This window comes from Gavia stellata, chromosome 17, assembly GCF_030936135.1.
Source record: "Gavia stellata isolate bGavSte3 chromosome 17, bGavSte3.hap2, whole genome shotgun sequence".
Classification (NCBI taxonomy): domain Eukaryota; kingdom Metazoa; phylum Chordata; class Aves; order Gaviiformes; family Gaviidae; genus Gavia; species Gavia stellata.
This window is the reverse complement of record NC_082610.1, coordinates 4,612,545-4,725,595: the sequence shown is the minus strand read 5'-3', so window position 1 is coordinate 4,725,595 and position 113,051 is coordinate 4,612,545. Positions and strand designations below refer to the sequence as shown.

Genomic DNA, 113,051 nt, shown 5'->3' with positions numbered 1-113,051 from the left:
CTTTCCAAAGGCAGCAACATGGAAAAACTCGTTCGGTGCGTGCTTCACGTGTCACCCAGGACCCCCCAAGGGTCGGGGACAAGGACCGACTCCGCTTCTGCTGGCGCAGCCTTCGGGGGGCTCTGCCTCGGGCGGCAGCGAACAGGTTCAGCTGAAAGGGATCCGAGCCCCACGCCTTGCCGACAGTGTGCACCAGCGTTGCCATCTGTCCCACCCACGCCGCCTTCTACAACAGGAGCCGAGAGGACACTTGGAACCAGCGCAGAGCTCAAAGGCTGAGACGCTGATATTAAAAGACGAGAAGGAGTTTCCAGTCCTTGTAAAGCTCGTAAACGTTTTGACACCTGAAAATGTTGTAAGCAAACGTTACAGTATGAAAGGCTACCAGACAATTAACGTAATGCTGAGCACATTTCAAAAAAAAAAAAAAAGCAATGCCTTATTTATGACTGCCCGTGCGCTGGTTAAAGCAGGGTGGGAGCGGAGGAGGGAGCAGGCTGTATCATAAAGCACGTACAGCGGGGGCAGAATAAGAGTTATTACGGCAATCATAAAACATCCTCTAATGCTGAAGGGTTTGATGTTGCAACCTTAGTATCATTCATTGGGCATGTCTTTGTATGTAGCTTCCTGCAACTATTTTTCAGGGGCGGAAAAGTATTTTCTTTTTTGTATAGTCACAGCAAAACTCTCAGTTATCATTAGAGTGGTATCTACTATTTCAGCCAAAAAAAACCCCTCAGTACACAGCAATTGTTACCAGCTATCTTGAGAGAACTGAAAATGCTTGTTTAACAGCGTGGGCTGCTGTCAGCTGGAAGCTGCCCTTCTTGTTCCCTCCTTCGTCCTCTCCCTCCTTGATCCAAGGAAAATCTCCTGCTCTATGCAGCGTCAACCTATGGAGATCTGGGGGTGGGGGGAGGAGGGCTGCGCACAGACATTTCTCATCTGACGAGAGGAAGCCTGGCCTGGCACACCACAGGTATTTTCAGCTCAGTGTTGCTGCCTTGGAGAAGGGATAGCTCTTCATCACATTCTTTAAGAAGTTCACATCCTGTTAGTAAGTTTGCCAGCTACCAAAGTTTCTCCCCGGCATGCAAGTCTCAATGAAAAGATGGAAAATTTCAACAAAACCAAAAATCAAATGCTTTTTTTTTTTGGTTTGCTTGGTCACAAGAAATAAAAAGAAACTCTTCAGCATCCTACAGCCCCAAGGCTTGTCAGATCTCACTGAGACCAGTAACAGCAGCAGGGATTCACAAAAGTCACCAGAATACCGTCAAGTGAAGAGTGCTGGTACCTCACAGATAGAGTGGCTATCCAAATGCTTTACAGTCATGAAAGCGGCTTTGGTTTTTTATGACTGCTGATGTTCTGCCTTGTACTTTATATAAACTTCATCTGAGATTTTAAATTTGTTAGTAAGCTGCTTATGAGATAGGTAAACATTGCTCCGAGCACTCCTTTTATAGACTTGGTTTTTATTTGCTTTTCCTCATCTTCTTACTGTCTGATCTTCTTGTCTCTCAGGCTTTGTCCTCCTACCCTCCTTTTTTCTTCAGTTCCAATCCCCCCCTCATCTTCACTTATTGTCTGGAAGGAAACAGACAGCTACACCAGGATCCACACTAACTGCTGAAAAATAAGTCTCAGAAAACCACTTTCCAGGAATCCCGATGTTCACAAACACACGAAATCAATACGGTAAGCCATTCCCCATCAAGGTCTTTTCATCAAGTATTGCAAGGTTATTTCTCCGGCCTATGCTGTGCTCACTCTTGTGGGTCATGCACCCACGCTTGCACTGCCCTAAGTCTCCTTCCACACCCCTGCAAAGGTGCAAGCTGAGCACCTCCTATTCACACTGCGCATTTAGTGCTGGAATATCCCAAATGGCATCGTTTAGGCCCCCAACTTGACCGAAGGAACAAAAATAAGCGTTTTTTCCACTATCAGAGAAAAGTTGGCTACATGATTTTTAAGTCTTTTTATTTCTAAATTCTTGTTAATTTTAGGGTGTTAAAAAAAAAAAAGATTTCAAAAATTATCTGCTGTGGAACATGTTCAAATCACCAAAGAAATAACAACTGTTAGTTGTTATTGTTTAAATCAGCTGAAACAGTATGTTAAGAATTTTTCAGTTAAAGCTAGTACCTTAAGGAAGTAGTTGCAAATACTGGGGGAATCTGCTGTCCCCCATGGTTACCGAAAAGTGGTTGAGTAATAGAAACCTGATGCAAGCAAATATAGAAGATTCCCTTCACAAGAATATTTGGAATGACTCCAGAAAAAACAATTCTGAACGTGGCGGCTGGAGGCTGCTCACAGTACATTAGGAAAAATTGCTTTATTCTAAATAAACTACCCCTTGCTTTCCCAGCATTCTTGTGGAAGACCGAAGGCGGTTACTGATCGTCTAAGTTCGGCCAGCAATCAACGTGCCACAGAATGAATGCAAAATCAAATTCCAGTTGACAGGTTAATACAGATTTTCTTTCCATATGCAGAACTGCTACATAAATAGATACTAAAGCAGCTCTGGCTGGTAAAATAGAGAGCTTTAATTTGGTTCAATAATCACAAAATGTTTTCTATGATTTGAATACAGAAATCATGTTGGGGAAGCTTAGGAAGAAATACCGTTGTTTTAATTCTAAGATACCACAAAAGATGTGTAAGCATTTTGCTGCTTGGGTATGTAATGGATCCCAAAAAATGCAGAAATGGAAAAATAAAACTGAAGAAGAGTTAGCGTTTTCCAGTTTGCGACTTCAGCATGCGGGAAGTTAGGATTCGTTAAAATATAAGGTAGCTGGATAGAGATTTTCTGCATTACCTGAGACTATTCACAAACCTTAAATCACTTATTATATGGTATTGCATGACAGTTAGTAGCATTAATTACAGTAGTATGTGGGCAATTTTCAACTTGGTCTCTTTTAATCTATTACCTGTGGATCTCACCTCTAGCATCTTTTTTTTATATTAAAAAAAACCCCAACAACCGTTGCAGAAGTAGGAAAAAGTAAGGCTTTCCTTCTACTACATCTACAGCTGGCTTTACAAAAAGAAGCCATATTTGATATTGCTGAAATCCAGAACACAGCTCCTAGGGGAAGGCAAGATTTGGTCCTCAAAGAGCAGATGGACAAATTGCCATTTTAAACTACACACTATCTTTATTGTATGTGTGGTTTTGGGGACATACAGGGGTTACTGATTTAATTTTTTTTTTTTTTTAAATAATCAGGCACTATTATCTCACAGTATATAGTGACAAACTAAGCTTAGACAAAGGCTTTGCTGAACTATTTGTGGATAATAAATTGAGGCAGAACTGAACAGTTTTATCAGTTTTTTTCTGTACTTTGCTGTGCTATTAGTGCTGCACTGTTAACACATCTCATTGATTTGTACTTGGTGAGTAAATTTGCTTGAAGTACTTAAGTGTTTGCATGAGTAAGAACAACTTCTATGCATTCACAATCCTTAAGAGACTAAGACTTCGATTAAGTGCATTGTCTTCAAAAGTCCTAAAACAATCATTGTCCCTTCCAAACAGCTTTTTTCAACTGACTATGCCTGTGATTAGTGCCATTTTGATTAGATAACAGTAGAGATACTTAGGTGTTTAGGAGCGTTCAAACAGCATTTTGCATTCACTCCACTGGATAAATGACAGAAAAGCAAGTATAAAAAAATGCCATTAAATCAGATCAAATTATATGAAAATTGCAATTTAAATAGTGTAATACTTATTTATTATAGGAAAACATCATATTATGCATTTTACATTTCCCCTTATTCCTTTTGATGTTGTTTTATGAAGCAGTATGAGTAATAAGAGTTTGCACATAAGTGTATCTTTTCTGAAGAAAAAATTAGAGGGCACAGATAGCATTCAGTTTACTTCTAGAACCTATTTCCTTATTGTATCTCTCAAAAAGAAAAGATCTTTCTCCAAACCTGCTGTACAGGGAGTCTTTATGGAGCCACAGGAGTAACACCTCAGTTTTGCCAACAGAAGGAACATTGTAATTCTACCTCCATTTACACCCCTAAAATAAAGCCATCAACTGTGTCTGTGAAATTTAAATAAATGGATTGTATGTATCCTCAGCATGATTCAAATTCCTTTTCTATATTATTTGTATATAGCCACTCACAACCAGAAGTGGTACAGAGGGACTGAGGTACGGGACAACAACTGATGTACTGCAGTTTGCAAATTCTTAGAGGAAAAAGAAGTTCATGAACATTGGCCCAGGGTTCTGCATCACCACTCATGGAACAGAGCTACCACCTACGTAGCAATGTACAGATTGACTGCCTGTGTGTATGATTCAGAGCCCGATTTCTTTTCAAAAATAGTCAGGGAAGATTCTAAACTGCGACAAAAATGCCATACCCCCAAGAAAAGTACACTTCAGAGATGCTTATACATGAAGTTCAAATACTGTTATTTTATTCTCAAAATGCTTAGTATGTAACTATCCCTTCCATCTAATGGAAACAAAAGCACCAAACAAAAATACTGATTTTGAGTAAGCTGTTGTCTATAAGGCAATTAAAAAACAGGACACAGTCAGTGGCTCTCAAGAAGCGAGGAAAAGACACACAAATAGCAAAAGCACTCAAGAATGAGTACTGGCTTGTGTGTACAGCTTTCCCAGTGTTTCATGAACAAATCTAAGCACATACCACAGTGCTGTCTGAGTTTTAACTAATAAAACCATCTTTTAGGAGAACTGACATTTTTATGGTTAGAAAGTCCTGATCTGATGAGTGCTTTCAGCTAGAAAGCAAGAGACCTCAGTGGGACAAAGCAATTTCTTTCCTGTGCTCTCTGCAGATAACAAATAAAGACAACATTGCCTAAAGAGATCATCCCAGAACCATCAGGCTGATGTCCACATGATGCCAAACAGCACAACTGGAACAGATGCTGGAATACACTTCTTTCTTCGTCTTCATTTTTAGATTCTCAAGACTGTAAGTTGCATTAGAAACATGGGCCTTTAGGGACTTGATTATTTTTAATTTTTTTATTTTCAAACACAAAACTGCTGGCCTGAGGACAGAACAGTCATCTGAGAATGCAAAAGTTCTACTTCAGAGCAACCTCACTTCCTTGTAGCTGACCATACTGGATCTTAAAAAAAAATAGGATCAACTTTTAGAGTGTGTGCAGAGTCTGCATTTCCTATAGCTGTGGCTTATGTTTGAATCGTAGGACTTTCACATCACCACAGTGAACCACTTCATTTACCTCACTAGCCACAAAAAGCATAAAACCAGTGAAGGAGCAATCGGTCAATTCAACCTTGTGAAATTCCACTGAAGTTACACAACAGGTGATATTAAACAATAGAAGACACATGGTTCATCATTGTTGGTCAGAGAAACTTTGCTAATCCAAAATAAGGAACTGCATAGTGTAACTGAGGACAGAATTTATTCTGTCACATCAGTTTAACTTTAGGGGATAGAAATACATACATGTTTTGAAATGCTAGACTCTTAGGCTACCCAGCTCTGCCGGAAGCACTGACACAGCTAAACAACTAAAAGAAGAGAGCTATGCTAAACAGAAGCAACTCTGTCTGGGAGAAGGGAAAAAAAAAAAAAAGTATTTACTGGTCTTGTCTTAAAACAGAAGCGAAATCAGTGCAATAGAAGAGCAAGCCAAGTACCATCTTCATGGCATGTATGATACAACCTGGAAGGCAGAGTTTTAACCAGCAATTGCAGAACATTGATGAACTGCACCTGGTAATTTGTATTAAACTGTGCATTTCAGCTGCAATATTTTGAATGTTAATATCATCAAAATTAATTTATCCCACATTCATGCTTGATTTTGCTGAATTACCATGAGCTGTCTTCTGTTTATGTGCATTCCACACACTGATTTTGTTGCTTTCTTCTCTTGCAGAGGAGGTAGCAGCAAGCATGTGTTACACATTCAAAAGCTGCCACTTGTTTTGACCGGAGGAAAAAGGGCAAAGAAGGAACATCCCTCTTCACTGACAGGAGCTGAGATTTTTCACTAATTAGTCTGTGGTAGTTCAAACCTTTCAGCTACAACTGTACAAGAGTTACTCCAGTTTGTGTTCTCTGTTTTGCTGTCTTCCTAGCCCTGACGTGTCTTTTTTGTCAGCTGGGATTTTACACACTAAAAGCTACAAAAACCTTCAGCCTAATACATACAGAGAAATGCTTAGAAAATTCTTTCATAAGCAAATGTAAGTATACTTCAGGAAATCACAAGAGGAGGCATCACTCCAAAAACATAATTTTATAAAGAAAACATTAGGAAGTTAAAAACATCAGAAGGAAGTAACATTTTAACATCCGATAATTGTCCTCAATGCTAGAGCATCCATTTCCTTTCTCTTTCTCTCCATTTCCACCTAATTACCCCACAGTTGCAAACTGCTTCTCCTTAGTCACCACAGCTGCCTCCCACACCTGGGCTCAGGCCTGCCAGGTACCCTCAATGACCACATCAAAGCCTTGCTTATATTTGACTTGCAGGGGGAAAGGCTCTTTGGTATGCTATCTGCAGCCTTACAGAGAAAACCCATCACTAGGTGATCCTCAATAGTAACTACAACATGCCAGCTGCAAAGTCAAACATTACAAGAAAACATACTTTCCAGACACTGAGAAGGTTACTTATGGGCACCTTAAAAAAGAATGGGCATATTTCAAGATATTTTGGGAGTTTGTGATAGCCATTTGCTTGATATATTCATTTCTCAGCACAACTGAAATTCTGGCCATGATATCCCATTCTTCCTCACAAGTGATCAGTTTTGTAGCACCACCCACTGTAGACAGTGAACAATTAAATGTGTTCCCCTCCACCAGTACCTTTTTTCTGTTGGCAGAGAGGTTTATCTCTCAAGAGAGTGGTTAGTTTCACACACATAATAAACTCTGACTTGAATTAACAAACTGCTTAATAGGTACTTGGGTCATCTCTTTAAGGGCCTGATTTTAAGTACACTGAAATTGATAATAAGCTTTCTTTTTCAATGAAGAGAGATGGACGTGGATACATGTTTATAGGCACTACTGAATTGGGGCAAGTACTACTACAGCGTGAAGCATATCGTAAGAAAATCATAACCACGTCATATGAATTAGTTATTTGCTATTCCAGTACTTACGTAGCGTGCAAAAATGTTTTGTTGTCCTCTTGGATTGTTTCTGTCCTGCTTCCTGGCATATTAAGTCTGCCTGTAGGTCAAAGAAGGACAAACTCAAGCTTAATAAATGTACTTATTATACAAGTTCATTCACATAACCAAGCTGTAAATATTTTGGACTTACAGTCCTTGAAAAAAAAAAAAAAAAAAAAAAAATCACCTTCCAAAGGGAGATTATTAACAGGAAAATTAGCTAATCTAAGTAAAAAGCTTTAAAATGAGTCATGGAAGAATGAAGTATTTTGATTCGATTCTGTCAGTATGTCAATAGTCAAAGAATTGAAGCCCTTTTCATACTAGAGAAATTTGTATTAATAGTGTTACCATATGGCATAAGATTAAATTCAGCAGTCATAAATTTTAGTTCGTATCAATGTCAAAACTATATCCTAGAGTTTTACATTCATTGTAATCACAGTAGCATGAATTCATTTCGTGCAGTCAGTCTCTTTGCATTTATAGTTGATGGCTGATAATGCAAAAGGCCAGTTTAAGAGTGCTAGTATAAGGAAAAATCTCAGTTGATTGTCCTGAAAGCACTTAGCTCGCTCTGCTGTAACAGAAGCGGAAAAAACAGAACCACTCTTTTCTCCCTAGCCACCGCGCCTGCCTCAAACGTTTCCTCAAGCACTTCCAACTCCCAGTAAAAAAGGGCAGTAAACGTTTTTATAGTCACAATTGAAAAGTTTTGTTCAGCTGCTAACTTAAGCATTTCATATTTCAAGAGACATATCGGTAAGGCATTAAAAAGAAAGGCAGGCCAGATACTAAAATGACTGTTCACTTTTCCATTAATACATATAAGATCTACAACTGTAGCTTGACTTCAAAGTTTTGCACAACATTGTTTTTTTGGTTTTCTTTTCATCTAGGAATTACCAAACTGGATCAAATCAGAGGTCTAACTACTTCAATATCCTGCTTGACAAAAAAAGGCTTTAGAAGTTGACTCCTGCAGTAGCCAACTAGGAATTAATCAACTCTTCTGTAACTCTTTTGAACTGCCAAAAAAATTCATTTAAACTCTTTGTCGAAACCTTTAACTTGACTAAGCTTAGTAACTCTTGCCATTTTTTTGTTGTTAGTTCATAACCTGGATTATAAACCATATTTATCCAGACAATCTAGATAAATACTTAAAATTAAAAAAAAATAAGTTCTTAATTTCCAGTAGCTACAAGCTCCACGCTCTAAGATATTTCATTTGTTAGTTTCCATTTTTGCACAGGCATGGTGGATTTTTTCTCTTTTATATTTTTCCCTTCTGAACTAATGTCTTTCCAGTTTTCACATCCTCTACTCAGAAGAGCTTTCCTATGGTTTATTCTTGTAATCATTCTCTGATCCTTCTACAATACTTCAGAGACGTGGCTGTTGCAACATATACTTATTAGATTTTATTATTATGTAATTTAATTTATTATTATATAATTTATATTATACTTTATATTATGTTAAAATGATAAAATATATATTTAAAATTACTTCGAATTGCAAATTTGTTACATAATTAAGGGAAAAGAGAAAAAAAATGTTTGAATAGCATAATGAAACTACTATTTTTTTAACTACCTGTCCCGTTGCCATAAAGTAGATCCATATCTGTAATCTAAAAATAAAAAAGAGCTTTTTTTCCCCTTTTGATTTAACACACACCTTTAGGCTTTTTTTTTTCCCTGTATAAATTGAAGCAGAAAAATATGCTATTACAGTTTTATTTTCAACTGCACATCACTTTTAACTTTCAATGAAGATAATGCATTATTTAAAATACCCAAATAACACAGTGCTGCTCTAGGTTAAGGTTAGAGCAGAAAATACTTTGTGGCTGCCACCATGCGGTAACAGCATGCACTTCTATTGTCATTCATATTGTCTGACTAAAACTGGAACTGAGCAATCACATTTCATTATATCCTAAGCACAGCTCTTTGGACTAGTCACCGAGTTGCTCAGAGATACAGATTTTTAAAAGGGAGTTTACATATTTATGAACATATTTAAAGCCTAAATGCATTATGTATGCTATAGTCCACCATTGAATTGAGTCAGCATTCTTACAAGCTGGACAGGAATAAACTGAACTGTAGCTCTGCACCAAGAGTTATAAATGATTATCCGACCTTACACTGGAAAGTGGAGCCCCCCATCTCAGAAATGCTATTGTATTGCAATGCCCTCTGGTGACAAGGGTTTTAACTGTGGGAAGGCATCCTCCCTCCCTACACGTATTGGAAGTTCCCCTCTTGCCTCCATCTGTAGATTGAACACTGACAATCTAAAGTGGTTATATGCTAGAAGACTGACTTATTTTCTTGTCCTTAGGTAGATCTATGACAATATGGAACTTGCCCTGCTCAGGTAGGCATTTGTTACTTTTCTTCCTACAATAATCCAACCAAACTACTTCATTACCACTCCAAGAAATTAGCAGAAGCTTTTGCTTTATTTTCCCATTAGTTATAACCCAAGTGAAATAAGTACCATTTTACAAACACTGGCATTTCTATATTTGAAATTCCCAACATACCACAGAGACATACACTCCCAAAACTTGACAGGTGATATTGACAGCATAGTATCAACAAATACGATATATCAGGGCAAAAGTTAGTCTAGTACACACACCCACAAAACCTTCAAAGCAAAATATATATTGATGTGGGGTTTTTTGCATTCTGGAAGAAATAAACAGCACCACCATGCATACAACACAAAACGTGACCCAGGCATCACTCTATCTGAAGATGAGCAAGTCGATAGGCTTTTAAATGATTCAGTTTTAAAGGACTGCATTAGTTGGACACTGCTTAGAGTACAGCTTGCACCTTGCTTATGTTAGGATGAAACTTACAGAATAGATAAATATTTTTCATGCTTCTCCAAAAATCATTTATTTGTAAGAAATACAAACCTGAATGGGATTAGCACTTTCTTTTTCAGCCAGATGCAGATCCCTGTGTACACCCAGCATATACTTAGTCTGTATGCCACACAGATGGAACAAAAATTACAGAATCACAGAATCAGTACGGTTGGAAAAGACCTGTAAGATCATCGAGTCCAACTGGGGGTGGGGGGGGGGGGGGGGGGGGAGAAAAAAAAAAAAAAAAAGAAAAAAAAGAAAAAAAAAAACCAAACAAACAAAAAAAAACCACAACCACAAAACCCACGCCACACAACAACAATAACAAGCCACAACCCACCCAACACCACACAGCACCATGTCCATCAAGCTACATCCCACAATGCCACATCCACACGCTCCTTGAATACCTCCAGGGAGGGTGACTCTACCACCTCCCTGGGCAGCCTATTCCAGTGTTTCACCACTCTCTCAGTGAAGAACTTTTTCCTAATGTCTAGCCTGAACCTCCCCTGTCGCAACTTGAGGCCATTTCCTCTAGTCCTGTCACTAGTCACTTGGGAGAAGAGACCAACACCCACCTCTCTGCAACCCCCTTTCAGGTAGTTGTAGAGAGCGATAAGGTCTCCCCTCAGCCTCCTCTTCTCCAGGCTAAACAACCCCAGCTCGCTCAGCCGCTCCTCATAAGACTTGTGTTCCAGACCCCTCACCAGCTTCGTCGCCCTTCTCTGGACACGCTCCAGCACCTCAATGTCCTTCTTGTAGTGAGGGGCCCAAAACTGAACACAGTATTCGAGGTGCGGCCTCACCAGAGCCGAGTACAGAGGCATGATCACCTCCCTGCTCCTGCTGGCCACACCATTTCTGATACAGGCCAGGATGCCGTTGGCCTTCTTGGCCACCTGGGCACACTGCTGGCTCATCTTCAGCCGGCTGTCGACCAACACCCCCAGGTCCTTTTCTGCAGGGGAACTTTCCAGCCACTCATCCCCAAGCCTGTAGCGTTGCCTGGGGTTGTTGTGGCCGAAGTGTAGAACCCGGCACTTGGCCTTATTGAACTTCATCCGGTTGGCCTCAGCCCATCGATCCAGCCTGTCCAGATCCCTCTGCAGAGCCTTCCTACCCTCAAGCAGATCAACACTCCCTCCCAACTTGGTGTCATCTGCAAACTTGCTGAGGGAGCACTCTATCCCCTCATCCAGATCATCAATGAAGATATTAAACAAGACCGGTCCCAAAACCGAGCCCTGGGGGACTCCGCTTGTGACCGGCCGCCAGCTGGATTTCACCCCATTCACCACAACCCTCTGGGCTCGGCCATCCAGCCAGATCTGTATGGACAGGAGGCAAGCCTGGAGAAGCAGAATCTGTCATTCTTACAACAGGATGCAAGTTTAGCCCAGTGATGGCCTCTTGCTTGAAAAACCTTGCAACTAATTGCTTCCTAACATGAGTTTAACAATCTGGCCAACAAAGAGTTCTCACTCGCGGCAGCTAGCTGTCTGCAGGGTAGAGTATTCTCAGCAGGAGTAGCAGTCTGCATCAAAGAAACAGATAAAAGTGCTTCCATGCTCCCATGTCAGACAGTGCAGAAAATCCTTTGAGCAATATTAGATGTAATAGAAATTGCCTAAAGAAGCATTTGAATGCATAATGTTCTCGTTACTCACAATACTGCCCTTTTGCTTCAAATTTCCCCAATGTTCTTTTTAAAGTGCTGATATTCTTATTGGTCTTAATTGGCCCACTTCCTCCACTAATCATCCAGGCTTTATCAGTCAAAAGAAGGGAGCATACTGTGCCGTGCAAGGCTACCATGATTCAGAGTCCAGATTATCTTGCGATACTTAAATAGCCTTGGCATTAACAGCAAGCTGTCAGTGCAATTTCCAAGGCTGCAAGAGAGAAGGATGCAAGTATGGAGTCTTAGGGAAGCTGAGAAGAAAACTATCCAATTACTCCAGCAAAGTCAGGGGCAGCCTAACGGAATGCAGTGCCAGCAACTAATGGGGTCCAACAGTTTTAAAAGCCCACACCTCAGTTTTCCCCTTCCTCTGAACCAAGTTGTCTCAAATCAACCATTTTATAGGCATTGTCCCTTCGTGAACTGTTAAGGTATTGGGCTATATATTTTCAGTAAAGGCAATCGGCATTGATTTCCCCCCTCCCCTTTCAGTATTTGTATTAGAAGTCCTCTTCATTCACAGGAGCATGAAGTTCAAATGTTCTACCACAGCAATGCATCTACTGCCAGCGAGCGTCCTTTTATTACGGCCATCATTCCTCCTCCCAAGGTACCATTTTGAATTGGCTACTGTTTCTAAACAAGTTTACAGATACAAACATGTTAAAAAGCATCATTGAGACAGACCACTGCCTACAAACAGCTGTTTCCAGACACATAACTGTAGCATTTTGTACTGGGTGCTACACAGAAGGGATGCTGCTTTTTGCTTCCAACAGGCAAGAAAATGGTGTTGCCCCCTCCAAACTGGAAGTTCAAATGAAATCAGGAGCTGTAGAAAGGTGAGCTATAGTGACCTTTTGATGTCCAGGATTTGTACAAACTCTTATTCCACTGTATTAATTAACCAAAACGCTAACAATCCTTAAAGCAACACACAAGCCTTCGGACACTACCTACATGATAAAGATCAGTGCATAACTGTGTCACACAGACGGAAAGATTGAACTGTGACTTTCAGTATAACTGAAACTATGAATACTTTTATGAAGTTTAGTACTGCCAATTGCATCATCAATTTAGTGTGCTTAAATACATGGATTTTAAGCAGTATCTGGCAATACGAAGACATAAAATTTGTAACTAGCCATTTGGTTACCAGAAATGCTAACAGAGAGCTTTATATTTCATGGAAATGCTTTGGGATTTGAGACTGGAAATTGTCAGATATGGCTGCTCCCAGCCCCATGAAAACACTGTTATTAACAACACTAATGTACAATGTACTGAAATTGTTATCTGCAAAACGGTGATAAAATAGCTGTAAGGTCTACAGATAGTGCTGGTGCTACAATTAGGTTTAGAAGAACTTTCTCTAAGGCGGCATCTCTGTAAGTGCTTGCACATCCAGCTCTGAAACAAAGCCAAACTACAAGATACATTTGTTTTCTAGGTTTGAAGAGAACTTTCTTCTCCTGCCAAAACCATCCTTTCAGGGAGTATGGCAACAAAACCAAAACACATACTCACCAACACAGCTCATTCAAATCTGCCATGAAGATCAGCGCATTCAGCAGCTCCTACAAGAAACCAATTTACACAGTTATCTACTTACTGCAAGAACTAACTGTATCTTTATGTGTAAAAATAAAATATATTGAGTCTTTTAGCTTGAACATAAACTACCAAGCTCGTTACAAGATGCGTCGTTAATACTATGATCCCTCTTTCTTTTTATTTGTTTCTCCTTTATGCATTCTTGAACCAGCTCTTGGAATTACACTCTTTGAACAGCTCCTTTTGAATCCAGCAACTTTGAAAGACAACTACGTAACAAGAAAAGAAATAGCTGAACGGAAAATTAGCAGTATTTTTTACTTGTCTTGGAACCAAGCATTTATTTCTCAAATTTTTTACAAATAAGGTTTTGTACAATTGATAGAGAACAAAGTTTTCTATCCACACTAAAGAAATCAACGTACGCTCAGTATCTTCACAAAGCAAGTTGGTTTCAGTATCAAAATAATACCCAGCTGGTCATGCACCGTGTTCTCAGGTGCTGTAAACTAATGTAACTTTTGAGCTGTACTAATTTGTACCAGCTTTCACAAATGTTTGTATTAGATTATAAAAATCTTCCCACACACCAGTTGAGGATCAGGTTCCCCAGTTCAGTATTTCCCCAGTTAACCTCTTGAAAAGCAACAAACAATAAAACTTCCTTTGGGGAGTTACTGAGTGTAGGTTATGACTGTCACAAGCAACCACATCATATAATTTCTTTCATAAAGAGACCACGCAATTATTTTCCTCCTTTCCTAAGTCACTGGAAACCGGTTCCAGAACCCTGCTACTCTGAAGGGTAAGGCTTCCTCTCATCTTCGGGAGATTTCAGAAGTCTCAATACATGCAACTTTTCTTCAATTCTAAGTTACTTTTGAGAGGGGGAAAAAACCCAAAAAAACAACAAAGTTCCAGGTGAGAAAGTCTTCTAAAAACCCAGGCCATTTCAGCACCTCATTTCATTTACTTTAAATACAGTCTGACTACATGTTCCTTCAGTGCAGCAAGGATTATTGTTCAGCCACCTTCTCTCCTTCACAACAGTATGACTGTACTTCACAAAGTGTTTTTGTTAGTTTAACTAACTAAACTCTCTTCATCTCCAAAAAAAGCTTCTTCTTTCCCCTGGATTCTCTGTTGGCCTTAAAATATCCCTGGTATGAGCCGGTAAGGCACTGCAGCAGTGTAGCGCTTCCAGTCCTTCCCGTACTTGCTGAAGCAACGGTGTTCATCCCTAATGCAACGGTGCGTTAGCAAAATAGTCATATAAACAATGTAGAAGTAAGGCAAGATGTGTTCAAACCCACAAGTCAGGCAATAGGCCAGGGAGCCCATCAAATCTCCTGTGTAGTTAAAATGGCGTGCCCACCCCCAGAATCCCGAGGTCATCAGTTTGCTGTAGTACTTGGTCCCATCCACAGACATGTAGGAGCACTCAATATACTCTGGTTTCTTCCCCCATATCTTGCAGTTGCCATTTGTACGACGGAAGAGGTCCTTCTGGTGGTTGGTCATTCTGAAAATGTAATAGCCGATCAAGCCCAGCATCAAGATCCCTATGGCATTAGCTGTGCACAGCTGGACAGGGTGGTAAACCAAATACAAACCCTGGGGAGCAGAAAGAGGGACAATAAGTGATTTACTTTCAATATATGCTCAGGATGCCAGACTAATTCCTTGACCTACAGTGACCCAGAACAGATGAGTAGAAAGAATACCAGCTCTACCAGTAGAACTGTGGAAAATTTTCAGAAAACTCTGCATCCTGCATTTTCTCTCTCTCTCCAAAATTGTATTTCTTAGGTGGAATAAAAAGAGGAGAAAAGTTGCAAGGATGCAGACCAACCAGGACAGGAGTGTAAAAAAAAAAAAAAACCAAACAAAAAAACCCCCCACCAAACAAACCACCCACCAAAAAAAAATCCTCAACATGCAGGAGTACAAGAAAGGACTGAAAGGATTTAGAAAAATATACAGACACAATAGACAGTGACAGAAAAGGGCACAAAAGAAAGGGAGAAGAGGAAAAGATGTCAATTCCGTGGATGGACAGTAAGCTTTCCTACAGGTGAATTGTTACAAAGGATTTTGTAATGGTTACTCGGTATTCAAACTGTCTAGAAACAATTTAAGATACAAATCAAACTGCTAGGGAGAACAATTCTGGGAAGTTTCTTTCCTTTTAGCCCAAACATGTATTGTACCACATTTTTACCTGCAAAGTATAGAGGTAAGGCAACCAAACGCAGTCTCCCCAGCCCAAGTACCATCCAAAGTGATCATGGCAGATATCAATGGTTTTCAAATACCAGGCTTCATTCCAGAAGAAGTCCAAAACATAAATACCCTGAAACAGAATAGTTTCACATTAATAACAGAGCATCATCACTGAATGAGATTGTTCAGGCCAGGAAAAATTGTGTAAGTTCAGTTTCAATGCTAAGAGTTTTTTCTACTTTAATACTAGTTTCTTTCTAAATTTGTTTCTTATTTTACGCCTCCAAATTTACCTGAAGGACATTGACAAGGATCATGGAGTTGGTTACTTGACCGTACAGCTCCTGTTGTTTAGCAGCATAGGAAAGGTTAATTAGAGTCCAGGCTACAATACCAGGGCGCCCATTGAAGAACAGCTTGAAATCAAACCACTTTCCTATTCGAGGGTTAAATTCAATCCCCATCATGTAGTTATAAAAGAAGTTGCCAGTGAATTTGCTAGAAAGCATAAAAAAAATTAGAAATGTATGCAGTTATACACAAATACAGGTAATTACTATTCTGACTACACATTTCATATTCACTTGATGTAATCATAATGAAAATCATAAAACCATATAACGTTGTGCAAGATAATGCAAATTGATCCAACCAAAGCGTTACATTAGTAGAGAAATTTTAGCTTCAGAGGTACCCTAGTTTATTCTTGGTAACACTTTTGAAGAGTCTAACTATAACCTTACATCCATCCTATTTGTGACAAGTAATTATCTGTGACACTGAGGCTGCCAGTCACATGACATGTAGCATGAAACAGAGGATGGTGCTAACGAAGCAAAGAACCGCAGTCATACATTGGCCTACCTGTGCCCGTAAAATACATTTGTCATTATTATTCTGTGCAGCATTCAATTTATATGTCCAATTACCTAGTATTCTCTCATTGTTAAAAACCACATACCAGTCTTTGGCATTGGTAGGGAAAAAGTAGCTTTTAATCATTGCAAATGTGGAAACTGCATATCCCAGGACATTGGCACACCACAAGAGAGGAATCCAGTTGTCAAAAATGATGGTAGGTGAGAACCAGTGGAAGTAATAGGCATTTGCAAACCAAAGCACATGGGTAATGATCCAAGCCTGTAGTCCATTGATTTCATACTTATTCACTACACCTAAAATATGAAGAAAAAAAAATGAATGTTACTGACACTGCATTAGTACATCTTTTTATTAATATGGATATCCATACAATATATAGAAGCTCAATCAAGTGCTCATGAAATGACCTCACTCTCCTCACCCTCCCAATTAAATATCTTGTGTCACTTTTCTGAAAGTTTCATTACACTCTGCTGTAACCATCAGGCTTTGTTAGGCTGAGTTTTTCTCTTCACTCTCACTTCACAAACCAGTGAATTTGGAAACTCCCCTAAAATTGGCTAAGGTAACAAGTTACCTTATTCTCACACTTAGTTCACATCCCGCATTTTGTTCAAGTCTCGTGGGTTAACTTATTATCAGCAGGTGCAACCGCATTGTCAGATACTAGCAATAGTCCACTGTTGATTTTAACCGCCAAAATTATCAATCTGTATTTTTCAATTGCTGGTGTGGTGCCTGCCATATCTATAGTTTTACTAACAGTAAGAAATAGAAATTCAATCATTTATTCTAAAAGATGACATAGATCACTTTTTATTTTTGTTTGAAGTAAACATACGAGGAAGGTGAAAGCATTTATGTCCACATTTCCTCCAGATACACATGGGTTGTTAGAGATTGTCAGTACAGAAATACTATCATTTTAAGAGATTGTACGGTGTGCATATATTCTAAGAAAGAACTTACCAGCAGGGGTGACAGCACCTTCCTGTACACCTCCTACATATCCAGGAAGAAATTTATGGCAGAAGTCAGGAATGAACAGATACAAAACCACCTAGAAGAGAGAGAACGTATTAACAGCAAAAACAGACAAGACTAAACCCCATAACCCACTATCCCTTTCATACACATACCAAATGTAACACGTGGCAGTTTCAATGAAGTATTGGATAGGAACATATGCCAAGATTTAGCTGTTGTGATTTTAGACTAATAATACGTCCAAACTATTAAACAGTTCTAAAGATGTACTTCATATATGGTTGTCATCCTTTTTCAGTGGGAAGGCTGGACAGTTGGTAACTAGATTCAGGTCCTTAGCCTTTTATTTTGACATTAACCTGTGTTATTTGTAAGTTGTTTTCCAATTTGGAAAAAAACCATTAGAGTAGTTTGATAAGTTTGAAGATACTTTACAAATCTAAGTTACATTTCATACGTCAATGTTCTTTTACAGTCTGTCTATGGAAAATATCACCCCTTCTGCAGTGTTAGTTTATGATATATTTATTGTGTATTAATTTAAAACAAATGGGTATTGTTGTTCTATAGTTGCTTTTTCTTAAAAAAAACCACACATCAAGGAATATCACACAAGGAATATTTGTGTATATTCCCTACATATTTATTTTTCAAGCGCATAAGCTTCATTTGGATTCCAAAAAGCCATGGAAGGTGAGAAACACCAAAGAGTAAAAGCCAGTGTGACACTCCATTATGTTTCATGTAAAAGGATTACTCAAACAGCTGTTTTAAAAACCAGCCACCACATCCCGATCATAACTCAGTAACGTACCTGGAAAGCAACCCAAAGGGTATAGATGCCAGCAGCCCTATAGGTTAATGTAGGAGTCTTGTTCCAGATGTCAGACAGATGTTTATTCCCCATGAGCAAGTCAATGAGTGGATCAATCAGAGAGCACTGGTACTGGTCACAGGACATTATGAAGTAATATACGATAAGTGGTGCAAACGTGAGCAGGAAAAGGATGCTTGCCAAGGAAAACCAGTCCACCTCCCTGTAATCCAAAACAGAGCATTTTTCCCCCCCCAGCTTTCAGTTAGAACAGTGGTTTGACTAAGTGAGACAATTTTTTCAGTGGACCTTCTAGACTAACTGGATGAAAACTGAAAATGTTTTCAGGCCACATAAATTTCTTTGGGTCAAATAGCTATTAAAAAACTTAGCATGTTACCTACTTTACCACAAACTGTAGTAGATCTATGCTAGTTGATCAGAGCAACAGAATAGATAACATCTCCCCTCCAAAAAGCAGATTATTATTACAGCATTCATGTTTTTGATGGCAATCATGGGTACAACTGGTAGAGTGTTCAGTTGTAAGTGGCAAGAGAATCACAAGAATATTATGCAAAACTTGGAAACACAGAAAAGACAGACCCTGGACAGCCAGAAGTTTAACTTGCTCTACCACTTACTGTCTGTAGTGGCAAGCCATATTAACACCCATGGCTGTTTCCAGCTGCAATACAATACTCTACTAATATTTGCACAACTCTCTGAGAACAGGGAGATAAGTCATAAATCTTACTACAGCAGGAGATGTCAGCCGGCAATACGACAGATGGATGCCTGTTTTCCAAATCTCAGGAAATATTTTCTTCAGCCCTTGAAGGAACTACAGATTTTACTCATCTTTATGATTTGTTTTCCTTTTTGCAAGGAGGACTCTGTTTTAACCCAAGCCATCTGGCAAACTCTCTGTCTTAAAAACCTTGAAGAACTCTTCTTTGGCATCTGTTACTACAGCTTATCATCCATGAGCTTTCAACAGAAGAGCAATGTAACAATCTGTTATTAATAGAGTGTAGTTTAAGAGGAACATAGCATCTTTAAGAGTAAGTATGAACCAATTTGAAATATGATGACTAATTAGGGTCATCAGCTTCTCTCACCATGCTCTTCCCCACTGGACTTGAGACGTTCCAGTACCATTTTGGGTGCTTTTGCGCTTGCTTTCTTCAGAAGGTTTTTTCTCCTGATGGGCTGCCATAATGTCCTGTATGAAAGAAAATATTCATGGTATTATTCCAGCTGGTTCTCAGTAATTCTTACGGCTCTACAGAAGAGAAACACAAATAGAAGTTATTAAAAACTATTATATACCCTTCTGATTAGAAGAACTTTGGAGGAAGAGGGTAAGAAGGGGAAAAAAAATAAATCTTTCCATTTCCTTATGATCTTATATTCAGCAAAACATAACCAAAACACTGATATCAAAGTAATCCATTAAACTCCTTGCTAACTGGAAATTTTTTTTCAGGTATATTATATAATATATGGCTTACTACTTACTTGTGAGACACAAAGGGAAAAAACTGTTTTACCATGTTCTTATAAACATCTGAAAATAAAGTTATGTAACTAATTGCCTTTCTTAATTACAAAAATTGCTACTGTTGTAACATTACATGTAGTGGACCTTGGCAAATTATGTACTTTTCCCCAGACTCCTTGTTCCATACAGGTTAGCTACAGCAAAGAAAACAAGAAAACAGTTTATAATCCCATCTAAATCAGAAACCAGTGGGAATGGAGAATGACTTACTAGGCAACACTTAATTCTCTCTGTGGCACACACCTTACAGCTTTCTTTTGCTTCGCCCAAATACTCCTTTTGTTAAAGATCATCATCCCATAATCTCAACATGTGGTAATCCCCCATCCAAAAGAAAAAGCTATTTTTCTAGAACTTTGTCTCATGGGAAGATATAGACTCTAAAACATATGGAGTCTTATAGTTTGCCATTCGGGGTGAATTTGCTAACAGTTGTTAGTTTTGTACCTTTTCAGGCTTTAATGTTTTAACCCACACCAGAAACCAGCAGTTATTTCCACTGAAACAGGAATGACAATGCAACACACTCTCAGGGCCCTGAGGACACCACCAGGCCTTAATGTCCCTGTCCGGCCTGGCCCAAGGCCTCCCCAACCTTGCCCACGGGCCAGGAAACCCATTTCAGCCCATCCCAGGTCCATCACTCCCTGTCCCAGTGATGCCATAGGAGTGCTGCTCTCCAGCTACACGGGCACCCTGTCCTGCCTGGCCATGGGTCCTGCTGACCCAGGCCTGACCCACAGGCTGACATCCTGGCCCAGCCTCATCCCCATGGCCCTGCCTGGCCATTCTGGGTCTGTGTCTGACTCTGCTTCCCCTCACCAGGCCTGAACCCTACACCTGGGCTGATGGCCCCCTGCCTGGCCTTGGCCCAGCCCTATCACCACAGGTTTGCCTGGCAATCAGGGGACCCGACCCTGACCTATGGACTGACTTCCTGGCTTGACCTGCCTCATTGCCATGAACCTGCCTGATTATCTGGACTCTTGGTTGAACCTGGCCTTAATCCCTTAATCTCTGCATCTGCCCTCCTCACATCACAGAGGTACTACAGCACTGAGAGGCAAGCCCCTGCCCGCAGCCGTGCTATCCCCCTGAGCTCTCAGCTCCTGGCCCCTTAGGGAGCAGCAGGCTCTCACTGCTCCCCAGCACATTAAGAGAAAGGAAGATGCCTAGGTGCCAAAGCAAGGACATCTCAAACAAGATAAACCCAGCCGCAGGGATAACATGCCACTCTCAAGTTCAAAATACGTAGTATGTTACTCTGTAGAAGTCTCCTCCATGCAACACATTGCAATAAAAGTGTTTATTTTCAGAAGTAATTCAAAAGGAATTCTAACCACTCCCCTTTGCCAAGCTGGTTAGGCAGAAATCCTAAGCAAAGAATGCAAGATGATACACAGGTGGCAGGAAGCTTATGTTATTTACTATTTCAATTATCGTAAGTGCTAACTACCACCCTATCTTTCAGCAGAGACATTTTAAAATAGGGTCAGACTTCTGGCTTAGATCTGAGCTCAAATTTGGCTCCAATTTGAGCCAGAAGTCTACATCTTTCCAGGTATCAATACTTTCATGACAAGGTTTCTAAAGCAAGTAACGCACCAGCCTCAAGAGGAGGTTATTGATCACGTACAAGAAGAAAGGGGCAGGACAGAAGATGCACTGTATCAAGGTTAGAGCATGGGAGCTTACTCCAGTTATTTGTGTTGGTTTTGCTTTACAACAGTAGTACAAATTCTTACAAGGAACAGTTATAATACTAGTAAGAATTTTGCCAATATAAAAAGGCTCTTATTCACGAATCATCAGAATTGACTTAGATGAAACCTTTGACGTCATTTAGTCCAACCCCACTTGCCCCTGCTGAGAGCAAGGACAACTTAGATCAGGTTGCGCAGAGCTTCGCCCAGTTATATTATGAATATTTCCAAGGATTCCACATGATCTGTCAGTCCTACTGAGAAAGCAAGCCTTTTTTCTAGGAGACCCAGAAAAGAAATGCTAGGTTGAGAATTTTCACGGCGTTTAGTTTTGTTTTAGGTTTTTAAGTAGCCAAATAGCCCAGCTACTTTGCAGAGCTCAGTGTACTAGATTTGAAAACTCTGCTCAGTCTGCTGAGCACTCGTAAAAAGCCTCCCTGCAGCTGGCAGCACCTGGGATTTTGTGCAAGACCGGCACACACACCCAGTTTATCATTAATCCTACTAGGCAGCGCAGAAACAGAATAAACATCCAATTACTAAACCTGGGAACTGGTTAGATGAGAAAGGCTGGCATTCAATAGGTTGCATATGGGATCCATGCTTCCCCCTATTTGAAGGCCAACAACTGCCACCAAGTTTTGCCTCTCTACAGACCAATTTAAACAAGTGTCTGCTTAGGACGAGTCCCCTAAACAGATATATCCCAGTGTGACAGACAGCTATGATGGCAGTAACAACCTTTCATGTTCAGAACCATTCCCACATCACTTAACACGTGCTAACGTTTCTGGATCAAGACTCCCATTGAAGTCGTACTCACTCCTATTAGTAACTATTTCAATTTCTATAAGGGCGTGCTTCCTGTTACCCCCCTAAACACACCCCAAATATTGCTTTCCTAAACCCTTAGTCAGCTTCTTAACAGGAGCCTGAAGCAAAATTCACAATTCAAATATCACCTGCACAGAGAACTCCAAAGATGCACTCTTCCTCCGAGTCCAAACTTCATGGCTTAACAACGCAGCACTGCATTACTGCTCACACTGTGTTAAAGCAATAATCATGCCAACCACACAATTCACTGTGAAGCTCTCCCCATTTGGTGCCTAAGCCACTTATCTAATGTACAGTTCACAGAGTAAAATTCACATAAAGTCCTTCCAAGCAATAATAACACACGTGTTTGATGCTTCTCATCAGCATGCTCTGGACTTACTGAAGAGAATCTCCACCAAGTAGAAGTGCGGCAAAAAAACACTTTTAGATTTTGTGCCACAAAAATAAGGCGGACTCTTGTTCATGAATATATATTTGAAAGCAAAATCCCTAGCTAACATGCAACATTCCACAGAGCCCCGTGCTTTGCACAGGAGGGGAAGAGAGCAGCGCGCTGCCCAGGAGGGGCTCAGCGGACCCATGCAGGCAGGGCGGGCGGCACCTTCCCGCACGCCAGGCCCCTCACGCGAGACACGGGTACCCTGGGGAGTAGCATCGGGGGCGCAAATTAAAAACAACCTCCGGAGTCGGGGCACTTACCGAGCCGACGGCGCTGCAAACGCCCCCTTACAGCCCCTCCTCGTCCCTCCATTCCGGGGCCACCCCGCTCCTCGCCAAGGCCCAACATGGCTCTCAGCGAGGAACGCACCCACGAGCCCGCGCCCCCCGCGCACGGGCGGCATCGCCGGTCCGGCAGACGCTGCCAGCTACCCGGGGACGGCGCAGGGGCAACTTACCAGGGACAGCTCGCCAGTACTGCCCGTCCGGTGCCGCTCCTCCCACAGCGGCGCTCCTCTCGCCGAGGAACGACCCTACAACCCACCTCAGCCGGTACCGGCGGCACTGCCGCTCTCCTCAGGGCGACGCCTCTCCGCCCCGCCCCCGCCGCCCTGACCAATCCCCGCCGCGCACCCCTCCGCTCCGCGCCACCGCATTGGTGGAGCGCGCTCAACCCATGGGCTGAGGAGACGGAGTGGGCGTGGCGGCGGCAGGGGGCGGGCGCGGGGTCCCTGCACCCTTCCCGCTGCGAGCGGGGCGGGAGAGACGTCCTTATCTCGTCGCGCCTCCGCGGGACAGCGGCGAGCAGCGCTCGTCACGACGGGTCGGCTTGAGCAAGGGCAGTCAGCGTCACCGATGTTTTGCACAGAGTGGTTTTAACTGCAATGGGAAGACGACGTTCGCGGCTGTTCCCCTGAGAGCATCCCACAAAGCCGGCGCGCTCGGGGCGGCTTGGTTCAGCCCCCGCGCGGGAAGGATGGCTAAAAAGAACAAAGGTGTTGAAAGAAAGGGAACGGGCGTCCGAGGAGACAGTTTAGTGCAGAATAAACTTAGAATCTCATATCCGAATATGTGAGGGCCATGAGACCGGACTCTGCAGAGCCCTGCTACTTCGGGGTTTGCGGCCTGAAAGCTGCCCTGGTGATGCTGAAACGCCAATAACGCGCAAAAGGGGATCCTGCTCCCGTTACCTCGGTACTCACGCTCAGAAATTGTTTCGAGGCACGCCTCTTAGAAGCTGAAGGGTTAAAAAAAAGGGGGCTCAGGCTGCATTCCCATTATTCTGGGCTCCGGGGATGCGAAATTGCAGAAACCGGGAAAGGGGACGCAGCAGAAAACCCCACCGGAGGAGCCACACCGGGGGCTCGGCAGCAGCTCTCGGCGGAGCCGGCATCTGCTACGCTCTCGGGGCCGGAGCCACCGACAGCCCCCCCGAGCGGAGGCCGGCCCCCACGCCCCGGCACCTGCGCGGCCGGCGGGCGGCGGGAGGAGCGGCCCAGCGCCGCCCCGGAAGCGGCGGGGGAGGCGGCAGGGCCGCCATGGGCAGGGCGGTGGCAGTGGCTACATGCGCCCTCAACCAGTGGGCTCTGGATTTTGAGGGCAACCTGGAGAGGATTTTCCGAAGTGAGTGGGGCGGCGGCGGTACCGGCTGCTCTGCGGGCGCCCGGCCCCAGCCCTGCGCAGCCCGCTGGGTGCCCCGGCCATGGGGAAGCGTCCCTTCCTCCCTCCCTCCGCGCGTTTCTCGTCGGGGCAGCAGCGGAGGCCGTGTCTGTTGTAGGCACTCCGGTTCCCGGAGCCGCGGGGCCCCGCGGCCGGGGGCGGCGGGGCGGGGCGGGCCGGGCCTGAGCGTCCGGCTGGTGTTGAATCCAACCCTCTTCCAGGTATTGACATCGCAAAGAGCAAAGGGGCCCGGTACCGGCTTGGTCCAGAGCTCGAGATCTGGTAAGAGCGCTTTGTTGGTTCTGGGTTTGGTACGTTCCCAGTTAATTACTGAAGAAGGGTCAGTAAGAAAATCAGCCATGCAGTACTCTAGTGCCCGAAGCATCACTTACAGCATGCGGCTGTCAGGGCCAAGAAAAGCAGCGTAGTTGCAGGCACGAGATGGGTTCTCTTGTCTTGGAAACGTGACTGGTACCGGTGATTTCTGACCTATTTCAGCGACTCTTCCTTCACAGAAGCTGCAGCGCTTTGAACTCTGCCTGGGCCCAGGCTGCTGCTCTTGAAAGGAATAATGTCCCAGCAATGCCACAGAGTTTTAAGTGCTGTCAGTAGGGATGATGTTGCCAGCACTGCTTCTGCGTGTTCTGTATAAATTGCCTGTGTGGGTGAGGTGTTCCTTGTCTGAAGTAGTTGTGGTCCTGTGGCTCTGGTGCTGATTTGGCTGAATTTTTTATTTCTTATGTTTTTATGTGCAGTGGTTATGGCTGCTCGGATCACTATTACGAGTCTGATACACTCTTACATTCGTTTCAAGTTCTGGCAAAGCTTTTGGAGTCTCCAACTACTGAAGATATTATCTGTGATGTGGGAATGTAAGTTTTTTTGTGTAGCTCTTTAGGAATGCTGCCTCCACTGTGTTTCTGGGTGGCGAGGGCTCTGCACCAAACCTTTTAACACATCTTAGGAACAGCACTACTTTCCCTTTTAATTACCGTGACTAGGACTGCAACACGCAAAACACTTTCTGAAAGATAATCCGTTCAAAGGTTTCTGGTGGTTGAGCTCTTCAGGAGAGAAATAGGGTAATTGCAGTTATTTATTGGGAACCTTAATGGCTGGGCCCTATTGCCATGGGTAAGACTTTGTGTGATATGTTATGTAAAGGGCTTTATAAATTGACTCTCTTTCAGGAATGTCAGGGCTAATGTGACTTGCTTTGCCTGGCAGACATCCTTATAAGCAACATACGTGTATGTCAAAATCACTGAAACAGTTGTAAGTCACGTGCTGACAGTGATAAATTTTAACTGTAAAATTAACATATGTACACCTGCTGGTTTTAGTATTGATATAAATGGGTAAAGCTAGCTGTATTTTGAACTAGCCTGGTAGTATCACAGGGAGTCAGGTTTGATGAAATCAGTTAGCCCAGCCAGGGGGATTTTCCTGGTCTGCTTGTGTCACTCAGGCATGCCAGTGATCTGGCAGTAGTTGATATAGCTGAGACTGGCAGAATGGTGAGTAACTCTGATTTTTGCAAACAACTATTTGAATTAAAAAATTAGAAGCTAAAACTTGATATATTGTTTTGTTTAAGTCCCTTTAGTGATACAGTGTGGAAGTGTTGTCTTAAAAATAGTTTTCGTGCAGTGAAGTAGATTCTGTAGCTTTTTAAATTTCATTTAATGAGCTTAGCCACTGGTAACTCTCCTTGTTTTCACAGGCCTGTTCTGCACAGAAATGTTCGCTACAATTGTCGAGTGATCTTTTTAAATAAGTAAGTAGTTCTTTATGCGTTTTGTGAGACAATACCTTAGTGTGTCCTTTCAGAGACCTGTTTGGCCTTCAAGGAAGATTCTTCAGCGCTATGTAAAGCGATGGAGTTGTCTTCCTATCTACTAAACTTTAGAGAGACAACTAATGTTTTCCATGATCTCTTTTTCCTTTCTCAATTTGTAGAAACTAAATTTCCACTGCTTTCTCAAAGACTCCAGAAAAAAACCCCTTAAATCAGCAAACAGAAACTTTAAAAATTATTGTATGTAGTAGTTGTTTAATATACATCATAATAGAAAAAAAGAGTTGGTATTAATCAGTGTCCTTATTTAGTCTTGTTTGGCTGTAGATCAGGTCTTAGCTTGCCCTTTCTGTTTTGATTTATGTTTTAAGGAAAATTCTTCTGATCAGACCGAAAATATCATTGGCAAATGCAGGAAACTACAGGGAACTTAGATGGTTTACCCCGTGGAACAAAGCAAGGTAGGCTGGCTACTATTAAAATTGTGTTTAAAAACACAGCTTGCTGTTTGCAGCCACAGCAGAAGGATTGAAATCTCTATAGAAATCCATCAGTGCTGCCACAGGGTGAGCGGCAAGACCGAGTTAGCTAAGCTATGTAATTGAAGCTCAGTTAGAAAGCTTATTAAGTGCAATCAAACCCTGAATTGCTGAGCTGGAAGGAAAAGTGTGGCTGAATGAGCCTGCAGTCAGTGTAGCAGTGTCATTTTCCATGTGTCTACGTTCTAGCTATATGCAGTTCAGGATTGGAAGAGCCTGTGTTTACCTGCTTGATTGCTGCATCCTGTTCAATATTAAACTGGAAAACAATGTGAAATGAATGAGCTCTGTCAGAATTTTAACAACCGCAGAGGATGAAAGCTGCATACCTTAATGATGCTGCCAAATACGCTCGATGCTCATCTCTGATGCCGTGCACTTATCCTGTAGTCAGAGAATGTTCTGACTTGATGGTCTCAGTAGTGTACTTCTGAGAGAGCCCCTGAGCATCTGTCCTCTTAACCCCAGTCAATTCCACATGAGTTCTGAGTTACTCATGTATTAACACTGCGAAAAAAGAAACTTTTATTTGGTATTTGACTTGCATGGTGTGTTCTTTGCTAGTTCTAGTTTATAGCTAGGATGGAATGTTGTTTACCATGCGTTTCTGAAGCAAAGCAGGATGTTGCTAGCTTATAATCTTAACAATCCCGATTAATTTCACCTTTTTTAAACATACACAGCCCTGTACAACTGGAGTGCAATTTCTTTAATCAATGTTAGAAGGTGACAGAATGTGGAGATTAGAGTCAGTTTCTATGCTGTGATTTATGTAACGATGTATTCACAACCTATAAACCTGCTTTAGGCATGTGGAGGAATATTTTCTACCCAGGATAATTCAGGAAGTGACTGGGCAGGTAAGTTTGTAAAGGATTTTTTTTCTTTTCTTTTTAACTTTAGCATCTTCCAGATTCAGCAATTTAAATGTGGCATAAAACTGTAGTACACCAAATTCTGCTGTCAGTCATGTTGCAAATTCATAGGTTTCAGTGGTAGGTCTCAGTTACATTAAATGAGAGCGTAATTTAACCTTGTTTATGTTAGAATTTGGCAGCAAAACAAGTAAATTTTAAATTTGCCTCAGTTATTTATATATACAGGTCCTTGAAGATTGTCTTATTTTGCACAGTTCTGGTACTGAGTTTATCTGTGCTTGCAACTAGAAATGAGTATGTGTTTTGAGGTAAAAAAAAAAATTAAAAAAATAATTAAACCTTCTTGATTCAGAAGGGCCTAAAACTTAGGTTATTTCCCGTTTAAGCATGAGCATGATTCCTAGCAAAAGACAGTCTCTGTTTTGTAGATTGTTTAATTCAAAAGCAGCTGGCCTGTCCTTGGATCTGAATACTGCTGAAATTTCAACACAAAATCCTGAGATTTGCAGTTTAGAGCTTTTTTTTTTTAACTTAAACTTGGTATAAAATGAAGGAAGGTGTAATGTGATTGATACTGTGTCACTCATTTCACAGAAGTGAGTCTTCAATTTTATATATTTTTTTCAGATTTGTAGTTAACTCTTTGAATGGAATAGGTTCTTCTATTACATGTGTGTAAGGATGTTCTTGGTTTTTCCCAGGAAACTGTTCCTTTTGGGGATGCGGTGCTAGCAACAAAAGATACCTGCCTCGGGGCAGAAATATGTGAAGAGCTCTGGGCACCAAACAGGTAAAGGAGAAGAAGAAATGAAAAGTAAACTAAAATGTACCCTGGACCTGCCTGAAATAAATGTTTGAAAAAATCTGCTTATTATTCTTGCAGGTAGTATATCTTCCAGAAAGTGCCAGTAAGCTGAAATATAATTAGGAGCAATAAATACATCATGGGAAAGATTTCACTGGGCTAGATGCAGGGTGGCAAAAGAAGTTTTAGGTGGTTCAGCTGAATTCATTTGAAACAGAAGGTAGGAAAGAAATACAGAAAAGAAGTGGAATGAAACAGGTGACCTGAGGAAACAAATGACAGATAACTATAGTCCTCCCATTCCAGATATTCTTCTGTTTTTAGCTCAACCTGAGGTTGAAATGTCCTCTCTGGATCCGTCTCTGTAACTTCATCTAGGTCAAAGTGATGGTTATTTTGTATCAATTTGTTATATCGATTTTGTCTAGCATTTATAGTCCTGTATTTTTCCCACTTACTGTGCCTAGTCTCAAAAATTTGAGAGTACTAGTGGGGCTTTTTGTTTTATTTACTTTATTCTTTTTATCTTTGGCTTTGACCAGCTCCTCCAAAGCGTTCCACTTAACAGACAAACTGAGCTCTTATATTTGACAAGCGAGAGCAGAGGCTTCTAGGCAACATCACTTTGAGATGTATCACTTATTTTTTTCTATTTAGCTGTTAGCTTAGTCCTTCTGCTTTATTTTTAACCAGCATATACCAGACAATGCCTAAAGAGAATGCGTAAGGAAACAACAAAAGGTCACTAAAGGATAACAAAGCCTAATGCCCTTAAGTAATATTTCCTGTTATTATTTTAGTTCCTGTTACAATTTAAAGGTCTTCCCAACCACAACGAAGATCCCATTCACAAAGGTCTGATGCGAGGTGGGGGTAGAGATATGGTTACATGAAAGCTGTTGCGGTTAACGCAAAGTAAACAGATCTTCTTGATGTTTTTCCAATCTCCCAGTTACAGACATTCATTCCCTTGTAACTGCAGAAGGTGTGGTATGTTACAGGTAAAGACGAGATTTTTTTTTTTTAATTTATTTTTTAGTATTTCTTTCTTCTGACATTGGAAAAAGAAAAAAGCAGTAGAATTCTCCTCGTGTTTCTGTTTGCATATGCTTTTGAATTCGCTAAGAGAAAAGGAAAACAGGACAAGAGTTTGCAAGAGTATCTCAGTGTTGCCCTTTCAGACCAAGATTGTCTTACTCTCTCTTTCTCTGAGACCCAGGCTTCTATAGAGTAAAGTAGAAGACATTTCGTTTAGAACAGAATGAGCAAAGGCCCTTCTGCCCTCTGCAACCACTACTGGTCTTGGACAGAAGAGTCAGGCAATGAAGAAAATGGATGTTTTTGAGAGTCCTGTCCTCATTTGAGCTAAGACATGCAGAAAACTGACAATGACATAGATGGTTTTATTTGTCAGTGGTTTTAAATGATACCTGCAGTATTCACAGCATAATATTGCCAGCTGAATTTTTTTTCTGCCTTTTGCTTTGACAGCCCTCATATTGAAATGGGACTTGATGGTGTGGAAATTTTCACTAACTCTTCAGGGAGTCACCATGTGCTGCGGAAGGCTCACACCCGGGTGGATTTGGTGAATTCTGCCACAGCAAAGGTACATGCTTTAAAAAAAAAAAATATTTTTTTGGTTATGCACCTCTTTTTCTTTTTTTTTTCTCTTTTTTCTTTTTTTTTTCTCTTTTTTTTCTCTTTTTTTTTCTCTTTTTTCTTTTTTTTCTCTTTTTTCTTTTTTTCTCTTTTTTCTTTTTTTCTCTTTTTTCTTTTTTTCTCTTTTTTCTTTTTTTCTCTTTTTCTTTTTTTTTCTCTTTTTCTTTTTTTTTCTCTTTTTCTTTTTTTTTCTCTTTTTCTTTTTTTTTTTCTCTTTTTCTTTTTTTTTTTCTCTTTTTCTTTTTTTTTTTCTCTTTTTCTTTTTTTTTCCTCTTTTTCTTTTTTTCTTTTTTTTTTTCTTTTTTCCAGAATAGTCTGCTCTCCTGTGACAGGACATAGCATGAGCGTGGGGGCCTTGACTGTCCTTGTTGTTAGTTTCTTATTTTCTTACCTGTAATTACCTTCCCTGGTTGAATCAGCTATAGGGAAAGAGCTCTCTGGCTGGGGGACTGTACTTCTTTGGGGCGCCCTGCTGTATATCATGCTCTAATGTGAAGCACTGTAACTTGTTTCCAGCTCTGTGACCCTAAATGCCAGAGGCTGTTTGATTGCAGGTCAGCTCTGTCTGGTCTGTGGAGCAGCAGACTAGAAAAGAGGCCATTTGGTATTTGCATGGGAATAGAGGAGATACAAATCTACCTGTGTGTGTGTTGGAGGGGGTGTGTGGAAACTCCCAGAAGAAACCTTGCAGGGGAGCAAGTAGTTCTGCTCTGGCATGCTGACCATACATCTTTCACGCACATCTACAAAGAAGAGTCAGAATACCCTAAAAGAGTTTGATAACTCCCAGCTCTGGAGTCTTGTGCTGCAAAAATGTATTTGATGTCCTCAATCTTAATTCCATTAAACACTGAAGAAAAAAACATACTGCACTTGTATAATGGATAGAAAATAGTTAATCACAGTAAGTGCCTTTCAGTAATTGGAAGTATGAAATATTGAATCCACTGCATACAGAGAACAACCAGCTTGAAAGGGTGTTGTTGAATGCACATTCTATGTAAAGGGCAAACAACTAGTGGCTGTGGTTGCTCCCTGTAGTTATCTGTGCCTAAGCAGTTTCCCCGCATATGCATTATGTACTGAATTGGCAGCTCGTTGCCAGCCTGTAATTTGGTCAACAGAGGGGGTTATTTTCCTGGCACCTATAAAACCATCCAAAAGTGTCTTTTGTTTCCTTAAAGCAACAGTTTCTTTCCCGATTTTCATTCACATAGCAACATTGTATTGGAGAAATATTGGTAACGATATCAGGAAGGGGAAATAGAAATCAGTGTTTAAACTTAGACTTCATATTTCTTTTTTTCCCCCCATCTTCTTACTTAAAATATTTTGTATTTTTCTACTTTGAAAGTTCTGTTTATTTAAAGAAGAGAAGACATTTAGTTACTGGACTGTAATTCTGTCTAACAGGAATGGGGACAAAACCGAAGTAATGAATGTACGTTACACTGTGAAAAATGTTTAATTTGTACAACTGCTTTGTCACTGTAATTTAACATGCTTTGGTTATATTTAACAGTGCCTGCTCTGTCCTCAGATGTCCAAACACAGCTTCTGTCATCATCTTCCTGCTTTTCTTAATCTCTGTTTGAACTTAGAATTTCAGTTGAAAAGTGCAGCCCTCTCTATTTGGGCTAAGGGAATGACTCTTGCTAATAACAGAAGGCTCATGTCTTCCAACAGTGTGAAAGGGATAGAGCTCATTTACTACATTTACTTATGTAATTGTTTCTGCTGTGTATGTCACATGCAAAGTACTTGTTCAAATGACAAGAGAGAGTCCCAGCCATAAATTATTCACAATGTAAAGACAGAGGAAGATTATAAGAAGGACAGGAACAGAGAAATAACACTTTGTCTTTTAACATTCTGTCGGGTGTTATATTCTGAGAAGCATTTTTTGTCTGCATGTTTGTTTTCCTCCCAGAATGGTGGAATATATATTTTAGCTAACCAGAAAGGCTGTGATGGTGATCGTCTGTATTATGATGGCTGTGCCATGATTTCGATGAATGGAGAAACAGTTGCACAAGGATCCCAGTTTTCACTCGATGACGTGGTAATATATTCAACCTATAGCTGCTAGTTACAGCTGAAATTAGTATGGCTACATTTATGTTCAACGGTTTCCAGACATTCCAGATACTAGGTCCATGTCCCTAGACTAAAAAAGATGTATTTTTACTATGCTATTCAACCAGATCCAAGGTTTTTCGTAGTCACATTGCCCAGACCTGATCTACAGTAGCTGTCCTGCTTTTGTGTGCGAGGAAGAGCTGTCACAGTAGAGGAAATTAATGAAAATGTTTCCGTATGCAATCACCATGTTTAGGAAAGACCCTGTTAACTTACATTCCCTTATCTAAGAAAAAAAAAAAAAGGGCAAAGATTGCAGTGTTCTAATTATGAGCCGCTTTGGTAGACAAAAGGTTCGATAGGTTGAGCTCTACTTCAAAAAACCCTTTCTCAGTAGATTTGCCATTAAAGCTGTAGGTTTCCTCGCATTATGTGCCAAATTAATCTCTTTCCCCAGTATGCTGCTTGCCTTTTTCTCTTGTCCTTTGCCACAACTGATGGTGAACCTATTGTTCAGCCATCTGACAAGCGCTATAAATTTGTTGTGGTTTATGAGCATCCTAGTGTAGTCAGTGAAGCGAGTCAGTTGGTCTCGCTTTGTAATGTAAGTCATTCTACTGAGTCAGAAATTACTTGTGAAATGCGCATAAAAATCTGTATTGAAAAAATTTGCATGCATTCTTTTTCCCCAAGAATTTTTGTAGTCCAGGCCTGTCAAACATTGTTTATCTGTTTGTGTAGAATCAATCTAATGTTGAAAGCCTTTCCATAGGAGGTGCTGGTTGCCACTCTGGACTTGGAGGATGTTCGAAGTTACAGAGCAGAGATTTCATCTCGTAACTTAGCGGTAAGAATTCTTTATGGAGGTTATGTTTGTAAACTCTGCCTAGTTTGACTAGCCGTTGAATTTAAAAAGTATTTGCATGTTCTGATTGTCGTAATTTTCATTCTTGATTTCTATAGATCTGATGTTTTGTAGGTATATGCTACATTAAAATTGATGTCTTCCCAATTCTTCTGAACTATTGCTTAGGCAAGTAAAGTGAATCCTTACCCCAGGGTAAAAGTGAATTTTGCTCTGTCATGTTCTGATGATGTAGCTGTACCTACTTGTATGCCAATCCAGTGGAGACATCATAGTCCTGAGGAGGAGATCAGGTAAGCGCATACTGAATCTGTTGCCTGAAAATTATTTTGATTTAAAAAAAAAAAAAAAAGAGATAAACATAAGATCTTATTTATATTTAAGTAAAGAAAGTATCTCATTGGAAGAGCACAGTAAATATGTTGACTTGCTTAAGTCTTATTCCATTACCCTCTTGGAATAAGCATATTCTGTAATTTCAGCCTTGGTCCTGCATGTTGGCTTTGGGACTATTTAAGGCGCAGCAAACAGGTAAGAACAACTGTTTTTGTTCTTTGCCTTGGCATACACATCTTCTTCTTTGCCATAGGGATAGTACAGATTGCCATCCTCTGCTGCTATTAATGGAAAGCGATGTTAGTCCAAGGTGCAAGGTTTGAGTTTTTCACTGGTAGCTCATTCAGACTTAAAACCTGTATGCGAAGTGTGACTTCAGTATGCTCTTCAGACCTTTTCCTTAGTAATCATGCTTTGTTTGAAAGCAACAGTCAGGCTTACCTAATAAAGGGGATTTCTTTTTCTTTGAAACACTGTTCTTTCACTAAGAAAAATATTTTAATGGCATAATGGAGATGTTTAAAATAAGCAAAGTGGCATGACCTAGTAATTCAGTTTAATAGTGAAATATACATGAAAAATTTAGTCCTTTTTATTAGCTCCTCTGCCTTACTAGGGGGTAAAGACATACTGGAAGTTTTTCTAGCCAAAGGGTTTACACTGGCTACTTGTTTGATTATCCAGTGGATAACAGTTTAAGAGGGTTTGCTGGGTCTTGTTTGTTTGTTTTTCCCCAGTAGAATGCAAACAGACTTGAACAATGCATGTGCAATTCTTTTACAAGAGTATGTTTCTGAATGGTACAATATATATTTTTCTATTTTTGCTATTTGGAATGTCTTCCTTGCTCTGTTTTTCAAGGCAGGATTTCTCCTACCTCTTAGTGGTGGAATTGACAGCTCTGCTACAGCTTGCATAGTATACTCTATGTGTCACCAGGTTTGCCTGGCAGTCAAGAATGGAAGTAAGTAGATATGCACGTCTGGGTAGCCATGCTTACTAATGGTTATGGACAGGTTAATATAATAGCTGGGTGCAATAGATGCAAGAGGTCATTAATGGTAGACTCTTGCCCAGTTGTTCTAATGGAATCCTTTGTATCTCTTCAGAAATTCCAGCAAAAATGTGCATCCAGATTTCAGGTCCTTTGAATTGGCTTAATAGTTTTCAGTTTGGGTTTAAGCATTGCATGTGGAACTCAGACTGGTTTCTATCTAGAGTATCGTTCAAAATGTTGGTTGATGTAATTTTGGATTTCAGTGTACCGCGAGAATTTTCTCCTATTAAATTCAGCACTACAAAACATGGTTAGGGATGGTCAAGCTCTTAAACTGGCTTTAAGTAGACGGTAGGCATTTCGCTAAGCCTTTGTACTTATTGGATCATATTTTCTATGTAGTTTCTTTAAGGCATAAACCAAAAGGATTTAGTATTTCCATCATCAAAATTAGGAGCAAAACCGGTAATTCTTTTATTTGCTATATGAAAATATGTTTGGGGAGTTAGATGATGGGAGTCGTCTTATTTGTGAGGGGTAGCGTAAAGCTTAATTGGAATACAAGAAACAGACAATATTTTCATATCCTGGATAGCAGGAGGGCAACAATTTCCACTCTTGTTCTATTTCTTTTGCCCTGTGTTCAGATGCAGATGTGCTGGCTGATGCGCGCAAGATTGTGAATGATGAGACCTATGTCCCTGAGGATCCTCGAGAGTTTTGCAAGCGTATCTTTACCACTTGCTATATGGCTAGTGAGAATTCCTCCCAGGATACTTGCAACAGGGCTAAACTTCTGGCTGAGCAAATAGGCAGGTACAAATTGAGAAGTGCTGGACCAAAAAATCCTGTTCTGGCAAAGACTTTCATCTAAAGCTTTCAAACTCTAAAACAGGAAAAAAATGGGAGAGGAATAGTAGGTGTGTTAAGTAGGAGTATTACAGACATTATTATTAAAGTGTGTAAATGTGAGGCAGACTTGGCAGCATTTGGTGAAGGACACGGAAATTTGGAAACAGACTCTGGGAAGTGTTACTCTTCATACCAGATCTGAGATGGTAGCAGCCTTAAAACATCATTGTATGGGTGGGTTTTTGGCTTTTTTTAATGCTATTTTATATAGTCAGATTGTGCGAGTTGAGTCACTTCTGCTTGAATTCTTCTCAGCTATCACATCAATCTGAACATAGATGCAGCTGTGAAAGCTATTGTGGGAATTTTCAGCATGGTGACAGGTCGAACTCCCTGTTTTTCTGTCTACGGAGGGAGCAGCAGAGAAAACCTGGCACTCCAGAATGTGCAGGTGTGTTTCATGTAGGCTGAATCGGGTAAGACCCTTTCTTTTTTTTTTTTTTTTTTTTTTTTTTTTGGAAGAGTACAGAATGACGAAGTAGCAAGGGGCCCTTCATTTGCATTGCTGTGAAAACCTGAACTTGTTGTGATCTACAATCCCACATAACTCGGGAGAAGACCAAGATAATTACTGCTTGTGACTTTTAAAACCTGGTCAGGAGGAAATAGTACATGCGTGTATCTCATCAATAACATCGGTGTTTAGAAAAGCATCCTAACAGAAAGTTGCCAGGTCAGGAAAATGAGCCACAAAGTATTCTAATAGGCAGGTCTGAGTCCAGTAGCATTGTGGCAGGTCAAGACTCAAAAATATTGCCAGTGTGTGCCACTAGACTTTCATCTGGTGAATGTTAGCAGCCTTCAAAAGGCTCTGTGTGAGATGTCAAGTTTATCCATTCCAATTCCTAGATGTCCTCAGTTTTAGAAGGTAGAAGAGAATTTTTTTTTTTACATCAGAATGTATTTAATCTTCAATAGGCTTCTAAAATGCAGCTCAAATACACATTTCCAGTTATGCATTTTCATTGTGTCAGAACAGATTGGTGCTGTGCCTGGGTAGTGCTGTTATACATATCGTATAGAATCACAGGAAACATAGCTGCCGAGTGAATTCTAGTCCCTGACTCCAGTTGCACCTTTCGTTGTCTTGATAGCTTTCTTTTTTGCCTATTCGTAAAAACTTCCAACCTAACCAGGAACTCTGTTTTAATTCTGGCTAAATGTTGATTATCGTGTTTGATAGTTTTTGTTAGCTGAGGACTTGATCTTTCTTCCCCTGCTATTACTGGAGAACTCCAGCTGTCTCCTCTGGAAGCAAATATTGAATCCTTTATCAGCTTTTTGGCAATGGGATAGGCTTTAGTCACATAGGAGTGTTGTGATTTGCTTAACCTAACACACAATTGTGGCTAGAGCTGGAGGTTGAATTTCTGGTCTGTTGGGTATTATTACTATCCTTAGAAAAAGTAGAGTTTCAGAATGGGGACAGAAGCAAAGATAACTTTTTACAAATTTTATGTAAGTAAATGCCTTTAGTCTAATACTCCATAAAAGGATGTGTTAGGCAGATGGTTTATCTGCATACTTTATCCCTCATGGATCCTTATTAGTGCTTGTAGGAGGTAGAAAATGGCAATTACTCTTCTACAATTCAGAGTAGAATAAACTTGGCCAGTCACGTAAGTCTGTGGCAGTAGCGGATACTGAGCCTGGCTTTCCTACGTGTGTTCGGCATCCTCTCCACAAGACCGTCCTTCTTGCCTTAACATTTACCCCTCTCACATTTTGTTCTGTATGGGTTTGTTTGGGGAATTGATTAACAAAAATAATTGGGGAGAAATTATTCTGCTTTGTAAATTTGCTTTATTTTTCATTTTGCTTTGCAGGCTAGAATAAGAATGGTGCTTGCCTACCTGTTTGCTCAGCTAACGCTTTGGACTCGTGGGATGCCAGGGGGACTTCTGGTGCTAGGATCAGCCAATGTGGATGAAAGGTTGGTGAAAGTTAGAAATCTAAAACCAGGTGAACTGGGAAGAGGTCACTGCATTTCCTTGCAACTCTACCAAATCCCAGTGTAGATTATTACACAGAAGAGGTTAACGAGCTAAGAATACACTGCTAGCAGCAAAAGTAATGAAAATAGTTGAATCGGCCTAAATGGAAAATTGTGTATTTTTCAGAAGTTTAGCCAAAGTATTGTCATAGTTTTCCAATAAACTGTTGTTCCTTCTTTAGCCATTTTCAGTAGAGCTTGCCTGTGCAGTTACCAGGTTAACTTTCCAATCTGTTATTTGTTGTATTTTCAATAACTGTAATAGGAATTATGTTGTGAACTTTGAGTTGAAAAGTAGATTTAAAAAATCGGGAGATTAGAATTGGGAGATCAGGATAGAGCTGACTATTTGAAGATTAAAGCAATCCCCGTAAGATTGTGGGTTTTATAACCTCAAAAGCTGGGAGAGTAGTGTATGCTGATTCTGTGGGTGTTTTGGGATTTATTTTTCAGTTGGTCAGGACAATATTTTAATTGTTTTGCATCAAATATATTACCTTAGCATGGGTAGTTCTGCAGTGCTTCATAATTGTTTAAAATATCGTCTTCCTCCTGGCAAATTCATGGGTTTAGGATAACCCTGTTGCAGCTGAACACCTGTTTGCCCCTTATATATAAATACGTTAACAATATGCAGTCTGTTTCTCCCTGTCTTTATACTACATATATCTTCTCTATAGTATAAACTATTATATATTATACTAATGGTACGTTATTATTTACTATTACTATATAAAATTTCCTCTCTTGCTCAGTCTCCGAGGTTACTTGACCAAGTACGATTGCTCAAGTGCTGATATCAATCCCATTGGTGGAATCAGCAAGACTGATTTGAAAAACTTCATACAATATTGCATTGAAAATTTTCAGCTCACGGCCCTCAGAAGGTGAGTAGTAAAGCAGTGATACTTGGTGACTGTATTTGTATGCTGCGTACTGTGGACTTCACGGTTTGGTCTTCTCTACTAACAGAGCTAAGCTGCAGTAATATTGCAAATGCTAATAAAAAAAAGTATCCTGCGCATCCCTCTGTTTTTAAATGATTGCGTACACTTACACAATGTAAATTGCTGGGTGTTGAAAATGCCACCAGTCTTAGGAGTTACTGTATACAAGCATTTGTGGTGTTAACTCCACTGAAGGAACTGTTTGAACCAGATGCTTTATGCTTTTTGGTATAAAGCATTGCTTTTTAAACCTGCAACAGCTTGCAAGTACCACTTCTTCAGAGTTACCTAGTCACTTAGCAGCTTATGCCCTGCAAAAGTTTTCAATAAAGCATTTGATTTTTAACAAACCAGACTGTTTTTAACTCATGAGACTGGGTAGAATTCATGTTTTCTCTTTAACCTTTCTCTTACAGTATCATGTCAGCTCCACCCACTGCAGAGTTAGAGCCCCTGGTGGATGGACAAGTGGCTCAAACTGATGAGGTAATGGGCAGTGACTTTTAAAATGCTCTCGTAAGCCTTATCCCAAAATGTGGTTTTTGTCCAATAACTATTGTTTGCTCCTGTGTGTATCCATGCTTATTGACAAGCATGTTGTAAACAGTCTTAGAGCTGCTGACAAGGTACTAGTATCCCACACCAGCCTTATCTATGTTGACAACAGTTTCCAAAACAACAAATTAACTTTTGGTGAATGATTTTATATTTTGGGCACTTAGAAGGATGGGTGTTCTGAAATTCAGTTCGTTTTAAAGTTTTTTAATGTCAAAAGAAGTCAGTCAGGCCCTTAATGCTATTAAAATGGCTGGAGGCAAAGCCTTTCCTCTTCTCCCCCTGCCCTTCCCTTTGCTATCCACATGGATAAGAGAGGACTGGTAAGCCTAACCCGCTACCTTTAAGGGCTGTTGGAAATTTAACTGTAGGATATTGTAAGACTTTTTATGATAAAGGAAAGGGTTGCTGAATTAGAATTAGTGGTTTTCTTCATTTGGCCTTACCTTACTGATATATAGTACATTTAAGCTACCTAGAAGGGAGAAGTAATCTTTCACAGGAAAGAAATGTTTTCACTGGCCAAATCAAATATATTCATGGAAGGATTTCAAATCTCCCATTTCAGAGAGATTCCATTTGTGGTATTCTTTTTTTTTTCTTCTTCTGCTTGTAATAGTACTATCTCTTTGTCTTTTTGATTATAGGCAATTTCATTTTGGTGTTTCCTTGATTAAACTGGGTTGTTGTAATTGCTCCATAAAACTATTAATTACAATTTGCATAGTTAAAATTTTCAGTGACTTTCTGTGTGTGTGATTTCAGGCAGATATGGGGATGACATATGCAGAGCTTTCGATCTATGGCAAATTAAGAAAAATTGCAAAGGCTGGACCATACAGTATGTTCTGTAAGCTGATTAGTATGTGGAAGGAAATTTGTACTCCAAGAGAGGTAATGTACAAAAAAAAAAATCAAATCATATAATGTCTTTGCTGAAATAGAGCATGCTTGGAGAAAGGTCGAGCAGAGTTTCTTTTAACTGAAAGGGATAGTTTAATTATTCTGTGTTTAGAAATTATTCTACAGCTGTAGTAGAATATGGTGGAAAACCTGGTATGCATCTCTTAAATTAATGGAGCTTGTCTGTGTTGCAAATTGTTAGAACAGTAATTGGGTAATTTGAAACAATTACTTCAGAACTATACCTTCAGGGGAAAATTACTCTCTGAAATATACATGGCTAACTACTCTTGAAGCCTTTGGTTATGTATTCTGAGACAGAAAATGGCTCTTGCTTTGAAAGACTGTCTACACTGAAGAGGTATCTGCTTTGCTGTTATGCAGTTCTTCCCTTCTTGTGTGTAAAGGAAAAACTTCAAATTGTCACCTGAATTGCAGAGGCTAGTGCTTTTGCTGTTAGATTTCTTACAAGGCACTTCCTTACTGGTCAATGATAGGTGCAGAGACAGAGGTGGTGTCTGAAAATGGTCTTAAATGCCTCTTATAGGTAGGGTCATCCACAGTGATTTCATACTAGTAGTGGTAGATAATTTATGTAAATGGCTGTGTAAAGCTAGAACACATTCTTAGCTAAATTTTTAAATACTAAGAATCTTCATCTGTTTAAAAGCTATATTCTTTGTACACCAGGTGGCATCAAAGGTTAAGCATTTCTTCAGGATGTATTCCATTAACAGACATAAAATGACCACCCTCACTCCTTCCTACCATGCTGAAAACTACAGTCCGGATGACAACCGATTTGACCTGAGGCCTTTCCTTTATAACACCACATGGTCCTGGCAATTTCGGTGTATAGATAAACAGGTAAATGCCCTCTATTTCTTGTATGATTTTTATACTTAAAGCCCTCGCAATGGGACAAGCCCAGTTCCAGTGAATATCCAGCAAAAAACAGCTAGCATTTAGGATAATAGTTTAGTACAGAAATAACTGTGATTGTTCTCTTCACGTAACTGTGAGGCTAAGAATTCTCTGGTTTCAGCATAGGCTTTTTTTTATTGTTAAGTACAGCTTGTCATATTGCTAGGAAAGCAAGAAGGAAAAAAAAAAAGAAAGAGAATATATGTACTGAGGCCAGAAACTAATAGGTGTGCCCGTTCTCATGAAGTCTTGCGCTAATGCGGAGAACAAGCTTATGTGTTTCGGTTTCAGTTTAGGACCTGTCTGAAGGGATCTGTTTAATTGCGGGATTAAGACTTGACCTACATCTGTGTGGGAAAAGCCAGTAAGAGGCAGCAGTTCGTTGTGAATGCTTCTCCCACCTGCTGCTACAACAATTCCTTTTTTGAACCTCAAGTCAGTTGACTCACAAATACGTGTTTACACAAATACAGCAACAGTAATGGTACAGTGCTTAGTTTGAGCACTGTGAGGTGTGGAGGGACTCAAGCAACTGTCGGAACCGTGCTTAACTTTTTGCAGTTTTTACTCAAACCTTCAACTTTATTTTAATGCATTTTTTTATGGCAAAAGTGCTGGGCTGAAAAATTTTGGCACCTTGAAGTTTTTTCGGTCAGAGATTTTACACCTCAGTTGCTTTTAAGAATATGCTTATATAGGTAATAAAAAATTTAATTCCTCCGTCTGTGAAATGCCAGACATGCTGTAATCGTGTTTTATTACCTTGAAACCTAGGATAAAAACTACCGCATGCAGTGCTTTTTTGTAGGTCTGTATGGTGGGTTTTTTTTCCATTGTTTCAGACTTTTTCCCCACTGAAGTCCAGGACAAAAGTTCTTTTGGCCTCAGTGGGAGTTGGGTAAAATATTTTTGTAGGGTCTGGACCAAAATCTAATTATTTTATGCTTACAGTAAATGTGATTAAGATCTTTTAATGATCCAGGATATTGTTACAGTCTTTTAACTAGTTTTGTATGTAATAGCGGTTGTGCTGTGCAAGAGTACTAGTCATGGCAACTTATTCCCGAAAACTGGGAGTCAAGTTTGGGGAAGAATCTTTTATGTAGGCAACGGTAACCTGAACTGATAAAGTTCAGCAGTAACCTGAACTGATAACTCATTGTTGTGGATAGCTTTTTGCAAGACTGGAAAATAATGACTTGCAATAATGTGAGTCAAATCTGCCCTATTCAAGAAATGGAATACCGTAAGAGTTTCCACTTACTGTGCGTATTCAGCACAATTGTAATTCTGAAGACAATCACTCTCTAGGACTCACTGATAATTATGCTCCTGGGACTTAATCTGCATGTAAGATTTTTCTGGCATAGTAACAGGACTGTGAAAATAAGGCATAAACTCTAAATGACATAAAAAAACACCTTAAGTTAGGTAATGCCAGGTTTTCGTGTGGAAGAGTCACATTACAGCTTGAGCTCGTTTGTGAAGGGAAATGGTTTGGAGTGCTAATAATAGAGAAATCTGTTGGATTTGTGGAAAGTACTTTTCTACTTTGGATGTTTGTAGTGTAGTCAAGGCAATTTAGTTACCCACTCTTTTAAGTGCAAAATTCCCTCTGTATTTGCTGCAGAAGGAACAAGGGTAAGAGGAGGTTAGGATCATAGCACTTGCTGGGAATTGCCAGATTTGCCCTTGCAGTCTTAATGTCATTCAGCCCTACTTAGCTGAAAGGTTCCACCTGCATGATGAAATTTCTAGTGATTTAGAGCAACCGTAGGAACTCCAGTAGCACTGTCTGTAGCTCCTGCCTTTGAGTTACATCTGAGGTAAGGGATGTGTGGTCAGAGCGTGCACTTTATCAATTTCTAGGTGCCAAAATATTCATTGGGATTTTAATAGCTGGCATAATTTGAAGGAACCCTGACATAGCTCAGAAGAAAGCTGGCAAACCTACCCCCAAAGATGAGGTATCTGTAGTCTGTCTTCTGCTTTTTCCAGTGCTTACTGGTCATACCACAAGATTAGCTGTGTTTCATCAAACCAAAAGATTTATCAACCTGAGTGTCTTTGTGCGTCTCTTTCATGACCAATAGCAGATGTTGAAGGAGGAACGTAAAACCAGGGTATTTATAATACGACCTTCCCTATATTTCCCCTTAGATTTGGGGAACATAAAACTGAATTTTCCAGCGTTAGAGATAATGTGCAGAACATCGTGTTTAGTTCGTGCTTTTGGTCTATCCTCCATGAGTTTGTAGAATCCTTTCTGAAACTATTTATATTGTTAGTCTTAACAACAACTTAGCTTAATACAAGGTGATTCCTTCTCTTAAGTTTTAGGAACAGTGAAGGTCAGTTTTATAAAACTGTGTGTGTGTGTGCGTGAAAAGCATTTGCTGTGTTCATTTTAATTATTCTAGGCTCTCTGTTACGGGCAGGGTTCCAGGTTATGGCCTGATTTGATCCGACAGCTGTCACTGAAAGGGGCAATGTTCTCCCTTCCTTGTCTCTCCTGGCTTCTGAGATGGCTTGGGTGCTTGTCTCAGTCCTTGGTCAGCCAAATAAAGTCACCAAACTGACAGAAAACGAGGAACTGATGGGAGCATGCAGCCGGGGGGAGGTTTAGGGGGTGGGTGGGAAGAAAGTTTGACCTTCTCTTTTGACTGCAACTGACTGCCTGTTCAGCTCAGTTGTTCCCTAGAGCCTATCCTGCTGTTAGTTCCTGATAAATCTGGGCTCTACACTGTTTCGTAATGGAACTCTGAAAAGACAGGGGACATAAAATGCAAAGTTATTTTTACTATTGAATCAGTTTCCTTTTAATTTGCAGGTATCCAAGCTAGAAAAAAAGGAAGGAATTTCTCTAGTTGAAGATGTGGACTGATTTCCTTTCTTGTTTAACTGTGATAATTAATTTGCTAATCAGAATGTTCAAAACTGGAGTATACGGTGATGATGAACAGAGATGACCCAAACAAATGTTGAGATGACTGTTGTAAATGGTATTTGTAATCAAGTCCTTTTTTTTTTCTTTTGAATGACTCCCTGTTTTGTTCCCCATAAACCGTAGTTTGGCTAAGGAATCATTTATTAAGGATTTTCTTCAACTACTTGAGTTAATTGCCTTTAATTGAAAATACTTGGATAAGCACATAAATCGTAAATAAATGCAGGGTAGTCTTTTGTGAAAGTGAATAGACATACAAATATTAACTTTGGTTCTAATAATTTGGATATGAATTTTGAGTAACTTTCAGCTGCAAGTACAAAATTTTAACAGTTCTGGCATGCGCTGTTGAGGGGAAAACATTTTACTTAGCAATAAACTTGCAATTTTATAACGCTAATTGACTCAGTTCTTTTACATGTTTTCATTTATCTAGCATTGTCTGTGTAGGCTGGTCCAGTGTTTTGAGTAGGCACATAAGGTCTAATTCAGCAAGGTATTGGAAGCATGTCTAACTTGAAGCAGGTGGGTAATCTCCTTGTTATCAGGATCCAAATTAGAGTTCAGCTTCTTGTTTTGCATCTTCTTGCTGTTAACTTGTGACAATTAACTTAATTTGCTCAGAGAGGAGTAATACCTACTTCATCAGGATGTTCAGGGATTGTTTAATTGTTATTGCCCTCAAGATCCTCAGCTGCATTTTAAGGATGTTGAATAAAGTTGGCATGGTGCCTTTTCCCGCCTGGCATTTTTGATGCGTAAGGGTAACTTGGTGTACCTGAAATAAGAAATGCCTTTTGGTGCACAGTAGCTTCAATAGAGAGGACGCAAGTTTGGTATCCATGCCACTGTTGTTATTGCTATATGCTCTGGTGCTGCCTGTCCAGGAGCTGTTACCTGTTATCACTGACCATGCCATTAGTGAGTGGTTGCACTTGCCCACATAATCCCTTTACTGTTGGGATCAAGCTCGCTGGGTCTAAAACATCTGAAAATGGAGTGAATATTGCAGAACAAAGTATAAAGCCAGCTTCCTTTGGGCTCAGTTAGTGTGTTACCCACCTTCCACCTACTCTGCAAAAAGTTAGTTTAACTTCACTACTTCACTGATCTTTTAAATGCATCCAGTGCTGTGGAACAAGAAAAAAGGTACAGGGATAGCCTTGTTCCTTCACCTGAGTCCCTTTTCTGCTTGTTTATTTAATGTTTGGCCATTTCAGTTGGGTTTTTTTGTTTTTGTTTTTTTTTTTTTTTTTTTTTTTTTTAATTTTATTTGAAAGATATGCTTTTACTAGGGGAAACCAGAAATGCATTTTTGAGGTTCTGGGCAAACAATGCTATAACTGTGGCAGCAGGGGAGCTTAGACCAAGCGAGACTTCTGTTAAAATGGTTGTACATTGTGCTAATGGAAAATGTCTGCTCAAGGGCATGTTCTCCACATTTGTTTTCCACAATCCAGAAAGATGGAGTTGATTCACTTGGAGTTAAAGATGCTGCATTGTTCTTGGTGGGTTTATTGAATAGTATTCATTTAAATACATAGCTAACTTACCTTAGTGGATGTTGCTGGTACTAAGGATGTTTATGTTCGTCTGACGGAAAACCCCAGCTGAGATTCGCCTTCCTTCACCGTCAGTTGGGCGCTTCCACTTCCCATTACAGCCAGAGGGAGTGGATGAATTTTGAACAGAAGTTCAGGAATCTGTTGTATATTTGAGGGCTTCTTATTTCTTTTTTTCTTCCTGAAGTTATTGATTCGCTTTCCTGACAATCACAGAACAGGAACGAAGGAAATAATTGCTTTTGTTCAAATAAAAAATAATAGCAAAAATAATACAATGATTCCATGCACTCCCTGTTACTGTGGTTACCGTGAATATTTCAGACACTTTGCTAAGAAAGACGAGTGTCCTTCCGCTATGGCACTTAGAGCGTGTGTGCAAATTGCATTTTTATTTCTTACCTGCTAGTGCTGAATACAGATTGTACCAGCCTACCCCTACTTCCCTTTCACTGTCCTGAAATTTTCACTGTACATGTTCCATCTGATGCCTGTAGTTCAACTGCTATCAACAATAGCTTCAATTTTACCAGTGCTTTGCTGTCTGCTGAGAATGGGAAATAACTGTAACGTGTAACTGCAGACGTTCACTTTTTACTAGTGATTACTATTAGGGCAAAGGTAATGTCATGGAGTTTTCCTTTTTATCTTAAGCTCCCCAGAAAGGCTGGATCTTACCCTGGCTTATTTAGAAGTCGGCGTAAAACTGTGATTTTTTTTTTTTTTTGACCAATCAGTTGTGCAGCTGAAGGCAAAAACTAGCCCATCGCTAATCAGAGTATAGGATGGACTTTGCTTACTGCTCAGGTTGGAACACCAAAACGAGGGATTGATGCACTTCCCTGTTTATCGTTATGCTGCCACAGCTGCCGGTACGTGACAGAAAAGAGTGTGCAGTTGTCGAATTATTCCGACATCTACTCTTTCGAAACTGCAGCCTTATGAAATTGAACAGTTAAAGTATGTATGAAGGGGATCATGAGGAAAGAGAGAGAGTAGCAGAAGTGAAGCATCTTTTAATAGTCAAAGTAGCATAAGCTAAGTTTGTAGTTGCTTCTGGGCTGCCTAGGTGACTGCAGATTAAATACTTTCTGCGATTAGGGGTGTGAATGATTATTTAAGAATGTGAACACAGGCAGGAAGCAATAATTTCTACCCTCACTATTTTTCGCTCAGTAAATGCTAACCCCAGCCGCCGCACGGCCCCACTGTTGTTCCGCAGCTCCCGCCGAGGCGGGGAGTAGCTGAGGTACGCTCAGCCGAGGATACCGAGCTTACAGCTTTCGTGAGGTAAAAATGCTGCAACTCCTCGTGAGGCATACTTTTTTAAAAAGTGTAAACGCCGTCTGGGGTCTGCTCTCTAAGTTCAGGTGAAGAACGACACTTTTTACCAGAGACTTACTGTCACGCCTTTCATCAGCCCCCGACTGCTTATAAATACTAGTTCCTGAGGCGGCGGACGGCGCCGTGGCGGGAGACGGTGCCCTGTTTGCTGCCAGAGGGAGAAGTCTGTCAAGGGGCAGCGCCGTCACCGAGGGCCGATCCCGGCGGCAAACCCGGCCGGGGGCACGGGACGGGCAGCGGCGGGAGGAGCGCCGTTCCCGCCCTCCCCCGGCAGCCGGTGACGTGCAGCGGGCGGGCCCGCCAAGGGCGGGCGCAGCCCTCCCGCCCCGCCCCCCGGTCCCGTCCCATCCCGGCGGCGGCAGGGAGCGAGCGCGGTGGTCGCTGCCGATGGAGGCGGGAGCCGGCGCTGAGGCGGAGCCGCTGTTGCCCCCGCGGAGCTGGCGAACGGGACGGGGGCTCTGGCGGGCCGGTGGCGCTGCCCGCTCCGCCGCTGAGGACGGTGAGTGCCGTGGGGCGGGCGGTGGCGGCGTGCCCCGGGCCCGGCGCCGCGGGCTCGGCGGGCGGCGCTGAGGGAGCCGGTGCCTGAGGCGGTGAGGCGGGCGGCGGCGCTTTCGCCTTTCCCTCAAAGCTTGCCCTCTCCCGGGCGCGGGGAGCGGGGCGGGCGGGCCGGGCACTGGGGAAGGAAACCCCTCAGCCTACCGAGAGGCCGGGGCTCGGCGGGGGTCTGCCGCCCCGCCCGCGTTTCGGCGGCGGCTGCTCCCGGCAGCTCCGCCGGGGAGGGCTCTGCGGGACCGGCTGCGGCCGCGCCGGCTGCTGAGCACACTGGGCCGCTATCACTGACCTTCGGTGCAAACCTTGCGCTGCTTCAGCCTGAGACTTGATTTTTGTTGTTGTTGTTTTTTAATTTTTACTTTTTTAGGGTGCTGACAGGTTTTTTTTCTCTAACTCAGTACATGTTAGAGGGCTGACCTCTCAGTTCCTCTGGAAATGCTCCTTTGGAGACCTTAGGTTCTCTGTTTTCAGGGTATCATATCACTAAAGTGAACCTTCTCTTTCTGTTGCCTCTTTGTTCGGTGTCAAAAGTGTAGTAGGGTCTGAGAGAAATCCTGCACGCCCAAACCAAGCAGTGCTTTAATCATCGCTTGTGACTAAGTGTCACTTGCTGTGACTAAGAGTTGCAGAAAAAATTGGGTATCCTCGGTGGCATGCACGGAAAATGTGTTTAAAATAAAAAAAAACAAAGCGCAAACCCCTGAAATTGCTAAAGTAAACATTACTTGCTAATGCCCCTGTTTTAGTTTTATAAGCAGTTGCTTAGATTCTGCCTTTTCAAAATAGTTGGGATTAATGCTAGGCTTGTGCTGTGTGCTCCAAGAATCTAAAGCTTTTGCTTCCTTGCTATCCTTTTAACTAAAACTGTTCCTTTAAACAACTTTATTTTTATTTCGCTGGTGTGTCATGTCTTGAAAAAGATAAGATCTTTATTGCATGAGGCTAGCTCATCTCCTGTTTATGCTCAGTCTTTCTTGCACCCTGGTTCGTATCAGAATCAGTATAAAACTGTGTTGTTGCTTGTGCTGAGGTAAACGGTGACATTTAAAAACTGTTTGCAGTCTTTGTAGAAAATTGGTGCCACTGAATCATGTGGAACATAAAATCATCTGAGACTCAGATCAATGTGCTTCTAGCATTTCTTGGAGCCTGGAGAACGTTGTGCTAGCACTGGGACTGACTCGAGGAGATGGTATGAAGTGCTCCTTGGGCCTCTTCCCCTCCGTGGGAAGGTTGCACTCGCATGTATTTTTTGTATCTCTAGTCCCTGTCAGCTTTCCCTTTTTTTTCCCCCTTCTATTTTTTTTTTCTTTTTCTTCCTCATTTTGGCCCTAACTGCCTTTGTCTCTCTTGTGGGCATAATTGCCAGGTTAGTTACTCGAAGGTCCTCCTAATTCAAGTGAATGCAAGTGACTGCCCTTTATTCTTTATGTATATGTATCTTCATATGGATTTCTTAGTAATGGGTTTTGAAATGTTGCATAGTAACTAATTTGGTGATATTTTATTTCACTTTGTGTACTTTCATCCCTTTCTACGTCTTGAACTCTGATCTGTTTGATACGATAATAATAACTCTCAGAACAAATTAAAAAAGGACTTAATTTTGTTCTCATCTGACTGGAGATATCTATTGGTTTTGGAGAGAATGAGATCACTGTAAACCTCAGTACCTTTATTAAACAAAAGTAAAAATGCCTAGAATATTAGTGTCTGATTTTTCCAGCTTCAATTGACTGTACATTTTATCGAAGAATAATTTGCCTGAAGCTCCATTACGATGCATGTTACTTAAGACTTGTCTCTGTATAGAAATATTCCAGTTTTGTGACAGCTGTTGAACTACTAGTGTTATCTAGCTACTTAAGCTAAACATATCAGAGAACCTTTTCACAAAATACAGGAAGACGCATGATGTGTTTGAGATGGTTATTATTTATTCAATTTAATGCACGGTGCTGCTGATGGAGCAAACATGGCAGGAGCGGTCTCTTTATTTTTCGTGTGTGTGCAGTGCCCTTTACCATGAGAATCACGGCTGTGGAGCCTCTGTTACCTAATAAGCAAGCTGTAGGCTTTATCCAAAATTCAGCAAATGATTCTTATTTCTTTTTAACTTCATAGGTGCTGGAGCTGATAATGACCTTTATATAAACCAAGCCATAGTATTTATTGAAGATGCAATACAGGTAAATATAACTTGTTTGTTAAATATTATGCTTCCCATGCTGGATATTTGTCACACGTTCTGCTAGCTTTTAAATTTTTCTGTGTTCAGGCAACTTCCACATAACATAATCTTGATTTACAAAGCAAAATCAGAATTCCAAATTCCTGTGGTATGCAAGTTTCAGTGAACTTCTGCCTAGGAGAAACATGTTTTTTCACACAATTAAATAGATAGTGTCTTCTCTTCAAGGTTGTCAAAAGAGATGCTGGTTTGTGGGGTGGTTTTCAGTTTGTGGTGTGGGTTTTTTTTTGTTTGGTTTTTTTTTTGAGAGTGACTGGCCTGACTGCTGAGAGAAACCATCTAGGCAAACCCTGTAATTTGCATCTAAATCTCAGTACTTGCATAGCTTAAGAGCTGGTAGAGTTTAGGGCTAGTTTCAAGCAAGAAGCTGGAACTCTTCTGCTTCAGCTGAACTTGGTGCGTTTGAAAGTCTTCATTCTCTCTTTGTCTCTCCTTTGCTGGCTTTTACTGCATATTACTAGATCCTGTTATCTACCAGTTATTAGCTGCAGGCAGCGGGAATGCTGGAGGGCAGTTCTTGAGCTCTCTTGCTGCATTCAGATAGCTTTTGGTTGGGAGGTTTCTGGGGATCAGATTTATTTAAGGTGGGCACACCTTTCTGGAAGCGGATACCTCTCAGCAGAGGCGGAGCAACAGCAGCCCAGGAGCAGCTGCTGAGGAGGGGCTGAGCAGATTTCAGCAAAAGCAGGCTTGTTCTGAAGAATCACGGGTACTTCCTTGAACTTAAAGCATGTTTTGTTTAAAGACCTAAGTTGAGGTCTCATATTCAGAATTAAATTGTTTGTGTCTTACTGCTTTTTGGAAGAGAAAGACAAAAGAAGATCTGTGAATGGAATGAATGCTAGAAAGGTAAACTAAACGGGTGGACCGTTTTGGCAAGTAGATAGAATAGGCACTGAATTATTACAGATGCTGTTATTTGTAACGATGATAATGCTTGCTTCAGATGACTGTCACACAGTTCAATTATCTGAGTGACTGTGTGGCCTTTAGATTAGGAAAACTTAATTAAAAGCTTTCCCATTGCATGCATGTAGACTACAGCTATGGTCATTGGTGACCGACACGTTTAATATCAAGTAATCTGCACAAGAATTTCCTTATTTTGTTGTGAAACTGGAATTGTCTCAAGGCTTGAGCTTTGTTGATTAGAGCTTACTTTATTTTGGTAACTTGATCTTCATCTTTGAGACAGACTGAATGTAATGTTTGAATTATTCTTTTTGCTTTCTGCCTTCAGTATCGATCTATAAATCACCGTGTGGACGCCAAATCCCTGTGGCTTTATCGATGGTACTATTCAAGAACTTGTCAGTGGTAAGAACTTGGTATTCTTTTTGCTTTTTCATTTAGGAGTAAGTCTTTATAAAAAATTATTCTTCATGTCTCTTTTTTTTGTTAAATAATTAGATAATTGTGCTTTTATCCTTATAAGAACTTACTGTAGGAAGCAAGTGGATTGACTACATGTGAACATGATAGAAGTGGAAAGCAACGAGATATATGAAAGTGTGATCATGCTCTTTGGAACAGCCATAGGACTGTTGCATGAATGGACTGTTGGCATGATTTGCAGCATTGTGTGTTGGAGTTTTCCAAGTGTCTATTTCTAAACATGTTAAATAGTAGCAAGATTGTTTGCTGGTGTTTGTGTTAAATATGATATTATAAAGCTTGGTTTACTTCTAAGAAAATTGCTTTACTGTATTTTGTTGTTCTTTTGACTCACTTTGTGGCTTTGGTGTTTTTTGGAGTCTGGGTTTTTTTTGTTTCATGTTTTTTTTTTTTTTGTTTTAATTTCATCTCTATCCAAACAGGATTTTGAGTTTAACCATTACTATAATCCTGGCTTTGGCTTTTGTTGAAAAGCCTTCTTCGCTTACTATCACGTCAGATGTACGATACCGCCTTCCTGCATGGAATCCTCCATGTGGCCTAACCGAAAGCATTGAGCTGCTTTGCTTTCTTGTGTTCATGGTTGATGTATCCGTGAAGGTGAGCATCACATTCATTTGGTGTTGAATGAAATACTAGTGTGTTGGGCAGCTCAGTAGGTATAGTCAGTGTGGCTTTTCTCCCTTTTATGTTTTGGGAGAAATGTCTTAGAACTGTTATTCAAATCTTGGAATTGCTTGATGAGATTGCTTTGCTGTATTAAAGCCTTACTTTCGGGAGAAATTAGAAAATGCATATTTCCCGAATTAAAAAAATTTAATTTTTTTTTTTTAACCTAAGAAATATAAACTCCCGTTAGTGTGGAATAAGTGAAACAATTTTTGCTAAGAATACAGTGATTTTAGCATAGGTGCTTGTATTAGGCTATAAAAATTGGGGTATATAATAATCAAATATATGCCAGTTCATTTAAACAAAGTAAAATAAAAATAATCAGAAACTGAACTTTTCTTCTGGATATTTGTTTCTGGAAAAATCTCTTTTTACGGTTATTAAATGGACATTTTTCTTGCATTCAAAGGATTCCTCTCACACCGCCTGTGTGCACTTCTCACTTCTACTGACCTTTATTTAGTTCTCGTAGAAAAATTCTGAGCAGTGTATTTTTGTTTGGATTTCAGGGAGATCTTCATGAGCACTGATGTAAAACTACAAATACTTGAAAACAATGGGTGCTGACTTGTTAGGATATTGGAATTTATTATCAAAATGAGTTGTTTGTTTGGTTTTTTTCCTCCCCAGAGTTACTTAATTGGATGGGAAGAATTTTGGAAAAACAAATGGCTGATGGCTTATATACTGACATTAATTGTTTCCCTTACTGATTGGATTGTATCACTGAGTTTTTTTTCCTGCACAGAGGTAAGAACTGCTTTCTGCAGAAACAATCAGCAACTTAGTTGTGGAGAGTGGCAGAGGAGAAGAACCTCCAAAGGGATAGTCAGCGGGGCCTATGTGATATGTTGGAGGGTGAGATGGTTGTTCATTTTTGGTCTTGGATAACTGGATAATACACTAAAACACAGATGATGTTTGGTGTAATGTAGCTTCTCAAGGGATTCTGTTTGATTCTTAATAGAAGATGTGAGTTCATTGGTAAAATTAAATAAAGCTTTGTTTTTATACTTGGTCAACATTCAAAGAGTATAGAGAAAACTCTGGTTGCATAGCACTAATTTTGTCATACAGTTGGAGAATTACATTCTTAACTTGATTCAGTGGTGGAGTCTATGTAGTGATGTCTTAAGTAAAAGGTAGTTGTATAGTTTAAGTAAAAGGTAGTTATATAGTTCAACAACTGCTTTCTAAGGTGAAGCTGTGTTGTGTTCAAAACAATTGCGTCCCGAGAGGAATGTCAGTTTTGTGAAATGGTTCTAAAAGTGTCCTCCTTTATGTAATAATGCAATCTCCCAATGGGCTTTCTCTGCCGTGACATAAATCTGCATGGAACTAGTTGTTGTTCACTTACAGTCATCATTAAGGAAACACTAATGTGATAAAAATGCTGGGAAGTGTATGAGGCAGAAATCTTCAATTTTTCTTCTTGTGTAAGTTTCTGTGTCAAAGCCATTATTTGTTGCTTTGAGATAACTTTCAAACCTATCTCAAATTATTGTCTGTATTACTCAGGATTAGGTTGGATGTGGTTGCTACTATTAGTAACCCACTGTTTAGTTGTTCATGCTTCAGTGGTCATAGTTGACCACTGGTCACTGTTGATCAGGATATGACGTAATATCAAAGAGATGATCTTAAAATGTTGAAAGAACATGTTGCTTAAGCTTATAAGCATCTAACTATAAGAAAAATGCATATGTCCTTTTCATATTCCAGCCAAATAAATATGTGGCTGAAAAAATTATCATTATCTAGGATGAAGATTGTGCTTACAACATGGGGAATGTGTCTTGGAAAGATGTGATTGTAAAATCTTTAGGTGTAGTAGTTTGAACAGGAGCCTCCCATACAAAGCAGTTGCAGAAGGAGCGGTTTAACTGCTGGGACATATGAACAAGGGAATAGCGAGGAAGAAAGTGATTCTGTGAAAGAAAGTGATCCTAAAATGCAGGATGCTGAAATACTTGAAGTAGCTGATAAGTCACAGAAATAACTTGAAGGCTGACAAGTGTCTTGAAGGCAAGAATCAAACAGCTTAATTGCTTTAGTGTATGTTAAGGAAAAAAAAGCCAATCACCTGTCTGAATCTTGTCAGAGGCAGAAATTGCTGACTAATAAGCAGGCCCTTTAATTGTAAAAAGAAAAAAAAAAGCTGAAAATTGAAATCAAGCGCTTATTTTTAAAATGTGTATCTGTTTTTATTGAAAGTAGCTTGCTATTCCCTTCTTGAAATGGACTTTGGCAGGAAATATGAAAATGCCATCTCTTGACCTGCTTGTTATGTCTACCCAGCAGTAAAGCTAGATTGTTTATAATTAGTGGCCTGATGAGGCTATTGAAATGTCAATGTGCATTTTTAAAGCAATCTCTCATTCTTTTAATGAGGCACCCATATGTATAAAATCTTTTGCATCTTCTGTGACTTTAGTGGGACAGATTTAGCTTCTGAGCACAGCCTTTTTATGTTACACTTTCGACGTTGTTGATACGTGTATCAGTATTTTTTGACAAAGTTTTATTAAAAATACTTGTGGCGCTAGTCTTACAGGAACTCGGAAACTGATCCATTGTTTTTTTGCAGGATGTGAGAATAAGAAGAATTCTTCGTCCTTTCTTTCTCCTTCAGAATTCTTCTATGATGAAGAAAACATTGAAAAGCATCAACAGCACATTGCCTGAAATGGCAAGGTAGGTTATAGCATAGAAAACATCCTTTCACAGCAAGTGTGTAGTTACCCTTGGTATTCTGGAGTGTGACATCCGAGTAGCTTCCTTCTTGATGGTCTAGCTAAGTGGTTGGTGAGATCAGGTAGTAATGGATGGAGTGTTGTGTTGACTTTTTGGTTCCTTTAGCCTGTAAAATTTCTTTAGAATGGATGTGATGTGAATCTGTGTGTGACAGGTAAGGTTTTTGTTGCTAGTTGAGTGGGGGTTTTTAATTCTGTCTATGTTACACACAGCCCTTTTGTAAGGGAAGAACTGAGGCATCATCTGGGCAAAGGTCTATGCCATGTTTCTCCAAGGTAGCCTCTCAGAGGTATGGGTAGACACGCATGTGTCTTCCAGTTATGAGTGCCACACAACAAGATACCTCTTTCTTTACATCTTTGGAGTGCTTTACTTCAGCTTTTTCATTTCTAAATGGTTTTAGCAATATAAGTATTAAATCTTACTGTCATTGGAGATGTTGACCTGGAAACCCCACTGGTGAAATCGTAAACCAGACAGCATGATGCTTTTCGAAAGAGATCTCTTCCTGTGACGTGGGTTGCATATGTGTACAGCTTACAGAACTCTGTCCTTGCCTGTTACTTTTAACTAACGAGTCCCAGGAGAATCAAAGGTGTACGCAAGCCAAGATGTTGTATTTTGATTGGAGGGTATAAATATGGTCCGAACTTAAAAAAACAAGTGTTAGAATCACATTGACCTCACAACTGTCTAAGCTTGTGCTGAGGAGTCCTGAACAAGCGTGATTCTTACTCTGAATCAAAACGTAGATCATCATTTGTAATCTCTGTATAGCTTCTTAAAAATACCGCTGGCTTTCTTTACATTTTTTTTTACTTTCTTTTACATTTTAGCGAGGGATGTTAAGAATAAGATGAAGTTGGTATTAATGCATATGATGTTTTCTTTCCAACAGTGTTGTTCTACTACTAGCAGTTCATCTGTCTCTCTTTACCATGTTTGCCATGCTGCTGTTTGCTCGAACAAAGGTAACCAGTTATATTTATGCTTTGGTAGATCTTGGTGGATTTTTTACTTTACTCGCATAGCTGCTGCATGTCTAATTTTATAATCAAAATGATGAAACTTGTTTCCCCTGAAAAGGTCATGTTACCTTGTCAAACTTCCTGGGATGAGTTTAAAGTCCATTTAGAAAGATTTAACGTGTGCATAGTATCCACGTATAGTGCTGTTTATGTAAGCGTGCATTAGAAGGCTGTAAGTTGTGGCATATTATTTTGTTTGTCATTCATTTCTTTTCTCTTTTCCTTATCCAGCTTTTTGCTAAGTTTAGTTTCTTCAATGTTTTCTTATCTTCCAATGCTGGTATCCCTGGCCATGCTTTGGTAGGTTTTTGCCTCTATCTCTCCAATGTTTTGGCTTCTGATCTCTTTTTTTCCTCTGTTTTTAGTCTTCCTTCTTCCAAAAAGCAAATTTGAATTTTTGTGTTCAAAATAATTTTTGTGTTCAAAATAATTTTTGTGTTCCAGTGCTCTTGGTATGTTCTCTCTCTCCTAAACTTCCTGTAGCTTAATGTGTCATACTCAGATTTATTTTTTTGTCCTTACTTTTTAAGGCCTTCCATAAGTGTGTTCCTAGGAGCACAAAGATTTGTTGCGTACTTTTCCCAGTAATTGTAGTCCTTTCCTTAATCTCAGTTTTTGCACCTTTGTTCCTACTGCAATTTGCACTTGAGCCTGCCTCTAGTCTTCCTTATGATCAGCAAATTCCTTGAATTCCCATATTATAGAATTTCTGGAATTAGCAACAGAGCTCTATTTCCCCCTTTGTTTAGTTGCATGCTGTATCTTTGCATTATCTCTGTATGTCACATCTAAATTCAGTTATGAGCAGATGGGAATATAACTTGTATAGCTGAACCAGTAAATTTTGTATAGATTTAGGTGAAAAATAACAAATTAGTGAGTGGTTTTCTTTCCTTTTTTGATTTGCTAGTCTAATACCCATACCAAGTAATTGTATCTAACAAGGCAAAATACTGAAAGCAAGTTCTAAAAACACATTTAGTAATGAAATTCATGACTCTAGATTTTTGCACTGTCTTATGTATGTCCTCTAGAGGTACATTTTTCCAGTCTTTGCAGCAGATTCAAGGGCTGTTTGTTCTGTACTGCATGATTCATGTTTGTATTGTTTGCACTCTGGATCTTTTTTTAGCTGTGCCTGCTGGAAGTTGGGGAAAACCATAAATATGTGGATGGATGATGCAAGATCAGCCTCCCAGTGGTTTTTTGCTGAACATTCTGATACCATTAGAGCTTTAGCAGATCATCTGACATTTCTGCTGAGTCAGAAAATAATTTCGATGACCTTAGTCGCCAAAGTACTTGCAAATCCCTTATGTAAGGGGATAACTGGAGAAAGGGGAAAACTTCTGTTCCAAGTAGTGGTAGTAACTTTTGTGCAAATAACTAATTCAGAGGGTGTTAAGTTTTCTATTCAAAAGTCAAAGGGGAAGTGGGAGACAAATTTCATGTTCAGTGAGTATGTTAGTAGAGCTGTAGGTGTTTGAGAGGAGCTCATAATCTATAGGCAAGGTTCTCTTGTAACATGGCAGCAGTATTGAGGCAGCTCTTCATTACTGAGGAGGCTGTGGCGTGACCCAGGTGTTGCCATCCTTGTTTTGTTTCTGTTCTTCAGTATAGAAAAGATCTATTTTAATTTTGTCCTCAAATTGTATTATGCTTTTTGGACAAATCGTGGAGTGTAGTCCTAGAGTATACAATTCAGGGTGACTAGGTTTCCGTCTACGTTGAGGTACAGCATGCTGTAGCAACGAAGCAAGTAGCTTCTACTGTACACTAGTTTTTATAATGCAAGTTGAGACTGAAGATGGTATTAGTCTGTTTGTGATTATTTTTTTAATTTTTATAAAATCGTGTTTAGGGAGTCCTTTTAGTTCTAATACACTAATATCTCTTGCAGGCTAAGAGGTGATGCTTTTTATATCAATCAAGGGTGGCTTCAGATTCCTATATTGTCTGTTTGTGACATTGTTGTTCCTGCTGGGTCTGAGGTGTTAGCTAGACATAACTTCTATATTGAGCCTCCTGTGTCAGTCTTAGCTTGCTGTTCTTATGTTTTTTAATGGCTGTTAATAAGTGAAGTGATTGCACTGTATTCCTAGACGTTGTCCTAGTTTTTATGCTTGTCTCGTGCATTTCTCATGGGTAGATTTGATTGTGTGTGTAAGAAATTGATTATTGACTGTTTTTTTTTTTTTAAATTTTTTTTAAATATTTTTCAAATTTCCCCCCCCCCTCCCTTGGTAACAGAGTCTTAGTGATTCTTCAGTGTTTCTCTAACAATGAACATCTCTTTGACTAGGATGGCCAACAGGATAAGGAATGGGTGGTGTATTTCCGGAATTTGCCAGATTCACTGACATCACTGCTGGTCCTGCTAACTACTGCAAATAATCCTGATGGTGAGCAGTCTTTCAGAAAGAACTCTTGTCTCTCTTTTCAAAGAATAATAGAGTAAGATTATCTTCAGACGACTGTAACCATTGTTTCAGCTGATAGCTCTTAGTGCAGCCAGAGGAAGGTTATGTAGATTTTTTCATGCCGTTAGTAACTTGATTCTTGCCTTTCCTTTGGTGTAATTATATATGCATCTCTGAAGTGGAGTTGTATAAGAGCTTTTACCAATTACCAAAAATTGATAGAGGTCTCCACTTTTCATCTGAAGCATTAAATGCTTATTTCCTTTTTTGTTTAATCTGACACAGTGATGATTCCTGCATATTCTAAGAATCGAGCATATTCAATCTTCTTCATACTCTTCACTGTATTAGGTAAGTTCCTTCTCATCTTCAGTAATTTAAATGCACTTAGACGCTTGTGCGTACCAGCTACCGTGTACTTTATTTTTCTAGGAAAGCTTAAGCATAAATTTCTCCTTTTTTTCCAAAAAATTCTTCCAATTACTATGTAGTATCTTGCAAGATATTTCTCATGGAAGGCAGTTATGAATGGTTTTGTTTTCTTCAGTAACATATCATAGGGGAATAGATACAGTATATTGAAACATTAAAAATATTTTGGAAATCAAACACAAGAAAAATAATCCTTTTAAAATTGTATAATTGACTTACTATATACATTGAAACTTCTTTGAGAAACAGAAATATACTTCAATAATTCTCACTGCCCCTTTTGCTCCAATAGGCAACTTGTTTCTGATGAACTTGCTCACAGCAATAATATACAACCAGTTTCGAGGATACCTTCTGGTGAGTAAAGCATTCTTAATTTCTATGTTCTACCATAACCATAAAACTGTGAAGCCCTGAGTATTAAAAGTTTCAACTGTGTATTAAAGCAGTATGCCCATCCTGTTTTTAAAATACTACAGGTTCTTTGATGTAGATACTTTTCCCCTTATATGCTGTTGTAGCTTGATCCTCTTCCAGGACAAAATTACGTGCTTGTATACTTCCGTGGGTGCTGTGGATCTGCAACTTTAATTATTATAGGGGAAAGAAAATAATCCAACTGTTACAAAACTGAAAAAGGACAAGTAACTTAAACCTGGTCTCTGTGAAGAAAACCTGCTGTACTATTTAAATAGCTATTGTTGCAAATCCTAGCACTTAATTTGTCTAAGTAGTGCGGCATTAGAAGCCTTCAGTAAAAAAGAATTGCCGACTAAAACGTCTTCACGTTTGGTATTGTTTACTTCATCCTTAGCATGGTGGGTGGGTGCGATGTTAGAATGATTAGGGCAGTCTGCTGCCTCTAAAAGAGGGACTTGAGCCTTGTGATTGACTAGTACCAGAAGCAGTTGCCAGTAGGTATGGTAGTTATTCTTGGTAGTACTCAGTCTCAAATAAAAGGAACCTATGCTTACTCTCTATGCAATGTCAGTCATCCGTGTGGTATTTAAATGCGCTTCTGGAAGATGCCTGATCATATGTGATTCTCTCCATTTTGTGGAATGTGAATCTGATGTGTAGTATAATGACCTCTTGTGATTCGGGTGTCTATATTAAAGAAGTAAAAGCTGACAAAGTAAGGGTACTTTCGCATGTTGTTCAAGGAGCGTGCAGTCTGTCGTGACTATTAAACTCACACTAGAAGTTATTTTACCTTTACTAACAAGCTGTGTGATGTGCTTTTGTTGCATTATGTATAAAGATTGTTTAGTCTGCAACTGGGAGCCTAGTCTGGATTCCCTTAGCAGGAAAGAGTGTAATTGCTTTTGTTTTCTATAAGAGATAGTGCAGTTGAACAATCTGGGAGGAATTGTAATGAGCTGAGGCAAGAGTATTTTAGAAAGCAGAGACAATGTAAGTCAAATGAAAGATCATCTTGGTTACTTCCAATAAGATGTACTTCATCCAAGAGGCTAAATTTGTGACTTTCTTATTGCTATTCCAAAAAGAAGTAACTGACTGGATAGGTGGTGGAAGGGAGGAGGCTGCATGGGTGCAGCTGGAGATCTCCAGAACTGGGTTTATCACCAGCAATGAATACAGAACATCCAAGGTGCACCATAGTTACTTAGCAGTTAACACACATAGTAGATTAATAGAAATAACAGAGTGCTAGGCTAAGTATTAATGATTACCACACTGATGGCACACAACTGGATCTTTGGTCAGGCAGTCATCAGTCAAAAGGGAAACTGTCAGTTTCTTGCTCCTCAGAACAGGCTGAGTCTTGATCTTGCTGAGGTGCCACCAAACTGTGTGAAATTCTTCTTTGAGTTTAGTAACTTTCATGGTGAAATTTTTCTCTCGAGTCTTGAGTTAGTTCTTCAACAGTTTCACTTCCACCTGTGTCTTTTACTTTCCTCTTGTATGTTTTTTTTTAAACTTCACAGCCCAACAGCAATGTTTTTGCTAAAGCTGAGTCAGGGTAGTGCTGTGCAAAAGCACTGGAGTCTGACAGCTAAACCTCTGGGCTGTAGGTTAAGCTTTTTTACCATTGTGCCGGTATGGTGATGGACTCTGTAGCTTGGAATGAACAGTGGTTCCTGGTTGTGTACGTTCCAACTGGTCTTTTCTCATGCCCATAGTTTCCTTCAGGTTTGGTGGCCGGGGAAACTCAGTGACTTTGACCTTGGGTGTGATTTCCCCCTTACTTAGTTATAGTCTTACAGTTCCTTCCCCTTACTTACTTCCCCCTTACTTGCATATAGTCTTACAGTTCATTCAGACCTTCTGAGGAGGAGTGTAGTTGAGCACTTGGGGTGGGGGGGGAAGTGAAATAATACCTGCTTTAGTAGAGCTCCAGAGAGAAAGTAAAATTTGTTGGCTAGTAAGCCGTAGGCAATATTACACAAAAGGAATGGCTCCCAACCTCTGGGAGAGGGGTCTTTAAACATAATATGTGCAAAGAGGAATTTTTGTAATCCTTTCTTCCTGCTCTGTTTCTTCCCTTACTTCTCCATTTTCCTCTTTCCTTTGTGATAGCATGCCATAATCTGACTCTCAGTAAAGTAGCTGAGTATGAAAGTGATTACTATGGAAAAAAAAAAAAAAGGAGCACGAAAAACTGTGGCTCTGGCTTTCTTCTTTTTGGCAAGAAGCTGGAGTTGGACAACCTGTCCAACTCTTCTCTTTGCACAGTAGTATGAACTTTTGTTAATACTCGAGCTTTGCTGTTGCCATTGTCTCCAGAACAGGCATATGCCTATGCAATCCAGAATTAAAAATAAACCATGACCTGGATGTTTACTTGAACTTCAGAGATTTGTTTGTTTGCTTCCTTCCTTCTTGTACATGGAGTTCTTGAAGGGAGCGAGTCCTAGGGAAGTCTCCTATTCTGATCTCTAACCACAAATCTGGGGTGTGTGCCAGAGGATCAGTATATTATCTAACCATAGGACATAGTACTGCATGAGGAGCTGGGTAGCCCTGATCTTCCCCAAGTCCTTCTGGTAGGAATGGGCTTCGCTGAGTTAAGCCTGTGACTCTTTGTGGTATTCCTTTTAAACTGCGAAGTGTCTGTCTGGTTGGACCGAGTATCTGGACAACTAGATAAGTGGCTAATAATGGGGACTTTGGCAGAGGGAGACAGAAAACAGTGTCTTGCCTTCCTGAAAAATTATTTTAGTCGAACAGATATGGCCCTTTCTGAGGCTTCCAGTAGGTTCTGTCTAAGGGCTGGGCAAATAATTTGCAGGTCTTACTTGTATCATCTAGTTGCATTTCCTTTAAAAAAGTAAGTAAATTGTCTCCTCTGTGGTGTTTTTACTGTCCAGAAATCGGTTCAGTCCTCCCTCTTCAGGAGGCGACTAGGAATCCGGGCTGCGTTTGAAGTGCTTTCTTCCCTGAAAGAGACTCCTGCTAATGCACAACAGTAAGTGAAGAATGTTGAAACAGTAGATTGTCTAGGAGAAAAGAGCAGATTTTTGGTCATCGTGTTTTGTTTAGTATATTTACTGAGGATCCCTTCTTTAAAAATGGCAGTTTGTTGTTGTTCATTTCTTTTACTTTATTTTTTTCTTTAACTGGATGTTTATAACACACAGTTTGGGACCTTTATGGGGTCTGTCCTTTCTATTTCTACTTCTAATTTTACCTGCTTTTCAAAAAACAAGAAGAGGCAGGAATGCTTTTGGAACAGCTATTTTTGTCTCCAAGACAGTTACCTGTTTCAGGGGCCATCCTATTTTCTTTTAAATAGGTCATATGTCAGCATTGGGGCCTTACTACGAGTGCTGCAGAAAGTTGAAATGGATTCTCGCTGCAAGCAAGCCATCATGAGAGTAAGAACTGCATTTTGTTAGTCTTTACGTTGGTGACTATCAAACCCTCTGATGGGACAAAGGGCTGAAATTGCCTTAATCGCACCATTGATCTAGCGGTAGTAGCTTTCAGCTCAGCTTTCTTTATGCTGCTTTCTTTAAGAGTGTGAACAGAGGTCCAGCTCAGTGTCTGTTTATGTTTTGGTCTTTAGAACAAAAACAGTCTCTAGGCAATGATTTCCCCTGAAGGTTGCAACTTCTTTGGTTGGTGTGATGAGGAATGCATTCACCTGTAGAGAAGTGTAGAGTAATGAAAACTCTTGTCTTGCAGAGCTAATTTTTTTATTTGCTTTACTCTCTCTCTGGAAGTAAAGCATTTCTCATTGTGGTCTAGAGCCTGCTGTCTATAGCAGCTTCCCTCTAGCACTTAAAAATGGTTTTTTTCCATTGGATTTTTAGCTGAGCTGCTCCCTCCAGGTATTAATACTTGTATGAGGCTACAGGGAGAGTGGTTTTGCTTAACTAAGGACTCAATTAACATTGTAGTTCGTGTCACAGTTTTCAGAGATTAGAGAAATTATTTAGCTCTAATATGAGATGTGGAGATTATTGGTGTGGTTTCAGAAGAATTATCTAAAAGTAATGTTGCTTTTTAAGAACAACATTGCAGCAGGATTTGGAAGTCCATATTGTGAGATCTTCTGCCAAAAGGAAGTGACAATTCAGAGCTGATGGTTATAGCATCAGCAGTTGGCTGGCTCCAGTGTGAAGGTTGGAAGTGGAATTAGGAGGTATACATGTATTGCTTCCAGTTGTTGTTGTCTGGGATAGGGTTTGTGTAAGCAAACTTGCCTGAAAAAAACCACCCTGCTCTGTAATTATGCAAGCTGTCCATTGCATTGTTAGGTACACAAATCCAAGTTTTAGTTTTTCTTGTTGCTGGTGGGTTTTTCCCATTTCTTTTGTTGCTGTGTGTGCTACAGTTGCAATTAGTGTTTAGCATGCTACCGAAGTGTCTTTGTCGTGTTACCGTTTGTAAAATAGTTCCATCCTTGCAGGTAGTTAACTTCTGCAGAACAGTGATAACTGACATAGTATCTTAATTCCTTAGATCATAACATAGTAACGGCAATGCTAGATGAGACTAAAAATTCAAGTATATCGAAAGAGCGTGCTCCTTCTTAAGCAGCATGTGATCCCAGAGAGGAAAAATAGAAAAGGCAAGGCAAATCCCATAGTCATGTGGCAGTTTTGTGTTAAAGCAAAGCGGTATTAAAGCTCACTCTATAATACCTTGGTTTAGGTTGTATTACATCTCTATTCCTAGACTTCTAAGATAGTCCAAGGGTGTTGGCACTGTTTGAAGGTGCATCTATTGCAAGTGTTGATCTGAATGTTTCTCTTTCATGTGAAGTCACTCAAAACTTGCTCCTGTGACCAGCTGTCAGCTGCCCAGTTTCAGAAGCTCTTTGAAGAACTAGACAAAGATGCCATTAAGCAAGTATGTATCTGACAATCATTTATAAAGTGTCCTAAGTTGAGTGTGGTCTTGTGCAAAAATAAGTGATAATATTCCTCTGTAAAGCATATAAAACAAACTTCACGACTTGTTGAACGCAAGCATGATCAAGTGTTGTAGGTTTTTAAGTTGTTCATGGATTGCTGTTATAGTCACAAATGGCATTGCTTTGGGGGCTTTTACAGCATTAGTGTGTGATTGGCAGGTAGTCTTAAATACAGAAAATTTGTATTTTTCTATGCAGAAATAGAAATAGAAAATTTCTATTTATTCTGTCAGCATTTTTAAGCAACTTGGCTGGACAAAAAGGATGAGGACTCTGTGTATTTTGTTTAATAGGAAGATTCATTACAAGGAAACAAGGAACGGGAGTTATACTTGTAGCATAGACTTTCTGAAAAGTACTGTGGAGAAATAAGTACCTCTGTAGTAAATTGTTTTTGATTAAATGCGAGGGATTTGTCTTATTGTGACAGTCCAATATTAAAGGAATACATCTCTGCCATATATTAGTCTTTGCAAGGTAACGTTTAAATATACTCAGGCAAAGCCTTTTTTCCAGTCCCTGAATGAAGAATGAAATGTGGATTCTTTGTGTTCAGATGAGGATGGGCAGAAAGCAGTCTTCTCCGCTCAGAGAAATAAAAAAAAAAAAAAAGTCAAACTTTTTGACTGTTAGGAAATGTTCTTTTTTATGTTTGCATGTAACTAAGACTTTTGAATCTTTTAAAAGAGATTATATGTTGGCAAATGGGGAAAGAATGTATTCAATTAGTAGCTTGGTGTTTAGTTTACCTGCTTGCGGCATTGGAGAGAGGTTGGATTATCTCCCTCCTTTGCCATTATCTTGTGTTGTGCCATAATTGCAACCCAGTTTGCTAGTTGGAAATGATCTCTTGCTGCTAAAAGCCAGAGCTTGAAAACACCTTCCTACTGAAATATCAAAATTAGCATGTGGCCTTCAAGTTTTGCTTTGAAAATGTCTGTTTCTTAAATCAGAGATTGGGTGTGGTTTTTCCTGCGTTATTATTAAAATGCTTATGCTTTGTGTCTCAGCATATCTTTTGTGTTCTTTTCAGCATCCTCCCAGTCCAGAGTACCAATCCCATTTTATGCGGAAAATGCAATTTGCCTTTGGCCATTCGTACTTTGGCTACTTAGGGAATGTTGTAGCCCTTGCAAACATTGTTTCTATCTGTGTAAGTAAAACAATTTTTTTTTTTTTTTCTTTGTTTTCATTTGTGTTTTTTTTTCCCCCTGTTAAAAACTTCAGTTCTGTTTTTGTTCTTTAGTTTCTGTTCTGATAACCACTTTTTGTAGCAGATGTCCATGTTTGGCATGCTTTAGTCATGCAAAGTCTTAGCGAATACCTGCAGTTAAAAAATATATTCTGAGCTGCTTGAAAAGGTCTGTGCAAAGCATAAAAGACTGTGTTTTGTTCTTGTGCTTAAAAATCTGTTTTATGCAGCAGTAAAGCAGCAGATTCATAAAATATTTCTTGTTTAAGGTGGTTTTGGTAATGGATGCAGATAAGCAGCCATCTGAAAGAGATGACTTCTTCCTGGGGGTAAGATGCAACAGTTTCCTACAGTTACTGCTCTTCCCTGAGGTGTCAATAATTCTAACAAATATTTTTATTTTTGGGGGTGAAGGCGATCAACTGCTTCTTCATCCTATACTATCTGCTGGAAATGTTGCTGAAAATCTTAGCAATGGGCTTGAAAAGATATTTATCATACCCAAGCAATAGATTTGATGGACTTCTGACTGTAATTTTGCTGGTAAGCTTTTTGTTAACTTCTGTATTCCTGGATTTGTTGACTAGGATGATTAGGAACTGCAAGAGCTAGTAGAATTGCTTTTCATTCAACACTAATATGCTGAGTTAAACAGCATGAGCCAGTGTTGTGGTTTTCAGTGGCTTGAACATTTTGGTGGCACGTGGTTCTCTTGGGGTCTCATTTCTGGAGGTAGGCTTTTTTAAATTGATGGAAAAGGTGAGCTTTCTTATAAGCAGCCTTTTTAACGTTATTTGGAAACATCTGGGTCTTGGAGTAATGACATAGGGAATTCTGTAACATAGCTAAAAATCACTTTGCCTTTTGCATTAAAAAAAAAAAAAAGTGGCAGAAGATTATTGTCATTATTTGGTAAAAGCCTGAACCCCATATGGCAGGTGAGGCCAAATTCACGGTTAATGTAGTTCATTGTATATCCTTATATGTGTCACCGTTGGATTATGTGTGTACATTGGTTTTAATTTCAGGAATACCTAGTCAAATATGGCAATTTCAGAGCTTTAAAGTGAGTCAGATCAGCAGCTTAAAGATCTTAAAAATGTTTCCGGTCAAGAAACTTACGTAATTTTTGAAACTCAGAATTATACAGTAAGGTTTTGACTTATTTTTTTCTTCCCTAACTAAAGGTTTTGGAGATTGCAACTTTTGCTGTGTACGGATTTCCTCATCCTGGTTGGTGCGTAATCTCTGTGAACTGTTGCCCTTTGCTCAGTATCTGGGGTGGGTCAGGGGAATATATGCACATGTTCATACATGCTTATGTCATTATGCTATGATTGTCAGCCCAGTCCATAATTTACCAAACCTAGTAGAATTTCTCACCCTCGTGGTCACTAGAGGCCATGCAATATGGATAAGTGAAAGAAAATTACTATTTTTTTCTTAAAATTAAAATTTAGAGTTCTGTTTAGCTATTCTGAGAAGGATGCATTTTTATTGCTTGTAATCTGATGTAAAATAATATCTTAGCAGACCTATGCTTACTAAAGGTGCAGGAAGGAATTTGGTGAAACATACGCAACCAGCTACTAGCCTAGTATGTTTCGGTATCAGGTTGTCCATAAGCCCAATTATATGAATTCCTAAACAGCTGGTGAAACCCATTCAACCCTCTATGTCGAATGAAGTCTGAGTTTTGTTTTGTGCTGTAAAACTTAATAGAAAAATTCCCATGCACTTAAACTATTTATCTATACTGCAGTAGCAAGCAGTTGTATTTTGATTTTTTTTTTTTCTTAGGTTCAAGCAGTTTCTGGATAACTATCTTGATCTTTTTTTCATTATCAAAAGCATAAACCTCATTGTTTCGCCCCATAAAATTTTTGAAAACTGCCACCACAACAAAAGAGGAAAGCAGAGGACTTCTGGAAGATTTCCTGAATCTTACTTTCAGGGTGATTTATAACACATTCTGATACTTTGTTTCTTTATGCAAGCTCACTCTTGAGACACTGACTCTCCCGAAGTTTTCAGAATATTTTTTATGTTGCAATCAAGAAGTTTTCTTAAGTAACACTACTATCTGTAGAGACCTGAAAGATGTTACAGGTTGAAATGGGCTTATTTTTGAACACAGCTTGCACTCCTATCACTCAAAAGTGATGGTTGCCATAAAGATATTAATTGCTAACAATCTAATGGCATTAACTATTGATCTAACTTGTAATTGATTATATTTGGGTTTGACTTTGCCCTTTGATTTTTCAAGGTAGACAGTTGTTTGCACTACAGTAGTGAAGCGACAGTACTGCTTGTTAGATCTTTGTGTCAGTCACTGCAAACAGATTATAACCCAGATGAGTCATTCTGAGTCCTGATGTTGCTTGTGGTGAGTGGTGTTAGCAATTGCTTTGTCTGCAGATGTAACATCTTCAGGACAGGACTAAGTTGTGACCATTACTCTAGAATATGCATTCTATGCAGTCTTGCCTTAAATGATATATTTTATTATTAGAGTTGAATATATTGGTGATGCAAATCATGATTTAGCATCTGTGTTACCAAGGAGGTTTTTCATTAACATCTTTCGCCCCCCACCACCTGCCCACCTTTCTAGCTAAGAAGCATCCAGCATGCTGCTGTAAAAGTGACTAGCGACAGGGCGAGAGGAAATGGCCTCAAGTTGCACCAGGGGAGGTTCAGGCTGGATATTAGGAAAAATTTCTTTACTGAGAGAGTGGTGAAACATTGGAACAAGCTGCCCAGGGAAGTGGTGGAGACACCATCACTGGAGGTGTTCAAGGAACGTGTGAGCGTGTCATTGTGGGACATGGTTTAATGGGCATGGTGGGGTTGGGTTGATGGTTGGACTTGATGATCTTACAGTTCTTTTCCAACCATAGTGATTCCAACCATAGTGATTCCAACCATAGTGATTCCAACCATAGTGTAAAACTCAGGCTGAGATTTGAAGTGTGTGTTTGTCACCTGTGGAGCATGCATATCAGGAAGAAGGTTGGCAAGACAGTCTGTTAGCTTAGTGCTCTGAAGCATAACTTCAGCCAAGCACACCCTGAAGGATTAATGCAAATCTTTGTGTGAGTTCCTGAAGTGTCTTGCTATAGCATTATTTGTTTTGCTTTGTTTTCTGAAAGGACCCTCTTTGGTGTCTCCCCCCCTCCCTGTCCCAGCAAAAGGAAGGCCACTCTACCCGGGTATTTTAGTACAAACATGCAATTTAAAGAACACTATATGCATATTTAAGAGCCCAGGCTAAAAGGATTGCTTCCTTCATCAGTTACTAGAGATTCCTGTAGCTGAGATTCCTGCTGAGTAAATTAAATGTACTTCCTTTTACAGATTATAGATTTTTATATAGGATAATTCAGGCTGGAAGGGACCTCAGGAGGTCTCTAGTCCAGCCTCCTGCTCAAAGCAAGGGTGAACCAGGTTATTAAAAGCTTTATCCAGCTGGGACTTAAAAACCTCCAATGATGGAGACTTGTGCAATCTCTCTGGGTAACTTGTGCCTCTGTCTTACTGTCCTGCTGGTTGACACCTTCTTCGGTTCTTCCTTAAATCTAGTGTGAGCCTCCACTGTTTCAACTTACACCTACTGTCCCTTGCCCTCCTACTATACTCCACTGAACAGCCTTGCTCCTGTCTTCTTGAGAACCGCTTCATAAGTATTAGAAGGCTGTTGCTAGGTCCTCCTGAAGCAGGGTTCTCCAGGCTGAACAAGCCTAGGTCCTGCAGCTTCTATTTGTAGGGCAGGTGCATCAGCCCCTGACTGTCTTGTTGGCGCTGTGCTGATTTTGCTGCAGTTTGTCCCTTTCTTGTATTGGGGATTCCAAAACTGGGTGCAGTGTTATAGTCGGTCGTAGGTCATAAAGAGTGATTACATGAGGAAATAAAACTCCTTTTTATTTTTTCTCCCCAGATCTTTTAATATGCCATGGCTGTTAACCAAAAGTTGTGGGGAATTTACAGTTACCTGCTGTCCAGTAGATTTAATTGTGTCTTTCGGTCACGGACTGTTTCTCTCATTTGTTATTTTCTTCCATCTTTCCTAGGAGACCTGAGTTCATGGGCTTGTTATCCCTGTGGGATATGGTGCGGTTGGTCAACATGCTAATTGTGTTCAGGTTCCTGCGGATTATTCCTAATATGAAGGTGTTTGTTTACCCCTCCACAGTTCTGATTTCTTTGTTGGTCAAATTATCAATTTTGTTAAAGCCTTTAAGAATAGCATGTATTAGATTACAATTCTCTTGCACCTGAGTGGGATTATAACTCAGCTCTAACTGTCCAGACTATTGCACCGCACCTCACAAACTCTCTCTTTAGCTGGTTTTCTCCATTGAGGTGGCAGGGAAGTTATGTTGATGTGACTGCAATTGATGATGGTATTCTAAAGCGGGCAAACACATCCAGAAACACTTGTGCAGCTTGTGTAGTGCTTCAGTCTTAATTAGATGAGTGGATGTGGTATCCTTGAAGAACTTTGTACTCAGGAGGTGATAGATTTGCTTTCACTAGATACTGCCAGACATTTTGGTCATGTAAAGGGTTATTTGGGATGAATCTCTCTTTCCACTTTCCAAGTATGGGTATTTCCACCAGAATACCTGTACTTGAATCTGAAATCACTTTGAGTTGTTTGATTGTTTGTTATAATCCTGCATTTAGACTTGCTTGAAAGCTAAGCCCAAATTCATGTCAGGTGCAGGGCTTGTATCTTAGTTCAATAAATCATAAATATCTGCCTGATGTAATCAGAGGTCATGATGTCAGTGGAATGTGTAAACTGGAAATGGTGTGGATCAAATATGAAGCACTCAATCTGGAGCTGGATCAAATGGTGTGGATCAAATATGAAGCACTCAATCTGGAGCTGTGGGGCGCTTGTGATTATTTTTTTTTTCCTGTTCTAGTCTTACTAGACATATAGCCCTTTAAGCCACAGTGCCTGTGTATATTTAAAACTTTATCATAATGACTGTGTGTGAAAAGGACTACAGCATTGTCCATTTGTCTTAAGTACCTCATGGAAATATCACTGTATAAAAGATGACCTGCATTTAGATATAGCTCACTTTCCTGGTTGGTTTTTCTTTGACCTTTTAGTAAAAATAATTTGATATGGATTGGAAGTGTGATGAATGTCATGCATATAAAATTCTGCTTTGTTTCAGTTCATGGCTTTGGTTGTTACTACATTGCTGGATCTGGTAAAAAACTTGAGAGCCTTTGCAGGAATCCTTGTGGTAAGTCATAATGCAAGATTGTAATTTCCTTTCTTACAGTTAGCTATATAATAACATGTCATCAACAAAGTAAACAAGGTTCTTTGACAGTCACCATGAACAGTAAGTAACGTTTCACCTTAATCAGCCAGTTCTTCTCCAGGGCACATCTTGCAAAGCCGCAACAAACTACTGTTTTGTTATGGGCTGCGCGCAGTGGCAGCGCCTCATTTATCAGTTTCCTTTAGGAGTGCCTTTAAAAGATTGTTTGAAACTTCCTCAGAGGGCTTGCCTCAGGCTGGATACTCTAGTTTCAAATACAAATTCATCTGATGCTGGTTTTCCTTGCCCTGGCTTGCTTATGTTAAATTAAATAGCAAAACAACTTTAAAATTATTTTCAGTTGAGAAGGTCTTGAGATGGCATGTTTGGACATGATTTTTAAAAGCCTCTGCCATCCTGTTTTAGGTGTGTCTCTGTGGAGCATATACTCTGTAAACAAGTGATTAAAGGATGGATCGCAATGCGTGATGTCTATTACATAAATCCTCCATTTCCCAACTCTTGAGTTTCTGGCTTTGCAATGATGTCTTCCTGGTGTAGAGCAAAGAAGTGCCTGGGTAGTCTTTTTTTTGTTGTTGTTGCTGTGTTTGTTTTTTTTTTTTTAGGATACCTTAATTTGAGGTAATGGTTAGAGACCAAGGATTTGCTGTGTATTATGTATTGTCTAAAAAGTTGTTCTAGTCTATATTCTTAGCATGCAATTTACTCAGAATATCTGCTTTTATCTGTAGGGGAGGGGCCTTAAGCTGCAGTCTGGAAAGGTTTATGTTGTAATTTGAAATAAAGATATTGGTTCGGGCAAAGTTAAATTGTTACCAACTTTGTTGTGCTGTACAAGTCACGCTTGCCACTGGGAGCTACTCTTGAAACTGAGAAGTATTTTGGGGGTACGTGAGCTGGGAAATTAGCCTTTGCAGGTAAAAGTACATTTTAGGAGCTTAAATGCCCATCTTGCATATGCTAGGAACAGGTTTAGTATAACAAAAAACTTTTCATTACTCAGTTCGTTACTCAATGTAATAAGCTGTCTAAAGGCTGACTGGAGTTTTGTGAATTTTGCCTGTTCTTGGTTAAGTATGTACACCACGCTAAAGGAGCACATATTTGATTGTCACCCCTGTCAGAGGCTGGTAGGGTTGTGTTGTGGATAGGTGGGGGAGGCAGGGGTTGATGTTGCTGCTGAATCTGACAGAGCCCATATGTCAGAGCCTTGGGAGAGCAATTATGGGGTGAGCTGTTTTGTGCTTTACACTAGGACCCCAAAGCTGTGTTGCTACTGTCATGGCTGCACCTGGGCTGTAGCATTCTACTGGAAGCTTTTTTTATTCCTGAAAGAAATAGCTAAGATGGCAGGAGCCTGTAGTAATATACTTGATTTTATTTTTAGGAATTATGAGTTAGTGTTTCAATGTGGTGTCCCTACCCCTATATGTAAGACGTAACGCTCATGAAGTGGTTTAAGTGTCTGCTGCTAATTGTCCTTAATGCTGGGAGTGTGAATTGTAGTTTTGCACCAATTGTGAGGCAAGTCTGCCATGGTGTTTGCCACTTCGATTAATTTAATTTGCTTTTACTTGAGGCTACATGGAAGCTGTCACTGAGCTTCTACCGCAGTGAAGTCTGACTCCATCACCAGCTGATGCAAAACATCTTTCCTAATGTTAGTCTGGAACACATGCTGATAAAGTCATGTAACTGATTAGCTAATTTCTCAGGCAGTGGATGTTTTAAATATACCTTTTTTCAGAGAATAAAATTAACTTTATTATTGCCAAGGCAGATACCCCATCTTCTGGCAGGCTGTGGAATATCAGCTTCAACTTAGTCCAGTAGTGTTCAAAGTGCTGTGGTTTGTAGGTCAGAGCAGTCTCTCTTCTACACCTCCCAGACTTCCCTCTGGGGTCTGTTTTGTAGCAAAATACAGAAATATGACTAAAGACATTTTCATTTGAAGACTCGGCTTGTTTCAAGCCATCCTAGGACAAATGGCTCTTTACTCAGAGGACTGAAGTTGTAGGTTATTTCTAGAATAATCTTTATAGGATAAAAACTGCAAAATCACCTAGGCAACTGCTGAAGACTGTGAAAGGTATCTCTTTAAAAAGGGGTTTGCTTTTCTGACAAGTGAAAGACAGAAGTTCCAAGTTCCAAAATCCTTTGTGTTATTGAAACCTTTATTTATAGATGAATAGAACATTTTTAAATAAGTTGCTGGTGTAACATAAAATACTGACTTAGTTTTGTCCTTCAGTTAAGTGTAGTAAAAGCTTATTTTCACTGAATCTAGCAGAAAGCTCCCCAGATATTTAGATTATTCCTTGTAAATAAAAGGTTTTTTTGTTTTTTTTTAAGTCACTATTCTCCAGTCTTAACAGTTAAATATCAGATTCTGAGACACAGAAAAGTAAAGTAGATCATAAAGTAAAATGATTTAATGCATTTTAATAACTGAAAGTTAAATAGAATACTAGAAAGCAAGAGCAAGCAGTTAAGTAATACAGATATTGAGAAGTATTTTAGCTTTAATAGCTTCAGGCATTGTTCTTGACCAAATTCCTTTAACTATGGTACTAATAAGAATTCCATGTTAATAGCATTGTTTTCTTATTTAGTGACAGAAATATTAAAAACTAATACTTGCTTATATTCCTTCCAGGTGGTTTTCTATGCATTTGCTATAACTGGCATAACGCTATTTAAAGGTGCTGTTGTTCCCATGGGAAATATCAGGTAACATTCTAAACATCACTACTCGGAAAGAATCTGTTTTTCAAAAGCATCTGCAACTCAGTACCTCTGAGTTCTTTGTGCTTGGGTTTTGGGTTTTTTTCCTCCTCTTATTCTGGGAGCCACCCTTCTTTTAATGGTGAATCAAACAGACTTTTTTCATCTGTTATTCCTCCTGCTGCTTCATGCCATATTGAAATTGCAGGAACGCTTATCTGTAGCTTGAAAATTTACCCTGCTGTAGCTTAAATACTTTTTCTAACTAGTTCCTTTGTTTTCTGCCCATATGAGACTTAACTTCCTACAAGGCACTTGGAAGAATCTTGGGTTTACGGTATAGTACATAGAAAGCTGTTCTCACATCCGCCTGTAATTCTCTTATAGTGCTGTCAATACAACATACGATAACAGCACTCTGCAGTGTGGGACCTACGAACAGCTGGAATATTGGCCGAACAACTTTGATGACTTTGCTGTGAGTCTGATTGGTGATGGACTCCGTCCCTCTTTCCCTCTCTGCTTGTTCTTTTCCCTCATTTTCTGAGGCTTAAGTGTGTGATATAGCCACTCAACTTCTGTTTTACTCATGTTATTTAGGCAGCAGTGGTGACCCTCTGGGATGTGATGGTGGTAAACAACTGGCAAGTCTTTTTGGAAGCGTTTTCAAGATATTCAAGTCCGTAAGTAGCAGTAATAATACTGAAAAAGTCCCATATAAATCTAGCTTATAAGGTAACTGAACAAGAATTATACACACAGTACAGTTCCTATCATTTGCTAGGAGGGGTGCCACTTACCTTTCTTTTGGGTCAGTTCAGGTATAGGAAATAATACTTCATGGCTGTTGTTTAACTTGTGTAATTTGATGGTTGGTCTAGTGCTTCGTGGATGCCATGAAATCTGTGGTCACATTTAGAAGAGATTGGAAACTGGCTTGGTAGTCATCTTGCTCCAAAAAATAGTGAATGACTTAAGTGGATTATAAACAGGCTTGCAACATGTATTGGGTGGGTGGCTCTCACTGTAGAGCCAATCTCACAAAAGTGAGATATTAGTGAATTGCTGTAATTCATTTTGGGCAGCTTCTGTATTTTCCCTGTGGGTGAAAAATTTTTTGTAGACTTAATACCTTGGACATATCTTTCGTTTGTATTTAATTACTTTATGGGAATGTTTGAATGACCTGGATAGCCTCTGGGTTGAGCTGTTCCAGTGTTCCTTGGCTGGTTAACCCAGCATGTATTTAAGTTGTGAAATGCTCTTCTGCAGGCTGTTGTGTGTGAAATGTTTAACGTGGTCTGGTGAAGACTGGACAAGTTGTGAAAGAGAAATCCATTGAGATCTGCAATGAATGGAGGCTACCTCTAGCTCAAGAAATCTCTGAACTGAAAATGGTTGGAGATTGGGAGAGCACTTAGGGGCTAGCATCATAGGTATTTTGCCGTGTATTTGCACTCTTTCCTGTGCTTCCGCTTTTGGCCACTCTCAGAGGATAGTAGCCTAGATGGATCTTTAGTTGTGATCCAGTACAACTTCTACTAGGCTGCTTTTCTATCCCTTCAGAGTTCAATTAGTTACGTTAAGTGGGGGGGGAAGCGAGTCTGTTTGGCTAACTTAATGAAAGGCTAATATTTTTTTTATTTTTATTGTTCCAGACCTCCTCTTACATTAAGAAAGTGGTAGCGTTATCTTTCAAGAAGAAATGTGATTTCATGGCTCTCTTTGGTCACTTTCAGGCTGAGGTTACTTTACTTTTTTTACTGCCTACTTTACTTACTGTCTGTTAATTTGATCTGCAGGTGGGCAAAGATCTATTTTGTAGCCTGGTGGTTGATCTCCTCTGTCATCTGGGTTAATCTCTTTGTAGCTTTACTTCTAGAGGTAAGGAAGTGTGTTTATTTGCTATCAGATCCTGAAGACAGGTTCTGATTTGTGTGGGAAACAAAAAGAACCCAGACAACTTTTTTGGAAAACTATGTTGGTTTTGTGTGTGTGCTTATTTAATCTTTCTTCTTGCCTCCCTTTCCTTGAGATGTTGAGGAGTGTTTTCTTTTTCCTAGACAATTGTATATTTTATTTGCAACTTTGTCACAAATCTGGTTGTATTTCATTGAATGTGTACATTTGTTGTTACAGCTCACTCTCTATAAAGATGAAAAATATTCTAAGTATTATGAAATTGCTTGTCTCTTGTACATTAGCATGTAACTTCAGCATTAGTTACTCAAGCTGCAGGCTTTTTGCATTTTGATTTGTCAGCAAATGAAGTTAGCGCTTTAAATTTTACATTTTTATTTTATTTGGTTGTTCTGTGCTTCTTCCCACCCCAATTTGAATTATTACCCTTATTCAGTTCCACACTAGAAGAGTGGAACTGATTACTTACTTTGAAGAGCTCATCCTCTAGAGTCTTTTAAAGAAGCTGTGAAAATGTATGTACCTAAGCAATGCCATGAAGAACATGTAGTTCCGCTGGGTTCTTGTGTATGTGTACTTCTCTGCAAATCCAAATACCTTTTGAATTTTTAATGGTGAAGGGGCCATTTATTGGAGCCATCTATTCCAGGTTAATCATTGTAGACTTTTCTTACAAGTAATGGAAGAAATTGAGTACCTGTAGAGGGCACTTCACCCCCTCTTAAAACCTATGAAAATTTCTTTTGGAGATGCTCTTGTTGTTGTTGACTGAATTGAGAATTAAAATTTATTGCTGTAAGCAGAATGGCGAACTTTTAGACAGAAACTTAGGTACGAGTCTCATGCTGAGCCTCAGTCTTGCCCAAGAGCATTTCAGAAAAGACTTTCTCTTCTAACTGGAGGCTAATCCTATGAAGTCTTCTACCTGCTTACTTCTGCATGGCTGTGGCCAAAGTTTGCTGTAAGAGCCAAGATGCAGCATTCTGTCACAGGGGAGTGGGATGTCTCTATTTTTCTCCCTTTTTTTTGCCTGAGCTGTCTGTCTACTCCCTAGATATAGATTTGTCAGAGTAATTAAAAGGGATGAGGGAACATGACAAAACCAAAAGCTGAGTTTAAGTTGTGATGCCTGGACTAGGAGTATGTTTATATACTGTCGGGTTTTTAAAGAGGAAAAAATTCAAAGCAGGTGAACTCTTGTGGGTAGTTCACACAGTTAGCTTGGAGGCAGTCCTTACTAGGAGTAGAAGGCAGCAGGGCTGTCTTCTGCTCTACTGTTCTTTCAGTGTGTGATGAAGAAGTTATTTCATTCCTGAACAACAGCCTTGAATAAAGTAGTGACCTGCAGCCAATAAATATGCTGATGCCTAAATAAATCACTGACACTGTGTTAAAAACAAACCTCACCCCCCTCCCAAACCTTACTTGCAAACATATTGACCTGATGTAAGCTCTTTTCTGATGTCACCAGAAGTAGCCTTCAGTTTTTTTCCTATTCCTTTTACATTTCAGAACTTTATTCACAAGTGGGACCGTCGCTGTCATCGAGAGCCTCTTTCAGATATTGAATACCAGAGGACAGTTGAACTAATGTTCAGGTGAGTTGAACTGGGCTTGATAATTGATCTAGTTTTTTTATGTTGTTCTGTTTTAAAGAGAGTGTGCTCGCTGCAAGAGGGTGAAAGGCCTGTCTTTTTATTTCCTCCCTCTGAAGCAAACTGTTTCATCTGTTAGTTTGAAGAAATTCAGTAAGTGCTTTAGTTAGGCCTGCTTTAAGCTGACTTGGTAGCTTAACCTTCATATGCTTTCTGCCCATAGCATGATGGGAGAAGAGGTGCTGGGGGCCAGGGCGTGGGGAGGGGGCCTGTGCTGAGAGGGAGAAGAAAAGGGAAGATGAGAAAACGATGCATGTTCTTGGCTTATTATGAAGTTGTGGGTGGTGAGTTGATACTTGAGGATCATGCACAAGTGGAACTTCTGGTGCACATTGGATATTCAATAGTAGCATTGGGAACATGTTCTCATTTGGGAGTTTTTTCAGGAAAACAAATCTACTGACCTTCAGTTGTATTGTACTGTGTGCAGGAAATTGCTTCCCTGCTTCTTATGGGAAAACAGCTGCTGGTTTCCATGACACATCTGTAAAGGATGGATCACTTGCAAGTAGATGCATCTTTAGGGAGCATCAACTTATTGTAACTTTAATTCCTTTTTTCATTCTTGAAACAAGCACACGTTACATCTCAGTATGTGCATTGCAAAAACAAATGCTGGGAAGTTCTCTTTGCTGCTCCTAACAACTCATGCTTTTTCTTTGTAGAGATGTTTTGGAAGAACCTACAGAGGAAGAGTTAATGGAAAAACTGCACCAGCATCCACACCTGCAGTTATGTAGGTGACTGGTGGGAAGGACTGATTTATTTAGACCTCTGTTTTCTTGAGGTTGTCAGCTGGAAGAAACTGAATGGATTTTCTGAGAGGTGCTGTTAGGAGAGAGGCTTGTAGGACAGTATGTGAGGTTTTGCTTGGCAATTCTCTGCAGAAAGATGTTTTTTATTTTTTGTTCATATCTTTTTTTGAAAAAGATCTGAATCCTGCTAATTTGACTTGATTTTAAGTTGCAATTTTAGAGGAATATTGCAGCTGTTATTTTTATAAACTGTTGGTATCAGAATGTTTTATTTTCTTTTTTTTAAGAAGGGAAAGTATGTTTAAAATGACAGTGCACTTTAAAACACGAACTTTGTAACCACTAAGCCTGCTACTTTTTTGAGCACAAGAAAATGGAACTGCCTTTTCTGGTAGGTGAGTGTGGCAAGGGCTGTGCCCCGCAATTCATGAATGGATTAGGCAGGGCCAGAAAAAAATCCTTCATCTTTTTGTAGCGAGAGTTGAAACACTATTTTTATTGAAATGTGACACCAGCATATCTTACCAAATTTTCAGGAGTTAATTATGTCAGAACACAATCAATTTCAACTTAGTAACAGGGAGTGCCTACTTCACACATCCTCTATTTTGCTTTGCTTTTGATCTAGGGTTTGTGCTGGTTGCATCATGCTGGTAAATTTGAGAGCAGTTATAACTTTGAAAACCACAAGAGCAACTGCTCCATTCAATGTGGTAAAATTGAGCTCTCCTTTACAGCAAATATTCTCATTCTCTTAGTGAACCTCTTCCTTTTACTTTCTTCCAAGTCCTGTTCTACACTCTATCATATTCCATGAAAAAGCTGAGAATGAACTTTGGCTGGAATGTAGCACCATGATCACTGCGAGTCTCCTGCTTAAAGTGGGGGGAGGAAAAAAAAGGTTGAATGGGATAATCAAAGTGCTTAGCAGTTCAGGTTTTTCATTTGAGTCTGTGGGAATTGAAAGTGCTCAACCAGTATTGCAAGATCACATTCTTTTATGGCTTAATGACCACATGCTCTATGCCACTAACTTTCACCTGGGTAATACTTTTTGGGTAAATAACTTTGTCAACATATCTGAAGTGGAGAATTAAGTGAGCCGTGTCCATGTGCTTTTCATTATCTCTTAGTATTCCTCTAAAAAAAGGTGGGTTTGTTTGAATCTTTGTCACATAACTAGTAAATCATTATGAAGAATAGAATCAATCCCAACTACTATCTTTATATGTAAAAATGAAACTACCCTTTGGGGTGCTGCCTTGTCATTGAGAAACTTGTCACCAAAATAGACGTTATGGTGATCATCTCTGCATTGACAAAGGCTTGGGGAAGGTAATTGGCCATAAAACACTGCTACTATTTATAAGTTATTTGATCCTTTTTTAGATAACAAAACATTTTTCCGAAGTGCCAACCAGTCATCCTGTATACTTTTCCTCCACTTTTTTTATCATTCATCTTTTTCCTTCTTTCCTGCGTAAGGGAGAGAAAAATATCTGGAATGATGGTGCATTTGAGCTCAAAAGCATGTTTCTGCCTTGTTGTCTCACTGTTCAGAAGTTGCTGGTGATTCTTGTTTGATTCTTTATCTTCTGCTTATATTTCCCTTGAGCTGTGGAACAAAATATGTGTTGTAGCTTGCATGGGTGTACAACAAATCTGAACTGAGCTCTGAGCTACTCCTGCAATCTTTCTTTGCTTTTGTAATTTTGCCTCTTAAGCCATGCTGTTGTCTGTGTTCAGTCTCTGTTCTCAGTAACTCACTTGCACTGCTTTCAGTGGCATTACCGTGCTTATTTTCAGTCATGCACTTGGAACACACATCATGGCAGGCAGATAAAGTCATCAGCACACAGTTTTTCTAGATTTGAGTTTGTTTTTTTCAGCATGGTTTTATGTCAGGATGGTTTCTGCTCCTTCTAGCGTGATGTAATCACTGCCACCAATTTACTGGCACTTATTAACAGAGGTTAAATACTTCTATTTTACCTTTTTACTTTATTTTTTTTCTACTTTTCTGAATACTTGAAGAAGTAGCTTTGCCTTGCCAAAAAGGAAGTGGCCAGTTCTTATCAGCCTGCAAGTTGGTTGTGTTTTTGGTCTTTTAAAGTTGTTTGGGCTTTTGTGTTGTGTTTTTTTTTTTTTCCATTATAGTCCACTACAATCTACCAAAGCAACACAAATTGGTGTGGGATTATGATAAACATCACAAATGTCTCCATTATGCAATCTTTGCATCTGGACAAATGTGAAGAAGGCTTCCTGAAGGGAATAGTCTTAGTCTTGTTCTTGTTTCACATTTGTGTAATTGACTGAAAGTGTAACTAGAATTTAATACAAAACTGTGGTACCTAATGTCACTTGTACTGGAAGATGTAAACGACCAAAAGTCTTATGCAATAATTGTATAAATCATGAAAATTAATGTATGTAACTGGGTAAAATTTGAGGTTTGCATTATTAAAAAAAAAAAAATCCTTCTCCTTCTTAAAATATGAAAATAATTGGGGTGTTGAAATGATTCTTGTGGTTTGTTTTTGCCCTTCCCCCTGCTACTGATTTCTCTTGTGCTCAGCATCTGTGCTTCCCATTATCTTTATTAGTTGAAGGCTGGGTGCCTGGAAGAGGTTACATGCAAATGGGACATAACTACCTGGTTTCAAAATGCAGGATCTAAAGTATGTTGCTCTGTTATTCTCCAGTTCTAGAAGCGCATAACATCATCTCTAGGTACTTGATATGCTTAATTTTTAAGGTGAAACTTCATTGGAACTGAGCATTGAGGGTACTGAGCAGCCTGATTTCCATTTGCGTTTCAGTCTTTGCATCTGCAAACTAGGTATTCCTTCATCTCTTTTTTTTTTTTCCTGAAAAGATCAGCGCAATAAGCATTCTCATAGCATTTCAACTGGGACAAATTGTGCACATAGTTTAGCAGAGGCAATGGCATTCTTTTGAAACAGGTTCTGGTTTAGAAGATTATTATTTTTTTTTTAAGCACAGAACAAAATCAATTCTGGGTCAGGCTAAAGGCTGAAGTTTGCTGATGTCTCTGACAATGGCTGTGGCGGATGCTTAGGTGAAGCATGTGAAAGCCAAAGGAAATAGAAGGTCATCTTGCATTATTAAATAGGGCTCAAATTTGTCTAGCTTCTGAAGGAGGGCCTTAATCACCAGACTGTTGGCTAATTTGAGATTCCTCAGATATTTTTTTTTTTCCTTCCTGATTTGCTATGAATTTGTATTACTTAAAGATTTAGGAGTAGAGGGAGGGGATGGATGCGATTGAAGTGTTCCTGATTCTTTCAGGAGAAATACAGAAATAAAGCGAAAAACCTCACAAGCACGCTTAACTATGAAGAAACTTAAAAAGCTTATATTGGCCAAAGCTGCAAATAGGGCAGCTAGAATAACCTAGTAACTGTGTAGAAATTACAGACAAAGGAAGAAATAATGTCTCGGGTGTCAAGGGTTTATGTGAATAAAGTGCATAAGGTGTGCTTTCTTGGCCCCTCTTTGTTGCAGTGATATATCTCTTGACCCATTTTAGGGACCATTGCTTTTTCATCCCTCCAACAATTTTTAATGTGTACAAAAATACAGGGACATACAAAGCTATAAGAAAAAATGGAGCCTGTAGGAAACTGATGCAGGGTATAGATTAGTTATCTCTGAAATGTGAGGTAAAGGTATCATCATGTTAGACGGTTTATCTTTTCACCTGCCAGTATGTTACAAGCAGTACAGAGTGTTACCACAGCTTCTGCTATTGTTTAACATTGTCCTTTAGTCAGATGAAGTCGTTTCAGTATTCCGTCTGTCTTGGGCTTTTATTGAAAACAAAATAAAAATAGGTGTCTGCCTGCTTTTTTATATAGGTGTTGATATTTTTTTTTCTTTCACTAGATATTTGTCTAATTAAAAGCCCATTCAACTGATGTGAGTTTTCCACAAATCAAATGGTTTTGACTTAATCTGCAGTCTTTATAAACATTCAGAGCCCTTTGTTATGTGAACTCTAGGTAGAAATAATTTGGGGGTGGGGGGCGGAGGGATAAGACTTGGTTTCTATTCCGACTCTAAGCACTTCACTATATAGGACGCTTTCAAAATGACCTTGATTAAACTAGAGGAAATTGCCAAAAGTATTGAAGTAAAATTTGAGAGCTATATATGGACTGTTACAGTTTAGAAGCACAAAATGTAGAAGTACATGACAGGGAGTAAGTGGTGTTAGAAGACAAACATTATAGGGCTTATAGTGTACTACAAATTGAATGAGCTAACAGCATCTGAAAGAGATCAAAAGAAAATTGCTTTGTTGTAATTTGTAATAGTACTTCCTTTAGGCCCACTATTCCCATTTTGGGCCTTGCATTTTAAAATAAACAGGTGGGGGGAGGCATTTGTTATAGGACAGTAACAGAGGTCTTAAGAAATTTGGAAGCTGTGAGTTGGGAAGAACTTTGAAGGAAATAGTTTGTTCAGGCAAACGAGACACAGGCAAATACATTTTTTTAAACAATATTCAAGTATGTAAATGGTTGAGAGGAGCGAACTGTTGCTGTTGTGTAATCTCTGTGTGCCCATTGTAGGACAAGTTGTAGTTTAGATCTCGGCAAAAAGAGTTGCTAGATATGAGGGATGCTTCGTGACTCTGAGCACTGTACTCTGGGAGGTCACAGACTCCCCTTCCCTTGAGTGCCCTTTTAGGAAGGGTTTGACTGTCACCTGCTACAGCTTTGTCTGGATGTTTGTGAACCTGCCCCTGCTTGGTGATGCCTCAGCTGGTCCCTGAGATCCTGTCCCGCCTACCTCTCTGTGGTTTCACTGGAAAGAATTCCCATGGCTGTAACAAACCTAGCTTTTTTTGTTACAGCATGTGCTGTTGGTTCTAGCTAATGGCTTACAAATGTTTACAGCATGCAAGTATTTTGCAAGTAGTGATAGCAAAAAAAATATGCTCCTTCAGCTTCCCATTATAAACAGGAAGATGAGATTTAGTTGTATGTGCTCTGTTGCTAACAGTTGACCAGCATCCCCTGGTCCCTGCACTATCTCCCCATAGTTCTCCATGCAGTTCTCTCTGCTGGGTTCCCTTTAATCTCTTTTCTACATCCCTTACCTTTTTGGGCAAGAGGAGGAACGTGCTGCCCTTCTCCCAGTTTGTGTTTGCTCACTGGCAAGCCAAGCAGATCAGATAACTTCATCTTTCCCTTGGTGAGAACACAATTTGGGCACTCTGTTTTACTTGCTACCAGTTGTCACAAAATGTGTGACACTTTTATCTTTGACACTTAAGCTCTTCCATCAAACTTGGTTTGGTGAATGAATTTAGAAGTTATTACCAGGGGACTGATGCTGCATAATTCCTAGAAGCAGCTAGAAAATCTTACAAAAGGTGATGGTGTATGGTTGGGAATTGTGTTAATTGAAATTGGTCTGATGTTTCACTGGATCCAAGGAAGCCTAGGATCTGAAGCCTTTCAATGAGAATTGAGCACTTAGACTCCGATGGCGAGAAAAGGAGATGGTCCAGAGACTTAAGTGTGCACAGCATCATTAGTCAGTTTGTAGAAATGTGGACTGATGTGTTTCAGAACTGGGAACTGGGTTTTCCTGTATCCTCCAGGGATACCATCGCTTTTTTAAAAGATAAAATAGATCACAGAGTATCTAAATGAAGAAGTTAAGGTCATGGGAAATCTGTTGCTAATTCAGGGATAAACACCAGATCTTCAGACTTCCTTAATCATAAACTTCATATTTCATTCTGTACTTAAATCTTTTTCTGTATTTGTAGAGCTACTATTTTCCTAGTATAAAGTGAGAGAAAATGTTCAGGAAAAGTTCTCAAGGCTGAGATGGCATTCTTCAAATACTAAGTACGTAGAGACGTGTACAGCAAACTACTGGAGGAGCTACCTATCATTATCTCCCTTAAAGAATATGAGAAGAACTTCAAGACTGTGTATAAAATGGAGCCACAAGGCATAATAAGTATGTGTGTTTTTTAGAAGTGTCTTAGTTAACTAAAATTTTTGCAATTCTGGAGGAAAAACTGTGGTATACAGTTATCTCCACCATATATGCACTTGTTTGTCAAAGGTAGTAAAATGATGTTTTGTCATGAATTACCCATGTTACCTACTATAAGGGAAAATTTAAATGTCTTCTCTGACTTACAGTGCCAGCCATTTATGTAGTTTATTTGCATTGATTTTCATATCTAGTCCTATACTTAGAATTTTTCCACAGTAATTGTATAAAAATATGGTTTACCGATGCTGATTTTTTTTTTAACTTTGAACTGTAAGTTGAAGACAATTGCAGCTTGTCCTTTTCTTTAATGCTAGAAATTCCTTATTACAGTCTCAGTCATCTTTTTTCCATTAAGCTAGTTGAACAGGTGTTGTCTTTGTTCTGTACAGATACTTTCATGGCCCCCATCACTGCATTATTTGAGTGCCTCCCAAGTACTTTCCTGAAAACATCCTGCTGGGATAGGAAAATATTACTATCCTTATTTTGTAGGTGATCAGCTGAGATATTTGGTGATCTGCCCACAGTCGAGCTTGAAATCCGTGGGAGAGTTAAGAATAAAGCCTGCAGTCCCTGCTCACTGCCTTTGCTAACAGACAATACTGCCTTCTTTCTTTGCAACAGCTGTGAACTTCAGTTGTATGTTTATAAAATGATGTTGACGTTTCCACATCAATTGGTTTATAATTTTGCTACTGCCTATTCTTGTATGTAACTGCTTTGTTCGCTTTGGTTTAAAATTGCAGAAAAAATCCTGGAACCTCTAAAGTTCTAAGTCTACTTATTTCCCACCTTATCAAAAGAGGAAGGAGGGCTATTATTGATTTGCCATCTGCTTTATAAATATTTAGTTGGGATGATGTGAGGTTGGCACATGTGCTGGAAGTTTAGTAAATATAAGTAAACTGCTAGATTCCAGTAATTAAGCTACTACTGCAGCTGTACAAAAATCCAGGAAAAAATACAGGATGACCATCCTAAACAGCAATTATTTGACAGCTCCGATTTTCATTTCTGTCAGACCTGAAACTCCCTTTAAGAATGCTTGAGTTTTTCTTTAGCTTCATCTTCCTTTGTACTGCTTGTATTTTGTTCTTTGAGGTGAGTGAACGGTCCGACTTTTCAGAGCTGGTTAGTGCTTGCAGCAGCATATTGAATTTGGAAAACTGTCCAAGAGGCCAATTGCCCTGTATGATCTCGCTGACAAAGAATAATCAGCATTTGAGAGAATGGAAATTCATGTCAAAATAGAAAATGGAGTGCATTTTTAAGACTAAGTTCTATTGTATAGCAGGTGTGTGTCTGTGTAATGTGAAAAACAACTTCTAATATGACTACAGGTTGCCAGGCTGGAAGCAGAAATTACGAGTCAAATTGTAAGGATTATGTTACAGAGCCTGTCGCATCAGGTAAGCATGAAAATCAAAATCCCTTCTGGTTTTAAAGTTAGCCAGAATCCTACACAATAACCCTAAAATCAGAGTGGGTTCTGCTAGCTTCCAGAAAAGAATTACCATTTTGTGTGTGATGCAAAACTGTAACACTATAGCATTGAACTGTGTAGTGGTAGTATAACAATGACCTTGCGCAATGAGCATCCTACTGAGGTGAGCCGGAAAGCCAGTCTAGCCTGTATTATTTTATTATGTTAGGTTTCCTTCTTGCGTTTAGGAATGAATTGGTTCCACACACAATGTGCTGAGCTGTTGCTAGTACTCTTTTTTTATTGAGTAACGATCTTAGAAAGTAAAACTTAAGTCTTTAATGTGTCTTCCCTTACCTGTTTAATACTAGTGAGAATAATCTTGTATTTCACCAAAACTACAAGTGTTTAGTTTCCATTATCCTGGATAATTGGTGGTTTCTCTGAAAAGACTTGAATAATTACTTGGTATAGAAAAACAGCTCTAAAGAAGTTCTCTGTAAAATCAAAGGTGTTGGTGTTAAACCCAGACAATAAAACTTAGATCAAAGTAGCCAGCGGAAGGGGCCATAAGAGGAGCAGATTGTCCTTTAAGCTTCACCGTGTTGTGTAAGGTGTTACCTCTCTTTCTCTAATCAGATTTCACGAAGAAAGCAAAGCTATTCTTTCCTGACGTAATTCAATCAGAGCTGTCGTCAGCTAGATCAGCAGGAAAAGCACCTGCCTTTCTTGCTTTAGATTTGGTTGATAGACCCCAGTTTTTGATAGGAGTTTTTTAATCCATAACCCAAGCATGTGGCCACAGCAACACCTGCCAAGCAGGTGAGCTTTTAGTCTTGTTAATATACAAATACAGTATAGATTTTTGTATTAACCTTGCACACGTACACACCCAATAGTGATAGTCATAAGTAGGAGAATTTAATAAAATGAGATCATAAATGTACTTTTTGTTGGGCAATAAAGTTGCCCACATGTTGTAATTGAGGTCTGAAGTTAACTTGCTTGCTGGGGCCTCTCTAGGGTAGGTTACATAGGCTAACAGAGCACATGAAAAAAATGTTTTTCATGCTCTGCTTTTCCTCCTGTTTTGTCCACTAGCCTTTCCTCCTTAACTCTCTCTTGGGTTGCTGCCCACTGTAATATCTACTGCCATCAAACTCAGCACTTTAAAATAAGGTACACGTTTGAAACATCTGCTTGATTGAGACCCTCCACAGTGACTATTAAGCATTTGCCTCTGACATTTTCCAAAGTCCTTGGTTCTCTTCTCATCTCCTGAGTGACCCTGATATAGTCCTCCGGAGATCTGTAAAGCAGGCTCCTGTACTTCCTAATTGCGCACATACTGGAAAGTGAAGTGTGGGCTGAAGGTTTGGGTTCAGGCTTAAATTTTCTAAAACTCACCTACATTGTATAGGTGACCACTGTGAAATTTGGATCTGGAGCACATTATATTCAGTTCTGCCCCAAAGTTTCACGCGTGTGATTTCTGATTTGCACCGAGAGAGGTGTTACCGGCCTTTTCACCAGACACTTAGGAACAGGTGTTTGGGGAGGACCACATCTAGTTTACGGAATGAGGAAAGGTTGAATTAAATCCCATATAGATAAGATGGTGGTTCAGGTAAAAAGGGTTGTGACCCGTCAATGTATGTAAGAATGCCACTGAGAGGAAGGCAATTTCATTGTATAAAAAGGGATTTCGCAAGATTTGCGCCAACTACGTTACGGCACGGCTTTGTTTTTCTGTGGCCATCAGCGTGTTATTGTGCTAACAGACTTACCAGAAAACAGAACTAATGTTTTATAAAACATTGTACTGTATCGTTTTACAGAACAAACTCTCGATGGAATATTTGCAAGGATCTAGCTCTGCTATTTCATTGCTGCAGTTGCTTTCTCCCCCAGCAAATTTACGCTGGCTTGTGCCCTTCTGTGAGACTATCAAGGGGTGTTATGGTGCCCCATGACCTTCCTTGACACTGCTTTTCCATGGCCTTTGGTGATGGCTCCACTCTTACATTATATGATTGAGGTAAATATCTTCTCATGCTTTGACGACTATTGTATCATTAGATCTGATTGTCTGTCTTGTGCCTTGTGATGGTGTTCAAGCTCAAGAAAGATATGTGTAAAATGTTGCCATTTGAATTTGGAAGTACCTTACTGCGGAGGTGGGCTTACGGTGGGGCTAATGGGACTGCAGCCCTCTGACTAACACAATCTGCTTTGCCATATATGCTTCAAGTCGTTTTATAGGGTTATGGTCACAGCACTGCAAAATCTTTCTAACTGTACTATATCATCTTAGCTGGTTAATTGTGACTTAGAAATGAATACTTCCGTGGAAGGTTGTAGTGGGTCAGACACAGTGCTCTAAAAATACTTTTGGAATAAGTTTTTAAAAGCTGAGTTATGTGACCTATCGTGGAAGGCACTGGGGGAACACTGACTCTGCTCTGTAAGCTCCTTTGGGCAGAAATCTTATCTCTTGCAGTCAAAATATATGAAGGGAAGAAGACAAGGGAAGAACACTTTCCAGAGAAGGAAATGAGACGAAATTACTTTCGGCACAAGAATTTCTGTCAGGAGTGGGGACTGAACCCAAATCTTACATTTGCCACTTTGTTACTTTTAGCTGACCGTTCTCCCCACTAAGTTTGACCTAAAGTTGTAATTTAGGTCCTTGGCAAACCTGTCTTAATTTGCTGCTGTGACGATGGATTCCTTTCCAGCCATTCTCCCACCTTTTCCTGTAAAGGTCCTCTCATTATATCGGTTGGTTGTCTCGTCGCAGGTACCGTGCTCTTTGTGATCTGTTGATGCTGCTTAAGAAGGAAATGATTTGTGCAGGATTCATCTCCAGAGCTTCCCAGTCACAGACGAGTGCTTCACGGGTGCAGTGAACAGGGAGATTTTTCCTTTCGGGTGGTGTGGTCTCACTTTGAGGCACCAACTTGGAGAGGCTGGTAGGCTTTGGGTAGCAGGACACTGGTGCGGGTGCATCTGAATGTTGGAAAGCCTCGGGGCAAGTGTAGCCACGTAGGGGGGCAGCCTTGCCTCTTTCCCCTGCCCAGGGGAGAGGCAGGAGCTCAGGACAGTCTTTCCCCTGGAAGCAGCAGCACTGAAGGTGTCCATCACCTCTGGTGAGGTAGAGAGGAGAGGCCAGCTGTGGGCAGGAGAATGTCGGTGCTGGAGAGTGCTTTTTGGGAGGGTGTGAAAGGAGGTGTGAGGTTATAAAAGTTGGAGAGCACAGACATATAGAGGACCTAAGGCTTACCTTTGTGAGTTTGTACTTGGTGTATATTTGTAAGCTAAATTGCGACCCTAACTATTACAGAAAATGGGGAAGCAGGGAGAAAGAAGACGTTAAAAAACAGGGCAATTAAAAAAAAAATCCTGAAAGAAGATATAAAGATTGTCTTTATTTTGAAAATTTTTTTACATACTGTTTTCCTTATTTTTTTTCTTTTTGGGCACGACAGGATTTTTTCAATTCTCTAGTTGTGATTTTAGCCAGCAGAGGGAGTTCAAGACCCCGTTTTAGACTCTGACCATGCAGGTTGGGCTGTATGATCAGCACTTCTGGATGCATTTAATGGAACATTCTCAGCATAGTTAAGTGCTGGGGCCTGAATCAAGGGCTTGGAATACAATCGGGTTTTGTTTTTTATGGCAAAATGTAAGAAGATATGTTTTGAGGCAGTGAATTATCAGTAATACACATCTGTTTGTACCAAAATGTTTGTATCTGGAACCCTCCTGCATTGTGCTTGGAGTATGAAAATGTAAGAGTAAGAAAGTGAAACTTCTTACAAACTGCCAAATCCACTTTCATTGTTCCGTCTGAACGAAATATAGTCAAATATCGTTAACTGTAATGAGTCTCAAAACAATCTCTGATCTTTGAGAACCCCGGAGAGCAGCAGTGGACAAAACATTTTGAAAATAACCTCTAAATTTTAACACAATGATCAAGTGTTCTTGTAGGTAGTTCTTGGGAAAGAAGTTCCTTTCTTTAGGTTTTTAGTGTATACTCTAGGACCTATATGTTCTGGTGGCAGGGACATCCTGCTACATCTTATGTGCCAAAACAAGAATAATAAGGCAATATGTAAAAATAAATCAAGCACTGCTGGGCTTCCAGTAAACCTATAATCGTGGTTCCTTTGTGACAATAAGCTCTCAACTGAGCATTCATCCATTGAGCAGTCAGGGTCTTTTATACCATCTCAAACTGATAACTGAAAATGTAAACCACATTTTAAAGTAATTAATGGCATAAACTGGCCTTGCAAATGGTAAGTTATACTAATTTGAGCAGATGCACATGTTGTTGCCCTAGCAATCTGGACAAATTCCTCAGAACTGAGCAACTTGTTCTTGTGCGCAAATACATATTGACAAAAAATTCTTTGCTAGTTTCTTGAAATTTTTAAAATCAGCATTCTACAAATGTATATTTTTACTGCAAGGAAAGCTGAAGTGTTTAAACATTTGAAGGCTTAATTCTAGGTGGGGTGAATCTCAAGATACAAGTAACAGGATTTCCCTTTTTCACTTAAACCTGATGGGCTACCGCTTGTGTTTATATACCATTGCAAACTTAATTTAGATGTAGTAGTAAGGACTAAAACAAGTTGTGCTTTGTAAAGAGACCAAAGAAAGGAACTGAACAGTCCCTGAGTGAAAACAGTGAGGGGAATCGGCGTGTCTGGCATTGACATAATACTGCGAAATCAATGCTTTGATCAACTATAAAGCATAACAGCTGTGTGAAAGGTTTGCTGTGGTTAGCTGGCATTAACTCTTGTGTAAAGGAAGGAACATTGTAAACCAGTAAAAATTAACTGCCAGAGCACAATGATGTTTTTGTGACTGGGAATTCAGATAAAGTTTTGCTTCTGTTGGCAGAATGATAAAAAGAACTGGGGCCATTTGCATACAGGTGAAGAGAGGCAGCGATGTCCCATGTTCCACAGAGTCCAAGGCACCACAGGTACGCAAAGCGCTTCAGCTCTAAGTGCTGCCTTTAATTTAACTTGATTTGGTTTTTTACCTGGTTAGTTATGGAGTAGGAGGAAATGGTCTTAGGAAACGGGCAATACCAGGACAAGTCATTGGATGGCAGCAGAGCATTTACCACTTCCCACAGCATCCCAACAAAATAAAGGCAGAAAGGACTGTAGATCTGCATAATTTTGACATAGGTAACTGAAAATGAGGTCTCAGAATGGTATCTATAGTGAGAGAGCGCTCTGTGTTTGAGACAGGAGATTTCTCTTCCAAAGTGTTTGCGTGTGTGTATGCATGTGTGTGTATGTATATATATACGCATAGGTAATATATTTGTTGTGTATAAACATATATGTACATGTACACATAAAAACTATGTCTCTGTGTGGCATCTGCAGGTTTTAGCTCTGTGATAGAGTAGCGAGGAGCTTTAATGCAATTGCTACAACTACCAGTTCCCAAATTAGATCCCATATCCCTGACAGTTCAAGCTTGTTCCTAAGATATATAGCTTGGTGCTGGTGGGAATAAAGCCATGTAATCGTTCTAAATTACTTTTCCGCTGGAAGGAATCAAGCGGGTCTGTGAATGTGGCCAGCAATATCCACTTTCACCAAAACTGATAATTTTTATTAGTCGTGTCTGGCTCTTTGTAACAGAAGTATGAGAAGCAGGACTATTAGTATTTATTATCCTTTGAGGAAGGAGTTGACGTCTCCATATTTATTCTACAATGTAAATATTGAGTCTTTTTGCTAAATAATGTGGATGGTGCTTGAAGGACTTTGAAAATACTGTCCTTTGTTTGGAACTAGAAGTTAGTGTATTTAGAGTGTGCTCATTTCAATGAGGAGATAGAGAATTTGTTTTTATTTGTTTTATCTTTTCCTTTTACATCAGCCTTGGAGAGGGCTGATGCTGTACACCTCATAATGTAGCTCATACAAAGGAATGTGTTACGGCTTTAAGGAGGACACAAACTGTAGCAAGCATACATACAAACATGCATGTTTCCTTTTCATCATACGTGTTATGAAGTTACAACATTGTTTGCTAGCTTTTGCCAAGTTCTTTGTGAGTTGCTGCTACCGTAAGTAAATATTTTACCTTCTAACTGCCCGTTCTGCTATCACCACTGTGGAAATGCTATCAATCTAAGACTTTATGGGCAGTATCACTGCAAATGTGGAAACTCAGTGACTGAAAGAATTTAACATGTTTTGCTACTTCGCCTGGGAATAAGAAATTTAAAAAATGGGCAACTGTAGAGAAGTATTCCACCATCAAGTTTTGATTTCTGCTGTGTTTGGAAGGTGCCACTAACAACTCATGCTGGAAGCAATCCTCCAAGAAGCATAGGTTGAACTACAGTGTGTGCAATGCTATGCTGCAGAGCCATATTGGTTTTTTTGAAGATAAGCATATAAGCGGTTTGGGGGCAAATGTCCACACTTAAGTTACTTGAAGGAAGTGTAAGCGGTTGCCCCCACGGACTTTCTACAGGCGTCACAGACAGGCTGGCTTGAGAATTGCATGCCCCTGCAATAAGGAGGGACTTGTGGTTCACAGCTCCTGCTGAGTGCTGAGCTGAATGTGACCTACCAGATCCTTACACTCTGGACTAAAGATCTTGCCTTGACAATGCTGAGTGTTTCTAAACTTACACTGATTTCTGTTTGGTTCAGGACTTGCTTGGATGTGGGAGTTCCTGCTGAAGCCAAGGCCCACAACCCATAGAAACAAGGTATTGCATCTGACGAAGAGCTGCCCTGTTTCTAAGCTCTCACTGAGCTCAGAATGCAGGGCTTGCTCCTGCATCTCCAAAAGTTATTATCTTGCACCAGTAAGAGGCAGCATTTCCTGGATCCCAACTCCTTAGGAGTCTTAAACCCTTGTTCACTGGCAGCATATGGCATCTTCAAGGAATAAGGGCTTTTGGCTCCTGCAGAGCTTAATAAAGCCTATTTTTACACCCTGTTTTAAGTACTGTTGGGAACTCTTTGAAGAAAGTTGTCTCTAAAATTATATTACTCTTTTGGTTGTACATATTACTGCTGGAGATAGTAATTAGAAGTTAACACTTCAGTTGACAAAAACATCAGATAGCCCCTGCCCTGAAAAGCTTACAAAATTGGGCAAGAAACAATGTGTGAAAGGAAATCTGTTCAGTTATAGAAAGGTCTGGTTATTGTTTTCTTTAGTTTTACTCGCCCGTTCCAAGCAAGAAGACATGGCATGGAGGTGAACTCTGGAAAACCTGAAGCAGGAAACAAATTCCACAACTTCAGTCTTCAAGTGCACTTGGACTTGATTCTTTGTGAAGAAACCCTACCTCTGTGCGTTTGTGCCTCTGTGTTTGGGAAGCCGAGAGGGCAGGGCATCAGAGCAAACACAGATGTTTCAGGTGATCTCAACTGTCATGGTAACACGGGGGAGGGCAGTCTTATACACATCAGCACTGAGTTGGTAGGTCAGAATGAGCACATGTCTCTCAGTAATGATGTAATGTGCTTTCTGTGAGAAATGTAAGCTACCACATCACTTGGGGAGCAATTAGTAGGTAGGTGTTACAGCCAAGGGAGCTGCCTAGTGGAAGGCATAAAACAGAGAATGGGGAAGGATGGCAATGACGGTGTGATGGCAGTGAGACTTTGTTCCCTGTATTTGGGCCAGATGTCATGAGGTTATTACATTAGATGATCTTCTTCATTGTATCTGCAGTGATTTAACTATAGTGAATTCAGTTCATCCCTGCCATTTTCTCTTATTAGCTTAAGCAATTCCCTTGTTAATTGTTGCATCCACACAGCTCTGTGCTTATTTGTATTTGCCTATACAGGGGGAAAATGTCCCCTCGTGCAGTGTTTCATTATTTGCTTCCATGCTGTGTGTTAACTTTGCAGAACATTAATGTGTAGACTGGAAATGACAGGAATTACAGTACTGAAGGTCAAGTGTACGAACTCTTACGATACCTCTCTTTGGCACTAACGTGCACACTAGGAATGCAATCATTGGTGAGAACGTGATGGTAGAAACAACACTGAGCTTTTTATCTGTAGATAATTTATTTGAAGTCACTTTGGGATTATGTCAGCCTAAGAGAATTGGTGGTAGAAAATGAAGGTCACTAATGGGAGTGCTGTCAATTTTTTGTTTGTAGTACATGTAGCAGAATTTTCTTGTTTTCTTTTGGTCAAAGGCACCAATTGAGGAAAGAGGCTGATACTGGAAAAACTTAGAAGGCTATTTATTAGAAGTCCATTATAACTATTCTAGTACTGATGTTTCATGTCCTTTTCAAGACTATGTGTGCTGCTTCTGTCTCTTTGAGGAGTCAGCTCTCTAAATCTCAACTTTGTAACCCTTAGTTAATTAATAGTTTTTGGGAACAAATTGCCTCTGGCTTTCATTTTCTTCCCATTCAGGGATTTGTCAACCTGATTGCAGAAAAAACACAGTGCCTATTGTCCTGTGCCTATTTTACACGCTGACAATGGAAAAACTTTCTTTTTCCCACAAGTTTGCAATGACATTCTCGTCTTCTCTAGGGGTTATTTCAGGAGGATAACCACCATTTCCTCCCAGTTAAGCTTCCCTGTGTCAAAGATATTTGATCATTTCCAGTGGGTGGAAGAGGGCAGTTCGCAGGCTGATAATTGCACGTGTACCTCTGCAGGCTGTTGTGAAGGATGCTATCTTAGGGCAAATCTCTAGGAGACTTAAAAACACGATGTTAACAAAATAGCACGAGGATCTGTAAGATAAGCACTGACTGGTGTGTAGAGTCCCTACAGCCTCAGTGACTGCAACCAAAGGTCAGATCTGCTCGTAATGCTAGTAGGAATTCCTGAAGGTTCCCTTGGATCTGCCTTGGATTCAGCGAAAGTGCATCCAAACCTCACATGTTTAAAAGGGTGATTTTTAGGCTCAGTGACTTGCCTATTTTACTGGAAGTTCATTTTAGCTAGAAAGCTTCAGACTGTGTGATTAGGAAAGACTCTACGCAAATTCTTGACAAAGAGGAAGGAAGGTACTGTCATTTTGAAGAAGGGCAACCTACGTCATGGAAGCATTCTCATATTTTTCTGGCACTTTGAGGTGAAATGCAGTTATTCTGAAGTGACAAGTCTGTAGACAGGAAAGCAATGTACATATGACCGTGTGAGCACTAGTGGCATCTGGCAGTTTGAGGTGCCTTGGTGTCCTAGTATGTGTACTGTCCTCATGGTGGAAGTGATTTCCCAGGAAAATTGAAATGTAAAAATTGGTGAGTAATTCACTTAAATCTACACTAAGTATGAGCTATAATGATGACAGGTAGTGGTACAGTTATCTCTGCACGTGGTAAATAGCTGTCAATAATTCATGTGGCTGCATTAATACCAAGATTTCGTCTGTAATATGGTCTAGGACATTTCAGATAAATTCTGGTCATAGATGCCCAAAGAAGCATCTGTGGTTCTTTTTCTTCAGCATTTTGAATGTTCTTGTTTAAGTCCTGATTCAGTACCCTCACTCAGTGGTAAATTGGTGTCCCAATTACAAATCAGGGATTTATGCATCTTTTCCAGTGTACCACAGACCTTTGGAATTTCATGTGGTCTTATATAAAAGGAAATTAATGGATATGTGTTATTCATAAAATAATGTTTCCGTCATATTGTCTGTTTCCTCTCCCTCAATTCAGCAGCAGAGGGCTGAAGGATTTATAATCTACTTAATTTAGCTTAAATTCAGGGATAAGCTATACAAACTCCCCTCCTGAAAGATCTGTTCCTGCCAGGTTTTGACCATAGATCTAAACCACTGTGCTTTCTGAATGCATGATGCATGCTGCATACCATACTAAGCTAGGAGGTACATCCTCTCCATATCTGAGTAACGTTCACAGCAAAAACTTCATATGTCCCTTTTCAAACATTATGGCATTTTGAAGTATTATTATTTTACTTCAGAGCTGCCAAGTGGATGCCTTTCTGGAATGTACAGTTTTAAACTTTATAGATCTGTCTGGTAGTTTCTGGTCTGCATGAGGGAGATGTTTAAGATAAGGTGGCTGTAATGGTCCATCTTGATCTGAAACTGATGTCTCCTTCTACAGCAGCCTTGGCTGACTGCTCAGTGAACGCTCAGGGAAGTTCTTCCACTCTCCTTGTTGCATGCCCTGCTGAGTTGCATTAAAACCAGGATTTTGTATTCTAAGAATGTAGCCAAAGGTGGAAACTTGAGCTTCATGGGAAAGAAAACAGATCGTTTTGGCATCTCAGAATGGGTTAGTCCTTGCAATAACCCAGTACGTTTTTCCCGACTAGAAGGCTGGGATTCCGAGTTCCTGCTTTCTTAAGAGTGGTAGAAATTTGTCTACTACTCTGCAGAATTTGTGGGCAAGTTGCTTTTGAGCTGTTTTGCAGAAGAGGGAATTATTTCTTGATTCTAAGTCTGCTGAAGAGTCTGAAAGATTCCCACTGGTTTCAGTGGCCTTTGGTCAGACATGTGATGTATTACGAAAATAGCGGAGGATGTCACTGTGGGGGTTTTTTTGACCCTAAAAGCAGATTGGCAACATACCTATAGCCTAGCTTTTCATATTTTCCAAGTGCTTTGCCACTAAGAAAATTAAGTAATTCATTGCTATAAAATTATCAGCAAAAAATATTTAGATGCTGATCGTGTTCAGGAACATTTTTTAAAGAGTTTTCAGGGTGTTTTCCTGAGTCTTTTGAAATTCTTCTATATTCAAATATGGTGTCTTATAGGACAATTTTTACAAATTGAATTTTCCTAGTTGTATCCAGGCAGTTCAATGAAGAGAAAGGAGTGATTGTGAACAGGTATGTATTACTCCTAAGTATCCTGAAAAGATAAATGAGCAAGACCTGGATCAAACCAAATTTGCCACCATGTCTTAATATTTCAGAGATGCCTAGAATAAAACTGTGATTGCTTTTCATGGTATAAAATTTGTTTGAAATAAATGTTTTTCGAAAGAATTACTGATTTAAGTTCTATAATGTTTGGCATGTTTGCTACGTGCTTTCTGGGGTTCCGTTTGCAAAGATGGATAAATATGAATGATGTCACCCTGGAGAGCATTTACCAAGGGCAAAGGCAGTTTCTTTTTATTCTCAACTTCTTATGGTAGTGACTAGAGGCTGGTTAAGACCGGGGCTGTGTTGTATTAGTACACAGAACAGTAAAGAATTCCTGTCCTAAAGAAACTGTAATCTAAAAAGGCAGCATGAGGAAAGGGACATACAGAGAAGTAATGCTATAATAAAATAACATTAATTTTGGTGGGTTTTTTTCTTTTTGAGATAGTTTCCCCCAGAAGATATCTTAAGTGAAGGAGAGGAGCTGGCTGAACTGGCACAGGAGGTAAAGGATGATGGAATGAAGCTGAGGTGAAAAAACTGAGAAAGTGGGGGAGAAAGGTGGCTCTGAACTGGGTAGACAATGCTGAGTCAGAGCCTCTGAATGATCTCTGACTGGGGATCACTCTTCATTCTGTTGAAAAGCGTAGGATGTTTTTATATATATATTTATATGTACGTATGCACACGTGCTTAATAGCAGACATCTGTCTGCATGTGCTTTACTAGCGGTTTCTCAGGAAGCATACCTGTAAGAATATTTAGCGATGTTCTTATCATTGAACTAGATTTTGGTTTTTATTTTTGTCTTGGGAAAAGCATGAAAGACAGAATATCCAAGAAACGCTTTTTTGAACCTGGCTTCCCATAGCATACAGTGCCTTCTTAGTGCTTCCTGTGTTGTGGGCGCACGGTGAGATACTGCCCCAATGGTAGCAGTGGCAAAACTCCAGCATGGTCAATGGTGGAATGTCTTGTGGTTTGAGGGGAAGTCCTGACTTGGTATAAGGCAATAGAATATTTTATGGCAATGGTTTTGCCAGCCCAGTTTTTCTGTATGTCATGGAGTTCAGCAACAACTTTGGTTTCTGGTTCCCAAATCCTTTTTAAAGCTGTATACGTTTTGTGTCTCTCTTCAGAGACACGTTATTTCCTGGACAAGGTTCACCACTCAGGAATAAATCTGGGGTGTAAGGGTTCTTGTTTTCAGTATCTCAAAAGTGTTGTAGTCTAACCTCAACATTTTGATTAATCTCCTCCTCATTCATTGATGGGGAAAAAGAACAGGTGAGTTGGGAACTTTCCTGAGTTTCAAAAAACGAAAGCACACAAGGGCCTCTTCTCTTTGCAGTAAGCATCTCTGCTGACGTGCTTAGAAAAAAGCGAGGGCATGAAACACAAGATTATTTTTCTCTGCAGATTGGAGATGGGTTTGGAGTTATTTCTTCATTTAGCCAGGAAAATTGATTATCATTAATAATGCTACCTCTAATGTTTCATTGCAATCTTATTTTAAGGAAATGTTTGAGCATTAAGCATTTTTCCCACAGCAGTGAAACAATGTACCTTTCCCTGCCAAAGATCACATTCACATATATCCTCCTCATTCCTGTAGCTGGAAGGTGAAGTTTGGAATTTTTCCAGTAGCTCAGCTGCCAATTTACCATCATTGATCATTATCAGGAGTCATTTGACTGAGGTGTCTGATGTATAGCAAAGCACGTTCTTGGCTGTGTGTGGTATATTAGCTGTTTCAAGTCTTGGGGTCCTGCTTCTACTGGCTTATGGAAGGCTGCATTTCATAACTGATTGTAGTTTGCTGAGAGACAGCTCCTATGATATAATTAAGTTGTAGTGCACTGATTTAGTTGGGGGTGTGTGTGATGGGCAGGGGAGAAGAGTTTGCTGACACCCACGCTGTAAACAGAATACCTAATCCAATTCCTTGGCACTCAGTGGAAGTTCTGCCATTGAAGTCAATGAAAGGAGGTGCATGCCCAGTGCTCTTTTGACTTGAATATTCAACTCTGTGTCCTCAAAATTTTACAGTATCTGTTAAGAAAGGTGTTATGAGCTTGTGTGAGTTACTTGCATTTAGTATAATCCCCAGACATTTAAGAAGAAAAGGGAAAAAAAAAAAGAAAAAAAGCATAGTCTATCGCAAGTTCTTACTTCAGTTGAAATCAGATTTTTGTCATGTGACGGTACCTCACAGTATTTAGTACTTTAGAATTTTCCCGTAAGTGACATTGTAAGAACTTTTCACATCATGATAACACACAAGATACAGTAATTACTCTGGATGCTGATTTGAGTTAATTTCTAAAATCAAAATTTCATCACTACTGAGATTTTTATTTTTTTTCTGTGACAACTAAGCACTTAGACTCAACATCACGCTTTGCATCAATGCCTTGTTTTGGCAGTGTAGCTAGTAAGCGAAGATATAAAACCAGAAGGAATTTTAAAAATTCAGTTGATCTTAGTATTTTATGATCCTTCTATTTTGATTTAGTGACGCTTGTTTCATTTTGAGTTTTTCAGTTGTGCATTGTTAGGATTACATATGCCATATGAGAATTTGTTTAGAGATCATTTTTATTGGAAGTAAAATAAAAACTGGAAATCTTTCTGTTATTCTAAGGCTTTATAACAGCTTGTTTGTACAAAGTCTAAATTTGGAGCCAGATTTGACTTGTCCTTTAAAACAATAAGAGCCTCAGAACACTGCTAATAAATGCTGGAGGATTTGTCAGTTCTCAAAAGAGTTTGAAGATATTTAAATTGTTTGCCAGACTTAGCCTTTACACTGATGGAGTTTGGACTAGAACGTATGGGTCTGCATTGTACTTCCCTAAATAGCTGGTCATGTAGCATTAAGTGCGTAACAGCTATCCTTATTGTTTGTAGCGTCCATACTTTTCTAACATTTTCATAATCTATTAATCATTTGTTAACCCTTTATAAACCATTTATAAATGTACCCTGAATAAAAAAGTGAGACCATTCAGGTTTTTTTCCTCAAGTTTAATATTAAAGGCAAGTCCAAGGTCAAGATGGGCACAGGGAGGCTTTAGGGAGCTGCTGTAGTTTATGTTTTGGCCAGTCAGCTGAGGAACCACGTGGAACTAAAATTAGTAAAGTGTGTGCAGTGAAGAAAGTTCACACGGTGTAATACGCTGTGGGCAGTATTAGCGTTGATTTACCCAATCGGTTAATGGTGTGGTCTGTCTAGACCTTTGGAACATTCCTTAGCTCCTTATTTAATGTAGGAGGAATCATTTCTGAAATTAGCATATAAATTGTCCCAAGTCAGCAGCCCTTTAAAACAGTGTTCTATCCTTGTGTCATGGCACAATAACTATTTAAAAAAAAAAAATAAAAATTCCCCAATCAGGCATGTTCTCATGAAGAAGCTCTCAACTTTAGATTGCATGCTGAAAAAGTGCATAAACCTGAGAAAATTCATTAAGTTTAAAATGGGGAAATGGTCAGGATTTGATTTGGGTAAGTTGTATTTACTTATTCATGTTAATAAGGGGAAGTGTATTATGATAAGGAAACATCTGGCAATGTCTATTCATGTGGAAGGTTTATGTATATGTAACTGAAACTGGAGGGTTTTCTGACGTTGACATTCAATTTTTTTCTTTCCTTGGTCTTCCACATAACTTATATACAAGCCATGCTTCCACATAACTTACATATAAGCCATGCTGTACAGTGAATTCATTCCAGGGCTTGGTCCAACTGAGACTGCTCCTGGTACCGAACACCAGGTTGCTGCAGAAAGGATGTGCAAGGAACCTGTCAGAGGCAAATCCTCCTCCCCGGCTGTTGTTCTGTTGTTGGCTCTTCTGAAGTCCTGTACTTACTTGTTCCCACTTTAGTTGCCAAGAGTAACCTATCGTGCCCCATTCTTGGGTTATAATTTTCAAGAGAAGATAATATAACATGCATTCAGCTTGTGAATTTGTGCAGGAATTGGGAACTTGCTTTTTAGAAAGAGTATATGCGTACACAGAGATGGGAAATAAATGACGATATGGTGTGGTAGGTTTATTTGGCATGAGTCTGAGATTACCACACTGAGCAGTGAAGCCAATAAAATCTTTGTACTACAAAATCATGTGTTCTGAACATGCCATGTACTTTACAGAAAAACTATTCCAAGAATGTTGCTAGAGAGTTTTATATGTTTATTTGGTACTTATTTTTCGTCTCCCTTGCTCCAAAAGCCAGGTGCCTTAATCACAATGAAATCAACTGCCCAGGTCACAGGGAAAAAGAAATGGAAAGTAATGTTATTACAGAAACTCCTAAAAGTTATCTAAAATAACATTTTTATGTCTAACTGAGTAACAGTTTTAAGTTGGTATATTTCCTTACCTCCCAAGGGTTAAATACTGAATTTGTTACTGAAAATGCCTTATTGAAAAGCTTTTTCCATTCCAGAAAGATTTGGCTTGTGGCCAGGAAAGCCTCCAAGATGCTGGCTTTTAAATTTGTCATGGTCCAAGTGTCCATCCTGTATGTCACCCTAGTGTTCTGAAGAAAGCATGTGTTTCAGAGGAGGGGGGGAGAGAACTTTTTTTTTCCCTAATAAATAGTAAAGAACTGTTCAAGAAGGAAAAAAACCCAACAAAACAAAACCAAAGCCAGCTCCCTCAAAAGAAAATAACTTGTTTACTTGATGCTAGAGTGGGGTATGAGAAGAGGAATTTTGTAAACGCTTTATCCTATCTTCTGTTCAAGCAACTTTAAAATTATGTTTTTATATATGGGCAAACCAGTGTCCTTCTGGTTGTGATGTCATGTTTAAGCTTGTATTACTTTTAGTACGAGGATCTCAGATACTTAGTAGTCATTTTTTTGGTTTTTGTCTGCGTTTTTTTGAAAATTTTATTTATAAAAAATAACTCGGATGGCTAAACATAAGAATACTGATAGATGCAAAATTACGTGCAGCGAGCAGGGTTTGTGTTCTGTGCTAGTGCTCTGCCTGGCATAGAGAGGCCTTGGCTGGTGTCTGTGGCCATAAGCTTCATGCAAAACAAAAAGCATGGTAACAACGTGACAGGCAAACAGTATGGCTTGAAGTAGAACACAGGAGTCCTGGCTTTTATTTGTGCGTTCCAGTTGGGGTGAAATGGGTACACTGAGCCTTCCCACTAGAGTGAGCGATAGCAGTTATTTTGTGACCGTGAGCTTAGCAACTGAAGACTTGCATTTATTTCACAGGCTTTAGAGACTGTCTGATCCAAAGATAACAGCGCTCAAAAGTGTCAGAATGTACTGGATGAATCAGTGCAGGCCATTGTTCATGCAAACGTGAGGTGGATTGTAGCGCTCTTGGACAGGCACAGATTTGGAAAGGTGCTATGCAAAGTCTCAACACGCTTCTCTGCACACCTACCGCACCTCTGCCGTAGCACTCCTGGGCCCCACTGCCAAGTTTGGGATGGTAGCTGTGATTTTGACAAGTACGTCTGAGGGACCGGACGTAGGACTATTTCACTAAGTTTGTGTCCTGAGTCAGACCCAATCTTGTGACATAAAGACTTGCTGCATTCACTACAGGGATGCATGGTGTTTGTGGGGCGCAGAGTTATACACTTACAGGCTGCATGTTGTAAGAGCCACATTTTTTTGGGTAGTCCCCAGTGGAAAAAGGGCTTTGAATTTTCTTATCTATGCTCCTCTGTGATACTTTGTGGCTTGTGGTAAATGATGTATGCTTGTTTTTATGTTTTCCTTTTAAAATATTTCTGCTTCAGTGGCACTTTAAGTGTTTGAAGGGTTTCCCCCCCTCCCTTATTACTCAATTTAATTGGAATTATGGTGCCTATCAAAAAGTATTACTGCAAGGTGACCTGGAAATAATCATTTCCTTTCATCTATACCAAACATTTGTAGATCGTTAAAATGTCACAAATAAAAAAGTCTTATTCACAAAGAAATGGCTTTATATGAGCACAGTAAAATATGAGATTTCATTATATACAAAAAAGGCTATGTTTTGTATTCCTGGTTCACAGAGCAAACCTCCAACACATGTGGAATGCATGGCAGGATGTAGGACCCTCTAAGGGCTATACACAGATATGTGAAGGGGAAGGGGGGGGGGGGGGGAAGCACTTGTGGATCTGAGGAAACGACCCTTTTCAGTAACAAATGGAGCATGTGCTCTGGGTCTCTGGGAGGATTTGTGCAGGGATCTTGCTCTCCATGTGCGCGCATTCCTCTGAATCAGACAGGTGTTAAAATGAAATGGTGCCCAGAGGACGCAGCACCCTCCTATGCTATCAGCAGCCTAACCACATGACGGATCCGAAAGCAGCCAAGCACAACTGCTGAGGGGTTTGCCAAGGGGTTAGATGCCAAATGCTGAGAGAGAGTATCCTTGCCAGCTTGGCACCTTTAGGCCATGTGGCTGCTGCTGGCATGGAGTTGTCATTGTAATGTGCTGGGGAGAATGGAACCAGAAACTGTCTTAATAGTTCCTTGTGAATGAAGATCTCGTATTGTTGTGAATATAAAATATTAATTACCTTACAAATGTCTTTGGGAGGCTGCGCGTGGCTTTGGCATCTGTCCATACTTGCAGTGGCGAAATCAGAGGATTGCCTCCTGGCAGTTGAATTTATCCCCCCCCCCCCCCCCCCCCCCCCCCCCCCCGCCGCATCACACTGGAAATAAGAGGGAACGATGTGAAAACAGTTGACGTCTGGGGAAAGACGTTCATTGGCTTCTGGGATTTGGATCAGTCCCTGAGCTGGTGCCTTAGGAGTGGATTTCACCAATGCTGTAATCTTTTGGCACCTGTTGCAGTTTTTGGCAGTGGCACAGGACAGCTTTGATTGCACTGTGACTGGAGTAGCAAGTGTATGTCTGATGCGCATCCCAGAGAGAACGACTTAGTGCTCTTAATGCCTTTCCTATTGTTTTTCTTCTACTTTCTCTTCTCTTATTCATCAAGCTGCCGTTAGTATTTATCATTACATGCAGACAAGCATCTATCAGCATCTTCAAAGCAAACAAATCAAGGCTGAAACAAGAGGAGAACCGGAACTGGGAGAGTTCTGCATTATCGGATTCCAGCTGTCTTTTGCATTTGATTTTTGAATTGTTTGTCTGGCCCTGAATTTTCAAGAAGTGTGGTAAACAAAGGACTTCAGGCAAAATGGTACGTGTGCTAGTGTCTGAGATGTAATCAGAAGAGGAGTATTTGGGTTTATAAATATGTTAATCGAAATAACCAAGTATGTATCTTCAAGAAGATAATTCAGTGAACCCATTAAAGGAAGTCTCTGCCTACATGGCTCTGTACTGATTGTACATCTGTAAATGGCTGCCGTCCAGCAAAGCTCTTAAGCGCATGCTTAACTCTCAGCACAGCTTGGCTACAGAAATGTTGCTAACTTTGGCATGTGAGCTTTTATGCGTTTGGGGCATTCACATGCCTAGTGTTAAGCACATGCCTACGTGCCCTTCTGGATAACTAACTCTTCCTTGTGTCCTGCAGGCCTGTACCCAGGAGTCCAGTTACCACCTCAGTTTCCTGCTCCTGTAGAAGGTATTGAGGATGACAGTAGGGCCGCACATCATCTGCAGCTCTGAGGTTTTTACCCTTCATTTGAACATCACTGAAAAACAGAGGTACAAACCCCTGAATAATGTTATGAAGCCTACCAATGCTGCATGTACTTTACCTTTCCTGGTGCCTTAGAATCAGTCCAAAGATTCCCAGATATGTCTTGAACATAGTCTGAATTCTGTTAATCAAAACATGTTGTTTGCTTTTCTGAAGGTGCATGTCTGTAAACCACTGCAGTCACCAGAGCAGTTCGTTAGGCTCTTATAGACAGACGCATGCTTACAGATTACATTAGTAGGTTTACTAAATGTAAGGAGATTCTCCATAAAGGCCGCCATTGTTTTAAATCACTATTTTAAATATATTACCTGTACAGTCTGTGTAGAATTTAGTGGTGTTTGTTGAAAACGACTCCTCAAGCAACCCACGCAAAATTGTGGTAGAGGCAGAGAGCACAGTGGGAAAATGGCACGCTCAGATATCACACTTAAAATCCACATTGCTGCATCACAGTTGTATGTGTTTGTACTGACGGATAGTCTGAGAGTTACGTGTGTTAAATTTTATCATTGTGTTTGCTGCCTTGTGAAAAGTCAGCCTTGAGAGTTGGGGTGATTAGATTTGAAGAGGAAGTCCTCAGGTCCTTGTGGTGGTTCTTGGAATTACAACTGAGCTTTGGTATTTAGAAAGTCAAGAGAAGATATTAGTCTTTCTGTCTACCTACAGATATCAAGCAAGATAAATATCAGTAAAGGCTGCTCAGCTGCTAAAGCTCTTAAATGATAAATAGCGAGGATTTCATTAAATATAATGTAATAGTCACAGCTCAGAGATCTCATTAAGCACCTCTGTCAACATACCTGGTTTAAAAAAAAAAAAAAAAGAAGGAAGGAAAAATTCCATCAGTAACGAACAGCTATACTCATAAGTAAAGTCCAAGCAAGCAAACTTGGCAAAATATTCTGGTGTGTGCAGTTCAGAGTCCACTCGGATATTTTCCAGACTACCATCTGCATCAGAAAGTTGCTGGACAAATAACTGTGATTCTCTCCAGTAGCTTCTTGGTATGCCTGAGGTGGGGTTCCAAAAGAGGAATAGCTGGCAGGTTGTTGTGTTTTGTTTTTACTTTTACCGAAGCCTGTTTGTATTACAGGGGCCACAGTGCATCTCTGGTCTTTGCTACCTGTACTCATTTATTCTAAGAAGGTTAATTTCTAGGAGATCATAAAAAATCCAGATGGGGAAAAAAATATCCTGTTGTGAGAAAGTTCTCATCTGCTGCATTGAAATAGTTGAAAACTGCTTTCTAAATAGTCCAAAGAAGTTCACTTAAGGGCTAAAATGCAAATTCCCTTAAAAAAAAAAAAAAACAAAACCAAAACCAAACAGAAAATGCAAGTTTGAGAAATACTTTAAAATATCTTTGTCCAGCTTTTTGCCCATGGAGGAGGAAGTGAGAAATTTAGAAGGCAGCACATGTGACAGATGCTGCTCAAGATGCTTAACATATTACTTAAAGATGCTCTGTAACCATGATGTTGTGAGTAATAAAAGAATGTGAATAGGATGGAAGAACAGTCCAGATTTACTGTAACCACATCTGTAGCCTCACCACTCTCTCATGATGTAAAGAGGTCAACAAATTCCTGCCAGTTCCTGGAGTATTCCTAAATGTATTTTTGCAGTGCAAGGCAACATCGGATTAGGGAGCCCTCAGGTTACCTCCAAGTGAGCTGGCATGTCTGTAGTAGATTACCACACAGGGACACTACCTTCAGTGCCAGAAACAGTAAAGCTCTGTTACTGCCATACATAGTTAATTAGCTCGGGTGTCACACCGAGCAAACACAGCTATATTGCTTCTGGTTCTGCAGCTAAGTTAATTGAGGCTGGCTTGGGGATCTTTGCCCCAATGTGCGGTGCAGACATACCCAGGAATGCACTCCTATTGTTGACTGAATACTGTATTTTCTCATAAATGTGGCAGGAGTATAATTGCAGGCTGGAAAAAGAAGGCCAATATACATTCACTTCACTTTAGAAACTAAATTAAACCTTTGACTTAACTCACTTCTATACCAGCTCCCTGCAGGCATTTCTACAGGCTTCATTAGAGCCAACCTAGAGGCCATGGAAAAGGTCTTACAAAAGACTAGCCAGGAAGCCAGTCACAGACCCAGATCCTGCTGCTAGAGAATACAATCTGCCTCTTGGCACCTCGGGCTTGCAGCTGCCAGGCACTCTCCTTATGTGGTCACTGGTGTTGGCTCGGAGGCTGGAGCAGATAGACGAGGAGGGCTAAGGGGGAACACATTCATCACTGCCAGCAACGAGTGGAGGCAGTGCCAAGTCACTATGTAACTAGGCACATGTGCCAATTTGCTCAGTAATTGGATTGCTATTTGAAAAATTAAAGTGGTGTCTAGAAAATTCTAACCTTCATTTTTATGAAGTACAAAGTTTGCAGCTGAGAGGCTGAACAGGAAGAATGGAGGTGAGCAAATGTAGGTGTTTGAGGAGAGCAAATGTAGGAAGTAATTTGATTACTTTTGAAAGTGTTACACCAGCCTCAGGAGCAGCCTCCCTGTACCAGAGAGACAAAGAGCAAGACACAGTGTGGTGGAAAGCTGTAACATTATGGGCAAGCTGTAACCCATTGCTTACTAAGGAAAATTAGAGTAGGCTTGTCAGCTGAAAGCTATTTGTAGAAAGAAAACATATAATTAGAGGGACCGGCTTGATATACTTGCTGTAATTATTTTTTTCCCCTAAAGAGAAAAAAATGTTAATGGGAATTATTATATCGCTTCAGTTTTTTCTGAGCCTGCGAATTTGTTGCTTCTGTCTACTGTATACATTGCTCTCAAATACATTTGGTGAACAAATCCTATGTCCTAATATTAAGCATAAATGATATTGAATTATCCAGCTACAGAGAGAATTTCTTATTCTGCCACAAGCCATTTCTGCTCCCCCTGAAGTCAAATTCAGACCTTGCTTTGACTTCAGTAGAAGCCTAATTATATCCACAAATATAGTTACCTAAATAGTCCTTCAGGCATTTCATTGTTCTTTGCAGTTGAGCTCACTGGCCACCCTTATTCAGCTGAAAACTTTGAGCATATGGATACGATGGATTATAAAATGTTCCTAAGGTAGTATTTGTAGTTTAAAGTATAATCCAGTTGCTAGTAGACGTATAAAAGTAGTGCCTGTGTTCTTCATCACTGTTAAGCGGAAACTCAAGCTGGAAGCTCCGTATTTAAAATAATAAAAAGTAAAAATCTATGGACTCATACTGAGGGAGCACTATGTGGAACCTCTGTGAAATGTCTGATTATTTCTCATGCACTCAGTCCTGGTAGAATGAGGTTAACACATGTCAAAGCAGAGGCTAAGGAAATTTTGGGTTACATTTCTGCCCCTAGATGGAGTATTCTGCACGCTGGTAATTTTTTTTTTTTTTTTTAATATGTTTTGGGAGAATGGAGCTGTGTTAGAAGCCTTGAAATGCCTCTTGTTCTGAATTCCCTTTACAGTGTATCAAGTGCTGCCCATTGGGACTAGACTAACTGGGTCCCAGAGACCATTTAGAAGAGAAAAATCAAAATAGGGTTTGTTTGTATAATTGATTGGATACTATAAAGGCCACTGCGATTTCTTAGTGTCTCCTATTTGTTGGTTAGTAATAGATACATAAGTAAAAAAGCAAGAAGCCTGTACTTTACAAAGTGTCACTAATTACTACGAAACATCTGATATTTGCGGCTTGCAGTGCTGAATGTTTCTGTGATTTTCATGGTATTCCCTTCTCTTAGTATACTGTGAATACCATGGTAACCTTAACCGCTTGTAAAACATTTTAATAGTGACCACTGTAATATAGTGGTTGTGTGCAAACAGCATGCACCATTGCTTCAGAGGTGTTTGTAACACTTTGTTTTTGTCACAATCAGAGTAAAATGTTGCCAGATTTCAAGAACTGAATCCTAAACTTGCCAAACAGGGAGCTGAAAGTAAGTTCTCCTGTTCTCCAGCTTCTGTCTTTGATCATCTCTGGAGTTTCATTGATACATTCCTACCCAGCACTCACAAGCTTAGTGAACCATGGCTCCAGAAAGCACAGAGTTGCTTGGGAAAAGCATTTGGCTACAGACGCTGTATTTGGTGGGGGGGTGGGTGTCAGATTAGAAGCCAGCTTTTGAAAAACCTAGAGTGTTTTGTATGTGTGAGAATTCAGCTGTAGGTTCTTAGCTCAGGTATGTTCACATGTGGGCTTCTGGTTTAGTCCGCTATAACAGGAGGCACCAGCTGCAAAGTTTGTCCCTGGACTGGGAGCTGAATTCCTGCAGAATCCGGGATTTTGGTTTGGACCTTTTTAGATATGATGTAAATGCCAGCAGCTTCCTAACAACTGTTCTTGAAGCTCAGAGCAGAATTTAGAGCAGACTCTTGTGAGTTAGGGAATTGCACAAGATATCCCTTCTCAGAACAGAAAGAAAAAGCCCAACAAAACCTAAGCCATCTGACTAGAGTCCTGAGAAATGCTTTCCAGCTTTCAAAGAAAGAAAGGGTCTTAATTCAGATTTGCCGGAATCGTCTAATTAGTCCCTTTAATGCCATGCACCTTATAGTCTGTGCCACCGGATTCGTCCTATAAATGAGACGATGGGCTAATTCATCTTGGCAGCAGTAAACAGACCTTGTGATTGTCCTCCTTACAAACACCGGCCTGATTTTAGGAAAATGCTTTGACCAAGCCTGTGTCCCTGCTCCCTCCCCCGCAACAGCCCCCCCCCCGCCCCTTCTGAGTGCTGCCTGTGCTTCTTGCCCTCCTTCTTCCCCACCAACCCAACCCACCCCGTCTCACACACAGTGACATACCTCACACATTTGCCACTGCTAACAACAACCTGTCAACCCTTTCTTTGCACCGTCCTAGGCGCCCTTTGTTTCTGCAGCCCAGCAAGCCTTGCAGCTGTTGTCCGAGGCCTGCTCCGACAGCCTGTGATCAGTCAGCTGCAAAATCCTCCCTGAACAACTCGGTATTCACAGCTCTAATCGGGCCAGCGGACTGTTTCCTCCTCTCTCGCAGTAAATCTTTATCACTTGCGCTCTGCTCGTCAGTTAGTGGCGCCAGCTCTTTGGGCTGCTCTATCCCTTTCCCATACTCTGCTGGGCTGTGTGCTCTGAATGCTAACTCCAGCCTTGTTTAGACTCGGTGCTGCCTCAGTGCTGCAATCCACATGTTGGGAAGGTCTGAATTCCTGCTCCCTCCCCATCTTTTAAGCTGTACGTACATCAAGTTTGTATCTCTCCAAAGGCGAAGATACTCAAAGGCTCCCTCCCTCTGCCTATTTCATACTTTATCCATATAAGTTAATTATGTGATTATCTCTCTGTTTCTTCCCAGCAGGTTGTTGTGCTTCTGTTTAAGAGCTGTCTTTGGTAGGAAGATGAGGGTGAGCTGCCTAGCCTAGGGAAGCTGATGATGGCAAGGGAAACCCTGGGGAAACTGGCACAAACCTTAATTTGATCGCATGCCCAGGGCTATTAACCTTCCTCCTAATGGTTCCCCCCACGGACGGAAACACATTTCCCTCCATCCTGTCCCTGACTTGGTGCCATCTCAGTCTTTTAAAAGATTTACATCAAAGATGTTGAATTGCGAAGCAGATTTTTAGAAAAAAGGATCAAAGTTTACTTTCTTAGTATCCTAGCTAAGTTGAGGAGGGTCCACGGAGCTTTTAGGGTGAGGTTTCCATCAACGTGGAGTTGCTGAGGATTTATACTTGTGGAGCTGAAAGCACAACTTTATCTTCGCCTGTTGCTGCTTCTGCTACAGCACGAAAACTCCTCCTGCCTCATTTGGCAAAACGTTGTGGGTATTATTTCCCTGTGTGCTGTGTTTGGGCCTTGGATTGTAGATGACAGAGAGTGTAATTAAAGCTCGGTTAAACAGCACATTTTGCAGAGACTCAACTAGCTTTTAAGTAAAGCTTGCTGGAGAATACTTTAAAAAAAAAAAAATTATTCAGGATAGTGAGGTTTATTTCAGTTTATAAAGAACCTGGGAAGCTTTTGTCTGAACATTGGTCTGAGGGCAAAAATGCAATGGTTTTTGATCTTGTCTCTGAAGCTGAGTCCGTCTTTGGCACTAGAAAACCCATTTCTCCTTCTGCATCAGCTTTCCCCACCTTTAAGTCCTTATGTTTCAGCTGTTCCAGGTGTGGGTGTGCGTGCATGCAGGGGTAAAGATTAACCAAATATAGAAATATTCCTTTAAGAGTAAAACATGAACTGGCTTTAAAAATATGTTGTTGCTATTAATTTTATGAGGCAGCTATAAAAGAGATGCTGCTTGGAAAATCTGGGTTCATTTCTATTCAGACTTTCTTTGCCTCCGTTCCTCATCAGTATAGTATTTGCTTGGTTAAAGATAAGCTCATGTGTATAGGATTCTTACATTTTTGGCGTTGGTGGTCAGTTTGAGCCTGTAAAGAGTTGCACAGAGTAAACTTAATGACAACGACAGTCAATTTGATGTGCAGAGGGACATTGCCATTAGACTGTATTACGCACCTATGTCCAGTAATCTGCAGGTAACGTGTGGCACTGCTTATTCACTGAGCTCACAATTTGAGTCCGACAGCCTTGGGAACGTACTCGTGTCCCACGTATTTGCAGCAGTCTGCAGTCATATTTGCTTTCCGGCCATCCTGGTACTGCTTTGTTGGTGTGCCCTTCGTAAAGAACTCGCACACACGCTTCCGGGTGGGATGTGTTTTGTCGCTGTGTAACCAGACCTATAAACACATTTTAGACTTGATTTGGGAAAATAGCTCAGATTTTGCTGGTATTTGCCACACAAGTCCCCTTCTGTCTCAGTGTGGTGTTCTGTGAAATTGAACGTGCAAGAACAGGATTTGAATATTGGTCCTTTTTCTGTAGGCTGTCTACAAGGGCAGCAGTAGAAATACGATCTTGAATGGTATGGAGTGTCCCACAAATAGGCTGATTGTACCATTTGTTGGGGGAAGCTTCTCTGCTGAAGGTGCTGTTATGATCAGAGTCAGTTTGGTGGAATGTTAGGTAAAGAGGATACAACAACCTCTTGATAGGCCCTAGGCAAACATCTTAAAGATAACCCTTTCTTGTTCTCTGAATTACTTTCTCTTGTCTTTTACTGTTCTCACTTCCTTTCTTCATGTTCCCAGGTTTTATCTGTCATTCTTCAGTGACTTTTTTCCCCCTAGCTGTCTCAATGGCTACTGCAGGCCCGGTGCGGTTGGCTGAGTTTTGTAGTTTGGTGCTCTTGACACAAGTAGTGAAGGGAGACCTCCTATCCAGTCAACCACCCATGCCTCCTCTGTACTTGTAAGTCTCATCTATCCCGTGAGCCTTGATGAAGTGACTTTGCCTGCAGTTTTGATGGCTATATCCTTTGGAGGAAATCCTGGCTGTGTTCGCTGACCCCTACAAGCTAGAAGTGAAATAGTGGAATTTGGCCCCCCCTTTTTTTTTTTTTCTTTCTGTCAAATAGTAAGCTACTGGACACAGTTACTTTGTGACGTGATGGTCTTCTATATTTTATAAAACAGTGGTGCTTCACCATGCTTGGGAGAGTGGGTGGGTATTCTATCCAGTGTCCTCTGTACAAAAAGCAGTCTATTTTGAAGTGTTCCTCAAGAACTTGATGTCCTTCAAAGAACCAATGTTTTGTACATGCTAATTTTTATTTATTTATTAAACTCATGGTAGCTAGAATTTACACATAACCTGATACGGTGGAAGGAAATATTTTGCCTTGGAATTACAAAGGAAGATTCTAACAGACTAAATTGCAAGTTAATAGAACAAGGAGAAGACTTTCTCAAAATTATTATGGCTTTTTAAAAAATGAGAACGGTTCAAAACACAGCACAATATTTTGACTCTCTTTACACAGAAGTAAGTAAGGCTGTGCACAGCCCAGTGTATATTTTTCCTTAGTACATTGCCACTGTCCGCATGTCCTGGTTCTCCTGCTCATCTGCTGATGTTTGTGCCTTGAACTGAGGTTTGTTTCAAAGGATGCAGCTGGTGCTTACCTTGGTATGGTTGTAATTCTGTGGTGGTTGGTGACAGGGGCTTAGAATAATCAATTAAAAAAATGTCTTGAAGTTATGACAAAAAGTTTTTATCTGTTCTTTTCCTCAGAACTTTGTACCACAGGGGAAAACTCCTTGCAGGAGGCAAATATTCCTAATGGGAAGGCATTGTTGTTTGAAACATCCTATCTCAGCATTCTTGTCTTAGAGAGAGGTAAGTTCAGTCTTTTCTTCAGTTTCACCCAGGCCTGCAATGAAGACTTCGTATTTTTTTTCTGTTTAGTTACTGCTAGAAGATGACTTGTTCGTGGCTATAGGATGAACAAGATGAGCGGAATTTGAGAACAGCTTATTGGTTCCCTGTTCCCAATTGAAAGTGGACTTGACTTACTTTTCCTAAAGCATCTGGATGCATACACAGGAGCAGGTTATTTTATTGCTCTGCTTTTTTCATTTTTAAGGAGCGATGTCAATTCTTTTCTAGCTCCTCATGTATCTGTCTTGTAAGAAAATCTCAGACCCCAGCAACTTTCTATTTGATTTTTTTTTTTTCCTGAGTTATTGATAATATGCTTACACAGAATTCCGTTTTAAAATAGTCTTTTAGTCTAGGAATTTCCTTGTCTGATTTGCCTCAGACTTTCCAGAAAAATTCTACCTTGGCCTAAAGTTGGCACCTGTGAAAGTTCAAGGAAATCGGTTTAGCTTTTGCTAAATGAGGAAAGGATTCTGCCAAAATTGGGTTTATAATGAACAGCTAGTTTAAGTATAGATAGACTGATTTCTGCATAATTATGAGGTAATATTAGTGTGTAATCAGTCTCATAAAGAAAAAATATGACTAAATGGGTTTTATATTGCTTATAAAAATGAATTTTTGTTTCTTTTTTGGCCACTCAGGGAAGAATGCTCACTACTAACCGTGTTTAATTTAGTTAAACTAATCGTGTTTAATTTTGTGAGCCACTTCTTGTGTGCAAATTTCCTGTACATCTTGAACAAAACCATGTAAAAGATGAACAAAGAATGAGGGAAAAAATTATAAATGGATCCATGTGACTGCCTCTTCTCCAGACATTTTTATTTTCCTCACTAAAGAAGTTTAGAGGGAATGCAGGGCCATGCAGTGTTTGTTAAAGCTGATGGAATATCTTTCTCCCTCAGGGTATTTCTTTAATCAATGTTTCTTTATACCATTAGGTCATCTCCTCTTTTTTTATTTTTTTTTTTTTCTGAAGAAGCCTTGTTTTGTACATTTTCATGCATCCTGACGTTTATTCTCAGAATTATGGCCTGATCACTTCCTCTCTTTTCCTCAAGATTTCTGTCGTTTTATCTATTTTAAGTGCCAGAGCACAAAGATAACCCCATCATAGTTCTCTCATTTTCCCCAGCAGCTCCCCCCCTTCCCTCCCCGCAATGAAAAAAATGAAAGGTCTCATGGTCTTACAGATTTTCTTTATGCTTATTTTGGCCTATTTGCAACCCAAATACATCATCATGCTATAAGACGGCTCTCTAAGGCTCTTGGATCAATTAAAGGTAGCCCTATTCATTGCCAGTACAAACCTTTGCCTATTAACTCTTTCAAAGGGCATTTGTCATCGCAAAAAAAGCTGTGAATGCCGTCTGGGTTCATTGATTAAAAAAAGGTATTGTTTTAAGGCTGCTGAATATCTTAATTAGTTGTAATCAGAGGGTAGCTTGTGTCTGTAAAGTGATACAGTTACCTTTCACCTACTTGCTTTATTTTCTGTGTTTTTAAAAGATTAAAGTCTCAAATGTAATTCAAGCATACTGTTTTTAGGGTACAAGAGGACTGCACTTGCTGATCAAACTATAATTTATTACATTATTTTTGTAAAGCCAAATATTTAATGTGGTAACCCAGAATACGTCTCGTTGGCCTACGATCAGCCAAGAGCGAGTAAGCGGAGCAGCACTGCTCATTGCCAGCGATCATCCTCCTTTCTTCACTCAGAAATCCACTGTCTGTGTTCTGGAAATTTAGAAATCCACCCCGTTTGTGCAAACACTTGCATGTGTGCTTAGCTTGAGCACATGAATTGTCTGTTAATACAGAGT

General features: G+C 39.9%; 3 protein-coding genes across 4 annotated transcripts; 2 read left to right on the top strand and 1 right to left on the bottom strand.

Annotated features, from left to right (window-relative positions):
* Nucleotides 1–14,446: 14,446 nt before the first annotated feature.
* On the bottom strand, nt 14,447–23,257 carry DHCR7 (7-dehydrocholesterol reductase). The gene is made up of 8 exons (XM_059825962.1): nt 23,231–23,257; nt 19,349–19,452; nt 18,228–18,450; nt 17,396–17,486; nt 16,506–16,719; nt 15,838–16,042; nt 15,543–15,674; nt 14,447–14,935 (listed from the first exon to the last, which is right to left on the bottom strand). Exons 2-8 carry the CDS (start codon nt 19,444–19,446, stop codon nt 14,471–14,473), a joined length of 1,428 nt encoding a protein of 475 aa, XP_059681945.1. The 5' UTR covers nt 19,447–19,452; nt 23,231–23,257; the 3' UTR covers nt 14,447–14,470.
* Nucleotides 23,258–24,310: 1,053 nt separating this feature from the next.
* Nucleotides 24,311–43,997, top strand: NADSYN1 (NAD synthetase 1). Of its 2 annotated transcripts, XR_009484326.1 has the most exons (22): nt 24,311–24,395; nt 24,653–24,713; nt 25,187–25,303; nt 26,155–26,208; nt 26,601–26,690; nt 27,577–27,628; nt 28,348–28,436; nt 29,943–30,060; nt 32,044–32,175; nt 32,965–33,039; nt 33,226–33,350; nt 33,540–33,588; nt 34,255–34,357; nt 35,038–35,206; nt 35,558–35,693; nt 37,129–37,235; nt 38,051–38,182; nt 38,659–38,728; nt 39,563–39,691; nt 40,391–40,567; nt 42,494–42,591; nt 43,455–43,469. XR_009484326.1 is itself a non-coding variant. In XM_059825798.1 (21 exons), exons 1-21 carry the CDS (start codon nt 24,311–24,313, stop codon nt 43,506–43,508), a joined length of 2,124 nt encoding a protein of 707 aa, XP_059681781.1. In that variant the 3' UTR covers nt 43,509–43,997. The 2 variants fall into 2 exon arrangements, 1 of the variants encoding a protein (XP_059681781.1); XM_059825798.1 differs by lacking the exon at nt 42,494–42,591 and having other exon boundaries at nt 43,455–43,997.
* Nucleotides 43,998–46,864: 2,867 nt separating this feature from the next.
* Nucleotides 46,865–76,939, top strand: TPCN2 (two pore segment channel 2). The gene is made up of 25 exons (XM_059825970.1): nt 46,865–46,976; nt 49,154–49,218; nt 50,521–50,597; nt 51,098–51,275; nt 51,978–52,097; nt 53,935–54,041; nt 55,000–55,072; nt 57,432–57,531; nt 57,835–57,900; nt 58,274–58,338; nt 61,314–61,411; nt 61,739–61,820; nt 63,214–63,300; nt 64,398–64,517; nt 64,826–64,885; nt 64,971–65,099; nt 65,744–65,793; nt 68,630–68,729; nt 69,752–69,823; nt 72,522–72,595; nt 72,977–73,067; nt 73,190–73,272; nt 74,392–74,473; nt 76,022–76,107; nt 76,830–76,939. Exons 1-25 carry the CDS (start codon nt 46,865–46,867, stop codon nt 76,906–76,908), a joined length of 2,256 nt encoding a protein of 751 aa, XP_059681953.1. The 3' UTR covers nt 76,909–76,939.
* Nucleotides 76,940–113,051: the final 36,112 nt, after the last annotated feature.

Bases quoted from the DNA above. Each gene is read 5' to 3' on its own strand.
- NADSYN1 (XM_059825798.1), top strand. From the start codon at position 24,311: ATGGGCAGGGCGGTGGCAGTGGCTACATGCGCCCTCAACCAGTGGGCT. The intron at 24,396-24,652 runs GTGAGTGGGGCG...ACCCTCTTCCAG, and splicing joins CCTGGAGAGGATTTTCCGAA to GTATTGACATCGCAAAGAGC. The intron at 35,207-35,557 runs GTACAAATTGAG...AATTCTTCTCAG, and splicing joins CTGGCTGAGCAAATAGGCAG to CTATCACATCAATCTGAACA.
- TPCN2 (XM_059825970.1), top strand. From the start codon at position 46,865: ATGGAGGCGGGAGCCGGCGCTGAGGCGGAGCCGCTGTTGCCCCCGCGG. The intron at 54,042-54,999 runs GTAGGTTATAGC...TCTTTCCAACAG, and splicing joins ACATTGCCTGAAATGGCAAG to TGTTGTTCTACTACTAGCAG. The intron at 55,073-57,431 runs GTAACCAGTTAT...CTCTTTGACTAG, and splicing joins TGCTGTTTGCTCGAACAAAG to GATGGCCAACAGGATAAGGA.
- DHCR7 (XM_059825962.1), bottom strand. From the start codon at position 19,446: ATGGCAGCCCATCAGGAGAAAAAACCTTCTGAAGAAAGCAAGCGCAAA. The intron at 16,720-17,395 runs GTAAGTTCTTTC...TTCATATTTTAG, and splicing joins AGGTGCTGTCACCCCTGCTG to GTGTAGTGAATAAGTATGAA. The intron at 15,675-15,837 runs GTAAATTTGGAG...ATTCTGTTTCAG, and splicing joins TCCTTGTCAATGTCCTTCAG to GGTATTTATGTTTTGGACTT.